Source organism: Pocillopora damicornis, chromosome 11 (genome assembly GCF_964200805.1).
Source record: "Pocillopora damicornis chromosome 11, jaPocDami1.2, whole genome shotgun sequence".
NCBI classification, from domain to species: Eukaryota; Metazoa; Cnidaria; class Anthozoa; order Scleractinia; family Pocilloporidae; genus Pocillopora; species Pocillopora damicornis.
Window position 1 is genome coordinate 15,153,910 of NC_142680.1, and position 144,179 is coordinate 15,298,088.

At 37.8% G+C, this 144,179-nt stretch overlaps 7 protein-coding genes and 1 long non-coding RNA gene across 24 annotated transcripts in view; 2 read left to right on the plus strand and 6 right to left on the minus strand.

Moving 5' to 3' along the window:
* Nucleotides 1-10,268: 10,268 nt before the first annotated feature.
* Nucleotides 10,269-32,243, minus strand: LOC113679775 (uncharacterized). Of its 6 annotated transcripts, none has more exons than XM_089187340.1 (26): nucleotides 31,590-32,243; nucleotides 30,911-31,009; nucleotides 29,017-29,250; nucleotides 28,093-28,358; nucleotides 27,558-27,735; nucleotides 26,673-26,777; nucleotides 26,105-26,209; nucleotides 25,590-25,678; nucleotides 24,674-24,751; nucleotides 23,906-24,171; nucleotides 23,330-23,422; nucleotides 22,530-22,661; nucleotides 21,669-21,815; nucleotides 21,120-21,234; nucleotides 20,594-20,729; nucleotides 18,967-19,154; nucleotides 18,195-18,340; nucleotides 17,478-17,589; nucleotides 15,967-16,271; nucleotides 15,431-15,634; nucleotides 14,070-14,153; nucleotides 13,470-13,640; nucleotides 12,911-12,970; nucleotides 12,358-12,430; nucleotides 11,964-12,044; nucleotides 10,269-11,771 (listed from the first exon to the last, which is right to left on the minus strand). In XM_089187340.1, the coding sequence occupies exons 1-26, from the start codon at nucleotides 32,183-32,185 to the stop codon at nucleotides 11,419-11,421; spliced, it is 4,416 nt and encodes a 1,471-aa protein (XP_089043466.1). In that variant the 5' UTR covers nucleotides 32,186-32,243; the 3' UTR covers nucleotides 10,269-11,418. The 6 variants fall into 6 exon arrangements, with proteins under 6 accessions (XP_089043466.1, XP_089043465.1, XP_089043464.1 ...); XM_089187339.1 differs by having other exon boundaries at nucleotides 18,195-18,343; XM_089187338.1 differs by having other exon boundaries at nucleotides 18,967-19,187.
* LOC113678475 (uncharacterized) lies at nucleotides 32,083-42,889 on the plus strand. Of its 2 annotated transcripts, none has more exons than XM_089187343.1 (9): nucleotides 32,083-32,308; nucleotides 35,011-35,321; nucleotides 36,665-36,877; nucleotides 37,956-38,117; nucleotides 38,886-39,036; nucleotides 39,117-39,355; nucleotides 40,248-40,476; nucleotides 41,184-41,467; nucleotides 42,535-42,889. In XM_089187343.1, the coding sequence occupies exons 1-9, from the start codon at nucleotides 32,203-32,205 to the stop codon at nucleotides 42,661-42,663; spliced, it is 1,824 nt and encodes a 607-aa protein (XP_089043469.1). In that variant the 5' UTR covers nucleotides 32,083-32,202; the 3' UTR covers nucleotides 42,664-42,889. The 2 variants fall into 2 exon arrangements, with proteins under 2 accessions (XP_089043469.1, XP_089043471.1); XM_089187345.1 differs by lacking the exon at nucleotides 32,083-32,308 and adding an exon at nucleotides 32,386-32,703.
* LOC149037759 (uncharacterized) lies at nucleotides 35,619-36,655 on the minus strand. The gene is made up of 3 exons (XM_089188352.1): nucleotides 36,559-36,655; nucleotides 36,017-36,410; nucleotides 35,619-35,919 (listed from the first exon to the last, which is right to left on the minus strand). The coding sequence occupies exons 1-3, from the start codon at nucleotides 36,653-36,655 to the stop codon at nucleotides 35,736-35,738; spliced, it is 675 nt and encodes a 224-aa protein (XP_089044478.1). The 3' UTR covers nucleotides 35,619-35,735.
* Nucleotides 42,890-43,995: 1,106 nt separating the features above from the next.
* Nucleotides 43,996-82,519, minus strand: LOC113674443 (receptor-type tyrosine-protein phosphatase S). Of its 10 annotated transcripts, none has more exons than XM_089187327.1 (30): nucleotides 77,739-77,797; nucleotides 77,225-77,608; nucleotides 69,802-70,059; nucleotides 68,864-69,136; nucleotides 67,497-67,748; nucleotides 66,392-66,652; nucleotides 65,330-65,614; nucleotides 64,585-64,857; nucleotides 63,471-63,860; nucleotides 62,151-62,380; nucleotides 61,372-61,435; nucleotides 61,104-61,209; nucleotides 60,435-60,580; nucleotides 57,419-57,505; nucleotides 55,222-55,337; nucleotides 54,762-54,849; nucleotides 54,007-54,083; nucleotides 53,541-53,577; nucleotides 52,682-52,779; nucleotides 52,247-52,366; nucleotides 51,613-51,776; nucleotides 51,211-51,346; nucleotides 50,666-50,815; nucleotides 50,037-50,127; nucleotides 49,677-49,753; nucleotides 48,569-48,703; nucleotides 48,241-48,369; nucleotides 47,060-47,211; nucleotides 46,334-46,469; nucleotides 43,996-45,528 (listed from the first exon to the last, which is right to left on the minus strand). In XM_089187327.1, the coding sequence occupies exons 1-30, from the start codon at nucleotides 77,788-77,790 to the stop codon at nucleotides 45,454-45,456; spliced, it is 4,842 nt and encodes a 1,613-aa protein (XP_089043453.1). In that variant the 5' UTR covers nucleotides 77,791-77,797; the 3' UTR covers nucleotides 43,996-45,453. The 10 variants fall into 10 exon arrangements, with proteins under 10 accessions (XP_089043453.1, XP_089043452.1, XP_089043461.1 ...); XM_089187326.1 differs by having other exon boundaries at nucleotides 61,104-61,212; XM_089187335.1 differs by lacking the exons at nucleotides 57,419-57,505; nucleotides 77,739-77,797 and adding an exon at nucleotides 81,500-82,519 and having other exon boundaries at nucleotides 61,104-61,212.
* A 4,689-nt stretch (nucleotides 82,520-87,208) lies between these two features.
* Nucleotides 87,209-97,086, plus strand: LOC113674442 (receptor-type tyrosine-protein phosphatase S). 2 transcript variants are annotated; one of them, XM_089187398.1, is made up of 5 exons: nucleotides 87,209-87,748; nucleotides 87,833-88,198; nucleotides 92,137-92,421; nucleotides 93,297-93,587; nucleotides 94,752-97,086. In XM_089187398.1, exons 1-5 carry the CDS (start codon nucleotides 87,691-87,693, stop codon nucleotides 94,865-94,867), a joined length of 1,116 nt encoding a protein of 371 aa, XP_089043524.1. In that variant the 5' UTR covers nucleotides 87,209-87,690; the 3' UTR covers nucleotides 94,868-97,086. The 2 variants fall into 2 exon arrangements, with proteins under 2 accessions (XP_089043524.1, XP_089043525.1); XM_089187399.1 differs by having other exon boundaries at nucleotides 87,317-87,748; nucleotides 94,755-97,086.
* Nucleotides 97,087-99,013: 1,927 nt separating this feature from the next.
* Nucleotides 99,014-102,091, minus strand: LOC149037760 (tetratricopeptide repeat protein 28-like). The gene is made up of 2 exons (XM_089187375.1): nucleotides 99,563-102,091; nucleotides 99,014-99,182 (listed from the first exon to the last, which is right to left on the minus strand). Exons 1-2 carry the CDS (start codon nucleotides 102,046-102,048, stop codon nucleotides 99,149-99,151), a joined length of 2,520 nt encoding a protein of 839 aa, XP_089043501.1. The 5' UTR covers nucleotides 102,049-102,091; the 3' UTR covers nucleotides 99,014-99,148.
* A 17,524-nt stretch (nucleotides 102,092-119,615) lies between these two features.
* On the minus strand, nucleotides 119,616-126,153 carry LOC149037761 (uncharacterized). Its single transcript, XR_016181108.1, has 3 exons — nucleotides 126,102-126,153; nucleotides 124,285-124,335; nucleotides 119,616-119,665 (listed from the first exon to the last, which is right to left on the minus strand). It is a non-coding gene; the product is annotated as an uncharacterized LOC149037761 (long non-coding RNA).
* Nucleotides 126,154-143,128: 16,975 nt separating this feature from the next.
* The window catches only part of LOC149037762 (uncharacterized), a 2,523-nt gene continuing 1,472 nt past the window's right edge, over nucleotides 143,129-144,179 (minus strand). The window contains exon 3 of the mRNA XM_089186385.1: nucleotides 143,129-144,125. Coding sequence (XP_089042511.1) covers nucleotides 143,817-144,125 — 309 coding nt within the window. The 3' untranslated portion in view covers nucleotides 143,129-143,816. The remainder of the gene's footprint in view (nucleotides 144,126-144,179) is intronic.

Below are 144,179 nucleotides of genomic sequence, written 5' to 3' on the forward strand. Positions count from 1 at the left end.
TATCATCCGGGTTCAAATTACAACAATCGTATAGGGGATTTGGATACAGCTATCAAAAAAGTTTCACCAGTGGAACAGCGGTTAATTTACCAATCGTGATATGTTTGGATTCACTCGTGACGAGTAAATGTGAAGCGTAAATTTTACAGAAGGCGAGCGTGATTACTGAATTTATGAACCAATAAGGGGCGTGATTTGCCTCCTGAAATGTACGTTTCTCGTCAATTTCTTCTTCCATCAAACTTACTCAGCTCTGATTTCTATTTTTATTTGTTTCAAATCGAAGCAAATCAATATATCTTAAATCGATCCGGAGATATCCATCTATGTGACGTAGATCTAGTTTCGTTGCGTGGTGGAAAATTTGATGGACATAATTTCAACCAAAAAAAAAATCACATTCTACAATTAAACTAAGTATAAAAATATTAAATTGTGCCCAGATGAAGATATTTGTGCAAGATTTGTGTTAGTATTTCTAACCGTTTGTCCCATAGAGATCAAGCCACCATGTCAGTCTTGGATGAAGATATTTGTGCAAGATTTGTGTTGGTATTTCTAACCGTTTGTCCCATAAAGATTAAGCCGTCGTGTCAGTCTTAGATGAAGATATTTGTGCAAGATTTGTGTTGGTATTTCTAACTGTTTGTCCCGTAGAGATCAAGCCAGCATGTGAGTCTTAGGTGAAGATATTTGTGCAAGATTTGTGTTGGTATTTCTAACCGTTTGTTCCATAGAGATCAAGCCGGCATGTCAGTCTTAGAAACTTGAGATTTGAGATGAAGAAATTAGAACATGTAAGTGTCGTCAATGATTAACCACCCATCAATTATTTTGAAAAAGACATTTTTTGGTTAATACAGCATAAATTTGGGCAAAGAGCAAAGATTCCACCCAGCGTTTTAATCGCTTACAAAATTCTTTGTTTTTCAGGCGAAGGAAAATCTTTCTATTTCATTCAATTACATGCGCGTTACTTCAGTCACTGATTTACCAACTTCTCCAAATTTTTTGTGTCGTTAAATAATCAAGTTTATTGTTTTTTTTAGAGGGCACGGTAACGAATCCTGCAATCTGATTGGTTCTTTACCCGGTCAGTATTTTCCTATCTCTGCCCACGGGCCACGGTAACGCTTTCGTGAGTCTCCGAGTACATCCCAACTTTCGTTGTCATTTTTCATAAATATACCTCGTTTTCCGGCTGGGCAGTATTTTAAAGCAAACAAGTCGGTCACTACCTCAAGCCGATAAATAACTTATGAATCCTCTCTTTTCTCTCTCTCAAATCACTTTGGTTGACAGAAAAATATTGGTTTCAGAATGAATTTGTATAAACAATAGTGTCATTACGTTGGTTGACAAGCGGCCTAAAAACTGTCTGCAATTAATTTTAATCGTTCACAAAAAGTACCCAGAAAGTTAAAACGTGAGGTATTTGATTACAGTTAAACTGAACGATGGAACTTTAATTTAATATCTGAATTTTCTCGAGAAAATTGTTAGTAGAGAAAGAGCGAGCAAAGTTTTAATTTAAGTTCTACAACAAATATAGGCTCCCGGTGAGTCTTTCCAATTCCGTTCAATTTGGACATTTGTACCGTAAATTACACAACAGAAACTGAAGGAATTTTTTGAGAAAAGGCCGCATTAAATTCCCTTGTGTCTCGTTGGAGTGTGCCGTTCGAATTTAGTTTTTGTGAAGGAAAGACCAGATTTACACACGCCATTGCAGCAAACAAACGAGCGAACTCTCACAACTTCAAAATAAAAAAGTTGAATTTACTCACAATTACTTTCCTCGCCGTTTACTTAATGAACAGAGGTAAATCTTCGTACATGAATGAATCGTCGATGAGAGTGAATAATACTTTCCGTTAGATTATTGACTGATTTTGAAGAAAACATTGTCGTGACAGTCCTTGCCAAACTAGTTCCGTTGTTTTTCAAATGCTCTTATGCTTTTTTTTTTCTTACGCGCTCTCTAATTGACAGGTGTCAGATTGTGACAGATACTTGTAAAAATAATGTTTCAAAGTTTGTTTGGAAGCCTTTTAAATCACCTTTATCGTTACGGAAATGAAAATGTTTCGCTGAGGCATCTCTCTTTAATTTGCTTCACCTCTATTTTAACTACCATTTACTCGCTCAAAAATTGTTCAGTTTATGGAAGATCTTGCCGTATTAACAGCCCTAAATCATTCGGGTTCTTTCGGAGAGAATTTCGTCAAGTTTAAAAACAATAAATATGTTATTTATCGGCTAAGGGTCGGTCGGTATGGTGAAAAACTGTGACCTCGGTCTTGAAAATGCTGCCCTCGGCCTACGGCCTCGGGCAGTATTTTCAAGACCTCGGTCACAGTTTTTCACCATACGGACCTCCCAGCCGGCAAATAACATATATGGATTTCATTCATGGAAAATGAACTGAGGAAGCAATAAAAAACGCAGAAATTAAAGAAAACGAACAGCTCACCTTTTGGAAACAGAACATGCCTTTTACATTGGTGCCTGATAGTGTGGCTAATGAAAACAAAAATAAAAAAATGAAAGAGACTTTCCCAGACAAACAAACGTAAATGCAAATAGCTGGTGTAATAACATTTCACTCGCACGGTTGGTGAGAAGAAATCATCAAAATAAGAAAAAAAATCCTAAGATGGAAGAAAGATTGTTTCCTAAGTTGCTCATAAAATTCATCAAATAACATACGGGATCTTCTTAGTTTCAATCATCACAGAAGTGATGAACTTGTTGTTTCTCCTCACAATATCAATATACCATTTAGCAATGCTGAGAGTAAACAGACTCATCATTCAGAGGGTGTTATCTCTATCAGTAGCAAGTTTCCATCCCAAACATGTTAACGCATAATGTTCATGAAATAAATTTTTCGCCGCTCACCTTTAAAAATAAAAGATCTCTGGATAGTTAGGAGACCGAAATCACAAAACCGATTTAAACTTTCTCTGCAAAGCAATGAAGTATGCAAAGAGCTACTGTAAGATTAAGTAGAACAATTATCTGTTAAAAGTAATCATTATAAACCGAATACGGACGGAACTTGCATTACAGCTTGCTCATAAGATATCTCAATAAATAATGGAGCTCACATATCATTGATAAGAGTTGGTTTTTTTCTTTGCTCGATTTTTAAAACTTTCAAGTTACAGAAGTGAGGAACAAGTCCCTTCTCTTTCCAATATCAACATAATATTCAGTGAACAAGCGACGAGAATACTTATCAGCCGAGGGTTTTTTCTTTATACAACATTCAAGTCTCCATACTGACAAACAAGGTAATGTGAGGGGGCTAGAAGGAAGAATTTCTGATGGTAGCATAAATTTAATAGTTAAAAATGATGCAGACCTTTAATATTTTGCAATCCAAATCAAAAATTGATTCCAATTTGGAAGCTCTCTACAAATGTTATTAGATTGTTTGGAATTATAATTATCTCTTTCTTATCATTGATTTTGCTAAATTTAAACCAGAAATAAAAGTTTTTTCGAAGCGGGAAAAGAATAACTATTACTAAATTTGGTTTTTTTGCTGGCCGGGTAACCCTTTCAAAAATAAACACACTTTGTTTGGGTGATGAGACCAAAAGTGGCGAGAAACAGAGATAAATGCAAGCAGCTCGTGTGAGAACAAAGTGCTAAGTTTGATCGGTCTAAGACAAGAAACTATAAACTGCAGCTGATAATCTCTTGGTGTAAGACATATCAATATGACTTTCTGTTTCGCCCATAGCGTCGTTGAAAAAACATTGAAGCGCATTTCTTTCCACATCAAAAATCGCTGTCCTTGAATTCAATTTCTGTTGCGCCTGATTTGAGCAGGCCCCAAAAACAGTTTTTAAATAAAAAGAGAGAGAGAGAGATAAAGGACTGTAAGCCGTTATTTTCTTAATTTTTGCTGTTTACTCTTGAACAAAGAGTTTTATCTTGTTTCATATTCGGATCGAATGACTGGGGAAGCCGAGAGTAAAAAATGAAATAACGCTTTCCTTGCAAAACAGAGATGAATGATAATCTGACAAGGGTGAAAAAAAGGTAAGTTTCATCGGTGAAACTAAGAATCATTTAGAAAACCTAAAACAGAACTACGTCGCTTTCTAACTTCCCCGTAATTTAAATAAAAAACATGTCATCTTCATGTTCTTTTTTTTAAAGATTTCAGATTTAAAAATCTCCTTTTTCCGTTCATTCGTCGCGTAAAAAAGAAAAAAATTGTTTAACGTACAATTTCTCCCTACAGTATCAATATATTCTTCAGCCAACAGTTTTGGAGAATAAAGAAACTTATCAGCTGGACGGTGTCAAATTGACGCAACACTTTATTTTCTAAAAATATTTACTGAGATATTTGTTACATTTGCAAAGGAGACTTAGTAAGATCGTGGAAGTTAAAGGCTTAAAATTGAGTTCATCATTTTATTTTGCAGACTATGTTCAGTTGGAGTCGAGTTTTAAGCAACAAATCTTTGCCAAAATCTAAGATTATTTGGAGGTTAAATCTTCTGGCTTTGAATGTCCAGTGCAAAACATTTCAGTTTTGTAAAGCGGGAAATTTTGTTTCTAAATTTATTTTTTTACTACTAACCTTTTACACGAGAAACTTGTCTTGTTTGATATTCTAGTCGTATGACCGATGAAGCCAAAGCAAGAAACAGAAATACGACTTCCCCTACAAAACAAAGATTAATGCAAATAGCTATTGTAAGAAAGACGTGAAAGCTTCTGTAAAATAGAAGTAAAATGGGTAAAAAAAAATCGATGAACCGAAGAGGGAAAAACGGTTACCAAGTATAAAGATTGAGCTCGATTTGTTCAGATCAAAAAGAAAAAGTCGTTCAGGAACTTGAAAATCAATCGCTCCTCATCCCCACAAATTAAGCGCACAAGGTTAAATCATCAAACAGACTCGATTTCCCCGCCAAGAAATCATTTGAAATTTAGCAATACTTTGTGATTTGTGACTCTACGTTAGAACTGACGCTGAAAAAAGTTAAGCTACTAAGGACGGCCAAGGAAACAACATTGGAAGAGCCGGACCCAACGGAGATTTTATGAGAAGAAGAATTTCTGCTCATTTGATGAACATATTCACGAAAAAAATTTCAATTTCTAATGGCCTTATTTCACCAACTGTTTACACTGGGAACACTAAAAACGGTTACCATCTTTTTGAATCTTAAAACTTTTTTTGCCGAAGATAACTGACTCCCCGCGTAAAATGTAATGTGTAAATCATGTTAGCATTTGTAAACTTCTCATGACGTTTAGGGCACAGATTGGGCATGTTCATTTGATTAAATTCACACAAACGGTTTGATTGTTATCCAACTGATGGATAGGTATGAATGAAACGAATTTGACTCAACACGGTAGAAGTACCGATGTTGATGCGTCAGATATTCTTTATCCAAGGGATACAAAGGAAATTTTGAAAAAAGATGGAGTTTATTAAAAACGATGTCCTTCTATGGCAATTCATGTTGTGTAAGAATATTAATCAATATAATAATAGTCTATGTAAGAGCAGCTCTGATTATGAAGGCGCTGAAATTTGAATTGGAAAATTGATGAGAGGTCGCAATAACACATCGGCACATTCACAATTAAATATCGTACTTACCTCGACTCTGACTCTGAACGCTTTATTGCTTTGTATAGTGAAGCAGCCAAATTTAGAATTAGAATCAGCAGCATGTGTCTATTTTAAGTTTTCAGGTGCGTGGTGAGTCTCAGCCCACCCCTGAGGGCCAAGATTGAGTATGCATTGTGAGACAAGTCGGGGAGAGGTTTGCGGGGAATCTAGCACTAATTATCACTATCAAAGCCCGAACAGACCTCTCGCTCGCTCATGTTCCTGAAGACCTCAAAAGTTCGCGCGGGCGAAGAAGCGCTCGTGACCAAATGCCAATAATGAGGTCTTGCATGTTAGCGTATCCTCCCTCGTAGCATTTGTTCGCTTATTGCAACGGGAGAAGAGAGAGCGTGTTGCGTGACGAGACCAAACAATGGCTCTGAAGGAGACAACAGTGAGTGTTGCACCAATGCAGTTTATTTTGCTTACAATTATTTGGACAACAAAGACAATAGACCGCAAAAGACTTTGCGAGTTTATTTCGAATGAATTGAAAGGGCTTTTTTTCGCTCTCCATTAAACGATATTTTAGTTGAAATCTTTTGAAAAGAAATTGTTTTTTTCTCGTACAAAAATGCAAAAGTCAATTATTTGGTGGCCCATCCTTACCCACAATACGCTTGCATGCGTTGCATGCCTATGTTTACACACTGTGTGGTCAAGAGGAGAATAATCTCGTTTTACTGCGTCGTTTAACGTAACACTTGATGTGATTAGCGATCTGTCTGCCTGCAGGCTTGTCCTCTTTAGTGCTGCAGCGACGCGAATAACATGAACAATATATATTTTTTATATTTATCAGATATATTCGCTTCAATTCTTGAAAATTAACTTGTAATTTCTCATGCATTACAATATCAATGCATCTATAATATCCAGTAAACAGATACAGAAAAAGATCAAGCTTTTCAGATTAAGTGTTCAATTGATAGAACGCCAAGTTCTCTCAACTGATTAAGAGGCTATAAGGGAGAATTTCTAACTTGATCTTGAGGGTTAAAGAATAATGTTTTGATCTCGATGAATTTTATGACTAACTTTGGCCTTACAAACAACACAAAAAGTTGTGCTATTTTTAATTCGGAATATATGCTTGTGTTTGCTTCTTGTTCCCTTCTTTTCAGAGAAAATCAAGTCAAAAAGCTTGTTCATTGAAGTCCACTATAGCCTGCCACGAATCTACCATAGCTCATTGGTAGAGCGTCCGAACACAGGTATACCACACTATGTATACGTGGTTAACAATTGTTGACATGAGTCAAACAAAATCTGAGGGTATTGAATAAAGCTCTGAAAATTGCCTATGTCAATTACATCTCGGTCTAAATATCTCAATTAAGTGAAATGGAATGTTTTAAAGCCTCCATGGGCCGTTTGAATCGTATTTTTACGAAATAACTTTTGGCCGGAGGCCGTTAGTAGAGAAAAGTAATTTCGTAAAAAGACGTTGACAGGGTGAAGAATTATTTTAAAACAAAGAGACGGCGGGAATATTTTTTGCAAGCTTTGGCCAGAAAAACATCTGGGCCATGTGAGATATTGCTTCAAAGGAATACCATGGCGGGCCACAAGCGGATCCCCTTTCAAGTGTGTTGACATATATAGATATACCCAAGAAATACGGAGAAATGTATGGAAATTACGGATGAAACGCTGAATGATAAAAGCTCATCAAAGAAAATGTCCCCTGCAACGTCGATATTTCAAATCTAAAATACGTTCACAAGCAAGGTACGTACAAAGGTTTAAAAAAATCTAGATTTTAGAGAAGGTGGGAGCGTACATTGCTGTTTATCTGTTTCGGCACGTTTTCGTTACGATTTCTGTTGCATTCCCTGTTCAAATAAGTTTGTTTTGATATGGAGCGAAAATGTTACTCATATAAGTGCCGGTGTGAAGGAGGTAAAGATAGTTATTTGACGACTTCACTTTTCATCGTACAATTCTGCCGAGAGATATTTTAGTTTGTCGATCAAGTGACCAATGTAATTGTACTTAAACTCTAAATTGTTTGTTTTGTATTAGCTGGAAACAAGCGGTTCTCCGCGATTTCTATGAACCAAAATTCTGCTCATACTCAGGCGTTCCTCATCTAAAAATTCAGGCGAAAAAATGAAGAGAGTTTAAAGGACTTTTTGGTTCCATCACTCACGCCGAAAGAGAATATAAAACAAACCCCCCCAAAAAATTCGCAACTTCTCCATTGTGAGACTTGTGAGTAAATATCACACCCTCGTCTTGCCGCGCGTTTGATTGAAAACGAGAATAATTCAAAATAGATGTTCTCTCAAAAGCTAGAGATAATTTCCTTGATCAGTACATCCTGTGTCATCAACATCATTGCAATAATTCTGTGCTTTTGTAAAACAGAATCCTCTTCTTAGGTAGACTTGTTGGTTCCAGAAAGTAAGCGCCTCATTAGAAAACAGCTGTGCGCCAGCGCCTGCTCTCTGCGTAAATTTGGAGAAGCTGTTGACAGCTCCTTACTTTTAACAAAGATTGTTAAAATCCGCTGTAAAACTCTGATAGTTTTTAATGAGAGAGACTTACTTTTAAGCAGAACCCGCTTTTTTTTTGCAAAAGATAAATTTAAAAAACTCGCACCTTCTTGATTGTAAGACTTGTGAGAGAAAAAATATCACACCCTCATCTTGCCACGCGTTTGATTGAAAACGAAAATAACTCAAATACATGCTCTCGCAAAAACTAGAAATCATTGCTTTGATCATTATATCTTGTGTCATCAACATAGTTACACGAATTCGGCGCTTTTGCAAAGAAGGATCCTCGTGTTAGGTAAACATGTTGATTCTAAAAATGATGAGCGCCTCGTTTGAAAACTGCTGTGCGCTAGAAACAAGGTCTTTAATCGCCTCGAGGTTTCCCAAAGAAAACCGTCACTTTCGATTGTATTTAACACCAGTAGTAAGACCAAAAAAATATATTTGTACGTTGACAAAACTGACTGGAAAAAACCAGGGGACTTGACTTACATATAGAGAGAGGTGGTTTAAATGAGTCACTGCAATACGGATAAATTTAATTATTTTTGAGTTTGCGGACTTTTGGCTCGATGCACTAAACGAGGGTCAAGTCTATAAATCTATATAAGGAACACATAGTCTCTGGGGGTATTTAAACGTAAGATCAATGACATTCTTTAAGTCTAACGCACGGCACTCACGGAAAACAGCTTTTAGTGTTATAGTATATAGTTTGAGTTTTAAATATTCTAGCGTGTGTGATATGTTTTTTTTAGGCTGATGAATTGACCGTGTTTAAATAAAAATGAATGAAATGAATGAATGAACCTCTGGGTACACCGATGGAGATTGATTTTACTAGTGCATATTTACACTACCCACTCCCACAGTGTAGCAAAATTGTCACTCCGATAATTTTCTCGATCAGTTACGAGCTTTTCCGCCTCCCTTCGGCCAAAGTCCCTCAGGACTACCAATTACTCAGGACTTTTGTTTGGAAAAGTTGATCCGGAACAATGGGCCATTTCTTGATACGCTTTACATTCGTCACCAGACCCAAATTCTCCTCCATTTAAGGGTCTTAGACCTTTAGCAAGGTCGCAGGATAGCAAAAAGTTTGCAAGATAGAGTAGAATTAAAACTTTATCTGAAATGCGTTGTACTTGATAAGTTCTTTCAACCCGTCCACGAGAAGGAAATGCCCATTTACGTCATAATGTCTTGTATCACCATTGTGCTCCCATCTGTCCTTATTTACCATTTGGCCGGTAGCTTCAGGATTATTCAGGTAACCTGGGAGAAATTGCCATTTCACACAGACGCTTAAAGACAAAAAGCGAAGACGCGCTGCAAAGAACGATTTGCAGAGATTAAACGAGTATACAGATTTACTTCGATATTTTTCTAACGTTTGGCCAGGGGACGGCACCCGCTTGGGGACAAATAGCGAGGTGGCGCGTGGAACGATTTTCCTCTAAGAGAAATTTTACCGCTTTTGCCGAGACAGAAAAGAATCAATTTCGCTAGGGCGTAGTCGTTCACCATTGCTAAACTCTCGTCAGGTCTCGTCATTGTCTTAGTCACTTTTACCCCAATCAGGACACAGCGACGAACTTCGTGAAACTGACTGGTACGCTTTCCAGAAGGAGTATACAGAGCAAAATAACGTATGCGTAAGTAATGAATTCGCTTTTGAGATCAAAATACAACAGTTTGCGACTAGTTTTCGGCGAGTTTAAGAATAAAACTTTGTTGTGCAAAAGATATTTTTCCCAATTTTTCCACATTGCTGTGTGAGCGGCTAAGCCCGCTAAGGTTCTTGGTAAGGTCCTAATGCCAAATTCCATGCTCTAGCTGCATCGCCAGTGAGAGCTGGCTTCTCTTTGAGTGGTGAGCACCCTCTTGCACCCTCTCTCTCTCTCTCTCTCTCTCTCTCTCTCTCTCTCTCTCTCTCTCTCTCTCTCTCTTTCTCTCTCTGGTGTGAAATTAGGTTTCTTACCTTCGCAAATGACAGGACAGGCGGGAAAAAAATTCATATCACTTCTTGGGGGGGACACTCGTTGGCAGCGCAAAGGTTGGAACCTATCACGGTTGTTGACTATTCTTAGGACAAAAGACTTTCACAATAAACTTGACTTCAACACGCGCTTTAATTTGCAGTCATGGTACGTCCAGGTACACCAAATCCTCATAAAATACTGACCTTGCTGTGACCAAGTGCTACACTTGTTCTGACCAAGCACAACGCTTGTTCAAACTAAATAAAGCTTTACAACACAGTTCTATCCAAGGCCAAACTACAAAGGATTAGGTAATGTCCTTAATTATCACAAGGATTAGGTCACGCTTTCAGCCACCCTAAACATTTCTTTAAAAACGATTGGCTAGAACGGAATTTTGCCTTTCACAAGATCAATCACTCTCAAAACACCACAAATAGACAACAACTAAAGAAAAGACTACGACAAGTAACGGCTACAGTTCAACACTAACTACAGATGCTGTCAAATAACAACTTCCCAAGGCTGGCTGAATAACAACTGGCAGCATTTACGCTTTGCTGAGCTTAGCAAAAGTTCCGCAGTCTCAATGTTGTTTCTAAAGCATTAAGCATAGTAACCTTAAAAACTAAAAATTCTCTCGTTACACCTGGCTGAGAATGGAAAGCACTTTAAGGCTCACAAGACCGTTGAAATAAGCCGGTGATAACGTACCTAGTACCTGAGAGTAATGATAAGCAAGCGCTAAAATTAACCACCTACAAGGTACTTAGTGGAACACGTTGTGACCTGATAATTGGTGCGCTGGAGTCTGGGTTTGAGAGCTAACTGGGTCACTCGTTCGGTTCTTGGTCAAAATACTTTACTATCACAGTGCCTCTCTCCACCCTGAAGAACCAGCACCCCAATCCAGGGGGGAGGGGTAATACTCCTACTCACGTCACGCTAAGGAAACCGGGATAAGCTCTGGCAGAGGTACAGACTTAACCTTCCTTTGCAAGGTGTGATTAATTACAACATAATAATAGCAAAATCTACAAACTAGTATAGCTTCCCTTAAAAACCTTAAGGACACAAAATGTTGCGCATACGTAAAAAATTGTCAATGCTTAAAACTTCTGATCTCTGAAGACAGCTGGAAGCCTTTGTTGTTCACACAGGATTAAAGGCGAGACACAAAGTTAAACGTATATCTTCCCATGAACACGCTACATCCTATAGCTATTCCTTTTATTTTTTTGTTTTTGCCAGTGAGCATTTAAGATCAGGTGGTAATTACTACTAGCTAAACGGCCGTTCCGGCGGAACGGTCGTTTTCGGCCTGAAGTGGCTCTCCTTTACCAAATTCTTGTTGGAATCTCTCGTCTTCGCCCGCTTTTCTTATGTCCTCGTCCTTCACTTTTTGCGCTTCTCTTGATACTTGCGTCTCTTGCACTGGCTTTTGCTTTTTAAATTCTTCAAAACCTTCCTCCTGAAAAGGGAATTTGCCTCCCTCTTCCGTCTGCTCTTCAGTCTCGACCTTCGATTTCTCTGTTTCTTGTAAGGGCGTCCCAGCAGACGACAGACCCTGAACATTTATCTCACCAGATGCGGGTATTGAAAAATTATTAGTTGTCATCTCTCCCGACGTAGACTTGTCTAGGAGAAGAAAAATTGCGACGACTCTTACCGTTTCTTAGTTTGCAGTTATAAAACTGAAGTTCACACCTTCCTATTAATCGTACAGTATATTGAGATGACTTATTCTCACTGCTGACTTATTCCTCCTACAGCGAAGTATTAAGGCAAAAAAGGATTGGTAAATACAAAAACACCTTTAAACAACCTCACCAGTTGTAACCTGCATCGTCCCTTGGTCTCCGATAAGTAAATTGACTTTCTCCGCTTTGGGCATGTTAATGATTATATTTGCTAAAGAACACAAAAAGACAAAAGAAGAAGCCTTTAGAAGGCAGTAATGCCACCAGTTTTCATTTGTACTCGGCGCTTTTTTCTGGAAGCTGTCCAAACGTCATGAGTATCAAAGAAATCATTGAGGTACACTACGTTCCAATTCTGGATACAGAGATGTTGTGCTTTTTAAACAAAGATTAGAGCGGGTAACGGAAGTTCATGCAATAGCTTTCAACAGCCATCGACGAGTCAGTTTTAATCTTTGCTCCATGCTCATGACGATGATTTTTATAAATAACCGTGCACAAGATAATAAATATCTTGTACTTACTAACTCCAGGTCTTTTTCCACCTTCTAAGGAAGAACTGCTAACGGCTTCACCCTCAGGACGGCTACCAGAAGCCTAAATGTATTCGTTAAAACGAAAGAAATTTGAACGCTTGTTTTCTGTATCAATCATATCCCTGGATTTCTTAAGTTTGATTTGAAGGTTCTACTACATACTGAAATCACCCAAACATCTAGGGCAGGCATGAAAGTCAAACAAACCAAGAAGGTTACGAATTTAAGGTGAGGTTTAGAATTTGGATTGATTGCAATCGAAGGGATTTGCATCCAGTTGCCTCAGAATATCCAACTGTGTATGAAGCATTGAAACTTGGGAACCAATTCCTCGAATAAGCGCCGCGCCATGGCCGCAGCGACTATTTAGTCCCAAATTTCGTGCTTACTGGAGTGAGGCACTTACTCGGGGGGCAGAGGTTACTCACTAAACGTAGGAAACACTGTATCTCGTGTTACGTTCATAGCTCAAATTCGGAAGTAATTTAACGACAGCATAACAGGTACCTGCATTACAGTTAACACTTCGCGTGTTACTTACAGTTACAAATGGAATTTCTTTAACGAGACAATCCTTCTCTTTCATGAACTTTACGATAGCCTGGCAAAGAAAGGAATACCTCATCATTTTTCCTTCTTGTTAAGTTTAACCATTCTCTTTGTTCTGAAGTTGTGTTTACATACCAAACAAAAGCAAAACAAACACTTATATCAAGCTTTCCTCTGAAAAGAATATAATCCATTTCAAACCAACTTAAGATCAAGAAACTCCATCACATTTGTCATAAGATAACAAATACAGTTGATTCCCAGTTTCTTTAAGCATCTTGGTGGAACGCTCGTCTATCACGAACTACCCTCAATAAAACCGCCACGTAAAGAAAAAAACAAAACAAAACAGAAACAAAGTGCATTACATCATGCTGCCCTAACAATTATATTCCTGGGTGGAGTATGCACACTCATAAAGAGATTTTCTGCCCTAGAACTTGGTCATGGGACTAAAAACCTGATTTTTTTTAATCAGAAGTCCACAAAAGTGACAGTAAGTCACAGGCCACCCAACTATCTGTTGCAAGATTAAGAATAACTCAACACACCCTCCAGACTGATGACTTATACTCCAATTGAGCTTGATTACCAAAGAGATACAAGCCACAACGTGCTCGTGAAATTGCCACACAAATACGATTCTTCTGAGACAAAAAACCAATCTCGTTCTCATTGTTACTTCGGACCAGAGAAACGAGAATGATGTCATTTTCATGCCCCTGTAGAAAAAAATGATTAGGTACGATGAGAGCCTCATTCTCAAACGTCGTAGATAGTTCTTTTTTAAAATTTTTCCATTCCTTTCACGGGATTAAAATCAGCATCCCGAAATTTCACTTTGCAGTACCGCATTTGGTACAGAATCGCTCCATGATTGCGAGGGTGACGGGTTCGAGTCACATTACACCCTTGAATTGTTTGCGAATTGCTTACATTGGGAAGTAATGAAGTTAACTCGTTACACTGTCTTCAATAATGCCATAAGATTTTAGTCATATCAATTTATTACCACGGAGTTTGAGAAGTTTAGATACCTCGGGACCACACTAAGGAACGGATTTTCAACTGAAAATGATAAATGTTTTTAAAGACGTTAACCATTGTTCTATTTCACATTAATAAAAGATATAGAGAGGAACTTTCCATACCTGAAAAGCGTCTATCGTCGTCACTCCAATCTCACCCATTTTCTCAACATTTGAGGATAGGAAGAAATCTCTTATTTCAGTGACCTGCAAAAGGAGTATATTACCTTAACAATTACAACAACATAAAAAAATGGCCAGTGGTATTCTCTAGTTATCGATCCAGTGGGGATATACATAGATGGAGCAATTGGTACCCTAAATAACCTCCTGAAAGCAATGTAATATTATTTGCTTTCCTCGACAGTGTTCAAGAGTTTTGACGAGCCCCGACCCTTCTTAGTTTGTGACACTTGCGAGTACTACCAAATAAGGTAAAGAACACGTGTGAGCAAAATCAGACAACCGGACACGACAAAAATTGAGAGTTTTCAGGGAGAGAGTTTTCTAGAATTTATTCTAATTCATAAGTGTTCTTAGTGACTTATTGTACGGAGAATAAAACATGAAAACGAAAAAGAATCTGTGAGTTCTGTGTACCGTTTCGATGAACGGCTCATCAACAACAATAGGTGAAAGCGATACTTCACAGGTGAGAATCAGAATCGCCCTCCACCAGCCTTGCACCATCCACCATATCACCCATCTAAAGGGTGATATGGTGGATGGTGCAGTCTTCGTCTTCCCCCCAAAAAGGCAAACACTGACAAATACATTGCAATTCGATCAGGTATCTGAGAGTCAAACGGTAGCACTTGCAACTGTGTACAATGCTTGTTCTTCGATGTATCATAGCTATCATCCTACATGAGGTGATGAAAAGAAGGTATTAAACAAACTTTGCTGAACATGTCATGGTCGTTTTTTTTAACATAAAGGTTGTCACAGAAGAATATTTACCAATCAACCAATCAAAATGCTATCACATGTGCTCGTAGTGCTGGCCACCCCCCCCCCGCCCATTTTCTTTATTTAACAATTCCAAAATCATTAAACAATAGGAACTTCTTGCACATTTTTAAACAACTGGGATTTGTAGCCTCCTTAATTTACAGAAAAGTTTTATCTTAATGAAAAGAACACCATTCAAAAATAGAAATGGGGTTTCCAAGTTCATTTTGGGTTGCTAACTTTCATAGATAAAAATAAGAATGTATTTAACAGGTTATAATGTTGTTATGATGGCTTAACTTGAGTTAAGTAACAAGGACAGTCGTAATATGATTTGCAAAGATTGGACATTTTAATACGAGTATTTCACCATCACCAGACTCAGAGTAGCAATAATGGTCAATTAAAACTACAGAGCTGTAAACTGCTGTGATCCACCTAAACTTTGCAAAGGATATCAATTTTATCACCATGTTCCCAGGATCAAATCATACTTCGGTTTTAGAGATTAAAAGCATCCGAAGTTCACTTGCCTGTCCTCGATATGCGCAAAGTACTGTAATTCTAGATGGATGAACTCCCTGTTGACAAAACGTTTTTGCAGCTTCCGTGATCATCCTGGCCTCGTGGACGTTTCGTTTGCTGTGGGAATCTTTTGATGGTTTCTCCTCGCTTGTGTGGCGGCAGAAGTACATGCTCTTCTCCACACAATGTGGAAAATCATTGTTGCGAATTAGCTAGAGAGGTAGAACGAATAACTATACATTTCAAGCTCTGTAACTCCGTGCAAAACGAATTTCAACTCCTTGTAACTAAAGGAGTGATGTAAATCTAGCATGGAGGGAATGGGTTTGGCAGTAAGGTTAGTAAACAGAGGGAATCGTTAACGTACTGAGTAACACAAAGAATTTATGTTTTTAACCCCTTAGAGCGCCGATTCTCTCCTAGCCTCAGCAGGGCAAGCACTGGCAAATAGGTGTCCTCCACCCGCGAAAAGTAATAACCTTCAATTAGATAAACTTTGTGCGAAAGCCATTGTCCACTTCGGTCCATACTTTCCAGCATTTACCTCAGTCCTTGTTTTAAGCTCCTTATAGATTTTTAGCCTTCGGAGCAAATCAACAATGTCGTCTCTCATTCGGCATTGATACTCAAGCTGCTTGAAAGGAATCTTGCAGTTCACAAGTCTCTCGAACATGGAGACATCAAGGTTATTAATCTTTCGGAGTCTGGGGTTTTGTACCACAGGTTTCAGCTGCTGATGATCACCAATCATGATAAGGTGTTGAACGGATGGCGGGATAGCTGCCACAAGTTGTCCTTCTAAGATTTCGGCAGCTTCTTCTACTATCATAACTGATGGCTTTATTTCCTCTGAAAGTATATTAAACAACAGCAAATGAACTGTGAACTGGAAAGGCATTACGATCATTCAGAACCATACGTAGCGAACGGAAACTCCATTTTAACCATAATTTTAATCCCGATGATAAAAAGTCAGTGCAAAATGAGCCCAACTTCACACTATGTCGGTGCTCTCGGTTTCACATCTCAAAAAAATTCTCACGAATCAGTCGAAGTGAAAGCATGATATGTGACTGAAATGACATTCGCGAAGTTACCGAATTCCCCGACAGTTTTTAAAAAAAATCAATGTTTGGACAGTGGGTAATTTAAAAGAGCTAGTTGACAAACTTAAACAATTTTAGTATGTTTCCAAGGACTAGATCGTGATGACATGTCTGATATTGCATGTCTGAGAACATCTGGCGCATCCTACAACCCTTCAATATCCACGTCGTCCACAAACCCATCACTTTACTACGTCAGTTACTGACAAACGTCAAGGACAAGGACGAACCGAGGACCAGACAGGGAGCGGTTTATAAAATCAATCGCTCCGACTGCCACGCCTCCTACATCGGCGAGACTGACAAAAACTCACAACAAGACTGACTAAACACAAGCTAGCGACGAGGAAAGGTGATTTCAACAATCACATTGCTGAACATCATCGACTTACGAAACACACTATTGACTGGGACTCTGCGCAATGCCTAATTGACAGCACCAACTACTTCCAACGACTGACTCTGGAAAGCTGGTTTGCAAACATAGAACAAATTTCCCTCAAAAGGTGTCAACCTCTACCGGCACCATACAAACGACTCATGCATGAAACCGACCGATCGCAACCGACCTACGCCACTTGAGTCTTACGGCGGATAACATCACGGCAAAACTGAATTAATCAGTTTATACGAACCGGACTTAGATCAATTGACTGACAACAACTAATGATTCTCTTGATTCTAATGATGACTTCTACTCAGGTTGTCGAAACGTCAGTCACCACTACCGACAAAAGTCCTTCTTATGATTACACTAACCCGGACGATCACACTACACTATCACAAAGTCTATGCTATATGTGAAGTATCCTAAAATTGGAAAACTAAACATACAGTCTGAAGTTGATTAGGAGATGAAATGAACTTGCACCGGCACTACCACCAACATATTCACATCAATAACACCAACAACAACAGCAACAACAAATACAACGTGTTGTTAGTTTACCCAGCAGATTAGCTCTCATGGCTGCACCAGTCACTGTCATACCAATAATTTCACATTGCCTCATCACATCGATCTCATGTTTATTTCTCAACGCTGTATACTGGTGATGTTTCTGTGGATAAGTTCAACAGTAAAATTTAGAGAAAAAAAAGGCGCACAGCCAAGTTAATTGTCCTTGAAAGACACTCCCTACCTCACCAAGTATAAGTGCATAAATGAAATCATAAAAAAACCTAGCTACATGAGTGGTAAGAAAATTTCAAAATAATGAGTTCGCTCTTCACTAGAGGGGACCCTGAAACGAAAAATAAATATTCGAGACAAATGGGTCATTGTGCAAAATACAAATTCGGTGCTCAGGGTACAAAGAAGAACTTGTTATTATGAGAACGAATTCGCTGATAGCCGGACCAATTTCACCTGAAAAGATGGGGTTACACACCATTTTTTCATCAATTTGGCTCTTTTTACAACATAATGTACTACTTACAACGCATTTTGTTTATATACTGATAGATGACCAACTAAATAGAAGAGGATATTTCAAATCTGCGCATTTTTCTTCGTTTAAGGGAGACTATCATGATCCCTGTGAAAAGATGTTTTTGAAACTACATCTTTTGTGGCTATGGGAAGAACAAAACATAAGTAAAAGATATTCAACAACGTTTTTTCTAGTTGACGTTATTACTGTCACAATCGAAGCTTGTGTTTTACCTCCTGGGCCTCCCTGCTCACATCAAGAAACTCCATACGGGCCTTCTCAGCATACAAGCTTTGAAGAGCATACACTAGCTGAATCCTTGCATGCTGATTGAGAACCCAGATATTTGTTTCATCTGAGCATCTTATGAAGTGGTCAACTTCTGGCAAAAGATCACATTTACGATAATAACAATGGTTTCAAACATAACATTCTAGTATGGAAAAAATGCCATTTTACATGCACGCCATGTACAAAATCCGTATCACGGTAGAAAATGGGATGTTATGATCTGGTTTATGACCATTATAGTGGTTTCTCAATTACCAACTATTTAATTCTCAGCCTGGGATATTGTGTTTCAAGCGTTCTCGTTGGTTAAATCAATCTTGCTCACCAAATCATAAAGTCTCTCCATGTATGGAAATGATTGCACCAGATGTTAGACAAAGGTTAGTCTTTTGAAGATGCTATAAAGGTTAGGTTACATCTATAAGACGCCAATAAATATCTAATAGGAAATTTCCGAGTTCCAGAGAACCCTCACATTCAAAACGAAGCTAAATGCCCAACTTTCTAAAGAAAATGAGTTTTGCTGGCATGATAATGAAAGATTATTTTCATGTCGAAGGCTTCGCACTTAGCCTTGTCATCAAAAAGAGAAACTTTGATGAGAAAACAGAAGCTGTATATACTTCATACTATTTTTTGCAAATTGCAATTTTTTTAAACTGGTATTTGTATTTATCAAATTTAAAAAGAAGAACTTAAAACGATAAAACTCACTTCTCTCATCCATGAGAATAAGTTTTCGTTCTCCAAATGTGTCATGTGTGCTGGTGTCAGAAATATCTTGCGTATCGTCAGGAAACTCGTACTCTAAGGCTGAGGAGATCCGCTCATCTTCCTCTACAGAAGGCTCTCGGAAGTCATCGGGGTTTTCCTGTTCTTGATCCAGTTTTCGCTTTTTAGTTCTGCATGCAGCAGAGCGGAGATCAATATTTTCACTAAACAAATAAGATCTCAGATCTAGCCTAGGACTTATTTCAACAACCAGGTTTTGCAGCTATTAACTTGTCACTGACAAAACAAGCAACAGTTACCAACAGCTAGTATAATGCCACAGAAATCACACTGGCCATATGTTTTGCCGTAAGGAGACGAGTTGAAGATCTTTGGGCAAAATAGTGAACGTAGGGCGAACATGTTATATTTGATGGGGTGCACTGGCAGGGGGCGAACTTGCAATGGGGAGAAACGTCAATAAACCACTCTTTCTACTACGAATTAAGTGTACAATCACTCAAAATAAAGTATGTAAGGCGTCTTAGGTTTAAATTTCAAAACGTTTATATGGTCAGATTTGATCCACGATCCAGCATAGCCTACTTTACGATTAACTGTGGACATTTAAGAGGCGAATGTGGTAACTAAGGTGGTATATTTACATTGTAAGACACCTTATACAATAGAAGATTTGATACAGAGATCTGGAGTAAAGTATGAGCACATTGTTTTTCATGCGCCAGATGGAAATGTTCCGTTGGTAAACAGTTCAACTTTTAAGATTTTTGTTTCACAGCGAAATAGAAACACGTGACGTGATGTTTCTTCACTCACTAAATATTCAAATTTTAAAATGAACTTTCTTCCCAAGCTTATTCCCAAACAATTTCGAAGACTTGTCGAGTGCGTGCCGAAAAGATCGTCAGGCAAGCAAACGTTTGTATAATGCGTTCACGGTACGGTTGTCATATGACACTGCTAAAAACATGGAGGCCGCTAAGATGATTAGACTGATTATAATGCCTGTATTTTATTGTACGGAATTCCTTGAATTAAGACGAAATTGACTTCTCGAGCGCGAGCTTAGACAATAGGCTATTTTACAGTTGTGTGCTTAGTTGCCAAGCCTCTGATTTGAAGTGAGGCTGAAGGTGACCTTGTTGTAAAAGGCTTGGCAACCAAGCACGCAACTGTAAAATGGACTATTGATAAAAATCCAGGTGAATCACCTGTCGGCGTCTTGCCTCAAAATTCTGATGGCCATTTCGGACTCTCAAGTCACCCTGAAAATCTATCGCAAGCCCCAACCGTTTACGAGGTGCGAAAATTCGCGAGAATCTCGCTGATGTAAATTCTTTTCTCAGTTAATTAGAATGACACCCGGTTTCTTCCGGTAAATGCCTTCAGAGAGAAATGCGCCACGCTGCGCTTGTGCAGTTACGACCTTACTCCGTGTTTACAGTACCAAAGAGCAAAGCTGCAATCATTGCAAAACGTAGAAAAGTTTTGTTTCGTTTCAAGTAGGCCAACGGGCGTTCATCGATTTTCACTCAACTTGTATCGCCACAAATTTGCCCTGTTTGCCCTTTTTCTGTCTAATAATAATATATGAAAGCATCAAAAGTACCTTGTGCGCTCTGACTTCGCGTCAGTAACTGAATGTGACGGCTTGCTACTCGTTCCTGGAAATCCGTTCTCCCTGGCTAACCGATCAAATTCTACTTGTCCAGGAAGCCACTTCCCTAGTGCGTTTCTTACACATCCTGTAACGTCCAACACAAAGAGAGATTTTCTTCAAAGCAAGGGAGTTAGTCAGATAAGCAAGGTAATAATGTCACCAAAGGAACATGTTGGAACAAAACATTAAATACTCGTCTCGACTCATTTTGAACTATTCTAGTGCTAACCAAGTAAAAAATTCAAATTTAAAGAACAACACTTCAACTGCGTTTCGCACTATATACTTAAATCATTATTGAAAATATTTCAGTCCTTTGGCAGACATCGATCTTTCATAAATCGCTGGATATTTTCCCTACAAAAAGTTCAAGTTTTTCTCATATTAAAATATTCTTTGAGGAAAAAACATACAGCATCTCGGAATCTAAGTCGGGAAAAGTAAGAAAGGTTTAACAAATGAAATATTCCTGCACCTTTCAAGTGAGATTTATATGACCCATCCATGTTTCTCTCTTTGAGTAGCTTATCCACCTCCGCTTGGTCAATTAACTCTATCAGGAGCTCCCTGACCTGTTTTTCAGTTGCTGTCTTTAAAGAAAAATTTTTAGGGTGAACGTAGGTACTTTTTTTGCAGCTATTCCATAGAGCCACACAGCACAGTCTAAGCTTGAGGGTAGTAGGATAACGCTATCCAACGGGAAAACTAATTTCTAGAGTGCATAAGTGTTCGAAAACACACTATACTATCCGTCAAATAATTATCTAATCACATAGTAACATTACCCACCCTTCACATAATCAGAACTTAAAGTTGGGGAGAATTGTACGTCACTGGTATGAAATCAAAGCCCCATTGCCTTCCTGATGGAGTAATAAGGTGACGGGCAAATGTACCATCAACCAACCGTCTTCCATCGAGTTTCACATGAACATGCATAAGGTTTATAATAACCCTTTGTCACTTGGAATAATTGAATCGCAAATTAACACCTTGAGGGGTACTTTAAAACATAGACCCACACCTGGATGAACATATCAGCATTAAAAGCACAGGAACCCTGAAGCTTCGAGTATGCCTCTTTCACGTGACGTTGCATATTTCGCAGTTGACTTCTGAGTTTTTCTTTTTGCGTTTTGAGAACTTCAGGCCACACAAACTTTGACTTTACCTATATGAATAGAGATCACACAAGCGTTATTTAGAAGGACAATTGTCAAATCAAATATCATTAAAAGTTCATTACACACCTATGCAAAAATACGCAAGCTTATTACTGGATGACTGCTCCTTTGCCCGCGAGTAGGTTTCAGACCCTGAGCAAAGAGAGCCGGCGAGAGGTCTATAAGGGGTCTGGTACAAATAACGAGTAGTAGTGCCAAAGCTTTTGTGGACCTCTCGCCGGCTTGCGAGAGGTCTCGCTTGAGGACCCATACCTCCACATGGGCGAAAAAACGCTCGTGCCGCAACGCTTTTAAAGAGGGACTGCTTGCTAGCTGGTAGCAATGAGCTTGCATTAAATTTCAACTTCACGTAAACTGCTTACTAGAAAAATATCGTGAAAATTCTAAAGTAAGGCAAGTAAAATAGACAAAATCCAGTAATTGAAAGAAAAGGCTATGTTAAGCAAAATGTTTCAAAAGTTCATTTTTAATCTATAGTTTCATCTGATCGGTGATGGTTGCAACAAATGCCAACAAAATTTTATCAGCAGTAACATGCAGCAGCACTACTACGGACCCTTGACCGAGTTGTTGAAAGCACATTTAGCACTAATCTTGATTTAAACATCATGGAAATGAATTATTTTTATGTATATGTAACCCAGGATTAGTGTCAATCAGGTTTCAAACAGCCAAGCCCAGGTAGATCCAACAAATCTTACGTTAAACAAGAGACAGTCCTCCAACTTTTCTGATCTTGATGACTTTCCAACACGGACAATTCTGGGCTTAAGCGATAAATCTAGACACCCTTCCAAGAAATGGTCTAAAGCGTCATTCTTGTAAGTGACAACCTTTGAATAGTCAAGTAAGAATAACAGGGTAAGAAAGGAAAAAAAACATCAGTACGATTATAACCTTTACAAATCAATCAAGTAGCAAACATTTTGGAACAGGTGGTCTTTCCACTCGAACCCTCGCTGATCGTTTTTGCGGCGGCGTCAGCACAGGCTAACAAACCTTTTTTGAACATTTCATGCGATGTGCATGTCACACTATTTTTAGCTCTTACCTCAAGTTGTGAGCATTTTCATAACAATTAATGTTATCTGCAACATGAAAGCCTCTACACAACTGAAAACAATTTCCGGAAATAAATGTTTCTGAGTCACGCCTTTTTGAATTTTTGCTAAAGATTTGGCATTATGTGAAATGTCCACCATTTCCTTTACGTGCCCCTGTTATTGGTTTGTTGACAAATACCAAATGGTCGTAGTACATATCAATCACCTTTCGTTTGGTAACAAACTACAAACTCATGCAAAACGCCTTGTTTTCACGTTTAGTGTATTGTATATGGCGCATCAGATCAAATATTGTCAACCATAAGGGCGGACTCGACAGAGAGATGGGCATATGATAAATTTAGTCCATTCATAAATGGGGAACGGTTAAAAATCAAGAGGGGGCTGAACAAAGAGATTATGGAGTAATGCATTCTCAATATACATTAAATACTTACAAAAATGGGTCCAAATGTCTTCGGTACATCCATTGACAATAACAAATGAACAAGAGACACACCAACAAAAGATTTCCCAGTTCCTGGAGGTCCCTGCATGAAAGATAAAAATTTTAGGATTCATATTGACTCTGAACAGCCCCGTGAGGACAAGCCAATAAACTATATATGTATGTATCACATGTAGGCCATTTTAATTAAAAAATTACAAAATTAGTGCTGGTAGGAAATCACTATGAGCTCTCAATCAAACTGCTCAAAGCATTATGCACAATGCAGTCAAATGTTGGAAATTTGATCGTGGTTGTCAGTAGTAATACCATTAAACGTCTTTGTAGGCACGACCTGATCACGGGGCTGAGGGCATAACTGACCTATGTTGAGTTTTCGAATGTTTTCCACACTTCTCAGATTTTCTTAGAAATATAAGCATGGGATCTGCAAAACGTAGGCTGACAGCTTTTCTTTCTTGGTCGTTATTGAAACATTTTCTCTCATAAGTAATCCGTAATCCTCCAAAACCCTTAAAATTTTATAGACAACCCAAAAATATCAACAAGTACTACGCAATCATACCTGAATTAAGGCCACTTTGTTCTTAAGTGCAAGGTCAATTGCATCGAGTTGTGTGTCATCTAGTTTTGCCTTGATATTTGATAATTTTATTCTTTCAAAGTCTTCCACAAGAGAGTACACTGAAGACTCATCTTGGTCATGTGACTTTGGTGGAGACTCAAATATGATTCCCCAGTCAGGAGGAGCTTTTATTTTACGAACGTACTCAGCTTGACACATGTGATTGGCCTCTGGATGTACTAAGAAATCCTTGAACGGAACAGAATCTAGAAAATATCAGTCAAAAATTAATCATACACGTAGCTGTTGACAAAAGCAAATACATCACTGTCTTGCATCTTTTAAGAATCTAACAACTTTTTTTTAAAGAATTCCTACAAAATTTGCACTTAAATTTTCCAGTTAACACTTTACGTAGGATGCATGAACATTAATATCCTCAATCACATAGGACATTATTGGATGACTAAAGGATATCATTAATAAAGACTGAGCTAATAGACCAGTGGTGATTGATAGTTGTGATAAGACGAATCTACGATGATCAACCTGTGTGTTGAGACTGAGCTAATTTGCCAGTGGTGATTGATAACTGTGATAAGACGGATCTACGATGATCAACCTGTGTGTTGAGACTGAGCTAATTTACCAGTGGTGATTGATAACTGTGATAAGACGAATCTACGATGATCAACCTGTGTGTTGAGACTGAGCTAATTTGCCAGTGGTGATTGATAACTGTGATAAGACGGATCTACGATGCTCAACCTTTGTGTTGCAAAATATCCATAGCCGGACCAAAAGACAGGTAAAATGTCTGGCTTTCAGCCATGTGAGCTTCTTTCCCTATTAAAGGTATCCAAAAAAGAAAAAGGAAAGTGTTACAATCGTGTTAAATACACGTCCAGGTATTTCATCAGCACCGCATTATAACGCAGTCATACCACTCAAGGTCGATATCACTTATATAATAACAGTCTGTGATTGAATGGTGAGTAATTTGACTGCAGAAAGGTTGAAAAAACTCTGCCGTCATGTGCTGTATCCAGAATTATCAGAGTTCAACTAAAATAAACAATTTCAACCGAAAATTAGGTGATTCTGTCACTATACTGCCAGGCTAATCCTGAACTGGGCACTACATTACTCATAACTGCAGGCATGCAAAAATTAGCCCACATGCTCATGAGAAAAAGATTTGCTATTTTCCCTTCAATGGGTAGTTCTGTCGAACGTGAAACAGGGCATATTTAACCTCTCCTGATGCTACCTTGCAACAAATTTTTATTTAAAATGTCATTAGTCTATGTATTATTGATCTCTTAGTTTTCAAGTAAAATTAATCCTTACATTATTACAGATCTGAATATAACAAAATGGCTATCAGTCCAAAAGGTTGCTATTAATTACCTATTTCAAGCTAAACCCCCCTCCCCTCCCTCGCCCCCTACAATTTATTGTTAGCAATTGTCCCGTGCAACTGACTAGTTCAGTCAATTGAGTAACAACATTGAATTTTTCACAGATCAGTTGTTTACAGCTTTAAGTCAGTTGACAAGACTACATTCTTGAGTAGCTCATTTAACTTTCAAATAATTAAGTGCTGTCAGTTAACAACAAAAATGAGCTTCTTTAAAAACCTCAATCAAAAGTATCAATTCCCTCTTATCTTTAATTTACCTACCATTATCTGTTATCCCTTGTAGTTTGATTACAAATTCTGCCTCTGATATGTTGTTTGTTTTATCACCACAAAGTGCCACCCATATCACTCTATGGTTGAAGCATATTTAGAGAGCTAGGGTTAATAGCCACAAGAGAAAAATGCAGGGATTGTTTTCTTCTTTACTGCCAGCAAAGCTTTAAGAAAATTTATATTTTAGTAACTCCAATTTTCCAACAAAAGCCTCTTTTCCAGTCAAACAGCCCTCCATTGGCCATGACCCTATGAAGTAGAATCCTAAATTCATTCATATTTACTGAGAAAAATGTTTCAATTAGATTAATCTCACCAAAGCAATTTCGACCTAGCAGCTTCCTAACATGCCATTTATATTTAAGTGGAGTGACTACTTTTAGTTACTACCTCTATGAATCACACACAAGAGTCACAAATCACTGAAATGACACAACAGGTGAGTAAAGGAATTTCATTCTTGGGCTGTCTGTGCTGGAAGTAGATTAAAAAAAGTAACCAACCTTTGTTCATGGTCTACCTTTTCCACTACAGCCCAAACAGGCTGTTCAAATGAGCCATCACAAGAAATGCACAGTAGATTTCCATACACAAGCCAACTTGCAGATCTGTTACAGATAACATACCGCAGATGTAAACATACACATTTCGACATACATTCAAATTAAAATATTTCAGCTAGCCATGTTGTAGTGATAAAGTTTGAATCAATGTGTTTGACAACAATCAAAGATCAATACCTAACCTAATATTTGTTTATTAACTATAATCATTAGTTGACTTTCTTGTCTGGTCTAGTATCGTAAGCATTATATCATTATCTCCTATAGGACTGACATCAGTCACTCGTTTGCCAAACCTTAACTTTAAGACAAAAATGCAAGAGTTTTTACTTAAATAATCACTGAATTGGCCAAGCCGCACACTCGCAGCATTTTTTCTTTACTTGATTCATTATTGTAAGGTGAGGTGGCTCTCCCATATTAGCCCGGTGGCTTCCTCGGTCTCCTTGCCTTCTAGCTGTTGATGACATTATACATCCAAAGACCTCAAACTTAACAAAGCGCTCACCCCCAGTCAATCCTTTCCTCTGAGTTAACAGTAAATTGCAATCCAATCGACATGGTGGTTGGAGAGTTTTCTCGTTTATGAGTGCGTAGTCCTTTCAGAGTAATCCTAGATGTAATTGCAATCACTATCAACACTTTACTAGCAATATATAACATATGCAATATCTGAGAGACTTAATGTTACATCAAATCTACAACATAATTGTGTTGGAGATGGAAGATGAAGATATGAGGAGGAGGATGAGGGTGAGGCAGAGCATATGAGGAAGAGGAGGGTGTGGGTGAGGGCAAGGATGAGGATGAAGATGAAGATAAGGAAGAGGAGGAAGATAAGGATGAGGAGTAAGATGAGGTAGAGGAGGAGGAGGATGGAGGGGGGATGCCAGGCTAAGGATGAGGATGAGAATGAAGAGGAAGAGGATTATGATGAGGAGAAGGATAAGGAAAAGAATGAGGATGAGGCAGAGCATATGAGGTGGAGGGTGAGGATGAGGATGAGGTGGAAGAAAAGGAGGATGAGGAGGAGAAGAAGGATGAGGTCGGAGAAGGAGGATGAGGAGGAGAAGGAGGATGAGGAGGAGAAGGAGGATGAGGAGGAGAAGGAGGATGAGGAGGAGAAGGAGGATGAGGATAAAGAGGAAGATGAGGGAGATGAGGATGAGGATGAAGAGGAGGATGAGGATGAAGTAGAAGCAGTGGAACTGATGGTCAATTCAAACTTATCTTTGGGCAAAAACACAGTCCACTGATTTCTAAATCTTCATGTTAAATCACAAGTAATGAAGTAGCTACCCATAGGATTATGTAGAATGAGGCCAAACTATTCTTCATGTACCTAACACATGCTAGCCATAAATTGAAAGTAAATCAAAAAACTTGTTCCCACCTATACATCATCGCTTCCTTTGAATCACACTTTCCTTTGCTTAAAAAGTAAGAAACTCCATTCTTCAACTTGTGAAAACACTCCTCTCTTAGAAGTCTGAAGTAAGTGTTCAAGTATTCTTTTTCTGAGAGGTACTTGCCTTCTTTCTTGATCACTGGTAAGTCAGTTGTTCTAGTTTCTTCAATCAATAGATGAATCATGAAAATTAAAGCTCATTTTATAATTGATAATTAAATGCACCTACCATCATAAGTCTAATGGCAATATTAACTAAAGGATATATACACAATTTTCATTGCTGGTTAACAAATCTGGATTTCTTGTTTGTATAACTTGTCCATCACTGATAAAATGAGAAAAAAATTACTTAGTAAACCACAGAAAGTAGCATATGTTTGACTCACATTTGCTTGCACCACACAGTTATACTTAAGTCTGAGTACGTAGCAGCTGCGCAAGCCTAGCATAACGGTTAGCAGGTTTAGTTTCACCAAAAATATATGTTTATTTAAATCATTAATTGATATGCACTGACTTGTTGAATCTTTATGGATTTCTTCACTCAGCAGCAGCAAGGGAAGATCTCTCCATGAAAAAGCCTCAAGATCTGCATAGACTCCTGGCACTGCAATGGCAACCATCAGTGACAACTTTTCCAGGAAGTCTAAAGCAGATTTCCCACAAGAGCTGTTCACTAAGCTTTCAGCAAGAACTTTTGCCATGGGTAGAACTCTTCGACCAGAGGAAGGTGAAACATTTAGGACATGTTCTAGAACATTCTGCACCACTTTGAAGGGTCCACTGATAATTCAAAAAGCAAAATCACTAAGTTTTCCTGTTTTGACAATTTGAAAACTTAACAGGTGACAAGAACAAAATAACACCTCCCTTACACTTTCAGCCGGTTGGTAATAAAATAATTGTCATCGTATGCTGCCTGAAATATGTTTGGCTCAATTGAGTACACATACAAGGTTGCCTTGGCTAGGATCCTTCAAGATTGATTTTAACAAATTGCCTTGTTATAGATCAAGGAGGCAGGTTTTTGAGCTTCTGAGACTTCTCACAAACCATTTTCTATAAATTAAGGCATCCCTTTAACTTTGCCCTTTGCTACCTGCCTTCAGTATTGAAAGCAAAGTGTTGAATAAAACAGATCACAGAGTAGAGATTTGGTGTTAAAAACCCAAACATTAGGGTAAAAAAAACATGGGTAAAAAAAACATGGACAGAAATGCCAGGATATGAAATTCAAACTAATATATATACAAACTTAACTAGCATTATGTATTTAGTTGAGGAGGAAAGCCATGAAAGCTTCAGTTTGTTCTCTGCATTTTATACCTTAGCTAGCCCAGTGTCATAATGCATACACACTGATTTTGTAATCTACTTGCAAGAGAAAAAAATTTTTAAATCTTTGCATATTCACTTTTTTCAATTGCCACCTGAACATTACCTGATACAATTTTCTTTGGCTAAATTCTCAACTATTCCAGGAAGGACCAATTTGAAGAAGGCACTCTTTGAAAATTCTTGAACAATTCCTTGAACAGTTGGTAGCATTCCTCTCTGAGTACAGGAGCATAACTTATCAATAATAAGTAAGACATTGTGGGCAAAATTTTGCTTGGTTGCGTTGCTATAATCTTCCCAAGGATGTTGAAGGATGTATTCCCAAAAAGCATGACACCTGTTAAGAATGTAAGTGCATTATCATATTAAAGCAACACAACAAAACTTAATTAGATCAGTTAAGAAGCAAAACAAGAAAAACAAAGAAAAGAAACAAAACCTTTCCTATATATTTGCATTAAGTTGGGAATTTTTGAGAATTCCTTCAAATTCCCAGAAAACTGGGAATTCAGTTTGCAAGGGTTAAATACAAGCCACTTGTTATTACCTAGGACCTTCTGATCAGTTTTAAAGGTTTCAACACTCATATTGGAGTTGTGAAGACAAAGAATTTTGCCCTTACAATTTGAGTGGTAATAAAAACAATCAGATCACAGCTAGAGAGCCTTGAACTGTGAAAACTGAGTCTGTTTTAGAAATGTGATAGAATAGGTCAGGTAAATTAAACTGGGAATATAACCAGTTTCAGCTCCAGGCTTAATTCCCTTTCCAGGTGGGAAATGGTGAGTTTTAATAGTAAATTAAGTCAATTTCCCTGAAATCAGTAGAACACCCAACTGTAAGAAAAACAAACAAACAAATAACAAGAAAAATTTACTAAAACTTCAAGTTAGGGCAAACAAGTGTGAGGCTATAAGGGTCAGTGAATTTTCAGTAAATAACATCATTTTAGTAAATAATAAAACACTGGATATTAGTGCTGAAGGCACAATTTCTCATTGGTTAGTATATAATAAAACAATGGATCACCTTCGCATGTCATCAGAGTCAGTGGCCAATGGTGGATTTTTATTTACCTGGCTGCTTTAAGCTCAGTAAATGTCCATCATTAGCCACCCTTTATTAACTTTGGTGAATAGTTATTACATATTGTGCATAAAAGTTTAATAACTTGCAATAAAATACCCGGTCATCTGAACATCACTTTCCCCATTAACATATAAAAATTCACTCTACCTGTTTCAGTACATACAGTTAAAGACTAAAGGAATGAATCATCAACTGATATATATGTGCCCTATCTTATATAATTTCATGATTTCAACAAACATTCAGTTAGTTAATTAAATGGAAGGTTAAGTAATTCAATTTGAAAAAACTTAAAGATTATTATAATTGAGTGGTCTAAAGTATTATATCTACAAAAAAAAAGGAATTTTTTATGTTCTATATGTTTAATAGGCCATTTTATAGTTGTGTACTTAGTTGCCAAGCCTTTGATTCAGAGTGAGGCTGAAGGTGATCTTGTTGAGATAGAGACCAGTATCTAGTTAGCATGATAACAAATTAATTTGCATTTGAAAAGCAGCAAGGTTTGTATCATAAAAAGGTGACCCTTAGCCTCATTCCTGTTCAAAGGCTTGGCAACCAAGCACTGTAAAATGGACTATTACCTAGTGGTAAAACTGGATTTGAGTAAGTAACTCAAATTCAGCCAATAAGCTGGGAACTGGAAAGACAATTAAACCAATTTATGTCTTAAAATAAGTGGCACTCTGCTGCTTGCAGGGTTAACTACAGTTGTTGTAACTTGTTATTAGGATGTGATTAAAAAAAAGAGAAAAAAAAGAGAGCAAGCACATGGATAATTGGTGTTTTGTGGTTGTCAACTTGTAACTGATAGTTTTTTGCCATGCAAAATTCTCTGTATTGAGTAAATACACAATTCATTTACCAGTAACTGCCCTGCAATCAGGTTATTTATTGACATTAATTACCTTAGCAGCTCAGCTGTAGCAGCAGACGACCCATCACTTTCTACTTTATGCACATGGTTGAGAAATGCTTCAATCTCTTTCTCAGATAATTTGTAACAGCTGAAAAGAGAAAGCATAAAAATCAACCCTTAAGTACCATTTATTCAGCCAACCATCCAAAGTCAATTAAATATACTTAAGGTGAAACAGTTCTTCATTTAACCAATGCCTGTCTTTTGAACAATCTGGTCATGTTGTGAGAAGTTGGGTGATGATAACTTATGGAAATTAAGGGTGTGTAATGTATTATGGTACTAACCCATATCACTGCCCAACTTAAACCCCAAGGGTCAGAATAGCATCTAATTTCTCCTCACAGTATCACCCCTGAATCAAACATGGAGGTCATGAGAATAAAGAAAATGATCACCAACTAACAAAACTATTGATTGTTACCAAATTCTCCTTGTTAGCACCTTACGAAATATATAGAAAACAGTTTAGAGAATATGCAAACTTATTTTTAGGTGGAAAGGGTTTGAATTGTCCATCAAAGGAAGTCTTTTATTTGCAATAGATAAGAGACTTCTATTGATGGATAATTCTTTTTCATTTCTATCATTAATATGTTAAGCGGTGTTGTTCCTGATCATGTAATCTGCTCACATACAATTTTTTAAAACGTATGTACTCAACCTACCAAATAATTTCTGGCTCCAGAGCTATTTCAGTTCCTTTGGGACCTTTTGCAATCTCAAGAATGTCACCCACTTTAAGAAATTCTCTGCTGACATCATCTGCGCCAAACGTTTCAAGGTCGAGAGAAAGCTCGACTTTTTCATACTCCTTTTTCCCATTAAACATGCAGGTTTTATTCGCCAAAATCCATGCTTCCCGGTTTGTCTTTCGGATAACAACACCCTCTACCTTGAAATCATCCTGCCCAAAAATATTAACAAGAGAAGTTCCGCTTTCACTTTCCTTGCGTTTATCTGCAGCCTCTTCTGCGTATGTATAACCTTCAAGCTCGCGAAAAAACTGTGATATCGTTTTATGGGTCAATTTGAAGTTTTCCGACTTCTTCTTGTCGATGAACACCTTCAGTAACGCCTTTCGATATCTGTACGTGTCATGGTAAGTTTCAAGTTTGTAACAAGAGCTATCTTTGATAGTATTTTTCCCTCTTGTAGCTACTTTCACGCTAATTAAGAATTCCTTGTAACGGTTCCGGTAATCTTTCAGGAGCAATCCATCTTCGCAAAATCTATCGATATCTTCATTCGCCATATTTTCCATGAAGGTATGATACCTTTATGGAAAACTTCCCACTGAGGTTGTCCACAAGTTGTAACCTGAGGGAGGGGGGTGTTGGAGAGCGCTCAAGTCTTCACTTAGTATCACGCGGAAGTGTTGATCTGGGTGAGTATAACTTGTATCCGCATTTAGTTAATCTTCTTGTCTCGTCTCAGGAAAGTGGGTTCTGGGACCCACTACAAAGAAGAAGAGAAGAAAGAAGATGTTGTGTACTTGAAAACTAAGTCTTCCCCTGTTAGGAAACATCTCTTCAATATATAATTGTGTTTTTCCCGGAAAGACTGAGCGTCAAGTCAGAGGTCAATTTCGATGAATCTCTATCCTTTAGCTTCTCAGTCGTTTGTTTCAGAACAGGAAATACATCCTTTTCCTCGTAACTTTGCCGTAATTCGCTGTACAAAAACGTCAAGAAACACGTTCCTCATAAGATCGTTAAGCACCTGCTAGTATGACCACATAAAGACCCTTGGAGCTTGCTTCGCTATCGTCCTAAAGCTGAGGTAATGTTCTTTCAATTATTATAAAACAACGTACTTTTGTGTAATGCAAAAGGTTTGTAAGTCTTTCCTCAGGTATGTATGTTTAAAAAAGACATAATCGTCATGAAACAGCCTAATTGTGAACAAGAAACAAGTCAATGGAAACCTGAGGACCGTAGACTCGTCGAACCAAAGGTTCCTTAGGGACAATCTCTTTTGAGTGACCAAGTTTACAAAAGCAGAAATTTTTCTCAATGTCATCAGCTCTTAAAAGCTCTCATGAAGAAATACGTCCACTTTCTTCGCCAATTATTTGAAATGTTTTCATTTACGACCCTACCAAGGTTACCAATTTACGTGTGAATGAGATTTTGCAACGAGCCTAACTTATATGGAGCGTTATTAGGGTCAAATTTAGAAAACAAATTATGTTATGGTGTTTGATATTTCATTCGGCCGAACTACAGAATTATGTTCCAGCGTTGCATGGAATTATGTTCGGCTCTTTTAACTTGTGTTGGGAGTATTTCACTTATAACTAGGCTGGCAGTTTTTTTTGAGTTTAGTCCAATTTTGTTCGGCTCCTCCGAATTATGTTCGGAACGCGGCTACTCGAATTATGTTCGGCAAGTAGACTGGTAGCCTCGCGATAAGAAATTCACGAGGAGTCCCGGGGCGAGAAACATTTCCCGCGCTCTCTATAATTTATTCTAATTATTACCAGTGTTCGTGTACTGTTCTGTCGAACATGGCGGACAACAAACGTGGAAGAGGCGATCGCGACGAAAACCAAGAAAATCGAAACGAATGCAAAAGTGCTAAAGCAATTAAACTTCTACGGGAAGTTACCTCGCTTCTCAGTGAGGGTGATAGCGAACCATATCAACCGGCAGCTGAACAGATTAGTCAAGCAAATGTTTCTCGCCCCGGGACTCAGTCGGCAGAGTAACGGTAGATCTAATCCGGAGGTCGTGGGTTCGATTCCCACCGAGGTCAAAAGATTTTTTCTTTGCCTCGTGTGGTTCCCTGTTTCCCTTTATTAGGGCTAACGCCCAATGGGTTATTCATGGGTTTAAATAGCACTTCAATTTACACTTCAGAGTTAATTCTCTGTTTCACCATTTCTAAATTTGACCCTAATAACGCACCATAAACTTATACGTGTACGGTATCAAAGTTATTCTTACCTAGGGCTCTCTCCATAACACGGTCAAATGTCCAGTAGCCAGGCATACTCGCCCGGAAGTTAGGAATTTTACAGACTTCCTACTGAAATAATTTTGGGATCGCTTGACATTTCTAAACAAAGCGAAAAATACGATAACAAAGGAAAGCTTGAAAGAATATTTCAAGAGAAATTCTCTGAAAATTGTCTATCTTCCAGGTATTTTATAGTCTGTTTGAGATCGTGAGCGGCTGCCGGGCATTTGGCCACAGTGTAAAACGTTTTATTTCCCGTCGCCTTTCCGTTTATGAAAGCGAGCCGAAAAAAACTATAGGAAGCAGAGGGAGCCTGCGTGTGAGCGTCCGTTAGCTAATAGTTTTCGCGATAAAATTCATAACGGTAATCGAACCGAGTAGGGTGCTGTTTAGTCGGCATGATTTGAAATCACAAATATGATTTCAGTCTAAAATGGCGCGAAAGAAAGTTCAATTACCACTTTATTACATCCATTTTGAGATGGCAAAATTCAGTCGCTCAGATACAGGAACTTTTTAGTCTGTGCAAATATGTTATTAATCCAGTGGCGAGCTGGTTGTGAGAAATTGCAAATGTTGTTTTTATTTTCCTGCAACGTAATTGGTTTCTTTAAACAAGCTCTGTGGAAAGTTCATGTATGGGACAATTTTAGATGAGAATTCTTGAAAGCTCAGAATAGAATTTCCGATACGCCATTTTACAGTTATATACTTAGATGCAATGTCTTTGATTTAGAGTGAGGCTGAGGGTGACCATGTTGTGATAGAGACCAATATCTAGATAGCATGATAGCGGGAACAACTTGTTGCAACTATTCGTCTAAAGTGAATTGGGGAATTTCAAACCAGTCTGAATACGCGCAACATATTGCATAGTAAAAAAAATTCTGATTTGTGAGATGACACAAAGATGATTTTCACAAAACTTTTCCATGTCACATGAAGCAAACTGTCATACTGTCATTACGGCTTGTTCCCTGAGATGTGTCTAAGCAACTTGTCTTGGGTCTTGACTTCGCGTTCCTTCTGCCAAGTGTGGAGAGCGAGAGATATGAATACTACGCCAAGGCTGAAAATAGAAGAAATTAACTGAAGGTGAATGAAATACAAATTTATAATCTTTTGCAGAGATGTCGAGTGTGTCCTGGAAAGGTGGAGAATCAAAAGGACAAGAGAAGAAAGAAAAACATAAAAAACGAAGAGCAGAAGGTCAACCAAGCTGGTATGAAAAAACTGTTGATGCAGATTTCAAGGAGGAAGAAATACACATCCCAAAGGATAAGGTGGGACTCATTTTAGGAAAAAAAGGTTGGAAAAAAAAGGACATAATCAGCCGAAGTGGAATCCAGGACTTAGTCATCATAGAAGATCTTGTTTACATAAGAGGAACAGAAGAACAGCGCACCCGTGCGAAATTGATTATCGAAAAGGTCTTGCGTGTGAGTTTCACATTTATATTTACCCCTTTGATGTTATTATTTATTGTGCTGTTTGTGTTATGTCATTCACCTAACTTTCTTTAAGCCTTAGAAAAACTTTCGCAAAGAAAAGTTTGCACTGATGGATTTTAGCAGTTAGCGTACAAGTTAGTGAGTGATAGCGGGTCACAATTAGGCCCACCTATCTTCCATCCTTTCCATCTTTCCTTCCTTCCATCCCTCCATTCTTCCATCCTTCAACCTTACCGTCCTTCCTTCCTTCCGTCCTTCCTTCCGTCCTTCCTTCCTTCCGTCCTTCCTTCCTTCCTTCTCTCCTTCTTCCCTTGCTTCCTTCCTTCCTTCTCTCCTTCCTCCCTCCCTTCCCTCCTTCCTTCCTTCCATCCTCCCTCCCTTTCTTCCCTCCTTCCTTCCTTCCTACCTTCCTCCCTTCCTTCCTTCCTCTTTTCCTTCCTCCCTTCCTTCCTTTCTTCTTCCTCCCGTCCTTCCATCTCTCCAACTCTTACTTCCTTCCTTCCTTCCTTCTTCCCTCCCTCCCTTCCTTCCTCCCTCCCTCCCTTCCTCCCTTCTTTCCTCCCTTCCTTCCTTCCTCCCTTCCTCCCTTCCTTCCACCCTTCCTTCCCTCCTTCCTTCTTCCCTTCCTTCCTCCCTCCCTTCCTTTCTTCTTCCTCCCGTCCTTCCCTCCCTCCAAATCTTACTTCTTTCCTTCCTTCCTTCTTCCCTCCCTCCCTTCCTTTCTCCCTCCCTTCCTCCCTCCCTCCCTTCTTTCCTCCTTCCCTTCCTCCATTCCTTCCTCCCTTCCTTCCTCCCTTCCTCCTTTCCTTCCTCCCTTCCTTCCCTCCTCCATTCCTTCCTCCCTTCCTTCCTCCCTTCCTTCCTCCCTTCCTTCTCCCTCCTTCCTTCCTCCATTCCTTCCTCCATTCCTTCCTCCCTTCCTTCCTCCATTCCTTCCTCCCTTCCTTCCTCCATTCCTTCCTCCATTCCTTCCTCCCTTCCTTCCTCCTTTCCTTCCTCCATTCCTTCCTCCATTCCTTCCTCCCTTCCTTCCTCCATTCCTTCCTCCCTTCCTTCTCCCTCCTTCCTTCCTTCCCTCTTTCCTTCCTCACTCATGTCCTTCCTCCCTTCCTTTATTCTGTTCTTCCCTCCTTCCTCCCTTCCTTCTTTCCATTGTTCCTTACTAATTTCCTTCCCTCCTACTTTTTTTTATCTCCTCCTTCGTTCTTTTTTTCCTTCTACTGACCTTTTGCATCACCTTCATATCTCCTTCCTTCTTTCCATAATTTTTCCTCACCCTGATTATTAAATATTCTGGCTCCTTTTTTTCGTATTTGAATCATGTCAACCAGGGAGAAGATAGCCCTGACCAACGGTCGTGGAAAAAGTTGACCTTCATACCAGAAGATTGCATGGCTAAAGTAATTGGGAAAAACCGCATGAATTTGAATAAAATAGAAGCAAAAACTGAGGCAACTTTGAAAGTCTTTGAGAGGAATAGCTTGTATATCAAGGGATCTCCTGAGAGTCAGAAGTTAGCTATTCGGGCAATAAAGGACACCGTGGTAAGTCTTTCTATGATATGAAGAGTACTTTGTGGGACTTTTTTTTAGGTGGATATCACTAAGGGATAGAATACCAATCTCCAGTGACTCCCAGAATATTGTTAAGACGCAAGCAATGAAACGAATCAGTAAATGAGCCGTCAATTAACTTGATTTTGCCTGTCTGTGCTTGCCCGTAAGCTCAATTCAAGGAAAAACGTCCATAATTTACCACCTCTAATGAAAACCAATTTCCCAATTCTCAATGAAAGCACAACTTGATCGCCTGCAGAATCTTCGTTCCCCTTATGGGCCTGATAAAAGGATTATAGTAACAGACTTCAGTGACCGGCGGATAAAACATATCTTTAACGGCAAAGACATCAGCGGCCATCATCAAAAATCCCACGCAAAACGAATCATTTTGAAATTACAGAGGTGTACACTTAACAATTATTCGCCTCAGGTTCAGTGAATATTGTTGAATAATCGTATTGTGGATTATTCAACAATGTTCTCTAAGCCTGGGGCAAACATTTGTTTTAGTTTAATTGTCCATTGCTTTCGAATTCAGTCGTGAATTCTGTAATTAAAGCATTGCCCATTTTTTGTGACAATTAAGGTGACTACTCGTATCAAGATAAGCAAGGAGTCTTAGCAGGTTTATTAAAATAAATTAGCAAAACCTTCGTATCTTTCTTTTTAAAAAAAATTTCCGCCTAACTCAGTTGCATCTTTTTTACTCATCGCAATTGAATTTTCTTCTATCGCGATTATCACTTCTAGGAGAAAGAGAGGCAGTTACTTTGAAATTTACCTTGCGCTTCCTCGCGCGAGGTGATTTTAGCCAGATCTGACGCAATCCTCGACCAATACGAGCGCGTGCATCCCAATAATCACTAGAGGCCCCAGTTGTTCGTAGCTCAGAGAACACTAACCACTGGATAAATCTCTATCCGGTGGATAGCGCAGTACGTTTTGTTAACACTTATCCGCTGGGTAGCGTTTTATCCGTTATCCAAGCGTTAAGAGTTATCCTAGCTTCGAACAACTGGAACGTTGCATACATATGCGATTATTATTTTTCTCCCCCATGAAGAAAACAAGCAAGAAAAAATTCGTCGCACGATTTGTCCATGTGGACACAGCACATTTGGAAGAAGACCATGAGTTTAAGCTCTCCATCGCGCAACCCTCACCAAACACTACGACGTGGCACAAGTGTTTCAAGCTAGAACTACAGGATGATCCTCTAAAAGAGGTATGTTGTTAAATTCAAATCTGAATTAACGAAAATACCTACCAACAAATTCTGTGAAAGCTAGTAATTTCATTTTTTCTGACATAATTCAACTTAATTTGTTATCATTTTTTCGGAACCCTCCTGTGAGTACTGGTAGAGGGATTCCACCACCGTTTCACCATGAAAAAAATGGTTAATAAAAAATGGTTGAGACACTCACGGAAACAGAACCAGTTGTACTGGTCCTTCCACTGGCGAGATTCGATCACTAATTATCCTTTCTAATTATCACACATTCTCTTAAATGTCCCTTGAGAAAATTTCTTGGTACATCGAGTCAATATTTCTTTGAGGGTAATCTAGGAGTTTTAATGATATTGCTAGCAGAAGTTACATATCAATCCATTCCGTCCGCCAAAAGCAAATTTAGCCAGCAAGCTTCGTCTCTAAGTTATTCAGCCACCTGTGGGTGAGTTTCCCTCTGAATTAAGGTCTTTAGAAGTAAAAGGAAAGCATTACGAGAGATTCAGCATAAATGTCCAGAACTGCAGTTGCTTCTTCGTCTTACATTGTAGCTATATACAGGTTTTAATACCAACGATGTAATAAAACCAAGTACCAACACGGAAGAGAAATTTAGAACGGAAAACACCAGGTCTATTTTGATTCCGAGACTTTTTCTCGTGCAAGAAACTGTGCGTGATGGTTCTTGTGTTCGTCTAGCTGCGAAAAATATTTTTTCAGGTCTTACCGGCTAAATCAACTAATGACTATATTATTTCAAAGGAAACACCCTCTGGTTTTGCGGACACGGAAAGCCTGAAAGAAAAGGTGCTGGGGATTTTGAAGCAAATTCACCAAGAAAAGGAGGAGGAGATGGTCATAGTAGATATTTGGTGCCATTTTGGTCACGCCTACCTAATCAAGGTTGATGAAGGTCAGTCCTGCAGATTTTATGAGCCTTTTGGTGAATTGGTGAGGTATCAGTTAGAGATTTTTGCATACTTCTTTCGGTAGATGAAGAGGATGACATTTTCACCCTGGGGGAAATCAAAGATAGAATTGAATCAACTGAAGACGATCGTTGGAAGACATTCTTCGCGGAAGTTGAGACAATCGAAGTTGAGCAGATTGAAGACTCTCTCAACGCAGAGAACAGACAGTCTACAACCCCCACAGTTCACAGCACAACTAGTGATGACATACGTTACGATCTCACCTTCTTCACTCCATCTGGTTTGGAAGTTCGAGTCAAGGTAATTTGAACATTTAGCAAATCATTTTTTCTGCCGGGGTGGGGCTACTGTCGCCTCTAAACTAAGGTCGCTAAACTAGGACAAGGTATCTGTGTCAAGCTAAAGATAAATAGATATCGAACCCAAGCTTATTCACGTCTCACCCAATCGTAGTGAAGTTACTCCATGTTATAGATCACCTCATTAAAAAAATTTGACCAATTATGAAGTGCAATCTTGAGGAAATTAAGTTCCGTTGTTCGGTATTCCACTAAGCATCGTTAATGAGGCCCATGACGCTAATGTAATTCTTATTGTGTTTTACTACCATTTCGTTTTCTTTAAATTAACCAATAAAAACGTTCGATTGAGAAAAATGTTAGTTTTCCATCCTAACTATCCTAACCCGAGTCACGTTTTTATTAACTCTCTTAAGGCTCCTGAAGGCGTGTTTCTACCTTACCAGGATATTATTAACGATCTGGCCTTCTATACTCTTTATCAAACCTATGGTGTCGGCTGATTTTGAGGTAGCTCTGTGAGCATCATGGTGTTCTATTAACCAGATTGTATCAAATACTGTACAGGGAGATAACACGACGAATCAAGGAATATTGTCTTGATTTGTGATCGTTATACCTTGAGCAGTTTTAAGTAATTTTTTGCAGGTGAACTCTGAGCTATCGAAATGGAGCTGGTTAAATTCTTAAAACTGCAGTAACAGACAAGCATGATTACACGTCTGGCAGAAGAGAGCCTTCTGTCGTTTTCTTTCGCGTCTGGTCAGTTAAAGAATATAAAAGTGTTGCTAAGCTGGTTCACCAAGATTTCACTTACAGACGGTGTAAATTAACCGGGGCTCGACCAACTTTATCTTTATAGATGTTAACATTATATATCCCTCTGTTATCAGGTATGGCTCATAGAAAAAGAACTCGGGACCGAAGGCGGGACCTTGGCGTTCCGTCGCAGCGCTCCACTTCCTGTCAGAAACTCCTTGACACAAATCTTACCTGACGAGCATAGTGGAGATGCATCGAACTCACCAATTTTCCACATCTGTGATACATTTCATCAGAGAATGAAACTCGACATTCTAATGCCGTCTGTAGGATTTGATTGCCGTTTGAAAATACGAACATGTGAGGAAACATTTCCATCAAACTTGAGATAAAAGACGTAAAATGATTTTACAACATTCTGCATGTTATTTACTTCTCCAGATATGACTTTGGAACATTAATGGTTATCTAATTGCTTACAACGTCTGGCATTTCCTTCCCATTCTGTCCACAAAAACAGAAGAATTTCAGGCTAAATAGGTTATTGGCACGCCAGACTAAGTTTGATAGCCACCTTTAGCCTGATTGGTGAAAGGGCGGGGCCTACAATTTGAATATAATTAACTTAAATAAGTGATATTTGACCAGTAAAAACTGAATGATGATATCCCACGTACCTTATGGAAATAACTTCCTCCTCAAAAAAATTACAATTTCCGAGAATAAGCAAATGTCTTTGTGAAAGTGGAGCTTGTGATTCCAATCTTTAAACACATAGCCATAACAATCTTCAACAATTCTTCATCAAAGACAGTTTTTAATGTTTCAACTTCCTCAAAATTGTAAAATCCCCAACTTTGGATAGCAAGTTGTTGCTATGGTGGCTAAAACGAATTCTGCAATGTTGAATTTAATTGAGTACACTTAGTGTGATTGGCTAATGTACCTGTCTGGTCACGATTTGAACCAAAGCAGTTGGTCCACCCATCACATAAGACGAAATGGTAAAGCCTATAATTTAATAATAAAAACGGACATAGCCTGAACTTACTTCTTTCCACTTTCAGTTCCAAAGTTTCCACAAACAACGACACCACAAGCAGAAGAAGAGCACAAAATTCTAGAAAACTACCTCATGGAGATGAGGATTGAAGATGGTCAGCTGAAGTTTCCACCAATTTCCGAGCTACCAGATGGGTTTGACTTGTTTTTTCAGCGCCGCAGCCTTCGAAAGACATATCAGTATGAAGATGACGGAGACATGTTCACTCTGACTGTTTGCAAAGACCAGTCAAAAGAAGTGAATGCCGACCAGACTGATGCGTACAGTTTTAATGAATCAGAAGCGAAGGTATTACTAGTCATACAGAAACAATTTAGCACTTATATGCATTTCCCTGATTCAAATCCGTCCTCACCATTAGGTGTAATTCTTCACGAATATCATTTTTTCTTCGTTCGCTCACAGGTGGCTCAGTAAGCAATGTGAGCGTATGTTTGTTTTTTTGTCCCACGGTAAACGAAACCTGATATATGAAGTTGAAGTTGCATAACTATGGTTTAGATACGTTAAACTTGACTATTTTTTGGAGCTTATGGACATACATTTGTAGGATTGAACATATTTTATACAAGTTTGCATAGGAAAGCAGCGGATTCGGGCCTAGAGGCAGATGTTTTAGTTTTGTTCCTAAGACTAACTTAAGTCATTACCATGTTGCGTTGCCTGTTTTCCTCTCGCTATAAATGCCTTAGATATTAAGTGTCTACCAAACAAACTAGCTTTCCCTTCGCTCACTGAATCGTCGATGCGTCACTTACTTGCATCATACGTCGTTATATCACATCACATTACATCACATTCCCATCACATCACATCATTTCACGTCACGCCAGATCACATCACACACGTCACACATTACATTGGCATTCATATTCACATTCACATCATATTCACATCACGTTACATTCAGACCACATCGCATTCACATCAAATCACATTACATTACGTTCACATAACATTAACATCACATCTCTCAAAGTGAACAGCTCGGTGACGTGTCTTTGTTAATTACTATGCAAGATACAGGCAATAAGCGAAAAAGGTCGCATTTATTTAATAGTAATGTCAACTCATTTGGAAAAGTTGAGTAAGATTCGGTACTAACTAGAAGTAAAATTTTGGTAACAAGAAGTGAATGGTCAGATTAACGTTGTTGAAAAATATTTGGATGAAAGGACTCACAATTCGTCTGAAGCTTGACCATGAGGTATCGTGGAGTTACAATCAGTAATTATTTCAGTGCTTAAATGGATCAGTTGATGTGGGTATTGCTACAGCATTTGTATACTGTTTTTAATTCATTTGCATTACTAATACATTTTGTTTCTTTGATGTCCTTTGTTAATCCCGAAAAGCCGGATGTTCATCTCCACTGTGAAGAATGGGACCAATTACTAAATGAGGGAAACTGGGAACCGGAGCAGATTACTGCCAAGCTTCCTAAATTTTTACAGTTTCTACGGAAAGTTCAGGGAAACCTGTAATAGCAAGTGATGAGTGATTCCAGCGAATAGCGAGCCTCCAAGAACCTCCCTCCCTAAGATACGTCACAGCAAGATGCGTCTGTTTGTTACGTAACCTGTTTGTCGTGTGACTAAATGAGGAATGTTGATCACCCACTTAGGGTAGGGTGTGGTCACGTGTCTGTTTTCGAAGATTATGATTTTGTTTTTAGTGCAAACCTACGATCAATAAACGCGTTGTGCTATATTTGTCGAAATAAACTTTTTTCCTTCTAATACTGTTACATCTAGGGAAAAGTATGCTTTGTGAAAAAGACCATGAAATCTTCTGCCTCATCGCCTTTTAAACCTTGGCTGGCGAGGCAACCAGTCTCCAGCGTCTCTCGCTTTAGAGATTCAGAAATGCTTCTAGAAGGGCGAGTGCTGTAGGGCGTTTTGGATCTCTAAAGTACAAGCAGAGAGATCAGTATAGTTGGATGTAAGAAATGACCACGAAGTGTTCTTTACAGACTAAAGAAGAAGTTCATGACACTTGATTATGTTATCTTTTGGGTGGGAGATTTCCTAGAATAAGCGCCAGTGCCATTATTGAGGATAAAACGAACATTCCACGAGTGGCTTTTCCTGTCCACTGTTTTCAGGTCAAATTGGAATTTAGAATATTGGTTTTTGTGGAGCGAGGAAAACCCGAGGACACGGGCGAAATCCCTCGGAGCAAGGACGACTGAGAACCAACAACAAACTGAAGCCACGTCTAACATGGGCCAGGTCCAGGAATTTAACTCTCACCACTGCGCCATCCCTGCTCTGCTAATCTGAAAACTCGGCTAAAGAAAGGGGAACTTTTTGGAAGAAGGGCGCTTAATTGAGGGGTGTACTTATTCATTACCAAATGTGTTCTTCAAACGCATCTCAATGACTTTATTATCTAAGATTGTTTGGTCCTCGAAGGCCAGAGAAGGTCTAGTTGTTCCTGAGAAGTTAACAGCGTATACCAAGAGCGCGGCAATTTGACAAATAATTAAAAGAAAAGCAAGCACATGGAAATAGAAAAACCAGGAATTGACTTAACTAAAATGAAACAATTCTCCTGTATTGATTCAAGTTGTAGGCGCATACTGCTGATTTTCGGTAACTTGGCATGCGCGGAAAGCTAAACAACGAGCGGAATGCGGGGTATCAAACGAGGGCGCTCAAAGTGGATGAATAATGCTTTTTCGTGAGCGATCTTGATTGATAGGTTCTGCACGAACCTTGTTGTTGGTAAACAAAATAACAACCGAAAAAGTCCAGTTGATTTACCGTTGCAGAATTCGCACTCTAAGCTACAGCACGTACAACTGATACAATCAATGATTTCGAAGCATATTTATTCGATTTTGTTCTCTTTATGGTGACGAACAAAAGTTATCAGACTTACCAAACTTGGGCACCACTTGCTAAATTACTAAAATGCTTCTGTAATCGAGAACCGAAGTGGTAAAAATATTTGAAGGTTTTAGACTCAGTCATATTTTGCAGAGTGGGAATTTGGACCTTGAAAATTAATCTTGAATCTATTTCTATATTAATTTGAGGACAAAAGTCATACCACTTGCTACCGAATGGCACCAAAGCCGGAGGCAGGGTGTTGTCTTAGTAATTAACATGTTATGCTGAAAAGGACGTTAAGATTACGTTTTCCCCTGATGCTATGCGCTTTCCTCTAAACCTTCCTAATGACTGGAAACGAGTCTGAAGCACAGAATACTACCATGAAAACTTCCCAAGACTCAAATATGGAGCGATGCATATTCAATGGCTCCGAATTTGTTTAATGAAAAATAATTCGTGAGAGAAATTGCGAAAAAACTACGGCTCTCCATCCGAGTCATAGGTTTGAAGTTTCTACATGCTGCAAAAATACCTTATGCACTGGTATGTGTTACAAATTCTGTCTACAAAGGTATTCTACACTTCCTTGTGTCGTTTGCATCTTATAAATTTGACGACTGTTGAAAAAAGTTCTTGCTACAAAAGAAATAACTCCTATAAAAATACCTTTTTGTTCTCTTCGACTGAAAGCCTTTATACAATTGGATGAATAAAATAAGTAATAGCATCAAAAATGAAAAGATTTTCGCGCATGCCTTCTTTGAAGCTATACAAAATATTACATTAAAAATAGCACTACACAAAAATATCCCTTGACTTCCTGTCAGAACATTCCAACAATTATCACGGAGAAACTTTTTCTATCGGGACATCCCGAGCGCTTGTAAAGGGATGAAACCCTAATGAAACCGTGGAAAAGTCAAGTGAGGTCCAGTTGTAATTACAGAGATTCTAGAATTATGCGTCTGAGCAATTTAGCACTAATTTTAAAATATCTTAACTATTACATCACTTTTCCAAGAAAATACCCATGAGAATTAAACATTATTGCAGAAACAAAATTAATACCGTGATCGAAACAATCGTTCCTTTCCTTTTAAGTGCACTTGGGAAGCACATTTTAACTTCAAAGAACCACTACCAACAACTCATGAACTTCACTTCGATATGGCACGAAGTTCTCTTTCCGTGCAGGGTTTTTTTTGGTGGTATGTCATTCATCGAGAATAAAAGATCACTGTATCCATTTCTTGAGTTGTCTGTTCTCTCTATCCGATGAGAAATGGTGCTGACTTCTCCAACAAAGAGGGCATTGAATCTTTTTCATAAATAATGTTAAAGGGCTCTACCAGCTCTCTGAGACAAGAGGCCTCACGTAATGTGCAACACTTTGTATAGCACTTGTCTTGTTTGTGAAGATATTCCAGTATTTTTGCATCACTTGAAGTTCGCATAATCGCTGAAGGAGTCCACAAACAATCTTACCATTTCGTAACAGAACTTGTACTGCTCCTGTAATGGAAAAGACAGTCAAAGATTAGCAAGATGCCGATATGACAAGAATAATAAAGTGTATCCACAGAAATCAATTACCTAATGATTATGCATCCAAAAACTTTAATTTAGTAGTTCCACCTGGCATAAATTGTAAAAAACTGTGTCGAGGATCGACGGCGCTGGGTAACAGCAACATGCTTTTCAAGGTTCCACAAGGAGCAAGGGGAAATGGGTCGCAAAAGAGCAAGGAGCAAATTGAACTTAAATAACCTAGAGAAAGTAATTGTTGGCTAGAGACGAGAATGGAGAGAGGGGCAAGGGTCTGAAAGAGGTATTATACACCTTACGCCCTTTTGCTCATCAATAATCCCACCCCACTCTGCTCATCAGTAATCATCTTAGGCTTTAACTGATCATTTTCATGCAAAAAATTATCTTTTTTATCGCATCTTAAAGCATCTTTACAAGCGGCTCTGTCGTGTGCATCTTGCAAATATTTTGAACAAATTCTTCAAATTTGTTTTTTACAATCCCTCTTGACCTTCTTCATTTAAAAGCGTCCTTATTCCTAAACTGCTGATCGTTATGTCTTAAATATTTGCTTTCTTGCCATTATTTCATTTAATCGTTTCCTTCAATTTATCACTTCTTTTCTAAAGCGAAAAAAAGGAACGTGACACATCGTGGCATGGATTCGTACAAGAAAAAGAAGATTACGGTCGTAAACTTCGTTTCAGCCGTTATTATATTCCCCCTCAGAGTCACAAGACGTTTAAGATGCTTATTGGAATAAAGAGTAACATCATTTCATTTTCCTTACCGCTGTCTGTACCATTAGAGGTCTCTGAGTACGCAAGCGCCGTACGGTCTGAAACATGTCTACTGAGCCATCAAGTTTGACCCGCTCCAGCGCTATATTAATAGCGCAGAAGGTGCCAGTACGACCACTTCCATCACTAGAAGAGAGGGAACCAGAGATGAAATTCGTTTCCTTCGCTTATTATGGAATAATAACCAAATTATAAAATATTTCCGTACTAGACAACGTTCAATGGGCCACGTGTTTATGTTTCATGAAAATATTAAGTTGAAACTATCAAAACTGCCATTCGCAATTCAATTTAAGCCAGTGAGCAAAATCTTAGTTCGCTGCTCGAAATATTCAAATTTGCAAAGTTTAGAACTAGTACACTGACAACAAAATAAATGAGCCTGTTGACGCCATAAGCAACGTGGGACTGCGCATTTTCCAGCGGATGATTTTTAAATTCAACATAGATGTGGACCTAAAAATTGCACGAACTCATCTTATTTTGCAGATGGAACATTTGAAGAAATTGGTGTCAATCCAGAGAATGGTAAAAATTACCAGATTTGATGGGATCAATGTCAGTATTAGAAGAACTACACACCTACCCCTCCCCTAACCCGAAAACAGTCAACTCATAACAAGTTAGGATTAATGTTGGGTTAAGGGAGGGGTAGGTGCGCAGTTGCTCAGTTACTGACATTGACCCGTCTCATGTGATACTTTCAAAGGGTTTACCTGCAGTGGACGACTATTGGTCCATTGCCTGTCTGCTGCTGCACCCTTGTGATACATTTCATCATGTCAAGAAGCCCGACACCATTAAGAGGAATTGAGCGCTCTGCCCAGTCCGTGAAATGAAAATGATAAAGGGTGCGCTCTTCACCGCTCTACAAGAGAAAGCATTGAATCCCGATTATTACCCTGCAGGGAAGGTGCCTTTTAAGGCAATTTAATGTTGCAAGCTCGCGATCGGCTATTCGACCGGTCATGTTTGATTTAAAGCTTGAGTGGACGGTAAGGGTAAGGGGGGCGGAGAAAGGGGTGAATTTCTATTAACCCAGCCCCCACCCCTCTCCTTCCTTTTGACCGTCTTTCACCCCCCTTGATCCAAATTTCTTTCTCTTCCCAGCCTTCCGCTTCTGTAAAATTCAAAAATGGCCGCTATTACTTTCACCAAGAAAATTCCGAGCCCTCGCTCGCCACAATTACGCCAGCTCTGCAAGCTACGATGTTATCGAATACGATGTTTAAAGCTATCGTGAGCGTGTTTCAATTAGTGTCGTGCGACCAAAACCAAAGTAATAATGACAGACAGTCGGAAAAAAGTGGACTATCATGAGGCACCGTTAAGAACTCATGAAGAAAAGCTGGCTTGATCGCTGGCGCGCGGAACTTGTTATCCAAGGGTCCTTTTTCGAGCCTTAAGCCTTTAACCCCTAAGAGTGACCAGCTTCTAATTTCTCCTCACAATATCACCCCTGAATCAAACATTAAGGTCATGAGAATCAAGGAAGTGATCACCAACTCATAAAGCTCTTGATCTTTAAACAAATTCTCCTTGTCAGCGCTTCAGGAAACGTATAGAGGCAGTAAGGAGGATATAAACACTGATGTTAGGGTGTAAAGGGTTAACCCCGGCGGTGAGTTATACGTCGCTTATATGCTACGTTCTCTACTGAGACAACTCTGTTCTGGAGACACTTTTTCCAGTCCTCGGGAAACAGCGGCTGATGGTATCAACCGCTGTTTCCTGTATGGAGGTTTCATTACTGGTCAATTCACTGGAACAGTAACGGCAAAGGTTCTTCAAACCATAGACATCAAGTTACGCACAATACAGCAAACACGCCCATATATTTTCCCTTAGTTTTCTTTCCATCGTAACGAGCGCAAAAAAAAAATGTTTATTTTTTCACCTTTGTGTTCGTAATTTTCAGTTGTCTTCTACAGAAACCATTTCTCAGATCTTCCGCTTCAATCTCGATCATCAACAAACCATAAACAATGAACTCCTCTTTGTGAGGCAAATAAGATGCACAGATTCCCTGAAAACGACAAATGAATGCAGCAAATCAGGTAAATCAGGCAAACAAACAAACAAACACACAAACACACAGACAACTGAAAATTAAAGAGAAATCTGCTCTAAAGCCAAGTAGCCCGCCAACAAAAAATAAAGGAAACGTTGAGTAGAAATTGTACCCAATTAGATATTAGACTTAAAACAAAAATCAACTCCCAAACCTCTTCTCTCTCGTTCTGTGTGCATAACATGACAATGCAATTCGCTTCATATTCCCAGGTCATTCGCCAGAAATCAACGACCGTAGTATCCAACGGGGCCTGGGTGGCAATGAATGCCTCGCGCTGCTGGAAACTCTAAAACAGATAGAAAAAAAAAACAACGAAGACGGTGTGGTTGGAATGAAAAAAACACACAACTGCCGAAAAAATTTATGGGCACTTGTAGTACAAACCGAAACCCGAAAGCTAAGCGTGAGTTCTTCCTAGCTCTCTGCTTTTCAAACCAGTCAAGAGAATTCGGTGTTGTACCAAGATAACCCTCTGATTCTGATCATATCTGTAATCGCGAAACTTATTGTCAAACCGTCTCCTGTGTGTATTGTGTTTACGTGTTAATTACCAGTGAGTGTTTGTATGTTTCATTAGTTGTATTGCGTACTTGTGGTTGGTGTTTGTATCGTTGCGTGATGTACGTAATTAAGTCGAGTAATTTGTCGCGTTTTGAGTAAAAATTTAGTCCTGTGGACCAATGTTCATGTCCACTTTGTGAAAAGCAGCGTCGTCGTTTTCGTTTTTCTCCTGTAAAGCGATGCACCGTTAAGGTATATATTTTGCCGTATTGTGAGTTTATTTGTAAGTTTTCGTTCTCTAATATGTACTTTCCTACTCACGTTTAATACCGTAAGTGTGTGGATGTTTTTAAAATAAATGATGAACACAATTACACGTAACTTCGGTTCCAATAACTTTAATCTCATTTTCTTCTCGTCCTTATTTTCTCTCTTTCTTTTCTTTTGCCTTCGATGCATCATATTTAGTAGTTAAAACATGACCCGCCTGGATACGTTTAACCCTTTGACTCCTAAGAATGATTAGCATCTAATTTCTCCCCACAATCTCACCCCTAAAGCAGACATTAAGGTCACGAGAATAAAGAAAATGATCAGTAACTTGGGAAGCTGTCGTTCATCTCACCTTAAGAAATGTGTGGAGGAAACAGTGTGGAGAATATACATACTGATGTTGGGGTGTAAAGGTCTCACTACCTGCTAGTCTATGCTTTTGATATAATTATTAACAATTATTATTTGAATAATGATGTACTCACGTCTACAAAACTTGCGTTTATGTAATCAGACCCCACCATACCCGTGAAAGGCCACAGTTTTACTCTTGATCGATCAACTGGAGAGAAAATAGAATAATATAAAGGTAATTTATATTACGTTTAAGGCAATCTATTTTATTCTCAATTTTTAAAGAAATAAATTGTATTGGACTTCTGGTACAGAAATAAAGCAAAGAAATGATCCGCGCAGGTGGAATGAGCTTTAAGCAATTGCAAAACAAAAACCTGAAAAAATTCAGGCTTCGACGAAATTCGAATCCGTGCCTCTCAATAAATCTCCTGGGCGAGTGCCTTTAATTTCTTTATAAATAAGACTCCCTATAAATTATTTCAACTTACATGGGAGTATGGCAAATCTGTTCTTGGATTTATTTTCAGGCTGAGAGGCGCTGATGAATGAATCGTAATCTGAGTCACCCAGGCCAAGGTTCTGCATGATAACATCAATCAATGAGTACATATTAGTAAAACATTGCTACTACTATTAATAAAATACTGCAAGCGAAAACTCTTCTTCACAAAGCGCCTTCGAAACGGCACAAACCAGGAAAAGGAATAAAAGCACTTTCAATTCCTTAGCTATTGTTTGCTTAGTATGCCTATGTATATCCGTAGAAAACTATTAAGATAAAGCCTTGAGCTTCTTTCATCCCTTATTAAAGAAGTTTAAGTTTCCAAAATGACATCGGCTTACACCCTTACGAAATTGATGAAAGATCGCCTAACCCTTTAACCACTAAGTGTCACAAGAATCAAAATTCTCGCGGCAGATTACTGCTGAATCAAACATTATGATCAGAAGGAGCTGTGTTGTCTCCTGAACGGTGAAACATCAAAACCTCACAAAAACACACTTTTGAGAAGTCTAGTACTTTCTAAGAATTGTTCACACCTCACTGCATCCCCAAATCGGTCGGAAGACCCTCTCAAAACTCCACGAAATCTACTGGTTTAAAGAAGTTTAATACCTTGAATTCCACCACCAGAAGCGAATCTCCACTGTCTGGATCAATGGTGTTAAGAACACGCAAGTTCTCTGGTAGGTCACGCACAGCAAATTCTGTACTGCCACATGTGACATACTCCACCAGAGCGTCATGGATAAATACGTACTGGGCCTGTCGTAGAAAGATTAAACAAATGAATAAATAAATAAATAAAACCGTCCACGTCATTATATCATAAGTCCTTCCAAAGGAACCAGTCATTATTTATCGCACGGGGAGGGGGGCCTGAGGACCTTTCTATTGAGAGTGAGGGGGAGGGGGGATCACATCGTTTTCAATGGAAACGGACGGTGATCAGTCATTATTCATGGGGGGGGGGGGGGTGGGGGTTCTCATGGTTTTAAGGAGAGACAAGGGGATCAGTCAATATTTATCGAGGGGGGTCTGAGAGTCTTTTTTTCTAGAGCCTAAGGGCATTAAGTATATTTTAGGTGACACAACTAAATTCCTCCGATCCCTTACCCCCCCCCCCTTCCCCCCACGCCCCGCGTTAAATTATGCCATACCTCTGTCTGCACCATGGCGCTTCTCTGTTGACGGATATGACAGACAAAACCATAGATGTCTACCACCCCCTCAGCATCTATTTGGTCCAACATGGCGTCAAGTACAATGTATGTCCCGGTGCGTCCTACACCAGCACTGCAAAATAAATGGTAAAGGCCAATAAATATCTTTTATCATAACAACAGTGTCTCTACGAAGAGGAAGAAGGATACAAAAACTTCTAATACATAATATAAAACAGGTTAAACGCAAATTTAAAAAAAAATTTCCTCTTCGTCTATTTTTCAAGGGAACTTTGCCCGTCTACCTCGCCGCAATGTTTCGACTCATTTCTGTGGCTGTCGTTAGAGCGTAACGGACGACAGCTGCGAAAAATTATTTCCAATGTCCCATCTCATTACCTGCAGTGGGTCAAAATGGGCCCAGAATCCTCTGGCACAGACGCACGGACCTTCTTCAGGAAAGCAAGCAAGGAGGTTGCGTGGGTAGGGACCCCCTGATCAGGCCAAGCTGTGAAGTGATACTGTATCACCTCACGGGCGCGATACTCGGCTGTGTCTGAGGTCTAGGAAAGATAACAAGGAAAGTCAGCATTAGAACTTATATGCACCTTAGTCAACTTGCAGTTTCCCTGTATTATCCTATGTAGCTGGGTAGATATCTTGTAATTTTTTTACACACGTACTTCAAACGAGCTCACAGATCTCAGACTGCAACTGTCCAAGAAATCATTGAATCACAAACGGATTGACAGAACGACTGACTGACTGACTCACCGCTGACTGACTGTTTCAGTCACCAATTTATTGTCTGACTAACTGACTGGCTAACTCATAGAGTGACTGACTGACTGGCTCACTAGCTGATTGAGAGACTGACCGACTGACTCACCGACTAACTGTCTGGCTGACCTCCTCAGAGACTGACTCACTGGCTGGCTGACTCAACTGACTAAATCGTTCACGGACTCATATAGGCTCACTAACCATGTCACTGAAAGCAACGTAGGTACAAAATAATCCAAAACAAACTCACCATCTGAACAGAAAACTTTCTAATCACATAGTCAGCAAGTTCTTCTTCATCACCCGGAGAAACCAGGACAGGACCGTACATTTCTGGACTGGCGCTCGGCCAATACTTCAGACACTTGATCTAAAGACAAACATTCTTGATTTAAAATTCTACTTGCATTCTGAATGGTTCTTTCTACGTATGACCTATGTATTTTTCGGGATTGCCTTGGTGGCAGTAGGAGTTTAGTATCCCAAAGTCACAATCACAGGTTTTCTTGCTATAAACAAAACCGTTTTTTGTTCTCTCATACCTTTTCTTAGGAAAAACCACTCCCTCTAAAGCGACAAGCATCACTGCACTGACTTGCAGTGTCAATCAAAACTCAACTACGTTCGGGTCCAGTCTCCGACATATTATCGAAATGATGTTCAGTGTAAATGTAGTTTAACCCACCCGTCCTCCTTCCACCATGTTTGTAACCATGACAATGATACAAACGCCTTGGTCCCAGACTGTTCGCCAGAAGTCTCCAAATGTGCTAGCAACAGGACCTGAAATGTATGTATAAGACGTTATTAGAAATTGCCAGCGCGGAGCGGAATGGAAAAGAGGGGGGGGGGGTTGGTTAGAGAATTGTCTCGTACCCCAATATGTGGCACTATGGTCAAGAGCTGTTGTCGAGTCCTGAGGTCAAACCTCAAGTGAAAGGAAAAATAAAGGCCTCGTTGACGCCTCCATAATATACGTCCGTCTCTGATAGCTTTTGATTTTTTTCAAACGAGCAAAACTGGGTAGGGGATCATTTTGTTGGCGTCCAGCCTCTTCTCGTCCTTATTTTCTCTCTTTCTTTTCTTTTGCCTTCGATGCATCATATTTAGTAGTTAAAACATGACCCGCCTGGATAAGTTTAACCCTTTGACTCCTAAGAATGATTAGCATCTAATTTCTCCCCACAATCTCAGCCCTAAAGCAGACATTAAGGTCACGAGAATAAAGAAAATGATCAGTAACTTGGGAAGCTGTCGTTCATCTCACCTTAAGAAATGTGTGGAGGAAACAGTGTGGAGAACATACATACTGATGTTGGGGTGTAAAGGTTTCACTACCTGCTAGTCTATGCTTTTGATATAATTATTAACAATTATTATTGCTTAATAATTGGTAGCGTCCGAGAATCCATGACAAAAACCCAACTGCTCAAGCAAATATTATGAGTGAACGTTCAGCATCATTGATGGCAATTGAGTGGGACATTCCCATGGCAAAGATAGGTTGTTCCATTGAAGCAGAAAGAACACAAAGAAACTCAAACCTTGTGTAGCAATGAACTTGCAGTGATGATTGTAACCCTAAAAATAAAAAATAAACAAATAGTAGTCAATAAGGAACTTATCAGGTAGTCCAGTTAACAATGCCAGGCCGGGAGAGACCTGAGTGCAACTCATGGGAGATACTTCACAACCTGATTTTTGCAACTGTGCACAACTGTTGTCGTTGCTATAACTGCTTCAAACCTCACACCTTAGTCCAACGCTTATAACACCCAAATATCAGTTTGAATATTCACCATGCTGTGCACGACATAATTCCTATCGAACTGACAGAGAGAATAAGTAATAATCAAGAGCTTCTGTAGTTGGCAATCATTTCCTTAATTCTCATGGCCTGGAGGTTTGATTTGGCAATAATCTCGAGAGGAAAAACTAGATACCGATCATTGTAAAGGAATAAAGGTTTAAACATATCGTTACTGTTGTTATTTTTGTTGTTGTACTTACATCAATGAAGTTGGCATTGATATAATCACTTCCTGGATAACCATCCAACTCCACTAATTGCACCCTCGTGTGGTCATCTGCAAATAAGTCAAAGAGCAACACAATTGTGACGGTTGGCCTGACGTGAAACTTTATCAAAAAGTCTAATGCCCGACAAATATACACTCTTTCAGATAGCTACCAATTATTTACCGAAGTGGAGGTTAAGCGGCGAGGTAAATATCCACCACTTTCACTCAACACCGAGGTGAATAATTGTTTTATTATATACCACACAGCAACCAAAAATATAGTTTCTCTATTTCAATACACCAAAAATGTCAGAAATTAAATTTTTGACGCGCGATTTTGTCTCTTCGGCTGCCCGGGAGGTGAATAGTACTTCCTAAGCGCTTTCGAACTAGCCAATCAGCGTGGGCGAAAAGCATTATTCACCTGTGTGGTATATTCTAATGCGTATCATACGTAGTGCCTGCCACGTTTCATTTTGTTCCTGTAACAAAAGGAAAGGGGAAATTACCTTAATTTTTAACGGAAATAAATAATTGTATGACCAAAGAAATAGTCAAAAGGAAATACCTGAGTAACTGAGATTCGGGAAAGATAAGGGGGAGGGGGTAGGGGCAGAACCCCCTCCCCCCAATCTCTAGCTTTCTTTCTTTCTTCTTTTTTTTTTTTTTTTGGTTGGTAACTTTGGGCCACTTTTAATTAAATTATAGAGATTAGCTTCTGGTTATATAGTATACTGGACTTACATGGAATAATGTTCTTGTATCTGTTCTTGGCTTTATTTTCTGGTCTCTGGCTGCTCTCCCATGTGAAGTTTCCTGGTACCCGGATGGACTGCAGTTGGAAAATCAACAAAAAAATCAGAAGTTATGATTCAGCGTACAGCTTATAACAATAAGTGGAGTTTGACCCAACGAGTAGGTTAATAAGCTGCCGGAGACGAGCTCTTGGTCAATGGAAATGAGGAAAAAAAAAGAGAGCGAAAAACGGCAAGAGCCTGGGTTAAAGGAAGTTCTCTCTTACTCTGCCCAGACCCCCTTCTTTTTCACCTCGCAACCTCCAATTTCTCGTCTGTCCCCTCGAGCTCAAACCGAAATCCTTGAAGAGAACTGACGACCAAGTGTAATGATGAGCAATCATTCTCAGAGGATGACGTTTATCTATTGGCAAAAATGACTTCTGTAGAAATTTACCCTATTAACTCACCACAAACTCTTCTCTAAATGCCTTGTTGCCATCAGCTTGATTGATTTCACAGTATTCTCTCAGCTTTTCAATAGGAATGGGTTTGATTGTTACAAACTTTCCTGGACCCACTACATCTGCAAATTAAATGAAACAAGATTTGATGTAACACGTGATACATCCATTAAGGAACGTCCAGTGATTTCTATATCACCCATCATAATGACTGCAGGATCTGCCTGCCTTAAAAAAAAAGTATACACATTTTCATCGCTCAAAAGTAGATGAATTTTTCAAACTTAGCTATAAGTTTAAGGTTAATATGATAACTCTAAAAAAACGATTGGCATCCCTTTGAATTTTTGGATTTGGTGAAGACCAAACGACTGGGTGGAAAGTGTGTGACACCAGAGTGTGGTAATCAACTGACGAACCAGATTGATTGATCAGCATTTTTTCTCCACAGAAATAAAGGTATTTTTTCTCCAAGATTGACTGTCTTTTCTGTGCACTCTTCTCCCGGAAAAGGCTATTTTAACCTTTAAACCTAAGCTTTACCTGAATTGCCATGTGGGTCATTCAGATTGGCAAACTGGGTCTTAAGTTTAATGTATTTTTCTTCAGCCAATACACCCGACCACTACTGTTCGTTAGATGATAGGGATTTTAAATTTATACAAATTTACTCTACTTTATTGCTGAAAACACCATCTTGTTTTAAGGGCTCTTGGGTTTTTAAGGCCTTTTAGAGCATTTTTATCATAGATTTCATTTCTTACTTGCTTTAAATCACAAGTAAAGTTTACAGTTACTTCTACCTGTTTGTAAAATTTTTAAAGTCAATCAAGGTTCGTAGAAAGTGTACAGGGAGAATTAGCGACACAACTTTGTCCAACCGCAAAAGTTTCAGCATTCTTGATTTTTGTGTATGTCAATATCTCTGCTATTTCAACAGGAATGCAACAGTTGGCACCTTGCCTTCTAAATAGGCAACAACTCCTCAACCCACCCCACGCCCTTTACCAGGTAACAACTTCTCACCCCACTCCACCATCTTTCCCAAACGGTACATCTGTACTTTTAGGAAGAAGCCCATCCAGTTGAAGCTCGTCGCAAATGGATGGAATGAATGGTTAGTCACCTGTTTCCAGTCACAGGTTAGTCAGCCACTTTAGAAGTTCACCCAGCCCCCCTACAAGTTCACTGGTACCCATTTGTACTCCTGAGTGAAGAGAGACTTTGTGATTGTTAAGTGTCTCGGCCAAGAACACAACACAAAGACCCTGCCAGGTACAGACCTCTGAACCCTAAGTCCGACGCCCCAACCGATAGAATAACGCGTTTTTTCATAAAACAATCCCAGTTCTCACCCTCTCTACATGACTTGCGGTGTGCAATGTTTTAGTTTAACAATGATCTAGAGGAAAATAATTCCAACAGTACCGTAGTGCAACAGTAGAGGTCCTCAACTATCTGTATCTGTGAGGAACAGTAGATGCAAATTCACGGATCAATAGCCAGTGAATTGATCAGTCTTCTCAATTATAAAACATTTAAGGTCATAAATTTCTAATTGAAGATCTTCATTTTAATCATTAAAGCTTTATTCTCTGGCTTGTAAAAATGCTGGCTTTTTAATTACCGAGTTGGAGACCAAGGCCAGGTCGTTCAAAGCTGGGTTAAGATAACCCAGGGTTAGTGTGAAATTGGATTTCAGCTCTGAAAGCTTTAAAAAAAATTCATTGCAAGTTTGTTTCGCTACAAGCTGATGAATGGATGCTCTAAAAAGAATAGAGAACATAATCCCAGAAAGGCTTTGAACAAAGGAATGAACAAACCTGGATTAAAATTTAACCTTGGGTTAGTGCTAATTGACCTTTGAACATTTGGGCAGTGACCCAAACATTGTGTGTGCACCCAGGAGTATAAATGGGTAACCTTACAATAGACTGACATCCCATCCAGGGGGGAGTAGCAGCACTCCTTGTCACCTCATGTTATGGAAACTGGGATAAGCTTTACCTACCTACCATACATTTTATGTTTAATATTCAATTTGAATAATCCTACAGGCATTTTACTTAAATACAAAGCTGAAACTTTGCACTGGAACACTCAAATTCTGATTTAACCTCATCGAGTATTGTAAGAAAAATTTTACTATAGTCTTACATATTACTCTTTATCATTTATTTATTGTTCTTAATTAAGCAATCACCTGAACTTAAAGTGCATCTTTTCCAGGCCTCAGAGTTTCTTGATGTTTTATCTCCCAGCACACATCGTGTTTGTTGAAAATATTTTTCTAAAAAATTTATTTATCATTTTGGTTAGATTTATTTGAGATGTATCAGCTTCTTTCACTTACATCTGAGTCAATTACATCATTCGTCAACCTTAAGTATGTAATTTAAATCTTTATATTAAAAAAAGTTACTTATGTTCAGCATTCTCTGGCGGGATTTGGAATAAAATTAAATATATATTTTTTAAAATGTACCCTGCATTAATTTTTGTCTCAAAGAAAAAATTTCCAGAGCCTAATTCATCAAAATTATAGTTAAGAGCCGTTTTCAATTGTGTGTTAAAGAACATTTGCCAAAGTAATAGCAACAAACAATCAGAGCAAATGTTAACGGCATGTTCAGCCAATCAGAACTTAAAGTAAAAACTGGTAATCTGCTTGAAGCGCGGGAAAACGTGAGTGATCATATTAGGATTGGTTTAACTTCTGTATTTGATTGGTTGAGATGGTGGCGTGAGTTTTTTCTAGACCAATCACAGATTAAAGTAAGGCAAACCCAAAGCAAACCAGGGTCGCTTTCAAAACTCAACGGAAAATTGTTCTGTTTGGAAATCATTATTACCCATCTGTACAAGTGCATTTTACAGCGAAATAAACTTCTCATCACTCAACAAGCACTGTTGACACTAGAGCCAACCAAGAAGCATGGCAATCCTTCAGAGTATGCAGAAGGGATTGGAAGCAATTGTGAAATAATAGTTGTAACACTTTTTCTGTTTGATATCTTTCTAAAATTTGCAATTAGACAGGAAGTGAAGGTACCAAAAAACCCACAAAACTCAGATTTGATAAAAAAATTTCCTAAAATTTTGTAAACCACAAATCTCACTTTATTTTTTTCAATGGGCAATGTGCTTTCACGATTTGAAAGCCATAATAAATCACTTATAAATGAATAAGTACTCCATTCTATAACTTACTGCAATGAATAAATGAAAATAAAAGGTTTCTTGTGGTTCATTCAAACAAGACAATAATATTGATAATAAAATTTGTTTAATAAAGTGCAAATTTATTCATTATTTAAAGCAGTTCAATTCCTGTTGTTTGCAATATCAAGAAGCCTCATTTAAGAATACTTTTACTGCACCACAGTATTTTATTCATGAGTGGGATAATTCACTCTAAAATCAAATTCTACAGTATTCAGGTAAATTATTGCATTTGATAATTATACGATAATTTGATAATTTCAAAATTTAATTATTTACAATATTTATCAATATATTCTTATGTTCGTCATATTGAAGTCTCGCAAACATTAATTAAGAAAAAAAAACTCCCAAATTCAAAAAATCTTCTAGATTTCAGATGATAGTGAGGTATTAGCATGATTCAAAACTGTTATAGTTACATGAATATTAGCACAAAAAAGTGGGAAAGAAATGATTAGGCATTTATTGTAAGGTTAATTATGCATGTTAGTTTAGTGTGGTTAGTGTAATAGGTATGTCACATGCTGCAAGAAAATTAACAATGTGAGTGTAGCATCTGCCAATAAAAACCATTAAAACACAATCAAAGGCCAAAAACTGAAAATTTAATAAAAAATAAAAATTAAAAAAAGTTAACATTTAATTTAATATTTAAGCATGAAAAAGTAAAATAAAAAGTTATGCAAGTGCAACCTTAGTTGAACTGAAAATGAATTGAAATGTTAAGATAAAATTCAATCTCATGAGGAACCATTCAACTCCTCCACAATATTTTTACAAGTTAATAATATAAACATAATTTAGGACTTTTTCCTCAATATTTATCATTTTATTGTCCACCAGACACCTGTTTCAATGTTCCAATATTCCACTGTTCTACAGTGGAATCGTTTTATCAATAATGATTGCTATCAACAAAGGTTTGACCTTTCAACCAATCCAGTGGCTGTCACAAAATTTTCCCGAGGAAACCTTAAAACATTAATCCCCAAGAGAAAATGATCTCCAATTTAAGAGGCTCTCAATTGCCAAACAAATTCTCCTTGTCAGTATCATGGAAAATTTTAAGAGCACAGTTTGGAGAATACAAATACTGATGTTGAGGTGTACAGGGTTAAGAGTAGAATCTCTGGGCTTCATTTCCAACTCTAGTATTTCAAACTTCCCTACTGGCACCATGTCATGGTCACACCTTTGTTATTAGTCAGGTGTTAATTGCAGCCAATTTTTAACCCTAATGAATTTGAAGCTGGGTTCTCCAAATTTGACATTTTCTATTGATCCATTAGTTCCATACTGAATCTTTACACTTGAACTACGTTGACCAGTATTGTAATTAACATTACTTGGTATAAGGGTTTTTAAAATATCATGTTTTTTGTTAAACCAATTATTTCCAAAACTCTTTACTTGTAAAAAGCAGTAATGGCAATTCTCATTATATTTACAGATTATGAAACTTTTTTGCTGGCAGAAAAAGGTTATAATGTACAGTTGCAATAAAGAAGAGAAATTTATCAATTTCAGTCAAATTATACAAACATGTATACTTTCATTGTAATAAATAATGTTTTCAGAAAATTGAATTTCATCTTACAGAATTAAGATGTATTAAATTTATATTTTATGCTTCCATCAATTTAACACTTTAAGTTTGGACTAAGGCACCTTAAAGCAATTTCCAATTATTGTCTATTTTAGGTTATTGGTTGCCTTAATATCTACGTTCAGCACACAATGGCGTTTTTTTCCAGGTTTTTGGGGGCAATTTCTCCTAAAAATCCTATTAAAGTGCTTACTGCTAATGACTTCATCTGCTGAAATAAAAAGCTCTAAACCAAGAGAAATCCATTGATCACCTTATTGCAGCAGATAAATCTTCCATTAAGTTATCCCAAATGGTGGGACAATCCTTGATTGAAGATCTGTAGCATGCATTGTACAAAATACAAATCAAGAAGCTTTCCATACTAACTAAACCCATGATTCCGAACCTTCTGATCCACGTCGCCCTTGAAGATACTTGATCCCAGGCACACGGTCAAGAGAGTCCTTATCTCCTATCCCACTGTCATTAGAGTTAGCCACAGCATAACGATTGTTCTTGAGTTCTGTGGAATCTCTTCGTCTTCTGTGTTTTCTGTTGATTAAATTCAATGAACTCTGATAAGAATCTAAAACTTTCCCCCATCCATGGTTTCAGAACTGGCATACAATCACAAACGAGTTAAAACTACACACTAACACCACAACATTTGAAGCACCTCTCAGTTCTCTTGAACTAAAGATGCCTACTTCCAGAAATCTGAAATCTTGTTACATTGTGGGAAATTCAAACGTAGTGGAGAAAAGTGGCAATAGGCCATTTTACAGTTGTACATGTACTAAGTTGCCAAGCCCTTGATTTGGAGTGAGGCTGAAGGTGACCATGTTGTGATAGAGACCAGTATCTAGTTAGGGTAATAACAAGGTAATTTACATTTGAAAAGCAGCAACATTTGTATCATAACAAAGTCACCCTTAACCTCACTCCTGTTCAAGGGCTTGGCAACTAAGCACGCAACTGTAAAATGGACTATTACCCAATTGAATCTCTGCCCCAAGCCACATCTAAATACTTGTCTTTTCTACAATTAAGTGGGAGTATAAACTGGACATCCTACCTTATAATTAAAGCAATAATGATGATCGCAAAAGCCAAAATTATTATCCCAGCAAATACTCCACCATACAGAGATCCAGTGTCCACTCCAGTACGTTCTGCCACATCTACTGAAGCAGCAAAGTACAATGATCAAATCAGTTACAAAACTCACAATATTGATCATCAAACAATGGTTTAACATTATATTTTTAAAGGTACATGTAGCTATTTGCACAGGGTTCTGTTTATATTTTAAGACATGATAGAGTATATATCTCTAGCCTAACCTGGTGTTTTGTTGTAAATGACTGGAGAGCTGACCTTCCCTGGATAACTAGTAAAAGCTTGAACCTGTTGGGGGAAGAGCACATCAGAAGCATCATTAATAACAGTTGATTAACAAGGATATTAGATATTTTGTGAATTTCGTCTCTCATCTCAGTCATTAGGTAGATATAACACTTGACCTCTAAGAGTGATTGGCATCTAATTTCTCTCTATAAACTACAATCCCTTGAATCAATTTTTCAGGTTACTAGAATAAAACAAACGGTCACCATCTAAAGAAGCTCTTGATTGCTAGGAATGTACAGAACACATGTAGAGAAGAGTATGGAGAATATGCATACTGATGTTAGAGTGAAAAGAGTTTAAGGGGTCAGTCATTCTTGACCCATTCTTAGCTCCCACCACCCCCAGTCCACCAAAAGACTGAAAAAAACCTTCCTTTAATGTTAGTTAATTTCTGACACAGACATATACACACCCCAGCAAAAAAAACAAACAAACAAAGAAAAATACAGGAATTGTGAACACTCCCAATCAACACTGATACTGCAGATGCTCTACCACTTGGACAAAGTACATACTGAAAACTCAACTGGTGATTTCAAGAATCATGCTTCAGTCGCACTGTGTGACTGAAGCCCAAAACTGATCATACTTTGACCAGTGTGCATTAAAAGGGTGAAAAAGTGAGATTTCAAGAATCACACATGATTCACAAATTTAGTTTTGCATGGAATTAACTACAGTAGTTCATTAAAACTGTTACAATTGTACTTACATAAACTTTGTACTCTGCATTCTCTTTGAGACCAGTTAATAGATAAAACAATGTTTTATTGGTCAGCCCTTTTGTGATATCTGCTGTGCTGACGTTTCTCCCTGTGTTGTCAGAGTAGATTATCCTGTATCCCTGAATAATTCCATTTGGATACTCAGGTGATTTCCAAGTCACTAACAAGGATGTGGCTGATTTCTCTTCCAGTTTGACATCACTTGGAGCACCTGGTGCTGGAAGGGAATTCAAGAAAACAGTATGGAGAACATACCTACTGATGTTAGGGATTAAAGGGTTGAATAAAATAACATGATCACATTACAATAGACAGACAAGGATTACTATTGAATCACATTGTATCAATCAGTGCCCTCAAGTTTCATTTCCTTCCATAAATATTTGTCAGTTCTGTCCAAGTAAACCTAATGACAGTAGCCACACTCTTCTGTTATAATCAACCCCCCCCCCCCGAATTATGGTCAAGTCGCCTACAGTTCAACTCGCCGACGTATAAAATCGAGTAGAGAAGTCGGCGAGTTGGTCTTCAATCCAGTACAACTTATTAGAAGTTAAACACATAGAAAAGTAAAAGGTCTTTAGGAAAAAAGCAATTTTTTTTCTTCCAACAAAGTTTATAAGGATCTCATGGCGAATAAAGCCAGGTAAACATCGCCAATGACTAAGAAAGCTTCGGACGTGAACGAGATATTATTGAGCGTGACAACGACACTGTAAATCTCAAATCACTGTAAATCTCTCATTATGTCAATCGGTCAGATTTTTTTTAAGAGACTTGGCTTTCTGGACAAGATATTCAGTTAAAAAAAAAACAAGTATTTTTATTTCCAACAAAGTTTATAAGGATCTCAAGGCGAATAAGCAAGGTGAACATTGCCAAATTGACCAAAAACGTTTTAGACCTGAACGAGTTATTGTGTGACAACAAAACTGTAAAGACTCATCAAGTCAATCGGACAGATTTCAAAAAAAGACTTGGCTTTGTAGACAAGATCTTTAGTGGAAAACAATTCTTTTTATTTCCAACAGTTTGTAAGGATGTCAAGGCGAATAAAGAAAGGTGAACATCGCCAATGACAATTAAAGCTTCAGACGCGAACTGCCAAAGTAAGTGACTATGAAAATTTTACTAAGGGCCAGGAGATAACTAATTTAACAAGAGTAACTGGTGACATGTTATCATGTAGCCAATGGAACTCCAGTGGTCGTAGGCCTATTTTGAAATCCCTGTTTACAGTTGCCCACCACAACGAGTAACAGCCTCCAATTTCTCTCAAATAAAACAATATTATTGTGTCCTCTTACCTCCCTCCTCAGTCTCTATGGTCTGGTTACTGGAAAATGGACTCCACATTGGTTCCTTGTCATCATCTCTAGTTGCCTCAGATACACGCACTGATATGATAGCAAAAGGCTGTATCTTTTTCAGCTCAATGTCTCTGAAGGGATCTAGTCTCCATACAATATTGTCTGACGTTTCACGGGCAAGTCTCCTTTTCCTCCTCTTGTTTGTAACTTTTGCAGGAATAATGTAAGTATTGTATTTGTACCCTCCTTTTCTGTTCTTGAACCTCCAGAACATTCTTACTTTGAATATCACAATTATGCCATTTGGTCTTTTTGGTTTTGTCCATTTTAGACGCACACTGTGAGGTCCTGTCATGTTTGCCTCAAGTTTACCTGGTTTACTCGGGGCTGATAAAAAAAAGGCAAATGTTTACCTAGTCTGTATATGATAATGTAGTCTGATTGTCCAGAGACAGACTGTTGTGGCAGGTGGTGACTTTTGTTTTGATAATCTGCGAGGAAGTCATCATCTAAGTCAAGGTAATAGTTGTTGTCAGTCAAATGTTTTAAGTCCTGTTCGTATAAGCTGATTGGTCAGGTGGTGCAATTAGGTCATGATTGGTCTCTCTATATAGTCTAAAGTATATAGTTAGTGTATAGTAAATATCATTTTAGAAGTTTTATCATATGACAGTAAGGCTCTGCAGGCACAATCCAATGGAAAACCATAACAAAACTGACATATATAGTGCCAGCTGAGTTGACATTATTCCAACAGTTATTCAAATATTCAGGAGCAGATTACAACAATTCCACTTATGTCTAGAAAAGCATGCAGCAATGAAAATGGCAGATTTTACAAAATTTTGTCAAACCAATTGAATAGTCATGGTTCGGTGATTTCTGAGCATTTCAGTCAAACTTTTCAAAGTGAAATCAGTTTGGCAGAAAGATGATTTTGACGAATTTTAGTCACGAATTTTAGTCAAATTGGTCAAAACAAAATCAGCTCAGCAGATCTGGCAACTTTGACAAATTTTTGCCTTTTTAGTTACTGCAAGCACTTCTGGACATACCAAGGATTCACCTTGATTCATTAGATCCCTGGCGCAAAGCAGATGTAAGAACTAACCTGATTGTTTTGTTTGAACAATCACGGCAGAGCTCTCCTTTGTACCTACACTGTTTTGCACCCTCACTTTCACAGTGTAGTTGGTGTATGGCTCCAGACGTCCAATGACAACCTCAGTAACATTTTCCTTAACAGACACCAAGTGCACACTGTCTGGGATAAAGACAGAGTACGTTTTTATTGGTCCATTGGGTTTCTTTGGGGGGTCCCACTCCACATGAATAGATGTCCTGTTGACTGCATATGCCCTGACATTCTCAGGAGGTCCAGGTGCTAGATAACAGAATAAATTCTTATAAGGTCAATTACAAATTAAAAGAAGCAGACCAAGGTTCTTACATGTAATTCTCTTTTGATAAATGACCCAAGTCTAGTGTGTGAATGATAATTCTCTTGAGAGTTGTGTCAGATGAGGGTTATTATGAAGAAAAGCTCCCCTAGACTGACTATTTCATTAACTCATGTATTAATAAATGAATATGAGAGTTATCTCTGCAGTAATGACCACCTGTCATCCATCTGTGTCAGTCAACAGTTGGCCATTAGTCAGTCGACAGGTTTTTTCTGGGAGTCATTCTTCACAATTACCCAAGTGGGTTTGGGAATGAATTCCTAATCAGATTGCTATTGTACTTTCCTGGGTTTTGGTTTTACAACTCTCAACTGAATTCTGCATCATTCATTGCTTCTACACACAAGCAATACGAACAAACTACCAGTACAGAATACAGAGTCTCAATCTTACCTGCTGCACCAGTCTTTGCTGTGACACGAGATGGAACACTAGTAAAGTGCATATTTGTTGCAAGCAATTGTACAGTATACAAAGTATAAGGCTGTAAACCAGTAAGCACATAAGAATTGACTTCTGAAGAAATTGTTTTTTGCAACCAGGCGCTGTCCTGATCCATACGGTACTGTAAAGTGTAGTACGGCGGATTATTGCTCGTGCTATCTGACAGTAATGACCAAGTGAAGGAGAGAGAGGTTGTGGACCGTGCTTCAAGGTTAAGTTTGACAATTGGTTTATCTAAAGACAGATGCAAAAGAATGGTGTAGAGTTATTAAGATAGATTCTCTCCAAACCTCAATCTTCAATTAAGGTAAAACATTTATGATGGAATGGCAACTAAAAAACAAAGATGAGTTGAACAGGAGGACCAAGTGCTGGATGCAAATATGATCACCTAAATGTAGCAGAATTCTGAATTTTAAAAGCAAATACATGTCAAATCACAGAGACAAAGAAGTCATTTCAAAAATCCTAATTGACAAATAAATTATTTCTATGTGTCTTTGAAAGACTGCTCTGTTCAATTCCTTAATACCTACAGTAGGTGAAAGAGTTTTTTGCTCTTGGCTCCCATTTAATAAATGGATGAATGGATAAATCCTCCATCAATTGCAAGTGGATAGAGATTCAGCACAGAACACAGCACAAAGCATTTTTCTGAAACTTATTTAATGGATAGTGATTTATTCATTGGATAGCATTATCACTCTATGGACAACTGGGCCCTAAAATGTATTTGGACAAATGGAGGACAGAAATTTGTCCTCTATCAAAATTCCTGAGTTAGTTTTCAAGAACTAGCATGGCATCTAGGAGGAGTAGCCAGTTACAGGCTGTCTGACAGCCATCTATAAATTAACACCTCTAACAGTTGTCTGTTTAGTCTAGCTGCAAGCAAGCTCTCTTGTTTGAGATTCATGGCACCTTTTCTAGTCACAGCCACCTATTACACCATCAGCAGCCACTAATGAAAAAAAAAAGTTATTGAAATCCCTGAAATTAAATTTAACATACCAACTTTCACCAGACGTATATCATAGGAATCCTTTCCTTTACTGTTCTCCACTGTACATGTGTATGGCCCAAAACCATCGGAATCCTGTGGAGTTACCTGCAGTACTCCATTCTCCTCTGAGGTTGCTACATGACCAGTTGAGTTAGTCCAGATGTATCGAGGAGCTGGGTTGCCGTCAGCAACACATGACAAATTTGCCGTATTCCCTGCCCACACTGGAACATCTTGACTCGATGCAGTCCTATTAATAACAGGCTTGTCTTGTTGAGGAAAGACAAAAAAAAGTAAATCAAATATGGTCAATTTAAAAGATCATTTTTTCTTAAAATAACCATAAAACAACTCTTTCTGAGGCAAATACATTGTATTTTGGTTACCACCAAAGCAAGACATGGTCGGAGCTGGAGAAGATAGACACAAGTGAGTTTTAAGTTGTCAAGCTTATGGTTCCACTCACATTGCCATACTGGTTATAAAGATCCCATTTTTCCTCAATAGGCCATTTTACAGTTGTGCATGTACCTAGTTGCCAAGCCTTTGATTTGGAGTGAGGCTGAAGGTGACCTTGTTGTGATAGAGACCAGTATCTAGTTAGCATGATAACAAAGTAATTTGCATTTGAGAAGAAAAAAAGGTTTGTATCATAACAAGGTCAACCTAATAGCCTCACTCCTGTTCAAAGGCTTGGCAACCAAGCACACAACTGTAAAATGGACTATTTGTAGAACACAGCTAGCCATTTACTTTAATACCACTATATATTATACATACTTTTTGACTGAAAAGGAGGGCCTGAGAGGAGAAAGCATTTTGCTTTCTATTTTGAGGGGATAATATCTCTTACTTGCTTGCTTTCCTCACTCTGAGAAAAATTATCAACACTTGAACATAAAATTAACATCCACATGACACACATAATAAGTATATCTTCTATGTACAGATGTTTCAAAAAACACTAGTTACCAGTGTTCTGCCAATGCCCTGTTAAGACCACTTACTGCCATCTCTTTAGCCTGCAGTACAGCCCTTCTTCCAGAGCCTGAGAAAAATATATTTAAGCCCCTGCTTTACATATGTTATATCATAATTAAAGTATTCACTCACAATAAACATCAATCCTAAACTCTGCACTTGCATATCCAACGTCATTAGAAGCCACACATCTGTATCGTCCCTTATCAGATCGCCGAGCATTTGGAATAAACAAATTCCCTCCTTTGGCAACCAGTTTATTGCCTCGTACTTTCTCCCATGTTATTTCTGGAGGTGGGTAACCTTTGGCATCACAAAACCCTGACACAGGGGAATCTTCATCTACAGCCACGTTGGCTGGTTGACGAGTGATCTCCGGTTTGTCTGAAGAAAAAATTCAGAACCATTTTGTCTTGTAAGGTGAGGTTAGAAGTAAGAAAAGAAAGATGTTTCTCACACACCAAGCGGGGGTCTGGGTTAGAGTTGAGGTATCAGGTATTGTACTCAATCATGTGACCCAGTTTTTAATTTCCTGCCAAAAGAAGCCTTGACAGCTTTCCTACCTGCACTTAGTCTCCAAAATGTTCTAATTGTAGGTGTTTTGTTGGGTCGTCAGTAATCAAAAGCTGCTGTTGCATTTCTTTCCGTGGCACACAAATGATATACAGTGTGAGGGATGTGAGGGATCCAATTGTCACTGAAGAGTTCTTTAATTCACATGACATAACATGTGCTTGTGTAACACTGCTAACGGCATATACTGTATTATGCATTTGTGATATTTAGACAGGCTGGCCTAGTTCAGCTCAAATTTGGTATGAATGGGGACCTGTATACACAAAAACCAGGTCAAACCATGACACTAAGAGATATCTTTCCTACTATTTGTGAGAGGTTTGTGGGTCCTTTAGTATCCCCCGCCAACCAGAGAAGGTGCAAGAGACCGGGCCTACAGTTTATTGTCCTTATCCAAGAAGGCTGGAATGTCTCAGCATCTGTGTATGTCATGGCTGAGGCAACACATTTTCTTCAGTTATTTTAAGACCCCGGATGTTGGTCCGATCTAGGGCTTGAACCCTGGACCTCCCACACAGCAGTCTGGTCCTCTAAAATGTGAGTTAATCACAGCTGCAGTTAGGTAACCAAAGTAACCAAGATAAAGGTAGTGTGAGTTTACGGTCAACTTGTGATTCTGCAAGTGCTTATTTACTTTTCAGCCACATAAGAGGAGTATTACTGCTCCTTCCTAAACAGGATGCCAGTTCATTGCCATAGTCTCTCCCCCTCCCCCTCCCCCCCCCCCCAAGCACCCAGCACTGCCCATTAGTTGCTTTCCTCTTCAAAGCATTGCCACGCAACCTGATACAAGTTTTAAAAAATAAAAGTTAATGCAAAATCATCAATCTGTGAAAGAGTCACTGGTCCAAAGTGATCAAGCCTCTTGTTCAAACACAAACAACTATGTCAGAGATGTTTTAATTCCCAGTAACTCAACTTACGTCGGACGTATATGGTGACCTCCTTTTTGGGACCTTTGCCTTTTTCATTTTCTGGTACACAGCTGTAGATTCCACTTTGCCTGAAGGTAATGGCTGTCACACTTAGTACACCTGATATCTCTGCCTTTCTATTTGTTATAGGCTTATCTTCAATAAAAAATTGGTAAACTGGTTTAGGATTCCCATATGCTTCACAAGTGATTGAAATGCGATTACCATCACTAACTGTGTCCTGATAAGCATCTGTGGTAATGTTGGTTTCCTTGGGTGAATCTGAAATTTAACAACAAGCAACATTTTTAAAAAATCTGAAATCAATAATTAAAAACAATAGGGTTTATGATCACAGGCAATATACTTTGGGCCTGACTTAGAGTCATTTTAGCCCAAGCTGCTAGGCAAGGTTTAAAATGACTCTGAGAAGGGCCCCAAAACATACTGATGCCCAAGAACACAAATTGTATTGTACCATTATCAACACTGTAAATTTGGAGAGACATAGAATATAAGAGAAAATATATTTTAGCTCACCAAAATCTCGATTTTTGGCCTACAAAATGTGCTGCAAAGCTGCACAAAAAAAACAATAAAAGAAGAAGTACCTATTAAAGGATAGTGCTTAATTGAGGAGGCTGCTTATCATTTTCCTGTACTGATTCTGTTGTAGTTATTAAAGCTTAAAAAGTTTTGAAGAAAGTGATAATAGAAAGAGCTTTTCCTTGCATCCCTAGTATTAAAGAAAGTAAAGAAAGAATGGAGGATTGCACATTGAGATAGTTACATGTTCGACATTATGGCCTTCAAGGGTGGGTGCTTATTTGGTAGAGGGCCCCTATCAGAGCCCAGATGCCAATTTGAGGAAATGACGTCTAGCATGAGAGATGGTGACATTTAAAGTTAATAATTATTAATTATTAATCACATAACACTACACTTACACTGGACATTGATTTTGACTTTTTTTTCTTCCCTTCCACCAGCATTTTCAGCAACACATCTGTATTCCCCATGATCTTTGTAAGTTAAGGGTGAAAAATTCAGAGAGGAAATCTGCCGTGTCCTATTGAAAACTGTTTCTCCTCTCTTCCATGAGACCCTTGGTTTTGGCCGCCCATTGGCCTCACAAGTAAGTTGTAAATTTTGGCCTTCACTCTTGTTAATTTCCTTTGTAAGAACTGTTGTAATCCGTGGAGGATCTATAAAAGAAAACAATTCAGTAGAGAATATCCAAGGTTGTACAAAGAAGCAAATAAAGAAATACTGTGAAGAAACTTCTGTGTACCATCACTGAAAGCACATAGCTGAAATTTTTTCAAGTGGGGTCAGTTACAAATTTATGCTTCCATCATGAGAAGATGCTAGTATTTCTGCTTTATCTTGTCAGGGCAGGAAACTTTAGCCATTCAAACTTCTACAACAGGCAACTTGATTTTCCATTCAGACAGGAAAAATTGTGATCTACTTGTGCAATTGGATTACCAAAAAAAAGGCCAATAAACCTTTTCTCTTACCTGAATTTGATCACACAATAAATTGTTTTCCAATAAAATTCATATCTTTGCTACCCATAAAAATAAGTACTGCTTATTGATAGTGGAATAAATAAAATTTTGAGTAGGTTACAAGTGTTTGATTTGGCAATGCATAGTGCAGCCTTTAATTTGCAAGTAAACCCCACATATCTTGTTGTAGTAGTTTTTTTTATTAAGTAGTATATAAAAATTAATTAGCCCACCTCCCCTTAAAAGGATGCTGACAACCCTTCCCTCAACATAACAAAAATTAAGAGATCTTGTGGTTCATCTTTAATAACTTAGTGCTCGAAAGTCTCCTCTTTCTCCCTAAATAACATTGCAAGAGATTAGTGACCATTTTGTCAACACCGTGCACGCAAAATTGAAATGGGGGAGAGGAAGAAGTAAATGAAAGTTGAAGAAGAAATTCAAAAGCTAGTAGTATATGCAAACACTTTTGCCACCCATTGTAGGCCATGCTCTAGGTGCAGATGTGACGCCCCTCAAACAAACTGAAACAATAAGCAAGGTCAAAAGCTTTCTACATGGAAACTGATTTTGATCTTATGGAGACCAAAAGTCTGATAGCACTGAGAATGGCACTTAAACTGACCTGTTTTGGCAAAACATCTATTAATTTCTTCCCTTTCTCCTTTTTCAGTTGAAAGAAATCTCAAAGAATTGGTTATTTCATTACCATGATTTGATTTGTTTTGTAATGAAAAAAAAGTCTTGAAGCTAGATATAATAAATATCTTACTAAACTTGTTTTCGCGGACAATACTGTAAATTACAGAACCCCGTTAAGTCCACCTAAATTTTTGCCCTGTGCACTTGGCACTTGGCCATAAATCTGAGCAGAAAACAATTTGGTTTGCAACTTACAGTACAGACCTCCAACTCAGTTAGTAAGAGATAGATACCCACAAAAACATCTTAAACTTATTTTATGAATATGTGGGGTCACATTAACCCTGTAAGTTTACACTCCTAAATTATGAATCAACATTTTTAATTTTTCACCCAATTCTTTAAAACATCAGGGTCCCCCTATGCCATCTAACACATTTTAATTTAAAGAAGGTTTAATTTCCAGCTGCAACCAACATCCTGAATTGAAAGTGATTTTAAACAAAAGTGAGTGCCAACTCTATATCCTGTTTTTAATTTTTGTTTTCAATTAACAATTGAGACAACTAACTGAGAAAAGACTGATTTACATTTAAATGCTAATAAATAAATGCAGGCAACAGAGCTGTAATCACGAGAAAGTCAATTAGTAAAACTGCTCCTTGCATGACCAACACAATTAATTTTCAAGGGATTCTCATAGAGAAATTATTGGGTCTGACTTGAAAGTACTTGAAAGGACTTGAAAGTATTTTGTAAGGTCAAATAAATGGTGTCAAAGAAAGCAAACAACTTTAAGATCTACGGTGGCTTACTTTTTACAGTCTACGTGCCTGACTTTCATATTTTCCTTGTCACAGCAGCCTGCTTCAAATTATACAGGCGCCCACTACAAATCCTCCTGAGAAACCCTTTTTACACAAAAAGAAATTCATTTCCAGCAGAGGATTGCAAAGTTTTGTTCTTAAGCCTTTCAATTTGTCTATTTATCACAGCAGCCTGCATCATATTTGGCAAATGCCTTCTTCAAATCTAACTAACAACACTGTGGTGCACTTGAAGTTTCATTTCCAGCAGAGGATTAAAAGGTTTTTCTCATACACCTTTCACTCCCAAGATCTCGATCCAACCAGTAACTCTTCGTACTGTCTGCCAAAAAGGTGAGTGAGTGCCAACTCTGTATCCTGTTTTTAATTTTTGTTTTTAATTAACAATTGAGACAACTAACTGAAAAAAGACTGATTTACATTTAAATGCTAATAAATAAATGCAGGCAACAGAGCTGTGATCATGAGAAAGTCAATCAGTAAAACTGCTCCTTGCATCACCAACACAATTAATTTTCAAGGGCTTCTCATCAAGAAATTATTGGGTCTGTGTACCACCCTCAATAATTCAATCCATGCTGTCACAGCATGAAAACTTGCTGAACATAATGACCATCATATTTCCCTCTACTAGTCACAGACATTCTTAATTACTATAATCACAACAGTAATTGCATACTAATTAGAAAGGAGCCCTTGAGCAGTCATGCTATAATGAACATTGTGTGGGCAATTGTCTTTGTGAAGTGAAGCCTGCCCCGACATTTTCAAAATTTTTTTAAGATAGCATCGACCACAAACACTGTTCGCTTGATCAATTATACTCCCGTCACATTTTTTAATGAGTGTAATAGTCATTGCGACAATGATTTACCAGTTTGTCTACAAAGCTTTGGTCCTTAAGCTTGTAAGTTCTTTGAATTTACTGATACCAAAATATTCAAAATAGTATTTGAATGAATCGTTTTCTGTTATTCTGCCCTATCTTTACTCAGGTTAACCCCCAATCAAGTAGCCAAACATCTCTATCGCTAGATCTTAGATTGCAGGAAATTTGCATAAGTTGAAAAAATTGTGCAACACCATACATAAATTAAGTGTTCTAAATCTTCCATTTTTTTAAGTAACCTAACATAACCACACATGGTAAAAAAATTGTGAATAGGACTTGAAAGTATTTTGTTAAGTCAAATAAATGGTGTCAAAGAAAGCAAACAACTTTAAGATCTACAGCGGCTTACTTTTTACAGTCTACGTGCCTGACTTTCATATTTTCCTCGTAAGAGCAGCGTGCTTCAAATTAAGCAGACGCCCACTACAAATCCTACTGAGAAACCCTTTGTACACAAAAAGAAATTCATTTCCAGCAGAGGATTGCAAAGTTTTGTTCTTAAGCCATTCAATTTGTCTATTTATCAGAGCAGCCTGCATCATATTTGGCAAATGCCTTCTTCAAATCTAACTAAGAACACTGTGGTGCACTTGAAGTTTCATTTCCAGCAGAGGATTAAAAGGTTTTTCTCATACACCTTTCACTCCCAAGATCTCGATCCAACCAGTAATTCTCCTTACTGTCTGCCATAAAATTCTTACAATCTTGGTTTGGAGAATTTGGTATTGGATCAACTGATAATTAATACTCGAACTGATATTTTTCTTTATTCTTGTGACTTGTCTGCCTGGTATTGCATTAAAATTGTAGGGAGAAATCCTGTCTTGGTCACTTATAGGATTTAAAGAATTAAAAGCTTCAATTGCATCTAACTTGACTGCGTTAGTTAAAAGAAAAACAAAACCAAAAAAAAAAAACAGCATTAACAAGAGTGTACCAAAACCAACATTTTCTAGTAAGAAAAACCGTATCTCACCAAACTTTCTACACTATATATACAAAAGACACAAAAACATGTGTATCAACCTTATAACTACTCAGATGCTACATGTAATTCTCTCTAAGGTGCAACACATTTAACTTAAAAATAGGTTGTGAGAATTTGGGATTACATCAAGATTACACCCAGTAGTTCAGCTATCTTTGCCTCTACTTATTATGTTTGCTAGATTTTAGATTCTAAAAAGAAAACCATCAATTTTTTAATCAGCCAGAGGAGTTAAGTTTAAAAGCGTGAAAAAATAAAAACCTAAGGATGAAATGTTGTTGAACTTTACTGGATGACATTACAGAAAGGGTTTAGCCTTTTCACTAACAGATCTCCTGATCACTTCTCCTTACTGTTAGTCATAAAATTCTTCCGATGTTAGTTTGAAGAATTTGGCATTGGATCAATTAATAATCCCCTAACTGACATTTTCATTTATTCTCAGTCCTTGCCTGCTTGATATCGTGTTCATATCTAAGGAGAAATTCTGTCTTGATCACTTATAGGAGTTTCAGGGTTAAAAGACCCCAAAAATATAAGGAAGACTACTAGAAGTGTTTAGACAGCCAGCAATAACAAGGCTAAATGATCAACAGCAACTATTTTCAAACTCATCTCACTTGTAAGCTACTCTGTACCTTCCTGCCATTTCAACTTTATGCCTGAATGCAAAAAAAAAACCCTTACAAATTATTAATACATGAATCCAACACCCAACTTCCAGTTAAATGTTTGGAACACCCATATCCAAACACAAATCAAATGTCACAGATATTAGAACACATCAGTTATGGTCACAATATTAATATTCTTTCAACCTCTTAACATCCCGGTCAAAAGATTTCTCCTTTCAATTTTTCTTTTCCAAGACAAATTTATGTAAGACAAATTTTATTGAAAGTGAAATGTGATCTTCGCAGTAAATTTTCCAATTTAAGCAACTGGAAAGAAGAAGCCTGAAAAAAATCAGGGCTTCAACGGGATTCGAACCCGTGACCTCCGCGATACCGGTGCGATGCTCTACCAACTGAGCTATGAAGCCACACATTGGGAGCGAGGTCAATTTATTGAGTTCATATCTTCCCGTGCAGTGAAATGATTTCACTGCACGGGAAGATATGAACTCAATAAATTGACCTCGCTCCCAATGTGTGGCTTCATAGCTCAGTTGGTAGAGCATCGCACCGGTATCGCGGAGGTCACGGGTTCGAATCCCGTTGAAGCCCTGATTTTTTTCAGGCTTCTTCTTTCCAGTTGCTTAAATTGGAAAATTTACTGCGAAGATCACATTTCACTTTCATCTACAACCGCAGTACAAATATGAATTATTTCATATAAAACTTCACAACAAATTTTATTCATAAAAAAAAAGATGAATTTAAGAATCAGCAGATTTTAAATTACTTATATGTTCATATTATCTTGACATTCTAATTTCGAATATGACTGATTTTTGTATGTTTTTCGCATTTGCATCTAAAAGCGATTTTTCACCGTCATATATCAAGTGTCGTTCTAAATTGAAAATTCCATCAATGATTACCCACAAGGAAGTATTTGAATAAAAACATTACGCACAATACGAACCAAACTTTCCAAAATATTTCACCACAGCTAAATCTGAATTTAATATTGGGAGATAACAATGAAATATAAAAATAGGCAACTTACACGGGAGCGAAACACAGTGTTTGCTAAGAAAAAAACTAAGTTCCCCACGCTGTTTCATTGACATTGACACCCTTGCGGAATAAATTATTTACTAATCGCAAATCATTTGAAGGTTGTGCCAAAAAAAGACCTCTCAGGAGTTGGCAAAAGAAAGGATTTTTAATTACTTGGAGCAGCTGGTCTCTTAAAAAATTATATGTAATGAATTCTGTGAAAAAAACAGTAGTTGCCTATTCATCAACAGGACTTCAATAATGTCCGCTCGGAGTCAAAACAAAGCCCTGTACGGTCTGCTAAACTCCGTTCTCGATTTTTTAAGTCCAGTTTACAATTCGGCGACAATGAAATGCGAAAGAAGAGCAGCAAGGACACTTAAAAAATTCTAAATAAACGGATAGCGTAGTAAGGGCTTTGTTTCACTCAATATGCGGTTTTTGACCTACAGGGTGGCTTCTTGCGAGGACGATCTGCGATAGAAGAAGTCACGAACAAATTAATTTCCAGCTAAGCAAATGCATTATCCCTTTCTCAAAAATACCAATCACACCATTACAACAAAATGTTCTTCGAGATTGACTTCTAAACTTACCATTAACAATTTATCTTGAATGCGTTCTCCCTGATTTCAGACTTATTCCATAGGTCTTTAGCATTCGCATTAGGTTATTCATTCGATCGTAAATGGTTTGTTGACATTTCCATTTCGAACGTTTGATCATTTTGTTCCAAAATTTGTTTCTCCGAGCACGGCATTAAAATGCGGCCAAATATTCAAAGTACAAATGGAAAAGTTTGAATGTAGAAAGAAAAGCAAACAGTAAAGAAATATTGAAAATTATAGTGACCTTGCAAGTGACGCGGGTGACTAAATCAATGTAATAACTGTTATTCGCGATTACATGAAACCAAATCTAACAGTGCAATAATAGAATGGACGAAAATTAAAATTTGAGGCAGATCACGGACAACTTCCTTTACGAGAAGCCTTATTTACATTCCCTTAACGCAGCTTCATTCAAATCTAAACAATCTGATACCTCCGTAAACAGAGGGAGTTGAAAGGACAGCTTTATTGCTATCCCTATCGATAATATCACAAAGTGTACAAAATCGTAGCCGAAGATAAAATTGTGTTACATCTCTGGTTCACCGAAGTCCGAAATACCGATTATTACTCTGAAAATATTTTCAAACAAACCTCTCAAGCAATTTAAGCTGGTTTAACCCAAACATAGAGATTTTGTGGCGATCAGAAGCGAAGAAGTGTACTGTTGACAAGACAACTGGCCGGGTAAATAACTCAGGAAGCATAGCAATTTACAACTGTGATTTGTTCTCACTCGGCATTTCCTTAGGATCATTAATGAAACTGCTGAAAAAGATTCTCATGTAAAAACGGTGGTTTCAAGACAATTTGTTATCTCATTGTTTGTTTCCTTCGCTTTCTCTCGCGAAACAGATTTTCTGCTTGATCAGTAATTTTATCTCTATGTGATCTTGGTAAGCTGTCTGTTTCATAACTAAATGACCGCACCACCAAATATCAGGGATCTTACAAATCTGGTTTCCTTCTCGGTTACTTCATTTGAGCATCGAGTCCATAGAGCGCAATAAACGCATCCATTACTTTATGCACGATTGTTAATGTTTACTAAAAGCTACAAAAGTGCTCCGAAGAGCACATAATTAAGCGCTTTTATAATACTTACATCTCGCTGTCATTGTTGAACGGGTCTCATCGCCTGTTTGAACTGTATTCTAATCAACCGCGCGGCTAAAAGCTAAGCCGAAGACGGAGAGAGTACAAAAAAAAAAAAAACACAAAAACATCACACTTACCTATCACTTCCAAGGATATTTTTTCTCTGGCGGTGACAAATAACGTACTGACTTCGCACATGTAAAAGCCCTCATCTGATAGATCAACCCGCTTGATCGAGAGCGAAATAGTTTGGCTCTGCCAAATCATGTGAACTCTGCCGGAAAATTTGGAAGGCATCTCATCTGATGGCTGAGGTTTGTCCTGAAATTTGCGTTTCACAAAAAGTACGTCTTTCAATCTAAGGGTCGAGCCTTCCAAACCGCTTGTGCTTGTTCCACATACTATTAAAGGTTTCTCTCCAGGTTTTATTTCCAAAGTCCAGTTCAAAGAGACATCTTGCCGAACATTTACGCTAACTTTATCTCTCACTGCGGTTAGCTTCTGTGCCCTAACCAAGACACCTACAGATCAAACAGAATAATGAAACAGTTAGGATCAAACTCACAGAGGGCTCAAGAAATCTGTGCAAGACAAAAATATTTGCAAACTTAAACAAGTTCGAAGAACTTGACCAGTAGTGGTGGAACTGACCTATAAAGATTATGACTACACCAGACAACCACGAAAGTTTACAGAGCAACATTGCTATTAGCTCTAAACGTCTTGTTACCGACTACCCAGAAATGACAACAACCTCCAAAACTAACATATCGTTCTTAAAATCATAAACACGCTCGATGAAAGAGTCGTATTACTTCTCACTCCAATTAACGCTTCAGCTTTTGCATATTTTTTGCGCATCACCAATTCAGGCTTGTGTACCGTAAAATTATGGCTGCATTATCAATTACATTCCTTCGATGACAATTTGATCACGTGGGTGGTATCACTTGTCACTTCTGAGTGGTTGAAATCAGCATGACCGCCAAATGCGAACCAATCAAAATCATTCATTTTAGAAGAACAATTTCTTTAGGTGATTGTTCGTAAGAATTGCTTCATCCATAACATAATTAAACCTTTTGGTAAAATTCGAAGCACTTTGTACCTAAATTGACCCGCAGGACAGCTTTTAACTCGGTTAATAGTCTGTTTTTGGAATTAAGTGCAAAACAAACATTACTCAGGCTGATAATTTCCTAAACGTACTAATATCATCTTTTATCATGTTTTTTCTGATGTAGAAAACCATTACGGTTTAATATTTGGGAAAATAACTACTTACCTCCGCGGTAATGTTTATATAAGGGTACTGTATAATTGATAAAGGATCGCAAAAACGAAAAAAAATCAATGCGAATCCGCGTCAAACAACACATGAACGAACTATGTAAAATATTTTAATGTCACTTTTCGTCGGAAGGGCGTCGAAAAATGTTTTGATTAAAACTGAAGTGCGTTGTTTTCAGATTTATTCTCTACTTCCCGCGTAATCTGACACCAAATTACGCTCTCAACTGTTTTATTACTCTCATGCAGAGTGATCAAGGATTCGTGCTAAGAGTTCCAACTTCCCATTTATTAATCACCCACGGTGAGCGAAATTTGAGGTTTAGTTTAAAGAAACTCCAATAACAAAACAGAATAATACAAATCATTATAAAAGTTCAACTTCAGGGTTAAATCCACACAGAAGATTCTTCAAATGACTGTGTGGGAACTGTTAGGCCTCTGATAAACAGAGAATTTCATGTCGGCGTCCGTCAAACCGCTGGCTAATGCATAATCGGCGGGCGGGCGTTTCTGATTTGTCACAATGGAATCGGGACGACACAATTCGCACTCGTAAACAAATAACATAATGTTGTATAATAAAACGGGATATATGATTTCTTGTTATTTATTATTGCTTGACACACGTCTCTTTTCAGTGCTACCCAGACGCTAACAAGAAGTAAAATCATGGAAAAATCGGGAAAAAGATACAAAAAGAAACTTGGACGGTTCCATTCCATCTTTTATCTTTGAAAAGAAAATAAGTATAATATATACACTTTCATGAAGTACAAAAAAAATTGATCAATCTATTTCGCACAATGACAATGACAGTTGCAGTGTCTGTCTTAATCTTTTATCTTAAAAGATTCGCCGATTACATGTAATTGTTTCATCTCCAGATTTGATTTGCACGAAAATGCAGGCATCTTTTCTTCGTGTTTCCCAGCCTCTTTCCGGTCCCTTTTCCCTTTTTATAATGATGCTAAAAACGACTCAAATATATGTAAACATACCAACGAAATGCAAGCCGGAAACCGCTTATAAAATTTTACCTTGAAAAGCGCCCTATCCGGTCAAACCAGTACATTTGATCGCAACTTAAAGTATCAAAAATTTCATAATACGCTACCTTCTTAGCGGAGGTTTTCGTATCTAAGCCGATCAACTTAAAACCTTTGTTAGATTCTGATCATTTTTAAACAGACCCAGAGTCGCCGCTGGTATGCAATAAACTTCCCAAGTTCACTTCAGTTCCAAGTGAACTAAAAACTTTTCAAGTGTACACATATTGCCCTATTTTGCCCCAAAGACGAGATGATCTTTTAATCTCACGCAAGTTTGCATGTGCAGCATCGAAGCCAGAAAATCACTTGATTGTTTTAGGTTTAGAGTGTGGGCAAATCTGTCATGAACTTTTCATTTACAGTGCAATGATAATCTTTTCTATGATAACGTACTTATTAGTAAAGCTTAAGCCACTTCGCCAGACCACTTATCTTATTAACGTTTTACTTAACACTTTTCATCTGTTCCGACATGAATTTAGGCAACGATCATGACAGATCACTGACCAGTTGGCTAATCGGATTTTCACAATTTTTGGCATAGAATTTATCTCTACACCATTAAGCTTTTGTTCATCGGTATGCCTTCTGCTATTACTTCACCTAGCGCCTGCTCTAAGGTAGTATCTGCAATTAATAACTATTTTATACTGTAAATTTTCTTTTGCAATTTTCTTTTTTGCATGAGTTAAGTATCGCCAAGAGAAAAAATAATGGAACAGAGTTGGAGGCTCTTAGTCGAGGCTTTGGGAAATGTCAATTTAACCGCCCTTGGTTATCCCATGTTGTACATGCCGGACTGCAGTGCGTGATGTCGGAGATACAAGCCCAGACCGGTCCAAAACTCAGGGTCCTTAAATAACTGAGGAGATGTGCCGTCTTTGCTACGACATCCGCAAATGGTTAGACGATTTAGTCTTCTCGGACAAGGACGATAAACCAAAGGCCCAGTCTCCTGCATCTTCTCTGTACTAGTTAGCAGCCGACTTTCAAAGAACCTATGCACTTCTCACATAGAGTAGAGAACATAATTCTTGGTGTTGTGTTCTGGCCTTGTTATTGTCAATTCAGAACCCAATTTTAAGCAGCCTTAAAGCTAAACTGGGTCGTTTTGTACTAGCCTTTACTCTTTTGCGGTGACTTTGGCTCCTAGCTCTCAACGTCCTAAGATCTCAGTCATTTGCATCAGGAATGCTGAATCCGGGGGGTGTTGAGTTGTTGGGAATTAAAAGAGCGTGGCCTCAGCGGCTCACCCCCTTTATACGATGTACGGTTAAAATGAATTTTCCTGGGTCCCACCCCCCCACAGGATACCATAGCAGCTTCCATTACCTGACTTTCAACCCCTGTTTTACTTTCTCTACTACATCTTTATTCTGCCTTCCATGTTAGCTGTCTTACAGGCTCGATCGAGTAACTCTTCGGTGCCTCTTCTTCAGTAGAACCCGTTGTATGAATCAAAGCCAAATTCACGTTTACGACTTCTTGAAATTGGTTGTCCGAAAATAATGCAGTCATTACATATTTCACATTTCACTTGATTTTTCACTGAGGATGACTTCATCTTTGCCAAGTGTCTTTTTTTTTCTGTTACAACAGATCTATGCTTTACGTATAACCAATCTGAGAGCAATCTGCTCTTTTGAGCCGAATGTTGTTCGCGTAGTTAGAAAGCTACCAAAAATTGTCTCTAACGCTAATCAAATGCAGTCCCTTATCCGGAAACATCGGTACCAATATCAAAATTTGAATCATATCATGAACTAAAATCTCACGTAGAAAAAATGGTGCCTTGTACCAAGTGGTTTGGTCGTTTCTCATACGCACCTCTTTTAACCAAGTATAGAGTTTACTGTTAGTGGTATTGTGGACATGTTTGAAAACTACTCATAAAGCACCGGTGTAAATGGCACACCGACAACCACGTGAACTTGGGAATGTTTTCTCATCCATTACCAACAGGACGTTCGTTCACCCCTACCCCCAGCCCCACCCAACCCTTCCCCTTTCAATCTCTCAAGCTCGCTACAAAGTCATGATCCGTCAAGCTGATCATGTTTAAAGAATTACCGTTTTAAGGAATTTCAACACTGAACATACGTTGATTTCTACGTGTCCGTCTGATGGAAATGAATGCTCAGATTTTATTTTCTGCAGCAAGAACTATTGGAAAAAATTGCTCAGTTAATTAAAATGTGTCCGAACAAATAAAAGGTTGATCTTCATCCACGTACCCCGCAATGTTCTCAGTTTATCCTCGAAGCTTTTATCTTGTCGACACCATTTTTCTCGCTCGCATTCACTGAAGATTTCTGTGTCGATAGCAGGAGTTTCATTAAAAGCCGTTTACCGGCAGTCGACCGCCACCTAAGACTTCTTACCACCGTCTGCAGTTTAGCCTGAGACGGTGCTCCCGTTTTTAGGTTTCGTCTCACAACTTCCTTTCCGAGCACAACTTCCTGTTACACCATCAGAAGCCGCAATGGGAAAAGTTTCAGTTAAAACCCTGTTGATAGTTCAGCCACAAAGCTTTTAACTAAAGAGTTTAACCTCTAATTATGAGCTTTTCCGGCAGCTTGACGCTTGTAATGAGCTAGTGTCGTCCCTTGTTAGTTCTCGACAACTCATTCCTCTTCTTGCCTTCTGTTTGTTTTCCTTCATCTTCTTGCACGAATGGCGTACAGATTAGACTGATCAAAGTTGCCGTAAATCCAGGCGTAGTGGGTTGATTGTGGCTTTCGATCGAGAAAAATTAATACCCATAACACCTGAATCAAAACCACGCGGTTGTTATGCTATTGGACGTCTAGTATATGGTTTTGTGTAAGCATTTCACTCATAGACAACTTTGCGCTCTACTCCGATGTCAATGACTTCCGAACAAGTTATCGAAACATTTATTGTCCATGACGTTGACAACATTCCTTTCTGTGACAACACCCGTAAGATCAGACAACTTGTTCGGCTTGTACTCCTTGGTGTTCTGTCTGTTTAATATACATCACCTCAGTCGAACAGAAAGGAAAGGTTTAGAAAAGACAGCCATGGCAACTTTGCCAGAGAAATGTAATGATGGCGGTGATGGGGATGTGCTCAAAACACCGGGATACGCCTCACATGATTCTCGTGTCGTGACATCACTTCAGTCACGGGACATTGACCTGTTTAACCCTGAGAGTGACCAGCGTGTAATTTTTCCTCACAATAATACTGCTGAATAATTTATGAAGATCATGAGAATAAGGGAAATGGTCACCAACCTAAAAAGATTCTCCTTGTCAGTACCAAAGGAAATGCGTAGAAGAGTGTGGAGAATTTGGATATTAGTGTTGGGGTGTAAAGGGTTAAGTGTAAATAGGTCTGATAGTAGATACCATAAACCATGAATGGTGAAGTTCCCTTTGTCATATCACTCTACGAGGAAAGCACGTTTCGGCATCTTTGGTTGTTGCATAAGTCGCTCCATCTTTTCACAACAAATTATACTAATTTTCCATTGGATTTGGACAAAATCACAGGTCCACGGCATCCTCAAACGATTCCACCCTTAAAGATGTCTCGTTTAGATACTGGACAAGTGTAGAAATTTTAAAAATGGTTTACTGGCTGTAATTATGATTGATGTCCCCACAAGAGATAATACACTGTTCATATTCTCTTGTACTCCAATATTTTTTGCATAGACTCGTTAGAAAATCACGTGACCCGTTATCCCATCCGCCAACCGAAGTGAGGGTGGTTAATGATGCATATTTACTGAGGCGCGAGGCGACGACGTAAATATTCACTGCCGCTAGCCACCTTCATTGAGGTGAATAGTTTTTTTTAATATACCATAAAATAGTGAGACAATACAACACCAAAAACATGATTTCAAACTAATCGTTTATTCCTGCAACGACTACAAGATTTACGGGTGCGCATCTCGCGAGAGTCTCTTGGAGGCGAATTGCAAAGGATATTGGGAGTTTGGGAGTAGCCAAGGAGAGCGCTCCTTCATTGCTATCCATTGTTTTATTATGTACAAATTCTGGATTTACAAAAATCACAACTTTATCATTTATGGTGTAAGATGTATTTGGAATATACTGAGTTGGCCATAGAGTGCAAATATCTTGGCACTAGTGGGTATGAGTAGCCGGTGGAAGTGGGAAGGATTTCCTAGATGAATAATATCAAGAGAATATAATTATCAGGTCTTCTCTTGATTAGGTAGGGATGATTCTCTCTCCAAATTGGACAAGGGGAACATTTCTCAATCCAGAGGTGTGTAACAAGAGCGTAGAAATTTACAGCGTTTGGGTGTGGTGCAGAAAGGGGCGGGGGGTGCCCAAATTTATCATTAGCTTTTCTTTAAAGGCCTAACAGCCCGTTAATGTAAGTTTGAAAGAAGTTAGAGATGACCTACAGTGGTTTAACCGTCATTTTGCCTTCCTTTAGAGTAGGGAAAGGATGCATGTGGCGTTTTCATTCTATGCTTATAACAGGAGTATAACAGGAATACAAAATGGTTTTCAAAAGGGTAGGGTCAGGCAGCTCGGGTCAGAACATCCCACCCATACAGTACTTTGGCCGTAATACGCACCCCACTCCCTAGGGTGTGTGTATAGTAAGATCAGGTTATGGGCCGAGCATCCCTCGAGACAGACGCTGCACTGCAGACGATGCTATTCCATTGCATGAAGGTTACCCCGTGTATTAGGTTAGATTTCTCTAACCATAGTTTGTTCCCATTTGTACCCCTAAGGATAGATAGGGGGAAGGGGTGGGTTAATTGTTCGATTTTGACACGGTGCGCGTAAGGTCACAGCATCTTTCAAGGATGTGAATCCAGTGTAACAGGGGAAAAAATTGAATGAATAACCAAAAAATGAAAGGAAGATGAGTGAACGAAGCTTGAGGCAAACTAGAACATAAGGATTCGAAAATCTTTTACAGCTGGCCAAATTTCCATTTTTAACTGCGGAATAATATCTGCTATCTCCGGAAGCTAAAGCATGGTTGATCCTGAAATATCCCTCCACAACCGCAATAGATTAATTTTATCGCTGAGTAGATCTTTTTCAACGTACTAGCGGTTTTCTACCAGTCGAGAATTTGTTCCTCTGGCTCCATACACCTGTGCGCGTGTACTATCGTGGGAAATCTGAATGAGCATATCCGCTAATAACGAGATAAAAGGGATTAGCAAGAGATTATCGCAGCAACCACTAAAAAATCACCGTGGGTTTTCTTCGGCCTTTGGAAAGGGTTGAAATTTCAAAGTTAATAAAATTGATTTGAATTTAGACTAAATTGGCAATTTTATTTATATTAACAACAATTTAAGACAAACTCCTAAAAAGCTGTAGTTCCGCAATATGTGTTTACCGACAAAATTGGTCAAATTATTTATTTTAAAACAATTTCGCAATAACCCGCACTTTGATTTAGAATCCCCGCGCGCTGCTACGATGCAAATGCTCTCTCACCTGTTCGAAAATGAAACATGTATATCATTCATAAAGTTTTTTCTTTTCAGTTTTTATCTTTTCATACACGTCCTTAGATTTTTTCCCTTTCAGTTGATTTTATTCCGCAAAGAAACGTTATTCAGAGGTACTCTCTTTCTTAAAACTGATAAGATTTTTCCATAATTGACTTTATAAGGAAGAATTTAATAAATTGACCACGAAATTGAATAGCCGATGGAATGAACTCTGTCCAAAACCCGTCAGCAAAAATCTCCAAACTATTTTTCATTCCCATAACCTTTGAATCTTTGTTTAGCTCCTTCCTCTTACAGAATAGCCGCAAAACTTTGCGTTTAGCTCCATTTCATAGACGGATCAGAACAGAAATCATAGGGTACACGATAAGTCTTGATTTCAGTCTGTCACTGATGAGAAAAGAAGCAAGAGGAGTCAAACTCGAGAACAAGCTCAATAGATTCTTGATCCTTTCTTCAATGCAATAAGTCTGTAGGCAAGCTAGTTCTTGAGGTGATTCAGATATGTTTGACATAAGAATCGTTAATACTTAATCGCAACCCAGGCGTTTGAAATTGTTCATTATAGCATGGGTTATCATGATGAGATGAGATATCTAAAAATCTTAGTGTAAAAATTTTGCTGATGTAAATGGCTGCATGGATCAATACTTTCACTCTGTAAATCTGAAAAAAACGCTGCATTTTCGTCAACCAATTTCCTCATCTTTCATTTGATCTCACACAATAATTTCTGCCCGTTCCTGCTTTGCTGCCAAAGATGCACACGTTATTTGATATCGTAAGTAACTACGGGTGGCATATGTCTTATATCAGCAGTTTTATGTTTTCAAACGAAATTGCTTGCGTTTTTTCATAAAACAACTGTGCAGTAAGCGAGCAATCATGATTGGTTTCGTTTCGGAAACCGTAGTTTTGTTGGAGAGGTTATTGTCAGATAAGGAAGGCTCCAATTGTTCTACTGCAAAACGTACGTCAAAAAATTGTGACAAGCTTATGCCCGCATCACTGACTGAGTCAAGCCATATACATGGGAAGTACTTATTGGTAAGCAGACTACAAACGGTTTTTCTCAGTGTGAAACTTTACCAGCAAATCAATCAAAAAGATCTTAGGATAGTGAAGCCCTCCTCTGACATCTGACAAAGAAATCAGTTGGAGACAAATATACTTTTTCCTTGATAAAGCAAGTCATCTTGTTCGTTTTCAGACGTTTTTTGCTAGTTGGAAAGCTGTCATACTGTTCTTGTGTCTCTGAATCTTTGCGACGTAAGCTTTTTAAGCATATTTTATACCAGCCGCCGGAGTGAATTGGTCAAACAATTCAGTTACAATTCCATAAATATGTTTATTCTTACTTCGCTTTTTATACAATGAGACACACAGATTGTTATGGCTTTTCCGCATGTTTATTTTGCCTAGAATATTAAGTTCAATATTCTTTCAGAATCGTTTGCGCAAATGGCTTTTTCATGACATATCACTGCAAGAAAAGATAGACATATCGGCAACTAACTCTTTTTATTTAATCCAAGCCAGTAGAATGTATAATTTAATCTTAATAAACTAAAATAATGACTATTTGTTTTATAATCGGAGATATTCTAGCCAATAAACACTGCACACGATTACCTTTTAGGAAAAAGGCCACGAATTCTTCACAATCCAACATAGTTTCTTTGACTTCACAAATTATTTGGAGTTTGGAATTTTTAGACTGCATGCATCACGTTTCCTGAATTTCATCCCAACTTGTGTTTGAATTATTACTTGCGTGATATGATAAATCGGATAACACAACGTTGAAATTAATGGATATCGAGACCTTGATCACTCACAGAGCTTACAATAATTGTAAAATGTTCTTAGTGAAAACTTAGTGCATGCAAACATGTTCTTCAAAGGCCACCCCACAAATATAATCTCTTGTGAATAAAAATCTTTCTTTTTTCTTGAGCTAAAACCTCTTCTAAACATAAACTATATGGTTTCAAAGGAACAAAAACACTGTCATAATAAAACTTAGTGACTATTCATTAAGCGGTATTTGCTTGTGTTACGCCCAAGCTATAACATTATAGACATTTTTTTTGGAAGGATATGAATATTAACACACAAATCCTGTTTGCCTGCCGAAAATTAATTCAAAACCTTCATTTTCTCTCTTAAAAATTCAGAAGTTCATATTGTGGTAAACCCTTTTCGCACCTCTTAAAGAGATTTAAGACTTAACGCTGTTTTAAGAATGTGACTTTTTCCTTGATAAACTGAAGTATTTTGTTCCCTTTGTTGATATTACTTAAAATGAAGCCTAGCGTTCTCTAGAAAGAGAATGATATTATGTTCTTAAATTAATCTTCTTTCTTTGTCTTTTGCTTCGATCGGCATTTTCCAAAGGGCAAACTCACCAGGATTGCGGTGCGTTCGAAATGGAATATCGAATGTCTCCTACCTCAGGACGCAGAAAAACGCGTCGCAATTGCGGTTGAAAAACCACGTGATCTGCGCTATATAAATAGCAAGCCACGAGTCGTATGTTTGAAGAAGACAAACAGAAATCTCTCATGGAGGAAGTGTGATCGACATTATCTGATGACCATGTTTTGGAATCTGCCTTTTCGTGCATCTGTCTATAACAAACTCATCTTTTTGCTTCGAAATTAGCGTGCTCTTTGGTATTCATTTTGAGAGTAAAAAGCACAGCGAAATTTGCTTGACCGTTGGCCGTTAACGTGTGTTGTTCAAAGCGTGCTGTGCACGGGGAAGTCGTGCAATGAATTTCTTTGTCTGCTCTCAAATCAAGGCAATTGGCCTGTTTGTTACGTTATTTGGTAAGTCAATCGATGAATTATCGGTCAGAACTTTGAAGGATTGTGACTGAATTTGCTTTGTTTTTACTTTTGGTTATTAACTAGCGTATGCGACGAGTCAAGACACAGGTACCTTTTCTACGAAACCGAAAGATAAGGAGGTATTTGTCGGAAAGGATGTACAGTTTGATTGGGAATATGTTAAGGAAGACATTCAAGATATCCAATTCGGAGTTGTTATCAAAAATGTTAATGTAGCCATTCTGGTTATGACCGACAACGGAACTAAACAGAACAACCTACACAAGGATGTTGAATGGGTTCGAGACAGAGTTGAGATCGTCCCTGGAAAGCGAGCGAGTTTTAAGATTAGGAATCTTGAGATGGAAGACTCTAGGACTTTCTTTTGTCAAATAAGATATGGAAATCATGGAATAACCGAAAGTGACGAAGTCAAACTGTCTGTTGTCGGTGAGTAGTATGCAAATAATTTTTTCAATACACTGATTCTTAAATTTACGCGCGCGTAATTTGAATTTTGTTTTGATCAGTGTTCCAGAGGTAGTCTTGGAGGATCTTCAAAACAGTTGCAAAGATGTGTAAATTAATTTTGCATTAATGATGGTGCGAATCTCTTTTTTGAATGTGGTAAATATTTTTGGATTTAACTCGTTTCTTTGTTAAAAGAAACCAAATATTGTGCAGGGCGATAATAGTTATAATGTAGCGGCGCGACTCTCGAGATATGAATGATGTCATTTATTATTCTAATGGAGATCAAGCTTGCTTATTAGTTAGTGCCTTCTGGAAAAGGCTAAAAAGAAAGAAACATTTAAGATCAGCAACGTTCGAAAGCTAGTTGGTCAAAATAAAGTCTGAAAATAGTGGGATGTTTATCACTTAGCACCATAATGTTTTGTTTATCCCTTTTTACTCATTGGCGTGCTCTCGGAAAGGAAGGGAAATGCATGGCGTGATAAAAATAGTAAGACGTGATATCGCGTTCGAATTAGCAAGTTGTTAATTGCATAGAACAAGAAAATTTTTATTTGTTTGGAATCTAGCACGTAATCGACTATCCTGTTGATACGTGGATAAATATTTTGAAAATGGATCAGTTTGGACAGGCTCTGAACGTTTGTTCATCAAGGAATTTTATTAGGGAAATTTTTTCATGTTTGCGTGGCTTTCAGTTTGTTCTGACATTCTAGTGCGTTCTAATACAAAATCAACATGAGAATGGGAAGCAGTTGTTCATTTCTGACCTTCGTGAAACGCCTCTAGTTCTGAGTTTGCATTTCCCCGCGCGTCAAAGTTTTTCTTCGAACAAATTTTGACCGCGAACTGTCAACATCGTGTTTTATTTGTGATACATCCAGATAAGGATCACTTTCTTGTTGTTTGCGGTGTCTTCCATACTGAGACCCAACTGTGAAAACGTTTCTCTCTAAAATGTTGTTTTGATTGCTTTTTCTCTTTTTCTTTGGTGAATCGTGGCATGGAAAGAATTCAATTTGATGTTTCATCCGATTTGACACTTAGAGGAGAATCTGCCCTCTGGCCAACTTTTCTTGGCGATATGAGTTCTGTTTATCGTGGTAGTCAGCTATCTCACTTTATCTGCATATTCCTCGTATTTGTAATGTGTTTCTTTTATTTTCTGAAGGCAGGTGTTCAAAACCCACAAATTGACTTAGTCATGAAATTATAATTTTGCACCTTCAATACACATTTTTTTGTAATATCCACTTTTTAGAAATAGGGATGATAGCTTAGCTTCGATTTCTGTTGAAGAAAGGAAAAAATTACGACCATCTTGTTTACAAAAAACCCAAAATTGAAAATTTATAAGTTCAGTGTGAAACTTAAGGATTGTCAGTATAATCATAATTTTTTGTGATGAATATTTATACAAGTTATATGTAATTTTGTTCTCAATAATGGTCAAAGTGCTGCTCTCTTGTGCTATCTCTTTGAACCCATTTTAGGGGAAACGATTTATGGTAGGTAATAATCATTGGAAGAAAAAGTCTTGAATAAAGATTGTTGTTTTGAGTGGAAAGGAATTTTTGAGAATGGTAATATCCAAAATACCATACAATAATAATGAAAATTCTAGCATCTATGAAAAATTACGTGTAACTTCTCTTTTGCCGAGTTGATCAGGCAATAAATATGTGTGGATGTGGAATCAGGGCAATGTATAGAGTAGAATGTTACATGATTGTCTATATATCAGGTGGAATTTTTTTCTTGCTTTTAAGTGCAAAAATATAAATTTCTGTACCTTGTTGGGCTATTATAAAATCTTGATTATTTTGAAAAAATTTTAGAAAAATCCTCATGCAAAACTTTTATTAAGATTACACTGCTGGAAAGAAACATATTTCATTCCAGTGGTTATGATTTAATTTAGTGTATAAAGGATTTTTTTTCCATTATTTTTAGGAAGTGTTTGCTTAAAATAGTTGTTATGATCCTCAAGAAGACATTTAATGAAAAATGTTTGATAATAAATTTAACTAAATGATGATATGTTAAAGAAGATAAATTTTCTTATGGTATGTAATGTGAAATGGGTACAGTGAGTGATGTGGAAGAATTTTTAAAGTGCTAAAAATTGCATTTGGTGTGGAAATTATGAAATTTTGCTTTTAGTCAGCTGTCAATTGTCAAGTCTTCATTAATGATTAAAAACCATTAGATTTTCATTTTCAGATGAGTGAATATGGCAGCAGGTATAAAATATTGATTCATCTAGACCCTGACACCTTTTCTGAGAATTATGAAACACACTTTAACCTTTAAACCCCTGAGAGTGACTAACGTCCAATTCTCTTTACAATATTTCTCCTGAATCACCCATTAAGATCAAGAGAATATCAGAAATGATCACCAACTGAAGAGGCTCTTGATTGTTAAACAAATTCCCCTTGTCAACACCTTAGGAAATATATAGAGAACTGTATGGAGAATATGTATACTGATGTTGACATGTAAAGCATCAATCAATGAAAACATATGCCTCTGGTATCTCTTCTTTTGTAATGAGGCACTGACATTTACAGTACATGTCTATTCAATGACTTAAAATGCAATACTCCTTAAGCTTCTTAGTGAATGATTTTTTCAATTTAGTTGTAAAACTATTGATATGATAATTATTAACTTTGCGAAATATGTGAAATCTTGTTTCTCTATCAAGTTTGAATTTTTTTGCTTGTGATAAAATGTAAAATGATATGTTGATTTTCAGCTTGTTCAGAAATGTTTTCTTTTTTTTTTAATTTTTTTTACCTATAAGTGAGCACTCTCTTTTTTAACTTTTTAACAGCTAAAAACCATAATGGAGAACCTCAGAGTATGCTGCAGAACAGGTCCTCAAGAGATTTTTGTCTCTGCCACTCAAAAGACTGTATTATAAAGATTTTAATACTACCTATCATGTTTTACTTTTTTTAACTGCTAATTTAAAGTGACTGGCATTGAATTTCTCAATGTAGTCTCACCATTGAATCAAACATTAAGGTCATGACAATAGAAAGAATGATTGTTTAAAGGTGCTCTTGAATGTTAAACAAATTCTCCTGGTCAATTCTAAATGAAATGTATGGATTACAGCAAAGAGAATATCAATACTGATATTAGGCTGGGAAGGAACTAGAGACCAAAGATAAACCTACTGATGTTCACTGTTTCAAGATTGTCTTCTTTCACTCCCAATATCTCATTGGTAATTCTCTTTACTGTCTACCATGTAATTCTTGTGCTTTTAGCTTGGAGAATTAGGTATTAGATCAACTTGTAATCCCCCAATTGATATTTTTCTCTATTCTCATCACTTGTCTGCTGGATATTGTATAAATTTTGTTGGGAGAAATTCTGTCTTGGTCACTCATGGGAGGTAAAGGGTGACAGGCTGCTTGAGAAGCTCTCTATGGTGGCCAGTTTACACCAGCTTAGTTGATAAAATGACTCTATCTTTGAAAGATTGTTTCTCTTTGCAATCTCTAAACAAACTCTGTGTCATGACATCATAATTACTTTTTGATAGTGGAGGTAAAAACTAGGAACTTAGCAGTGTTCTTCTTTTCAGACAATAAATGGCAACATTTACTGGCTGTAGTACCTCTTTTTATTACCTAAATTGCTTGAAATTATTTAAAATTTGACAGGAAAAAGGATTGCTCTACTGGCTTGAAAGTTCATATTTCCTGTTGTGTTCAAATTATGGGAGATCACTAACCTACTGTTGTGTACAATCAGCAACGACAAAATTATTTTCCTTAACAATTGAAATACATATCTAACAATGCATATGTACAAAATAGGGAAGCTAGTTGCGTGCTCTTCTCCTTTTAGTCTCTGATTGTGACAATCATTCATGCGCTATTTTTGCCATATTCTAGATCTCTTGATAGATAAGTCTGCCTCTGATGTCAGTAAAGAGTCTTGGTTGAACCACAAGATATCAGTAGTTTGTGCGGTGGAGATTCCGGAGGGCGATACAGCAATGTTCTCGTGGATGCATATCCCATCAAACACAACAGTACCCAAGGGATGGCATGATGACACAGCTAGCAAGAGCTACCTACGAATGGTTACCAAAGAGGATGTTGAGTTTGAGACACTGCAATGCCAAGCCAAGAACAAACACACTGTAAAATACCATGCAGTCAATGTCAAAAAGCTTAGTATGTGTTATTAACCCTGTTACACACAAGATCTTTGTATCAATTCTTCCATCTGTCTACCCTACATTTCTTTGAATTTTAGCTGTGAAAGTTTTGTGTAAAATTAAACAATACCTTGGTATTGATTTTTTCCTTTCTTTGCAAGATCTTTCCGCTTGATACCATATATGATAAGGAGAATTCCCCTCCTATGATAACCTGAATTATTAACCATTTAACACCTAATAGTGACTAACATCTAATTTTTCCTCTCAAATCACCCTTAACTCAAACATTAAAGTCTTGAGAATAAAGGAGAAGAACACTGACTAAAAAATCTCTTGATTGTTGAACAAATTCTCCTTGTCAGAACCTAGGAAATGTCTAGGGAGAAGTATGGAGAATATGCATACTGATGTTACAGTGTAAAGGTTTAAATAATGCATTTTTATTGGGTCTAAATTCTGATCTAATGGGGTCACCATTAACATCATTTTGCCTTTTATCATACGATAAACATTAATCCTGTAACCCCTGAAAGTGACCAGCAACTAATTTCTCCTTACAATATCATCCCAGAATCACATATTGAGGTCATGAGAATGAAGGAAATGATCACCAACTAAAGATACTCTTGATTGTTAAACAAATTCTCTTAGCCAGCACCTTAGGAAATGTATAGAGAACAGTAGAGAGAAAATACATAATGATGATAGGGACTGTAAAGGGTTAACAAATAGATTCCATTTTGCCAAATGTCTAGCTTTTGAGTTGCTTCTAGGTTGTTCAATGGATGTTAGCTGGGAGTCTTAAATTTAGTTTGCTGTTGTCAGTTGATATCAGAGTGGAAATCTCTCTAATTCTCAACTAAATTGTAAGGATACTTTTTGTTACAGCTCCACCATCACCACCAAGAAATCTTAAAACACAAACAGTATTTGATGAAGCAGCAATTTATATCCAACTGAAATGGGATCCCCCATCAACAGATGGTGGCACAGAAATCAAGCGTTATGTTATTCAATATGTGGCTAAAGGTCTCTCATGGAAGTCACCGAACAAAGCTGAAACTACAAGTACTGAATATGGCGGCCTGAGACTTCCAAATGGAAAGTACAATGCTAGAGTCAGGGCCCAGAACAAGGCAGGCTTAGGACCCCCTTCAAATGAAGTGATTATAGATCTTGGTAAGTCTATACTTTTGACCCTATATGGTGTATATCAGGGGTGATTCTGTAAGGAGTAATTTGATGCTGGTCACTCCCAGGGGTCAGAGTTAAAATGTTACATATATATATATATATAATATTTTTAATCTTTGACCCCTGAGTGTGACTAGCATCAAATTACTCCTAACAGAATCATCCCTGAATCACACATTAGGGTCTCAAGAATAAAGGAAGAGGCTCTTGATTTTTAAACAAATTCTCTTCGTCAGCATCTTAGGAAATGTATGGAGAGCAGTATGGAGAATATGCATCCTGATGTTAGGGTGTAAAGGGTTAATTTGCCATTATATGTGACATTACTACAATTGACAACAACTGATAGAGAAAGCAAACAAACAAACAAACAAAGATTAATGGCAAGGGAACCTACATATAATGAAAGCCATATACCTTTTGAGCTTTAAAAGAGATTAACATCTGATTTCTCCAAACAATATCAACCTAAAATCACACATTTAAGTCACAAGAATAGAGACAATGATCACTGACTAAAGTAGCTCTTGATTGTTAATCAAGTTCTCCTTATCAGCACCTTGGGAAATGTATGGATAACAGTATGTAGAATATGTATACTGATGTAAAGGTGTAGAACTCTGTAATGGGCCGTGCTCACCATAGTCTCTGTGACTCAGTGGTAGAGCATCAGAGCATGGAATCCAAAGGTCTGAGGTTTGATTGGTTATAAGAATGTATGGATAACAGTATGTATATAGTGATGTAAAGGTGTAGAAATCTGCAATGGGCCATGCTCATCATAGTCTCTGTGACTCAGTGGTAGAGCATCAGAACACGGAATCCAAAGGTCTGAGGTTTGATTGGTTATAAGAATGTATGGATAACAGTATGTATATAGTGATGTAAAGGTGTAGAAATCTGCAATGGGCCATGCTCATCATAGTCTCTGTGACTCAGTGGTAGAGCATCAGAACACGGAATCCAAAGGTCTGAGGTTTGATTGCTTATTGGAATTAACTCATAATCTTTTCCTTGGTCTATGCTCATGACAAGACAAAAAAAAATCTTTCTCTATTTCTTTACCAAGTTCAAAACTTACCATCTTTCTTATTTTATTTACAAGATTATATCAGTATGACTGTCTTCTTGCTAAACTGTTTCTTTCAGAAGACTTTGAACATTCCCAGCTACCAATTTCTGGCGGCTCTCCCATGCACTTCCCACAGATTGTACTCCTTATGCTCTCTGTTTTGGCGTGGTTCTGCATGGTAGCAAGCAACTGATATATTATGATCGTACATAAACCTACTCCCAGGATCCTAAGTGTATGTTTTATCAATTAAACAAAGAAAATAGGTTAATTATGAAGAACAACTCCCTGAAAAAACTTGTCAGTCAACTCACAATCAACAATTGGCCAACAGTCCACCTGACAGTTGGCCAATTAAGGCTCATTGGACATACTTCATTGTTCAAGAGATTGTAGCCGAAATGTTTTTGTTGAATCTTGTGTGGTATTAAGTCATTTTAATAGTGTTCAGTGTATGCAGAGTAAGATCAACATTTAAAGCATGCATAAAAACCAAGTCAAAGTATTATTTTGGAGGTTAATTGGCAGGCATATTGCTTTAAAATCCATTTAAAACTTTTGTTGATGGCCAATTTGTAACCTGTGGGTAATATCTGTCAGCCAACAGTTGGCTGACAGTTGATAGAGGCTGGAGCGGTGATGTTCTTCATAATCACTTAAAATAGAACAGCACTCAGGTTGTTTACACATATGAACATAAGAGCATAATTATTTGTTAAGAGGACAATTTATACTTGGGTCATGAGATGACCAAAAATGTTCTTCCTCTTCTTATACTTGTAAATACAGAATATGGACAGTGCAAACATCTGTTTTGAATCAGACTGATATGTTTGTTTGGGTCTAGCATAGAGGCACAAATGAGTATCGAATGATGGGTCTCTAATTTCTTTATGCCTGTCTTTTATATGTGTACTTGGAACATTTTAAAATGTTGCATCAAGGTTGAGCAGATCAATGTAGTGCATATTGATTTTAAAGTGTATCTGAGGTTTGGAGAAATGCAAGTCTTAACTTTTGCTGGAATGCATTGAATAAAGCTTTGAGTGAGTTGTGATGTAACTGCTACTTCTCCCTTTGTTTCACAATGGAATACATGCTATTTTGGAAGGAGAATCTAGCTGTCTATCACAAGCAACTCAGAGCTCTTTTCTATGCGGCCATTTACATGTTTTGATTAAAAACTTGTGTGAATGTGATGAAAATTATCCTCTGTATGTGCTAGCTTACTGTGTAAAGCATTCCTTTTATTTCTGTCAGGGATTAACTAGCTACTCTTACTAATTTATTGAGCAAGCAATTTTCAGTGAAATATTAAACTCATAAATCATTTTATGAAACAAGGTGGATTTGTTATTTAAAGAAAGAAATCTTCTAATAGTCACAACTGACTGGCCAGGATATTTAATGTATAAACTGATTTTTTAGAGATTTTTCTTTATTTTGAGAGCTCCCCTACAGTATTATCAGAGGAGTGATAAGCAGTTGGTTCTCTCTCAATGAACCCTTCTTATGCCAAGAAAAAAATTTACTTACATGTAGAGAAAAATCAAAACAACTAGTAGAAACTTTTTGGGCAACTGATGACTTTTTTTTACAGCCCAATCAGTTGTTATAAAGTAAACATACTAATAAGAGTAGTTTCAGAAGCAATTATTGGCTGAATCAGGCAACTTTAACTGTAGTTAAATACTTATTTATTTTTCATGTTTGAAACATTTCCTTGAAATCCCTTTATCCACAATATCACTCATTTTTCATGAAATCAAGAATCTTCCATAACTATTACGCAGTTTGGATTTGTAAATCAGACAAAACTATCAGTGTTTTTGGTACTGGAGGGCAGAAAACCTCTGGAATGCTTTGTGTTTTTAATGTCCGAGAACTATAAAACTAACAGAAAAAATGTCAAATTTCTGGTGACTAAACTGGTCGCGGTTCTTTTCCAAAACATTTCATGACAAGGAAAAAGTTTGTATTTACAAAGTGGTTAGTCATAGGAAGTGTTTGCTTAATTAAGAGGAAGCGTTAACAGTAGCCAAACCAACATCCAAATAGAATGACTTGGAATTCTGATTGATGTGTGAACTTTTCAATAGACTGCTCTGTGCTGGCAGATCTGGTTTACAGAAACTTGTCTTAGATTTGGTTATTGTGTATTTTAATAGATTTATAATAGTTTGATGTAAATTTCATTATTAGTTATATTAATAATTTATTATTTATTGCAATTTTTAAAAATGTTTAGAGAACAAAAGGTAATTAAGATTATTAAGATGAACAGAGAGGGAGTTGTTGTCAAATCCATACTTTTTGTTATATGTTTATATTTATATAAAATGGATGTGTTCTTTGGTACTGCATGTACAATTTTCATTAGCTGTTTGGTAGTTGAATAAATGAATTATCGCCGGGATGCTCTCTGCTTATCATTAGAAAATATAAGTTTTGAGTACTTTAACGTGCTTGAAGGTTGGTTTTTGAAGTAATTTTTGTTACATCTTGAATGTTAAGAAGGAGGAATATCATTACGAAATGAGAGTCCCTGTACTTCTCTTCATCATCAGCTGTTGTGAGAGACACTACTAACTTTGTGTTTTTGCTTTTGTTGTTGTTGTTTTTTTCTGGTGGAGGTCAAAACACGGAAAGGAACCGTTATGTGCTATCTAAATAGAGGGTTCTAAAGCACTATCGAACGTCTTTATCTTTTTCTTGTCCATTGTCGTGTCTACTGAGTGATTTGCGGATAACTTTACTTTTGAAGGGCACCACTTTGGTGCACGTGCTATGGAAGAATTCGGCTGCGCGTGACTATTATAAATATATCCTGTCTTCTGGAATATTATTGTAACGTCAATTATTTTTTTTAGGCAGATTGTTGAACGCTAAGTGCTCGACGAAGATAAGGTTTTCTTGGACGTATGTTTTTGGCGAAGTTCGCTAAGGCTCTCGGATAATTTCCAACTTCAACTCGTTTTCTTGTAGTGTACTTGGAAATCTGGGGATTAAATGGGAAGTCTTTACATCCTCTCTTATGAACAAAGTACTTGACCAGGAAACTTCGATTTGATCAAAATGTGCAATCATTCTTTCTTCCTATCACAAGATTGGCAATTTTGTACTCTTTCTTTCACAAAAGTTTGTGAAAAAAGCCTCTGTTTCTGAGAACAAGTAACTCTTGGTTTCTTAGAAAAAGTAACTCGACAGTAAAAAGAAAGTAGCCTTGGGTAACCAGTCTTTCAGAACACAAATAAGTAAAATGGAAAAAACGCAAGCCACACCCAAAATGTTCTCTCAAAAAAGGGGGATTACATAAGACATTTGCAAAGAGTATTCCTGTCATAAGAGGAAGAGGGAAAGAAATGAAGTAAACTCGTTGGATTTTTCTGTCTCCCCAAAATCAAAACAACGACCAATTAAATTACAAGAAAATAGCACATTTGTGACAAAATCTCGTTGCGAAGTAATCTTGATATTTTACTTATGAGACTTTTTCATGATTAAAAAAAACCGGAAGGAACCATTGAGTAATCGAAGGAAACGCGTGTAACCGAGGATAAGAATGCAAATATTATGAAAGGCTGAGTCTGGTGTCAGGGTTACGCGCATGATCGGAAAGGTGCTTCTTATTAACGTCAGTCATTCGCAATAGGCAAGAGCTATTGGGATGCAGAATTCCCATGTGATATGAGTCACCTTCTCTATTGCGCGTGTACCAACATTTATGTTTAATACGAAGTGGAGTTTCGTTTCCAGATTTGCTGGAAGTCACATGCCAACAGGATAACATAAAAATATTTTGCAGATAAGTGATAAGGAGAAGGCAGCTTTGGGCGTGAGATTTGAAGGGTTTGGCCAAAAAAAAAATGACTAAAAGAATCACGATTTAATTTACAAATTATGCTACTTTTATTTAAAAACACAACATTCGATCAAGCATATAATCGATAATACCTCAAAATGAGTTGATCTAATGGAATAATTCGGTGTAAACATCAGTCATATCTGCATCTCACATTTCTGACCCCGGTTGAAAATTAAAACTAAACAATTTACCATTTCTCGTTTAACTTACTCAAAGGGGTCTGCTCGTTCACGACTAACTTAGATTAGGCATATGATCTCCTTTCTACTCAAATAAGTTAGACTCCCAAGTACCTTTATAAGAAATAACTGACTCACAGAATATTCGATCAAAACTACCAAGTAATCAAGTGATTTAGGTCGCACGCTGAAACAACTACAAGCTGAATAGCTTCGCTACATTCTTTGTTACTGGGAAAAAGTTCCATACAAAGAGAAACCTTTCCAATCGCAATCTACGTTTTCGAAACTACATAAAGATATACATTCTAAAGTTTACTTGAATGGAAAAATTAAACTTAAACTTCCCTTGCCGTTACATATATTTATATGCAATGAAATTATTCATGACAATCTTTTGAAAGGCTTGGCTGACTGTTTCTTTTATGCTTCATTGTTGTCCTTCGCAGTCAATTTCTTCTTTCCTAAAGAAAAACAAACAAAAAAATACTTAAGTTAAAGGTTGCATTTGAAAACTGCTGTCATTATAATCTTCGCTATCATTGTAGCTGACTCGCGCGCGGCCCCACCGGTTCTGCAAATTGTTAATTGCGGTTGAAAACTTTAACTATCATTCTGAGTTTGAAAATGGTCATCTACACAGTATGCCGCTGGTATTTTTCTAGCTAAAAAATTTGGGATTCTCAAAACTATTTATGTCATTGTGTTCAGAGAAGGCACGCGTAAGACATTGGAATGTACACCAACACGTCCTCTCCTCGTTACATTGACCTTACCTGAATCGAAACCAGATTCTGTATGTGACTCAGTGTGTGTCTAGTGACCTTTCGGAAATAAAACTAACCTTTGTTTCTTGACGTCAAATGTCACGTTATCTCCGATCAACATGAACGGAGCCCACTGGGAAACTTTGGGAAAGCCGTTGCTTCTCAGCCATGTCATGGCCTGATGAAGACATTCACTGACACTATCTCCATCAACAAGGTGTCTGTAGAAACGCCTCATAAACTTCTCTGTTGCTTCGTCCTCTATGGCCCACAGTGTCACCAACACTGAACGTACACCGGATGCTAGGAACGCTCGAGCGATTCCAATAACTCCCTCAGCTTTAATTTCTCCACGTCCACTGTGACAACAGCTGAGTACTACCAGTTTGGCTCGCAACTTAACTTGTGATACATCAGAGATCCTCAAAAGGTAGTCCTCCTCCTTGGGAATAGTGTTAGTGGCAAGGCTGGGGGAGAGGGCAATCTCTCCTCTTTCGGCGTTACCGTGGGCAGCAATATGAATCAAACTCACTGAATTCATCGCTTGAAGTACTTCCTGCTTCTTTGCACGCTCTCCCAACAAAGGCTGAACTCCGAGCAGTTCTCCGACCATCTCTGCTTCCTTTCTTGCACAATGCAATGGTACAAATGTCCTTTCACCTCCCATGTAATACACCTTTCCTACCTTGGGGTCACCAACAACTACTGCACCGATCTCGCTGTGAAAATCTGTTGGGCATTCCTGAATGAGCTTAAGAGTCGTCAAGGAAGGGACGATGCGAATCCTGTGAGTCTCCGATATGTATCTACCGTCTGATTTGTCTCTTAAGGCTGAAAATGGGACTCGGTACAAGCTACGCTCGGGTACAATAACGATCTCTGGCTCTGTAAGTAGATCGGCCACTGGAGTGATGATGAGTTTGGAACACAAATTAAGTCTTCTTGTTGTTTCTGGAGTTTCCTCTCCTCGCAAATCTGCTTCGCTCTGGTCGTGAAGTGACATCGGCATGGTTTCACTCAAAGATCGATCTTCGCATTTATGGGCAGGTAAAATTCCAAAGCCGCGGAGATCTTGGTCGAAAAAGCTATTTAAATTGAAAGCTTTCTCCGCTATGAGAGTCTTGTCATCCACTATTTCGGAAGATCGGAATAAAGTGTCTCCGTTACTTTTCAAAACCCACAATCGAACAATTCGATCATAATACGAAATGTACAGGAAAGTACAGTTCTCTTCTTTTCTTGAAATCTCTTCAATCCCGAACCATGATTTGGGATCAGATGAGATGTGATTTTCAGCGGAAAAGTTGAGTGCCATAGATTCTGCCAAGCACCTAGCCCGTGCCAGCTCCTCGACATAAAGTGCTTCTTTAGGATTTGTGGAATGACAAAGCAATCCACTAAGCATCTTGTATGGAAAAAGTCCTCTATGATCTAAAAGAGATACTTGAAACTGCTCGTTTCCGTGCAAGGAATGTCGCAATTTTTCATACTTGGCAATACATTCATGAAGATGAGACTCCGCCTCCTGGAACTTTGATTGCAATACTTTAATGTAAGAGAGTTGAGCTAGGGCTGCAAAATCGCCTCTAATGTCGCCAGTAGCACTAAATATTAAGAGCGCCTTCTCAATGCATTCTACAGCTTTGTTTTGTTTGACACATCGAAGTATCCTTGCTTTTACCAGGTATGCCGTTGCCTCTTGACGTCTGTAACCAATCTCAGTGCTGATAAAAATCTGCTTCTCGTTGTATATTTTGGCCCTTTGGTAATCAAGTAAGTAATAACGAACCTTTCCAAGGATACCATACGCATCCGCTTCTCCTGCTCTGTTACCGGTTTCCATCGCAATAGAGAGTGCTTCCTCCCCATGTTCGTGAGCGTCCCGATATTTTCCAAGCGAAAGAAAGGAACTTCCGAGTCCAAGGAAACAATGCATTGCTTCCTCTCTTTCGCTAATTTCCATGTAGATGGCAAGTGCTTTCTCAAAATATTCTTTAGCCTTCTGATATTCACCAAGTGAATGTAACATCGTTCCTAGGTTTCTGCAAGCGTGTGCTTCTCCCTTCTTGTCTCTAATTTCCATAAAGATGGCAAGTGCTTTCTGACTATATTCTTCAGCCCTCTGATATTCGCCGAGTGAACGTAACACCTCTCCTAGGTTTGTGCGAGCGTCTGCTTCTCTCTTCTTGTCTCTAATTTCCATATAGATGGCAAGTGCTCTCTCAACATATTCTTTAGCCTTCTGATATTCGCCAAGTAAATATAACACCGCTCCTAAGTTTGTGAGAGCGTCTGCTTCTCCCTTCTTGTCTCTAATTTCCATAAAGATGGCAAGTGCTCTCTCAACATATTCTTTAGCCTTCTGATATTCGCCGCGTGAACGTAACACCGCTCCTAGGTTTGTGCGAGCGTGTGCTTCTCCGTTCTTGTCTCTAATTTCCATGAAGATGGCAAGTGCTTTCTCAAGATATTCTTTAGTCTTCTGATATTCACCAAGTGAAGGTAACACCTCTCCTAGGTTTGTGTGAGCGACTGCTTCTCCCTTCTTGTCTCTAATTTCCATGAAGATGGCAAGTGCTTTCTCAAGATATTCTTTAGCCTTCTGATATTCGCCAAGTGATTGCCACACCGCTCCTAGGTTTGTGCGAGCGTCTGCTTCTCCCCTCTTGTCTCTAATTTCCATAAAGATGGCAAGTGCTTTCTCAAGATATTCTTCAGCCTTCTGATATTCACCGAGTAGATATAACACCTCTCCCAGGTTTGTGCGAGCGTCTGCTTCTCCCTTCTTGTCTCTAATTTCCATGTAGATGGCAAGTGTTTTCTCAAAATATTCTTTAGCCTTCTGATATTCACCGAGTGAATATAACACCCCTCCTAGGTTTGTGCGAGCGTCTGCTTCTCTCTTCTTGTCTCTAATTTCCATGTAGATGGCAAGTGCTTTCTCAAAATATTCTTTAGTCTTCTGATATTCGCCGAGTGAACGTAACACCTCTCCCAGGTTTGTGCGAGCGTCTGCTTCTCCCTTCTTGTCTCTAATTTCCATGTAGATGGCAAGTGCTTTCTCAAAATATTCTTTAGCCTTCTGATATTCGCCAAGTGATTGCCACACCACTCCTAGGTTTGTGCGAGCGACTGCTTCTCCCTTCTTGTGTCTAATTTCCATGTAGATGGCAAGTGCTTTCTCAAGATATTCTTTAGCCTTCTGATATTCGCCGAGTGAATGTAACACCGCTCCTAGGTTTGTGCGAGCGTGTGCTTCTCCGTTCTTGTCTCTAATTTCCATAAAGATGGCAAGTGCTTTCTCAAAATATTCTTCAACCTTCTGATATTCACCAAATAGATATAACACCCCTCCCAGGTTTGTGCGAGCGTCTGCTTCTCCCTTCTTGTCTCTAATTTCCATGTAGATGGCAAATGCTTTCTCAAAATATTCTTCAGCCTTCTGATATTCGCCGAGTGAAAATAACAACTCTCCTAGGTTTTTGAGAGCGTCTGCTTCTCCCTTCTTGTCTCTTATTTCCATGTAGATGGCAACTGCTTTCTCAAAATATTCTTCAGCCTTCTGATATTCGCCGAGTGAACGTAACACATCTCCTAGGCTTGTGCGAGCGACTGCTTCTCCCTTCTTGTCTCTAATTTCCATATAGATGGCAAGTGCTTTCTCAAAATATTCTTTAGCCTTCTGATATTCGCCAAGTGAACGTAACACCTTTCCTAGGTTTGTGAGAGCGTCTGCTTCTCCCCTCTTGTCTCTAATCTCCATGAAGATGGCAAGTGCTCTCTCAAGATATTTTTCAGCATTCTGATATTCGCTAAGTGAATATAACACCTCTCCTAGGTTTGCGCGAGCTGCTGCTTCTCCCTTCTTGTCTCTTATTTCCATATAGATCGCAAGTGCTTTCTCAAAATATTCTTTAGCCTTCTGATATTTGCTAAGTGAATATAACACCTCTCCTAGGTTTGCGCGAGCTGCTGCTTCTCCCTTCTTGTCTCTAATTTCCATGTGGATGGCAAGTGCCTTCTCGAAATTCCCTTTTGCCTTTTGATATTGTCTTTGAATTTGGGAAACACGTCCGAGACAAGTGTAGGCTTGGGCTTCCATTTCCCTCTCCCTAATTACCTTTACGATTCTGATTGCTCTCTCGCAAAATTTTTCTGACTCTTCAAGCCGTCCTTGGTCAAAATACATTTTTGCCAGACTTACGCTGAAGAATGCTTCTATCATCGCGTTACCAGTGTCGTGCGATAGTGAAACAGCTATTTCGGCGCATCTTTCACTCCTTGTGTGATCATTGATGTAGAAGTATACCCGAAACATTGACATGAAGATCCTAAGGTGAAGGGATTTTGTAAAATGATCTTCTTTACTGTGAGTTACGTTATTCAGTACCACTAAACATTCGTTGCATAGCTCGATTGCTTTTAAATAGCGTTTAGTGTTTCCAAGGAATAAGGCAACAGCACAAGCTATTTTGATGGTTTTTTCGACTTCTGCTTTGCTGTCCATTATGGTCTTCGAATGTTTAAGAAGAAAGCCGCTGAAATAAAGAAAAGATATATATATATATATATATATATAGTAAGGAAGATGTTCCTTATTTATTTTCTTTTTTCATCTTAGTTAAGCTAAATTTTCTTTATTATTAGACATATAAACATTCAAACTGTATTAAGCGGTCACCCGCGGGGAATGGAAGGATGACCGCGAAATGGAGATTCTACAGATTAGGGGTATCATCAAAAACGATATATAATGCCACTTTATGCCACAACTGGCCACCTAATGTACAGAATCTCACTATGATAATACTTCATTTGATTTTGGGAGAGAAACATGGATTAAAAATTACTTGAAAGATTATTCTTAGTTTTATTTGAGTGGTCCTACTTTCAGTGATCGTTCATTACAAGTGAAAGACATTAAAAACAGGCCGTTGGGACTTGGTAGAGGGTGACCGCGACCGTTTGATAGAGGCGACCGCTAAATAGAGGTGAAAATTACAGTGATTAAAGGGGAAACAATTCGGGATTTTGACAACTGACCGCTTAATATAAGGTGATCGCCAAATGCAGGCCGCTTAATACAGGGTCGACCGTATTCGTAATCATATTATTATGTCCTCATATGCAGTGGCTGATATAGGGGAGGAGTCCTGGGAGCCCGGCCTCCCCCGCCCCCCCTTCCCTTATTTGGAGTAAAAAAAAAAGAAGAATCGCAGAAGGAAGAAAAACCGGCAGGGCAAACGACAATTCTAAAGGTCTGGATCCGCTACTGAGATGGTAAAATCGATTCAATTATAAAAGCAGCAAATTGACTGAGTCGATATTAAATTTTGCAATATATTTACAATATGATACGCGATAAACCTTATTTTAGCATCGGAATTTTTTTTTTTTTGGTATCAGATGTAGGGTAATTTTGCTAAAGGTAGAGAAAGGAAACGTCCACCGTGACAAGGTATAAAACCAGTGGTTTTGCTTATTGTTTGATTTAAATCTGAATTTTAAACTCTTCTCAGGATGGAGCCAAATTTTTTTGCGACAACGTGCTTAACCAGTTCCCGTTTTAAACTTTAAAAGCCATGTTGAAATGTCATCATTACTGATAGCTCGCCCAATGCCTACATTCTATGTAAGCCATTCAAGAAATACAGGAAACTTCAATTTGTGGCGCAGTGCGTTTTATGCAATTTTGTGAATGAATACAGATTATAGTACACTCACTGGTTTTTACAGTGATGACTTTGCTTGAAATAAAACATGGGATCAGATGAAACAGTCACGCTCCTCCGGAAATATCAGACTTAGATTTCTGCTACTGCAACTGCTCTGATGTTTTTTGGGACACCCTAGTACTGTTATCAGTACAATTTGTTGAAAGATGTCGGGGTGAGCTCGGAAAATTAACGTCAACTACCAAAATCTTCGATACATGATTAAAGATGTCGAGTTAACTTTAGAATTTGAGTAGCCTATTTGGTAACCATTCAACTGCTACAACTGCTATTAAAATCAGACAGCACATCTCCTTTCGTGGAGCGACCAATTCCTTTCCAACAAATTAACAGGAGACTTTTGTGTTATGTCAAGATTACAACTCAAGATAGATTTGTTTATTCTCTTGCCTCTTTGTTGCATTTTCGATGAAATTATTCAGGAGAATATTCGCGTCAATCAGTTCTGCTAGCAAGAGGATTATTTTTGATTCTTTGAATCATTTTCTACCAGATAAAAGGTAAAACGCAATGAACGTGCAGTACTAGAATCTGGTCGAAAATTCTCACTTACTGGGTCGTTGTTACTGAAACGATTCGTATTTACAACAGTCTAAGAGGAGTTATAAATAGGCAGTTTAAGGGAATTACCGGCCCAATATTTTTCTGTTATATAATCATAAAATTTGAATGACCGTGTACAGAAAATTATTAATTAGCAATCCTTGAATTCTTCCGAAGCTTTTGGCGCGAATCAATCAAATAACACCAGGAAAGCGAAAGCAAGCGAGCAATAAATGTGTTTATTTTTGAAGACAGAGGAGTGTTATTTTCAGAGTTCTGATCGAGTGACAGACAATGAAAAGAAAATCAATAATCTGAAATACATCTTCTCCCAAACTCTTGAAATAACGCAAACAACCACGATGAGAACTAAAACATTTCATCGATATTCATCAATGGTTAAGCCTCGCGGCATAACATCATTTATTGCCAACAAATATTTCAACGGTGTAGCGGTTTATTTAATAATATTTTTTAAAAGCAGTATTTTTTCCAGTAGTTTTTCTCAGCCATGCGTGACATTTGAGCATTCGATAAAGGTCGTTCGGCTTCTTGCCATGCAAGAATGTTGCGTGACTGACTGATAATAAAAGTTAGCCTCAATTCTTTTGAAACAATACAAAACAAGAATCTCGGCCTTGGAATCGTCTTTGAACTAAGACCCGAGACTTCACACTGCACTGATCATGAATTCGCTTATTAATTGAACATAAACGCGGAACAAACTCATTCAAATCGCTCCTATAATATTTTCGTCGCCTGACACTTATGAGCTTAAATTGTAGTAGACAGCTAGTTTGCAACTGGAACTTAAAATGATCAAGTGCAAATAGTTTTGCGATTATACATCTGCGTAGATCAGGCGCAGCGGTTTTGCCACACCGGGCGCGGTATAAGATTTAAACTGGTATTCGTCCATGCTTTAGCCGCAATGATGTTTGCTCGCAGATCTCAGAGAATATGCTGTAATCAAGCACACAAAAAAGAATTCAATCAAAGCTTTGGGACTGAAATTGTACAAATCAAGTAGGGAATCCGTGCATGCCGTGTGTTTGTTAGACTTTTATAAATTAGCCTCCAGACAACTCCTGATTTGTAATTCGCTCTTAAACCCATCTCCCGTCTAACTGCTACACATTTTAATGTACATTAGTGACGAGAAATTGTTGTTTGATCAAGACAACAACTTCTACTTCTTAATCACTTCTGGGAAAAAAAGGGTTAAGTTGTTTTATTTTTCCCCAGAATAGCATAGCTGATTGTTATGTGGTTCTTACCTTAAAACTTCTGTGACATTTCCTCCATACAAATGAATCAAATTCCTCTCGCTGAGAAGAAAAACAAGTCAGCATTCATATTGTTAGGCAGGACCATAAGGTATCGAAAGTTTATATTTTTAGCAACAGGACCATATCTTGATGTTTGGCTGCTATGACCTTAAAACTAAACGCAAGAAACAGAAGCGTTTTTTTCGTAGTAGAATATAATTAATACAAAAAGCCGTACTAAGAACAAATTAAACCCGATCGGTTAAAAGCAGAAAAAAGAAAAAAGAAATCAATAAACAAAGGTTTGACTCATTTTGTTAAATCGTACACAATAACAAAACGACCAAGTTTTAATCAGATCGTGATGTCTTTTTTAATGAAAATGAAAACTTTTGCTTTGACTCCCTTATATGACACAAAAAAGCTAACTTGGCGCTCTTCTTGAATTTGATCGGTGATGTAACTGTTTTTTTCTAACATTCGCATTTACGCATCATGGCTTTGAGCCGTTATAATTTCGTTTTTTGCTTGTAGCATGCAAATTTCGCGGCTTTGATCAGAGCGGGGCCTCTCTTCCGTCACCCGGCTTAGATTTGATCTGTTGTATATGCAATACCACAGTCGCTATGATGTTGGCTTGGATAATGAAGCAATGTGGTCAGACAGAAAGCAGTTTGTTACGAGGTGTTCGATTAAGTTCAACAACATTTGCACAGCAAAACATCTGGCAAAAAGCTTCATGGCAAAAACTGTTCAGATCAGTCGTAATTAGGCTCAAATTCTGGCTTGGATACTGATACAGAAAACAGTTTGTTACTAGGTGTTCGATTCAGTTCAATAAAATTTGCTCAGCACAACATCTGGCAAAACCTTCATACAATAGCTGTGTAAATTAGTCGTCATTAGGCTCAAATTCTGACTTTGAAGAGTGTTTCAAAGCGTTGACCCTCTGACCGCTAAGATGTGATTGATGTGATAAGATCTCCCTTTCATCTGCTATAAATTTCTTTGTAATTGTTAGAGAGAATTTAGTGTCAAATATTCTCATCATCTGACTGCAGGATTTTGTATCAACACTGTAAAGAGAATAACTATATATTTGATCATGTGTGCAAGTAAAAGGGTTGTTTCTATTGCGATAAAATATCTGGGATATAACGGAAATATTTCTGTCGTCACGACAGGCGAATAAGGCTCTCAAACGTCGGCTCAAAAAATCAATGTTTTCATCATTCCAAGAGGAAGTTTATTTTGCTTCTCCTTACTTGAGTTCTGACAGAATATGCTGGAATTTGTTTTGAGTCAGAAATCGTACTCACCCTCAAACTTCTCCAAAACTTTCCTCACTCGAATGAATCAAATTTCAACCACTGGAAAATAAAGACAAGCGAAAATTAGTCGTGTGAAGAATTTGTTTATATTAGGTAACAGAAACATGTCATATTTAGCATCCTGATGGTAGAAATGACGTAAAAACAAAAAGGAAGGAAAATGAAATTAATTTATGCACATAAAATAAAAATAAACGCAAATAACTATGGCGACAGCACAGGAAAGCCTCATTAGATTGATACATCTTTGGAGTCGCTTTTCATTGTCTAACATTGTTTATTGCGGAAAAACGTCGAGGAAATTGAAACATAGACGTATCATTTTTAACATTGTTTTCTTTGCTCGGTATAATTTATTGGTGATGTGTGACATTTGAGGAAGGATTCTGTGACACTTATTTGAACTTGCTACTCAGACAAATTTGTGTGACAAATTGAAAAAAGGTTTTCCCTCAGCTCATTGTTCAAACACAAAACAATACAAAAACGATAGCAATTGAATCCTCTTAAGAAATCCGGAACTTCAAACTGATGAAATTCTTCTGTCAGTTAAATTTGAAAAGTAACAGAAACGTATCTTGATGTTTCGCTGCTATGACTTTGAAACTAAACGCAAGAAACTGAAGGGATTTTTTCGTAGCAGAATATAATTAATACAAAAAGCCGTTGTAAGGGCTAAATTAAACCCGACCGGTTGAAAGCAGAAAAAAAAAAGAAATCTTTAAAGAAAGGTTTGACTCATTTTGTTAAATCGTACACAATAACAAAACGACCAAGTTTTAATCAGATCTTGATGTCTTTTTTAATGAAAATGCGATAAAACATTTGTAGTATAACGGAAATATTTCTGTCGTCACAGAAGCCATAGTAAGGGCAAATTAAACCCTACCGGTTGAAAACAGAAAAAAGAAAAAGAAATCACTTAATAAAGGTTTGACTCATTTTGTTAAATCGTACACAATGACAAAACGACCATGTTTTAATCAGATCGTGATGTCTTTTTCAATGAAAATGAAAACTTCTGCTTTCTGACTCCCTAATATGACACGTAAAGCTAACTTAGCGCTCTTCTTGAATTTGATCGGTGATGTAACTGTTTTTTTTTCTAACATTCGCATTTACGCATCATACCTTTGAGGCGTTATAATTTCGACGTTTTTCGTTTGTAGCATGAAAACTTCGCCTTGATCAGAGCGGGGCCTCTCTTCCGTCACCCGGCTTTGAATCAGATCTCTTAAATTTGATCTGTTGTATATCCAATACCACAGTCGCTATGATGTTGGCTTGGATACTGATACAGAAAACAGTTTGTTACTAGGTGTTCGATTTAGTTTAACAAAATTTGCTCAGCGAAAAAATCTGACAAAAGCTTCATGACAACAGCTGTTTAAATTAGTCGTAATTAGGCTTAAATTCTGACTCTGAAGAGTATTTCATAGTGTTGACCCTCTAGCTGCTAAGTTGTGATTCGCAAGTCTCCCCTCCATCTGCTATAAATGTTTTGTGAAGTGTTGAAGAGAATTTGGTGTCAAATCAAGATTACATCCTCATGCTGATTGATTGAGCTATTCTCACCATCTGATTGCTGGATTTTGTATCAACACTGTAAAGAGGATAACTATATTTGATCATGTGTGCAAGTAAAAGGGTTGTTTGTATTGTGATAAAATATCTGGGATATAGCGGAAATATTTCTGTCGTCACGAAAGGCGAACACGGCTCCCAAACCTTGCCTCAAAAAGCATTGTTCTTAAAGCAATCAATGTTTTCATCATTCAAAGAGGAAGTTTATTTTATTCCTTTTTTGTTGAGTTCTGAAATACAAAAACTATTACAGTTGAATCCTCTTAAGAAATCCTCGGAACTTCAAACTAATGAAATTGCTCTGTCAGTGAAATCTGAATCCCACGTGGCACTTGATTCACTAAGGCCCAACACAACTCCGACCCGAGACTTTACACTACACTGATTATGAATTAATTTCTCAGCTGAACATAAACGCAGAACAAACTCATTCAAACTACTCCCTTATATGACACATAAAACTAACTTGGCGCTCTTCTTGAATTTGATTGGTGATGTAACTGTTTTTTTCTAACATTCGCATTTACGCATCATATCTTTGAGCCGTTATGATTTCAACGTTTTTCGTTTGTAGCATGAAAACGTCGCTTTGATGAGAACGGGGCCTCTCTTCCATCACCCGGCCTTGAATTAAATCTCTTAGATTTGATCTGTTCTATATTCGATACCACAGTTGCTATGATGTTGGAAAAGTTGGCTTAGAGACTGAAGCAATTTAGTTATGAAGAAGGCAGTTTGTTACTACGTATTCGATTTAGTTCTACAAAATTTGCTCAGCGAAAAATCTGGCCAAAGCTTCATGACAAAAACTGTTCGAATAAGTCGTAGTTAGGCTAAAACTCTGAGTTTAAAGGGTATTTGTTGACCCTCTGACTGCTAAGTTGTGATTCATAAGTCTGACTTCTATCTGCCATAAATTTCTTTGTAAAGTGTTAGAGAGAATTTGGTGTCAAATCAAGCTATTCTCATCATCTGATTTCTGGATTTTGTATCAACACTGTAAAGCGAATAACTGTATATTTGATCATGTGTAAAACTTAAAGGGTTGTTTCTATTGCGAAAAAATATCTGTGATATAGCGGAAATATTTCTGTCATCACAGAAGCCGTAGTAAAGGTAAATTAAACCCGACCGGTTAAAAGCAGAAAAAAAAAAGAATTTACTAAATAAAGGTTTGACTCATTTTGTTAAATCGTACACAATAACAAAACGACCAAGTTTTAATCAGATCGTGATGTCTTTTTTAATGAAAATGAAAACTTTTGCTTTCTGACTCCCTTTTATGACACATAAAGCTAACTTGGCGCTCTTCTTGAATTTGATCGGTGATGCAACTGTTTTTACGCATCGTATCTTTGAGCCGTTACAATTTCGACGTTTTTCGTTTGTAGCATGAAAACTTCGCCTTGATCAGAGCGGGGCCTCTCTTCCGTCACCCGGCTTTGAATTAGATCTCTTAAATTTGATCTTTTGTATATACGATATCACAGTCGCTATGATGTTGGCTTGGATACTGATACAGAAAACAGTTTGTTACTAAGTGTTCGATTCAGTTCAATAAAATTTGCTCAGCAAGACATGCAAAACCTTCATACAATAGCTGTTCAAATTAGTCGTCATTAGGCTCAAATTCTGACTTTGAAGAGTATTTCATAGTGTTGACCTTCTGACAGCTAAGATGTGATTTTGTAAAGTGTTAGAGAGAATTTGGTGTCAAATCACGACTACACCCTCATGCTGATTGACTGAGCTATTCTCATCATCTGATTGCTGGATTTTGTATCAAAACTGTGAAGAGAATATCTATTCATTCGATTATGTGTGCAAGTAAAAGGGTTGTTTCTATTGCGATAAAATATCTGTGATATTGCGGAAATATTTCTGTCGTTACGACATGCGAATACGGCTCCCAGGGTCGCCTTAAAGAAACGTTGTTCCTAAAGCAATATACGTTTACATCATTAAGAGAGGAAGTTTATTTTATTCCTCCTTATCTGAGTTCTGACAGAATATGCTGGAGTTTGTTTTGAGTCAGAAATCGTACTCACACTCAAACTCCTCCAAAACTTTCCTCGCTCGAATGAATCAAATTTCAACCACTGGAAAATACAGACAAGCGAAAATTAGTCGTGCGGAGGAAGTTGTTTATCTTTGGAGACAGAAACATGTCTTATTTAGCATCCTGATAGTAGAAATGACTTAAAAAACGAAAAGGAAGGAAAATGAAATGAATCTATGCACATAAAATAAAAATAAACGCAAATAACTATGGCGACAGCACAGGAAAACCTGATCAGATTGATACATCTTTAGAGTCACGTTTCATTGTCGAACATTGTTTATTGCGGGAATACGTCGAGCTAAATGAAATGTAGACGTATCATTTTAACATTTGTTTTCTTTGCTCGGTATAATTTCTTGGTGATATGTGACATTTGAGGAAGGATTAAAATTAAACCCGACCGGTTGAAAGCAAAAAAAGAAAAAAGAAATCACTTAATAAAGGTTTGACTCATTTTGCTAAATCGTACACAATAACAAAACGACCAAGTTTTAATCAGATCGTGATGTCCTTTTTAATGAAAATGAAAAGTTTTGCTTTCTGACTCCCTTATATGACACTTAAAGCTAACTTGGCGCTCTTCTTGAATTTGATCGGTAATGCAACTGTTTTTTCTAACATTCGCATTTACGCATCATACCTTTGAGCCGTTATAATTTCGAAGTTTTTCGATTGTAGTATGAAAATTTCGCCTTGATCAGAACGGGGCTTCTCTTCCGTCATCCGGCCTTGAATTAAATCCCATAGATTTGACCTTTTGTATATTCGATACCACAGTTGCTATGATGTTGGCGTGGAGACTGAAGCATTTTAGTTATACAGAAATCAGTTTGTTACTAGGTGTTCGATTTAGTTCCACAAAATTTGCCTAGCGAAAAAATCTGGCAAAAGCTTCATGACAAAAACTGTTCAACTTAGTCGTTATTAGGCTCAAATTCTTACTCTGAAGAGTATTTCATAGTGCTGACCCTGACTTCTAAGATATGATTCGTAAATATCTCTTCCATCTGCTTTAAATTTTTTGTGAAGTGTTGAAGAGAATTTGGTGTCAAATCAAGATTACACTCTCATGCAATGTTTTCATCATTCAAAGAGGAAGTTCATTTTAGTTCTCCTTATTTGAGTTCTGACAGAATATGCTGGGATTTGTTTTGAGTCAGAAATCGTACTTACACTCAAACTCCTCCAAAACTTTCCTCACTCAAATGAATCAAATTTTAACCACTGGAAAATATAGACATGCGAAAATGAGTCGTGTGGAAGAAGTTGTTCATCTTTGGAGACAGAAACATGTCATATTTAGCATCCTGAAGGTAGAATTGACTTAAAAACGAAAAGAAAGAAAACTGAAATGAATCTATGCACATAAAATAAAAAAACGCCAGTAACGATGACGACAGCACAGGATAACCTGATCAGATTGATACGTGTTTAGAGTCGCGTTTCATTGACTAACATTTTTTATTGCGGGAAAACGTCGAGCTAAATGAAATATAGACGTATCATTTTAACATTTGTTTTCTTTGCTGAGTATAATTTCTTGGTGATGTGTGACATTTGAGGAAGGAATCTGTGAGACTTATTTGAACTTGCTACTCAGACAAATTTGTGTGACAAATTGAAAAAAAGTTTTCCCTCAATTCATTGTTCAAACACAAAACAATACAAAAAATGTAACAGTTGAATCCTCTTAAGAAATCCCCGCAACTTCAAACTAATAAAATTGCTCTGTTAGTTAGATCTGAATCCCACGTCGCAATTGATTCACTAAGGCCCAACACAACTCCGACCCGAGACCTTACACTACACTGATCATGGATTCATTTATCAGCTGAACATAAACGCAAAAAAAACTCATTCAAACCACTCCTATTATTTTCATCGCGTGACACTTATGGGCTTAAATTGCAGTAGACAGCTAGTAGAAACGGAAGGGATTTTTTCGTAGCAGAATATAATTAATACAAAAAGCCGTTGTGAGGGGACATTAAACCTGACCGGTTGAAAGCAGAAAAGGAAAAAAGAAATTACTTAATAAAGGTTTGACTCATTTTGTTAAATCGTGCACAAAACGACCAAGTTTTAATCAGATCGTGATGTCTTTTTTAATGACAATGAAAAGTTTTGCTTTCTGACTCCCTTATATCACACATAAAGCTAACTTGGCACTCTTCTTGAATTTGATCGGTGATGCAACTGTTTTTTTCTAACATTCGCATTTACTCATCATATCTTTGAGCCGTTATAATTTCGAAGTTTTTCGTTTGTAATATGAAAACTTCGCCTTGATCGGAGCGGGGCCTCTCTTCCGTCATCCGGCTTTGAATTAAATCTCATAGATTTGATCTGTTGTATTTCGATACCACAGTTGCTATGATGTTGGCTTTGAGACTGAAGCATTTTAGTTATATGGAGAGCAGTTTGGTACTAGGTGTTCGATTTATTTCAACAAAATTTGCGCAGCGAAAAAATCTGGTAAAACCTTCATGATAAAAACTGTTCAACTTAGTCGTTATTAGGCTCAAATTCTGACTTTGAAGAGTATTTCATAGTGTTGACCCTCTGACTGCTAAGTTCGGATTCGTAAGTCTCCCTTTCATCAGCTTTAAACTTTTTGCGAAGTGTTGAAGAGAATTTGGTGTCAAATCAAGATTACACCCTCATGCTGATTGATTGAGCTATTTTCATCATTAGATTTCTGGATTTTGTATCAACACTGTAAAGAGAATAACCGTATATTAGCAAAACAGTAGTAACCCATCAAGCCGAAAAAACTTAAATGTACGACCGTACGACCGACCGTACAAGGTGCTACTTTTAGCATGCGCGGCCAACTGTACCACTGGCACTCTCTTATAATCAGTCCTCTACAAGGACATGGAGAAGTTGCGAATGAAAATCCACTAATATTACCACGCACTTTATCCATAGTAGGGGCTTTAGTTTTGTTGACGTGCGGGAAAAAAAATGCGAGCTCCGCTTTTAGGCTTGCCTAAATCTATATATTTTATCATGTGTGCAAAGGGTTGTTTCTATTGCGATAAAATATCTGTGATATAGCGGAAATATTTCTGTTGTCACGACAGGCGAATGCGGTTCCCAAACGTTGCCTCAAAAAGCGTTGTTCCTAAAGCAATCAATGTTTATATCATTCAGAGAGGAAGTTTATTTTATTCCTCCTTATCTGAGTTCTGACAGAATATGCTGGAGTTTGTTTTGAGTCAGAAATCGTACTCACCTTCAAACTCCTCCAAAACTTTCTTCACTCGAATGAATCAAATTTCAACCACTGGAAAATAAAGGCAAGCGAAAATTAGTCATGTGGAGGAAGTTGTTTACCTTTGGAGACAGAAACATGTCATGTTTAGTCTCCTGATGGTAGAAATGACGTAAAAACGAAAAGGAAGGAAAATGAATGAATCTATGCACATAAAATAAAAGTAAACGCAAATAACTATGGCGACAGCACAGGAAAACCTCATCAGATTGATACATGTTTAGAGTCACGTTTCATTGTCTAACATTGCTCATTGCGGGAAAACGTCGAAGTAAATAAGATAAAGACATATCATTTTTAACATTTGTTTTATTTGCTCAGTATAATTTCTTGGTGATGTGTGACATTTGAGGAAAGATTCTGTGACACATAAAACTAACTTGGCGCTCTTGTTGAATTTGATTGGTGATGTAACTGTTTTTTTCTAACATTCGCATTAACGCATCATATCTTTGAGCCGTTATGATTTCAACGTTTTTCGTTTGTAGCATGAAAACGTCGCTTTGATGAGAACGGGGCCTCTCTTCCATCACCCGGCCTTGAATTAAATCTCTTAGATTTGATCTGTTCTATATTCGATACCACAGTTGCTATGATGTTGGAAAAGTTGGCTTAGAGACTGAAGCAATTTAGTTATGAAGAAGGCAGTTTGTTACTACGTATTCGATTTAGTTCTACAAAATTTGCTCAGCGAAAAATCTGGCCAAAGCTTCATGACAAAAACTGTTCGAATAAGTCGTAGTTAGGCTAAAACTCTGAGTTTAAAGGGTATTTGTTGACCCTCTGACTGCTAAGTTGTGATTCATAAGTCTGACTTCTATCTGCCATAAATTTCTTTGTAAAGTGTTAGAGAGAATTTGGTGTCAAATCAAGCTATTCTCATCATCTGATTTCTGGATTTTGTATCAACACTGTAAAGCGAATAACTGTATATTTGATCATGTGTAAAACTTAAAGGGTTGTTTCTATTGCGATAAAATATCTGTGATATAGCGGAGATATTTCTGTCATCACAGAAGCCGTAGTAAAGGTAAATTAAACCCGACCGGTTAAAAGTAGAAAAAAGAAAAAGAAATTACTAAATAAAGGTTTGACTCATTTTGTTAAACCGTACATAATAACAAAACGACCAAGTTTTAATCAGATCGTGATGTCTTTTTTAATGAAAATAAAAACTTTTGCTTTCTGACTCCCTTTTATGACACATAAAGCTAACTTGGCGCTCTTCTTGAATTTGATCGGTGATGCAACTGTTTTTACGCATCATATCTTTGAGCCGTTATAATTTCGAAGTTTTTCGTTAGTAGCATAAAAATTTCGCCTTCATCAGAGCGGGGCCTCTCTTCTGTCACCCGGCTTTGAATTAGATCTCTTAAATTTGATCTTTTGTATATCCGATACCACAGTCGCTATGAAGTTGGCTTGGATACTGATGCAGAAAACAGTTTGTTACTTGGTGTTCGATTAAGTTCCATAAAATTTTCTCAGCAAAACATCTGGCAAAAGCTTCATGACAATAGCTGTTCAAATTAGTCGTAATTAGGCTCAAATTGTGACTTTGAAGAGTATTTCATAGTGATGACCCTCTGACTGCTAAGATGTGATTCGTAAGTCTCCTTTTTATCGGCTATAAATTTTTTTGTAAAGTGTTAGAGAGAATTTGGTGTCGAATCAAGATTAAACCCTCATGCTGATTGATTGAGCCATTCTCATCATCTGATTGCTGGATTTTGTATCAACACTGTAAAGAGAATAAATGTATATTTGATCATGTATGCAAGTAAAAGGGTTGTTTCTATTGCGATAATTTATCTGGGATGTAGCGGAAATGTTTCTGTCTTCACGACAGGCGAATACGGCTCCCAAACGTTGCCTCAAAAGGCGTTGTTCCTAAAGCAATCAATGTTTACATCATTCAAAGAGGAAGTGTAATTTATTCCTCCTTATTTGAGTTCAGACAGAATATGCTGGAATTTGTTCTGAGTCAGAAATCGTACGCACCCTCAAACTTCCCCAAAACTTTCCTCACTCGAGTGAAACAAATTTCAAACACTGGAAAATAAAGACGAGCAAAAATTAGTCGTGTGGAGTAAGAAACATGTCATATTTAGCATCCTGATGGTAGAAATGACGCAAAAATGAAAAAGAAAGAAAAATGAAATAAAACTATGCACATAAAATAAAAATAAACGCAAATAACTATGGCGACAGCACAGGAAATCCTGATCAGATTGATACATCTTTAGAGTCGCGTTTCATTCTCAAACAATATTGATTGCGGGAAAACTTCGAGTTAAATGAAATATAGACGTATCATTTTTAACATTTGTTTTCTTTGCTGAGTATAATTTCTTGGTGATGTGTGACATTTGAGGAAGGATTCTGTGACTCTTATTTGGACTAGCTACCGAGACAAATTTGCGTGACAAATTTAAAAAAAATTTTCCTCAACTCATAGTTCAATCACACAATTATACAAAAACCGTAGCAGTTGAATTCTCTTAAGAAATCCCCGCAACTTCAAACTAAGGAATTGCTCTGTCAGTTAAATCTGAATCCCACGTCGCACTTGATTCACTAAGGCCCAACACAACTCCGACCCGAGACTTTACACTACACTGATCATAAATATATATCTCAGCTGAACGTAAACGCAGAACAAACTCGTCCAAACCTCTTCTATTTTATTTTCGTCGCGTGACACTTATGGGCTTGAATTGCAGTAGACAGCAAGTTTTAAACTGAAACTAAAGATGATCAAGTGCAAATAGTTTTGCGATTATGCATCTGCATCGATTTTCTCCATACAAATGAATCAAATTCCTCTCTTTGAGAAGAAAAAAATGTCAGCATCATGATTAGCAATGCAGAACCATCAGGTATCGAAAGTTTATATTTTTAGTAACAGGAACATATCTTAATGTTTCGCTGCTATGACTTTGAAACTAAACGCAAGAAACTGAAGGGATTGTTTGGTAGCAGAACATAATGAATACAAAAAGCCGTTGGAAGGGAAAATTAAACCCGACCAGTTGAAAACAGAAAAAAGAAAAAGAAATCACTTAATAAAGGTTTGACTCATTTTGTTAAATCGTACACAATAACAAAACGACCAAGTTTTAATCAGATCGTGATGTCTTTTTTAATGAAAATGAAAAGTTTTGCTTTCTGACTCCCTTTTATGACACATAAAGCTAACTTGGCGCTCTTCTTGAATTTGATCGGTGATGCAGCTGTTTGTTTCTAACATTCGCATTTACGCATCATATCTTTAAGCCGTTATAATTTCGAAGTTTTTCGATTTTAATATGAAAATTTCGCCTTGATCAGATCGGGGCTTCTCTTCCGTCATCCGGCCTTGAATTAAATCCTATAGATTTGATCTTTTGTATATTCGATACCAGAGTTGCTATAATGTTGGCGTGGAGACTGAAGCATTTTAGTTATACAGAAAGCAGTTTGTTACTAAGTGTTCGATTTAATTCCACAAAATTTGCTCAGCAAAAAGATCTGGCAAAAAGCTTCATGACAAAAACTGTTCAACTTAGTCGTTATTAGGCTCAAATGCTGACTCTGAAGAGTATTTCATAGTGTTGACCCTCTGACTGCTAAGATGTGATTCGTAAGTCTCCCTTCCATCTGCTTTAAATTTTTTGTGAAGTGTTGATGAGAAGTTGGTGTCAAATCAAGATTACATCCTCATGCTGATTGATTGAGCTATTCTCATCATCTGATTTCTAAGTTTTTTTATTATCAGCACTATAAAGAGACTAACTGTATGTAAGTGGAGCTCGCAGAGCGTTGCCCCATAATTATACAAAATAGTAATAACCCATCAAGCCGAAAAAACTTAAATGTACGACCTTACGACCGTACGACCGACCGTACAAGGTGCTACTTTTAGCATGCACGGCCAACTGTACCACTGGCACTCTCTTATAATCAGTCCTCTACACGGACACGGAGAAGTTGCGAATGAAAATCCGTTAATATTACCACGCACTTTATCCATAATAGGGGCTTTAGTTTTTTTGACGTGCGGGAGAAAAAATGCAAGCTCCGCTTTTAGGCTTGCCTAAATCTTTATATTTGATCATGTATGCAAGTAAAAGGGTTGTTTGTATTGCGATAAAATATCTGTGATATAGCGGAAATATTTCTGTCGTCACGACAGGCGAATACGGCTCCCAAACGTTGCCTCAGAAAGCGTTGTTTAAAACAAATCAATCAATGTTTTCGTCATTCAAAGGGGAAGTTCATTTTACTTCTCCTTATTTGAGTTCTGACAGAATATGCTGGAGTTTGTTTTGAGACAGAAATCGTACTTACACTCAAACTCCTCCAAAACTTTCCTCACTCGAATGAATCAAATTTTAACCACTGCAAAATAAAGACATGCGAATATTAGTCGTGTGGAGGAAGTTGTTCATCTTTGGAGACAGAAACATGTCATATTTAGCATCCTGACGGTAGAATTGACTTAAAAACGAAAAGGAAGAAAAATGAAATGAATCTATACACATAAAACAAACAAAAAAAAAACCAATAACTATGACGACAGCACAGGATAACCTGATCAGATTGATACATGTTTAGAGTCGCGTTTCATTGACTAACATTGTTTATTGCGAGAAAACGTCGAGCTAAATGAAATATAAACGTATCATTTTAAGAATTTGTTTTCTTTGTAAAGTATAATTTCTTGGTGATGTACGACATTTGAGGAAGGATTCGGTGACACTTATTCGAACTTGCTTCTCAGAAAATTTTGTGTGACAAATTGAAAGAAAGTTTTCCCTCAACTCATTGTTCAAACACAAAACAATACAAAAACTATAGCAGTTAAATCCTCTTAAGAAATCCCCGCAACTTCAAACTAAGGAAATTGCTCTGTTAGTTAGATCTGAATCCCACGTCGCACTTGATTCACTAAGGCTTAACACAACTCCGACCCGAGACCTTACACTACACTGATCATGAATTCATTTCTCAGCTGAACATAAACGCAGAAAAAAACTCATTAAAACCACTCCTATTATTTTCTCTCAAAAAAAAAACAGTTTGTTACTAGGTGTTCGATTTAGTTCAACAAAATTTGCTCAGCGAAGAAATTTGACAAAAGCTTCATGACAATAGCTGTTTAAATTAGTCGTAATTAGGCTTAAATTCTGACTCTGAATAGTACTTCATAGTGTTGACCCTCTGGCTGCTAAGTTGTGATTCGTAAGTCTCTCCTCCATCTGCTATAAATGTTTTGTGAAGTGTTGAAGAGAATTTAGTCTCAAATTAAGATTACACCCTCATGCTGATTGATTGAGCTATTCTCATCATCATATTGCTGGATTTTTTATTAACACTGTATAGAAAATAACTATATTTGATCATGTGTGCAAGTGAAAGGGTTGTTTGTATTGTGATAAAATATCTGGGATATAACGGAAATATGTCTGTCGTCACGAAAGGCGAACAAGGCTCCCAAACGTTGCCTCAGAAAGCGTTGTTCAAAACAAATCAATCAATGTTTTCGTCATTCAAAGGGGAAGTTCATTTTACTTCTCCTTATTTGAGTTCTGACAGAATATGCTGGAGTTTGTTTTGAGACAGAAATCGTACTTACACTCAAACTCCTCCAAAACTTTCCTCACTCGAATGAATCAAATTTCAACCACTGGAAAATAAAGACAAGCGAAAATTAGTCGTGTGGAAGAAGTTGTTTATCTTTGGAGACAGAAACATGTCATATTTAGTATCCTAATGGTAGAAATGACGTAAAAACGAAAAGGAAGGAAAATGAAATGAATCTATGCACATAAAATAAAAATAAACTGAAATAACTATGGCGATAGCACAGGAAAACCTGATCAGATTGATACAATATTAGAGTCGCGTTTCATTGTCTAACATTGTTTATTGCGACAAAACGTCGAGCTAAATGAAATATAGACGTGTCATTTTAACATTTGTTTTCTTTGCTGAGTATAATTTCTTGGTGATGTGTGACATTTGAGGAAGGATTCTGTGACATTTATTTGAACTTGCTACCCAGACAAATTTGCGCGACAAATGGAAATAAAGTTTTCCCTCAACTCATTGTTCAAACACAAAACAATACAAAAACTATAGCAGTTAAATCCTTTAACTGAAATTCCCGGAACTTCAAATTAATAAAATTTCTCTGTCAGTTAAACCTGAATCCCACGTCGCACTTGATTCACTAAGGCCCAACACAACTCCGACCCGAAACCTCACACTACACTGATCATGAATTCATTTCTCAGCTGAACATAAACGCAGAACAAACTCATCCAAACCACTTCTATTATATTTTCGTCGCGTGACACTTATGGGCTTAAATTGCAGTAGACAGCTAGTTTACAACTGGAACTTAAGATGATCAAGTGCAGATAGTTTCACGATTGTACATCTGTGTAGATCAGGCAGGAATTTGGAGGAATTTGTTTATCTTTGGGGACAGAAACATGTCATATTTAGCATCCTGATGGAAGAAATGGCGTACAAACGAAAAGGAAGGAAAATGAAATTACTCTATGCACATAAAATAAAAATAAACGCAAATAACTATGGCGACAGCACAGAAAAACCTGATCAGATTGATACAATATTAGAGTCGCGTTTCATTGTCTAACATTGTTTATTGCGGAAAAACGTCGAGCTAAATAAAATATAGACATATCATTTTAACCTTTGTGTTCTTTGCTAAGTATAATTTCTTGGTGATGTGTGACATATGAGGAAGGATTCTGTGACACTTATTTGAACTTGCTACCCTGACAAATTTGTGTGACAAATTTAAAAAAGTTTTCCCTCAACTCATTATTCAATCACAAAACAATACAAAAACTATTACAGTTGAATTCTCTTAAGAAATCCTCGGAACTTCAAACTAATGAAATTGCTCTGTCAGTTAAATCTGAATCCCACGTGGCACTTGATTTACTAAGGCCCAACACAACTCCGACCCGAGACCTTACGCTACACTGATCATGAATTCATTTCTCAGCTGAACATAAACGCAGTACAAACTCGTCCAAACCACTTCTGTTTTATTTTCGTCGCGCGAAACTTATGAGCTTAAATTGCAGTAGACAGCTAGTTTAAAACTGGAACTTAAGATAATCAAGTGCAAATAGTTTTTGCGATTATTCGTCTGCATAGATTTCCTCCATACAAATGAATCAAATTCCTCTCTCTGAGAAAAAAAACAAGTCAGCATTAGCTATGCAGAACCATCAGGTGTCGAAAGTTTATATTTTTAACAGCAGGAACTTATCTTGATGTTTTGCTGCTATGACTTTGAAACTAAACGCAAGAAATTGAAGGGATTCTGTCGTAATATAATATAATTAATACAAAAAGCCGTAGTAAGGGCTAAATTAAACCCGACCGGTTCATAGCAGAAACTTCAAACTAATGAAATTGCTCTGTTAGTTAGATCTGAATCCCACGTCGCAATTGATTCACTAAGGCCCAACACAACTCCGACCCGAGACCTTACACTACACTGATCATGAATTCATTTATCAGCTGAACATAAACGCAGAAAAAACTCATTCAAACCACTCCTATTATTTTCTTCGCGTGACACTTAAATTGCAGTAGACATGCAGCTAGTTGAAACTGAAGGGATTTTTTCGTAGCAGAATATAATTAATACAAAAAGCCGTTGTGAGGGACATTAAACTTGACCGGTTGAAAACAGAAAAAGGAAAAAGAAATCACTAAATAAAGGTTTGACTCATTTTGTTAAATCGTACACAATAACAAAATGACCAAGTTTTAATCAGATCGTGATGTCTTTTTGAATGAAAATGAAAAGTTTTGCTTTCTGACTCCCTTATATGACACATAAAGCTAACTTGGCGCTCTTCTTGAATTTGATCGGTGATGTAACTGTTTTTTTTTCTAACATTCGCATTTACGCATCATATCTTTGAGCCGTTATAATTTCGAAGTTTTTCGTTTGTAGCATGAAAACTTCGCCTTGATCGGAGCGGGGCCTCTCTTCCGTCATCCGGCTTTGAATTAAATCCCATAGATTTGATCTTTTGTATATTCGATACCACAGTTGCTATGATGTTGGCTTCGAGACTGAAGCATTTTAGTTAAATGGAGAGCAGTTTGGTACTAGGTGTTCGATTTAGTTCCACAAAATTTGCGCAGCGAAAAAATCTGGTAAAAGCTTCATGATAAAAACTGTTCAACTTAGTCGTTATTAGGCTCAGATTCTGACTTTGAAGAGTATTTCATAGTGTTGACCCTCTGACTGCTGAGATGTGATTCGTAAGTCTCCCTTCCATCTGCTTTAAATTTTTTGTGCAGCGTTGACGAGAAGTTGGAGTCAAATCAAGATTTCACTCTCATGCTGATTGATTGAGCTATTTTCATCATTAGATTTCTGGATTTTGTATCAAAACTGTAAAGAGAATAACTGTATACTAGCGTAGCACGCAGAGCGTAGCCCCATAATTATACAAAATAGTAGTAACCCATCAAGCCGAAAAACTTAAATGTACGACCGTGCGACCGTACGACCGACGGTACAAGGTGCTACTTTTAGCATGCGCGGCCAACTGTACCACTGGCACTCTCTTATAATCAGTCTCTACACGGACACGGAGAAGTTGCGAATGAAAATCCATTAATATTACCACGCACTTTATCCATAGTAGGGGCTTTAGTTTTGTTGACTTACGGGAAAAAAAATGCGAGCTCCGCTTTTAGGCTTGCCTAATTCTAAATATTTGATCATGTGTGCAAGTAAAAGGGTTGTTTCTATTGCGATAAAATATCTGTCATATAGCGGAAATATTTCTGTCGTCACGACAGGCAAATACGGCTCCCAAACGTTGCCCCAAAAAGCGTTGTTCCTAAAGCAATCAATGTTTACATCATTCAAAGAGGAAGTTTATTTTATTCCTCCTTATTTGAGTTCAGACAGAATATGCTGGAGTTTGTTTTGAGTCAGAAATCGTACTCACCCTCAAACTCCTCCAAAACTTTCCTCACTCGAATGAATCAAATTTCAACCACTGGAAAATAAAGACAAGCGAAAATTAGTTGTGGGAGGAAGTTGTTTATCTTTGGAGACAGAAATATGTCATATTTAGCATCCTGATGGTATAAATGACGTAAAAAAGAAAAGGATGGAAAATGAAATGAATCTATGCACATAAAATAAAAATAAACGCAAATAACTAAGGCGATAGCACAGGAAAACCTGATCAGACTAATACATGTTTAAAGTCGCGTTTCATTGTCTAACACTGTTTATTGCGAGAAAACGTCGAGCTAAATGAAATATAGACGTATCATTTTAACCTTTGTGTTCTTTGCTGAGTATAATTTCTTGGTGATGTGTGACATTTGAGGAAAGATTCTGTGACACTTATTTGAACTTGCTACCCTGACAAATTTGTGTGACAAATTTAAAAAAAGTTTTCCCTCAACTCATTGTTCAATCACAAAGCAACACAAAAACTATAGCAGTTAAATCCTCTTAAGAAATCATCAGACTTCAAATTGCTCTGACAGTTATAACTCTGAATCCCACGTGGCACTTGATTCACTAGGGCCCAACACAACTCCGACGTGAGACTTCTTACTACATTGATCATGAATTCATTTCTCAGCTGAACATAAACGCAGAACAAACTCATTCAAACAACTCCTATTATGTTTTCGTCGTGCGAAACTTATGAGCTTAAATTGCAGTAGACAGCTAGTTTAAAACTAGAACTAAAGATGGTCAAATGCAAATAGTTTTGCGATTATAAATCTGCATAGATTTCCTCCATAGAAATGAATCAAAATCCTCTCTCTGAGAAGAAAAACAAGTCAGCATTAGCTGATAAATTAAAGCCGATCGGTCGAGAGCAGAAAAAAGAAAGAGAAATCACTAAAGAAAGGTTTGACTCATTTTATTAAATCGTACACAATAACAAAACGACCAAGTTTTAATCAGATCGTGATGTCTTATTAAATGAAAATGAAAACTTCTGCGACACTTTGTTGCATCCTTTTAAGAAATCCCTGCAACTTCAAACTAATGAAATTGCTCTGTCAGTTAAATCTGAATCCCACGTGGCACTTGATTCACTAAGGCCCAACACAACTCCGACCCGAGACCTCACACTACACTGATCATGAATTCATTTCTCAGCTGAACATAAACGCAGAACAAACTCATTCAAACCGCTCCTATTGTACTTTCGTCGCGTGACACTTATGAGCTTAAATTGCAGTAGACAGCTATTTTACAATTGGAACTTAAGATGATCAAGTGCAGATAGTTTTGCGATTATGCATCTGCGTAGATCAGGCGCAGCGGTTCTGCCACGCTGAGTGCGGTATAAGATTCAAACTGGTATTCGTCCATGCTTTAGCAGCACTCGGATGTTTGCTCGCAGATCTCAGAGAACATGCTGTAATCCAGCACAAAAAAAAGAATTCGATCAAAGCCTTGGGACTGAAGTTATTCAAATTAAGTAGGGAATCCGTGCATGCCGTGTGTTTGTTAGACTTTTATAAATTAGCCTCTAGACAACTCCTGATTTGTAATTCGCTCTTAAACCCTTCTCCCGTCTAACTGCTACACATTTTCATGTACATTAGTGACGAGAAATTGGTCTTCGATCAAGACAAAAACTTCTACCTGATAAGTTTAATTATTCTCATCGCCTGTTTGGAGGATGATATCATAGAGAGAAGTTACATCTTAATCACTTCTGGGGAAAAAAGGGTTAAGTTGTTTTATTTTTCCCCAGAATAGCATAGCTGATTGTGATGTGATTCTTACCCTCAAACTCTTGTGACGTTTCCTTCATACAAATTAATCAAATTCCTCTCGCTGAGTAGAAAAACGAGTCAGTATTAGCTATGCAGAACCATAAGGTGTCCAAAGTTTATATTTTAGCAACAGGAACAAATCTTAATGTTTCGCTGCTATGACTTTGAAACTAAAGAAGCTGAAGAGAGTTTTTCGTAGCAGAATATAATTAATACAAAAAGCCGTACTAAGAGCAATTAAACCCGACCGGTTGAAAGCAGAAAAAAGAAAAAGAAATCACTAAATAAAGGTTTGACTCATTTTGTTAAATCGTACACAATAACAAACGACCAAGTTTTAATCAGATCGTAATGTCTTTTTTTAATGAAAATGAAAACTTTTGCTTTCTGACTCCCTCATATGTCACATAAAGCTAACTTAGCGCTCTTCTTGAATTTGATCGGTGATGCAACTGTTTTTTTCTAACATTCGCATTTACGCATCATATCTTTGAGCTGTTATGATTTCGACGTTTTTCGTTTGTAGCATGAAAACGTCGCTTTGATGAGAATGGGGCCTCTCTTTCATCACCCGGCCTTGAATTAAATCTCTTAGATTTGATCTGTTGTATATTCGATACCACAGTTGCCATGATGTTGGCTTGGAGACTGAAGCATTTTAGTTATACAGAAAGCAGTTTGTCACAAGGTGTTCGATTTAGTTCAAAAAATTTGCTCACCAAAACATCTGGCAAAAGTTTTATGAGAATAGCTGTTCAAATTAGTCGTAATTAGGCTCAAATTCTGACTCTGAAGAGTAATTCATAGTGTTGACCCGCTGACTGCTAAGATGTGATTCGTAAGTCTCCCCTCCATCTGCCATAAATTTTTGTAAATTGTTAGAGAGAATTTGGCGTCAAATCAAGATTACACCCTCGTGCTGATTGATTGAGTTATTCTCATCATCTGATTGCTGGATTTTGTATCAACACTGTTTAGAGATTAACTGTATATTTGATCATGTGTGCAAGTAAAAGGGTTGTTTGTATTGCGATAAAATATCTGTGATATGGCGGAAATATTTCTTTCGTCACGACAGGAAAATATGGCTCCCAAACGTCGCTTCAAAAAGCGTTGTTCCCCAAGCGATCAATGTTTACATCATTCATTCCTCCTTGAGCTCTGACAGAATATGCTGAAAGAAGACAGAAATCGTACTCACCCTCAAACTCCTCCAAAACTTTCCGCACTCGAATGAATCAAATTTCAACCACTGGAAAATAAAGACAAGCGAAAATTAGTAGTGTGGAGGAAGTTGTTTATCTTTGGAGACAGAAACATGTCATATTTAGCATCCTGATGGTAAAAAATGACTTAAAAACGAAAAGGAAAGAAAATGAAATTAATCTATGCACATAAAATAAAAATAAACGCAAATAACTATGACGACAGCACAGGAAAACCTGATCAGATTGATACATGTTTAGAGTCGCGTTTCATCGTCTAACATTGTTTATTGCAGGAAAACGTCGAGGTAAATGTATACGTTTTTTTAAACATGCATTGTCTTTGCTCAGTATAATTTCTTGGTGATGTGTGGCATTCGAGGAAGGATTTTGTGACACTCTTTTGAACTAGCTACCCCAAAAAATTTGCGTGACAAATTAAAAAAAAAGTTTTCCCTGGACTCATTAAACACAAGACAAACAAAAACTATGGATGTCGAATCTTCTCAGAAATCCTCAGAGCTTCAAACTACTGAGATTCCCCTGTTAGGTAGATCTGAATCCCATGTCGCACTTGATTCACTTAGGCCAGCACAACTCTGATTCAGATGTCGGGCTAATGTCGTGCGAAATTCAGTATTTACCGAAGCACTCTTAGCGCATACCCCATAAAGGAGAATTATTCTCGTGAATTCCCCACGGTAACGCAATCCCGCCGAAGTACATTAGTATAATTTATGAATTTGTCGTGCCAGAGTCGTGTAGCACGGCGGGGGTTGTCGAACTTAAATTCTTTGCCGAACTTAATTAAAAGGTTTGGTTCAGACGCCGTTTTTCTGCCCTGTTTTGTTCATGGCAGAAGCACGACTTCTGAACTGGGCCTAAGTCTTTCAATCGGGTACATGCACTTTCGCGAATGCGTGATCAAAATAGACATCATGGTTTCATATCAGGTGACACCAGTCTAGCAAATTGTTGACGGTAATTTGTGAACCCCAAATAAGTGATAATTGCCTACAAAATGTTTTGTCGTTGATAACTCTGCTCAGAATAAAACAGGATACCAAACGAAACAATTTTCTTTCTGTGCTTCTTAGGTTTGGTCCGTTTTTCGTCCACTAATTCAATCACAAACCTTGGGCTTCCAGTACAGTAATGCGGACAGTATTTAGAGTTGTCTGTGGTAGTTCGAGAACCGTCCATTAACAAAGAACTCGGCTAAAGCTTCGTATTTGGATTAAATTATAAACCGAGTGTGCAAAGACTTCGTATAATTATCTTTAAGTTCCAACTCCTGAATCGTGATTTTTCTGCTTAGCTGCTTATGGTCTCTGGTTGTCAAACATTTTCATGTTTGTCGATTGTAAGAATTTGATGCAGTACTTACCTTCAAGCTTGTCCAAAATGTTCCCCTCGCGAATAATTAAATCCGATATCGCCTTTTTAGAGATGAACTAGTTATCATTCGCCATATAGAACCATCAGGTAAGGAAATCCCATATCTTTGGAGACAGAAACATACCGTACTGTTTTTATGCAATGACTGATGAAACTATAGGCAAGAAACTGAAATAAAAATTTCCTTTCAAAACATACGTACATGTAATGCAAAAGGCCCGAGAAAGGAATAAATGGAGCTCATCAGTTACAACGGAAAAAAAAATCGAAGTTCGGCCCAAATTAGAGTCCTGTTGCGTTGAATCATTTGGCTGTTAACCCTTTCATGCACCCCTAGAAGTGACCAAGACATAATTTCTCCTTACAAAATCAATATAATGTTAAGCAAGCAAGTGATGAGAATAGAAAAAAAATCTCGTTCAGTCATTTTCATGTGATACAACATCAAATTCTCCGAACTTAGATTATTAGAAATGTACGACCAACAATAGGGAGAGTTACTATTGAGATATTGGAAATGAAAGGGTTAATTCCGCGTTCATATTAAAGGAGTGTATTTTTAAAATCATCTCTAGTTGTACATGTAATGTTTTTAATGTTTTCCAGCTTCCCTCGGATGACACAGAATGTCCTGAAAGGTTTGCACGTGCTCATAAGAAAGTTTTCCTGTTCCGGTATATTTAGTAGTTGATTAAGTAAGTTATTATTTCTTGTCACTAACATTGATTTGTGGAATGTCAAAGGAAGTATTAACCGGCATCGTGTGATCGAGCCTTCACAAACTAAACAATGATGTATTTAATCAAATAGTCGCTAGTAAAACCGCATGCGTAGATCAACATTATGATTGTCCAGCAAGCCGATGTAACAGGAAATTAGTGGCCACGAATCATTGAAGAATGTGTAAAACAAAACTGGAACTTTGTCAAGTTAGCTTAAATTATCTAACCACTCCGGACTTACGTATCTGGGTGTGTGTATCCGTAGCTAATAAAACATAGCATTTTTGTTACTCAAAAAAGATGGGATTGAGTTAGGTCGAAAAACAGAACATGTAATGTTGGATTGTGAAGAATAAAGTCAAGTTAACCGATAGCATACAGTCCAAGTCTGTAGAACCAACGTGTGCAGAGTTTCCTTCTAACTTAGTGAGAAATTCTGCGAAACAGAAAGCTATGTCCGTGCTTGTTACTCTACAGATTTGTTCTTCTCGAGCTTTATCGGTCGTATGACCGTTATTTAAAATTCCACGAGGTTGTGGAGCAAACGCAATTATGATTTTCGAGTTTTTCGCTCCAGCTTAGAAACGTCACTTTAATTCGTAATTCCCCTTTTGCCACCGCGGGCATCTTTGGTACATCGTGGAGAAGAATAGAGGCTGGCAAGAAGTGTATTTTAATAAATGTCAAAAGTGATAAATTCAAGAAATTTTAATATATAAACAAAAAGAATGTTGTAATGTCACCGAGCTGAATAACGTACTGCGCATGTCAAAAATACGCCTCTGAATTCATAGCAACCACATCATACGGTTGCTATGAATTCAGTAAAATTTGATCAATATGGAAGTAATTTTTAAAATGTTGAAAGCCTCAATTTTCATTTCATCTGCAGGCTACGAGGAGAGAAGCACAGGTAGCCATATTGCACGAGAAATCTTGTTGCTTCTTGTTAATAATTTGTATGAAAAACGCATCTCAGAAACTCAAAACGGACGAAATTTGGCAGCGCGCGCGCTATTCGTAATTTGCACTCGTGTTACAACGTTGCACTCGTGTTACATGAAAAATGCACCCGTTTTCAGCCAATCAGACACGCATAATTTTTTCATGTATGTTATAAATGTTCAAATCGGTTGGTGATAACCAATCACGCTCCAGAACTTTGTTTTGTTAGTTTTGATTAAGCGTAAAATTGCAGATTGTTTTTTTTCCCCAAAATTTCTCTTGTTCATTGTGCAAACACACTTGATTTTGGTATAGCGAAAAAGGTGAAACTCTGTCGGACAAAATTAGGGTTTGCGATGTTGCAGGAGGTAAATGAACATGACACTTTTCCAAGTTTCAGGTATATGCATTTTCAAAATCTTAAAACTATTTGTCAACAATTTCCGTGCGATATTTTGGAGCTCCGTTCTTCCTAACAACGAGCGCGAGGGATGGTGAAATCACTGTCATCATCTGGAAATCACTTTGGTCATCAAATTTTTGGAACTGATAGCATTTTGCTTCAAGATTACACTCAATTTCCGGACCAATTTTTTTGAATGAACGTCCAAACCACGACTGATTCTTATTCTAGAGAAACTAAGGACTTACAGCCAGGAAAAAAGAACAGGAAAAATAAGCCGCAAGATTTCTCGTTCATAGACGAGAGGAGAAATTAAGAGATTCGAATAAAATTATTTATCGCTTTGTCGCGTAAATTTGTAATCGCTTTGTCGTGCATATCCAGTCAGCAATTTCTATTTTGTGGGCAATTGATGAACTTGAAATTTCTACAAGTTTCCAAATCTTTAAAGTATTCGTCAACAATTTCCACCCAACACTCGTCAATTTGGAGATCTCTTTGATAATCGTAATGTACATTTTCATTTAGTTATGTAAAAAAAAAAGGAAAAAGGAGGAATCGAATTTACGAAAAGGTAAAAATTATTGGTAGCTATATTTGTTTCTGACTGCTCACGCGAATCGGTGACTTTAACTGTATGGAGCATGTAGACTACACTTCTGGTGAGAGGATCAATATATTTACTGTCGGTGGAGTTCTTTAGGATTATATCTAGATTAACAGTATTTCTTTGAATCTTCGTGCTAAATGGTCCGACGTCTGACAATTGATTGATTGCAAGTAATTTCCTTTCCTAAGCTTTAGCGGAAGTCTCGCATACCACATCTTTCTTAACTTACAAAATCATGGAAAACTAAAGATTCAAGTAAATGGGTTTGACTGATTACTTCCTAAATTTATAATTGTAGACAATTATTCCTCTGAGCCAGTCTTCTTTTGTTTAAGTAATTTACTTTCCATCTCGGACTCAAAGAAAAAAGTTTATCCTCAGCTTAGAATCGCCATTACAGGCATCGTGAGTCCAGTTACAATCTTATTGAACATCTTGGTAATCTTAGCGATCAAGAAAACAAGAGATTAAAGGAGGAACTCGAACTTCCCTGATCACCAGTTTGGCTGCCTCTGATCTTTAAGTAGGTGCGGTTTTTGCTTCATTGACCTCAGTTTGGATGTGATCAGTAATTATTCGAGGAACTGTATCGGAGGACATTGTTTGTACGATAACTGGCATAACTAAATTCATAAGGGAGGGTCCTCAAAAAGGTTCTTCAGTCCCGTGATCCCGACTAAAGCTTTCTCATGATTCAGTAATCCCGACAAATTATACCGGCTAATACCGATCCCTGTCATAAATTTTTTTCTCAGTCCATTACCTCAACTTAAAACGCCTTTTGGGTTGACGATGGTTTTCTTAAACAACATTGATCCGTTTAAGTATTTACTCACCGCAAAGCGTACGCTCATCTCTTTTCAAAAAAACGATAATTAGACTAATATCGTTCATTTTAGAAGCTTTGCAGGAATATAACGTACGCTAGTCACGGTAACGCATAACCTTCAGCAAAAAAGGTAGGGGAATAGGGGCATTGGTGTTAATAAGCACTTTTCAATTTTTCAAAGATTACAAAATTGCACTCGCTACACGAACAGTGGAGCACCTGGACAAAAGAGTTTTGATCGGAAAGAGTTTGTAAGCGATTCTTCTGATATACTCAAATTCTAGTGACAAACATCAATCACTTGTCAAGCCTAGTTTGAAGTAAAAGAAGACCAAAGCTAATAAATATTTCTTTGGTTTTCCTTTGAAGAGCCTTATTTCTGTTGACAAATAATACAGATGTTGACCGATACAATGTTCACAGAGATGTCTTTAAAATTGCGTCTTTGAGAGGTAGCCTGGGGCGATTTGTAACAGGTTTCTTTAGGTATAAGATATTGGAAAGTATTTTAGGTTCACTCAAGGTTACAATATGAACATTTTAATCTTACAACTCGGGACTGTACTTACAAACACAACACAAGCGAGGAAGCACGAAGTTGCACAGCCCATAAAGGCTATGCGCACGTACATCAGTACGTCACGCCTAGTGTAGTCACGCCAAGTCACGCTCACAAATTCTAACACAAGATGTAAGTATTCTTCCCAAGTTTTTGATCTTGTGTGTTGTGACTTCTGATTTCCTTTACAAACACACGATAATTTCTCTTTCCTCTTTGCTTATTTCTTTGTAGGTGGAAGTTCAATCTGCACCTTGAAAGTTCGAGTTAAAGGTTGAATCACTTCACGAAGGTTTTCATACCTTATTAAGGGTGGACATGACATTCTTCTATTAATTGTTGCGACCACTGGTTCTCGAGATACGGTCGGTGTTCCAGCGACCATGTGTGTGTCCGCTGTCCAGGACTGTGACCGTGTGAGGCGTTGACCTCTTTCTATGTGGACAAGCTCTTTAACATTTACAAAGGCGGAGGAATATCGCTGGCGTCCTTTACGAAGACCCACGTGAACCTCTGGCTGAATTTCCCGTGGCTTACTTAGCAGATTAAGAGCAGCTTTCCTGTATTTCCTGTTTCTATAAAAATACAGCGCAGGATTTACAATGGAGTTTAACAGGAGGAAAGTTTCCGCCCATCGCAAAACTGAAATTTTACGAAAAAAGAGGGAACGTTGCGCTAAGACGTGTGCAACCCCTAAAGGAACGATAGCGATTAAAATGGCAATTGTTAGCAGAAACACCGTCAAAGCCGTTTTACTTTTCATCCTCGCTTTGATCAGAGCATTGACGTGGCTGAATTGGCTTCGGTTGCATTTTCGTATTCCGATATAAACCATGGAATAAAAATACACCATAAGGGTAAAGGCGAGTAACTGGACAATGACAAATATAACACGAGGTACCATTTTGGAAATCGCAGCGCCTTCTAATGCGAGAAATAAGACCGATGGTGTAAGGGCTGTCATCCAAGCGATTATCGCTAATCTCGTTAAGCGTTTCTCGGTTACTATAGCCTTGTACTTCATAGGCTTTACAATCGCAACATACCTCTCCCAACTGAACAGAACTACATGATAGTACGAAGCACGGTAAGCAGAACTCGAAACAAATTTGTTAAGTTTAGCTATCAAACAAATCATGCCCACCGATACAGTTCCTCGAAGAATCAACGCATCTAAAGTGATGTTAAATGGGGCAGAAACCGCACCCACTAAGAGATCTGCGACTGCCAAACTGGTGATTAAAATAATAGACTTCCTCTGCAATTCTCTCGTTTTCTTGATTGTTGAGATCACCAAAATGTTCAACAAAACTGTAAATGAACCTATGACGGCAGATATAACGATTCCAAGCTGTATGAACACTTTCCTTTCTAAATCCCAGATAATCTGCGGAGCACTTGGACAAAAGAACTTTGACCCGGAGGAGTTGACAAGGAGATCTTCAGACATACTCACATTCATGTCGAAATATGATCAGTGAAGTGATCAATATTCCTTTTAAGGGACCGTTATTTCCGTTTAAATAAAATCACGGATGTTTATCAATGAAATCTTCACAGAGATGTCTTTGTATTAATGCAGCGGTGAGAAATCATTTCCTAAGGCTTTCAGCACGAGTTTTTTTTTTGTTTATTTGTTTTATTCTCATTTGAAAATGTACATTTTCCTTTGAGGAGCCTGATTTTTGTGAGAAAAATCACAAATTGACCGATGAAATCTTCACAGAGATGTCTTTGTATCAAGGCAGCGGTGAGAGACAATTTCCCTTGGCTTTCAGAACGAGTTTTCTTGTTTTATTCGTGTTTGAAAAATGGTTTATCAGCAATTTGAAAACGCAAATTTTCCTTTGAGGAACCTTATTTCAGTTAAAAAAAAACACACATGTTAACCGAAGAAATCTTCACAGAAATATCTTTGTATTGAGGCAACGGTGAGAAATCATTTCCTTAAAGTGCCTATGACACTAATTCGTTACCAGTCCACGGGACACTTAAAGACAAAATAAGAGCACTTAAGAGCCCGAAAAAGACCGTGTTTTGGGCTTTTTGAATTTTTTTTCAATCGGAATTGGTTTTTACAACTGATAAGCCAAATATTTACGCAAAAAAAGAATTTCGTGTAATAGGCACTTTAAGCTGTGAGAACGAACTTTCTCGTTTAATTCGTGTTTGAAAAATTGTTTATCAGCAACTTTAAAACGCACATTTTCCTTTAAGGAGCCTTATTTCATTTAAAAAAAAAAACCATGTTGACCGAGGAAATCTTCACAGAAATGTCTGTGATGAGGCAACGGTGAGAAATCATTTCCTTTCAGAACGAGTTTTTCGTTTTATTCGTATTTGTAAAAATTGTTTACCAGCAATTTGAAAATGCACATTAGAAAAAAGCGTCCTACGAAAATATAAAATGGCTTGTAATCTGATAAGATAATTTATGATGGTAAACCAAAGAAAAAAAGCAGCAAGGTAAAAAAAGGGTTGATTCTCTCGTATATTAGCGAGCGCGATATAGTCCAAGCCCATCGGGGAGTGCGATGGACTTCGTCTGCCTTACTTTTGTTGCTGTTAAATTACAGATTATGTGAAACTTCTTCAGCTTTTTTAAATTCTATTTCCATAAAGACAAAGGGACGGTTACTGCTCTCCTTTAGTAAGATAACCCTAAGCAATCATTTCATTTCCAGAGCGATTCGGAAACAAGGATCTCTTTGACGCACTTTTCGATTGAATGTCATAACACCAAAACCAGGTAGTAACATCGGCCAATGAGAGGGGAAGTTACCTCAAAGAGCCAATGAGAGCGCAGATTAAAAACGAGCATCCTCGACCTATAGAAGTTACGTACTTGTATCCAATATACTGAACAATTCGCCTTTTGGCGGCCAAAATGACTAAGTAGTCTCCAAAAAATAAATGTTTGTTGACTATTGTAAAGAAAAACGAAATGGCACTTAATGCAATATCTAATGAGAAAGAGGCAGTAACGGAACACGCAGAAATAACATTTAGAGCGAAAGTTTGCCTTAACCCTTTATACCCTAACATCAGTATGCATATTCTCCATACTGTTCTCTATACATTTCTGATTCTGCTGACGAAGAGAACTTGTTTAACGATCGAGAGCCGCCTCAGATGGTGTGTATGAGCGGACTGATGGAATATCTCTTTTTACAACAATAAATACCGGGTTGAAAATGGCAGGTCTGGGTACCACAGGGACACCCTCCTCACCCTCTCTGCTTGTGTTGTAGGAACCACACTCCATGCACTTCAAGCCGAGAACGTAAAATTTTACTTTACATTTCTATTGGAAAAAAAAATTCATGACATTCACATGCATTCAATATTTCCCTACAACCACTTTGAAGTGATGCTTACAGTCTCTCAGCAGTGTGATTTACCCATTAACTGCAACATCTTTTAGCTAATGTGTTTCAAATTTTCTAAGTGTAATTATGTTACCTGAAAAATGCATCTGTTTTCAGCCAATCAGACGCGCGTAAAGTTCTCAAATAGGGCTGGTGATAACCAATCACGTTCGAGAATTTTGTTATACTTTTGATTAAGCGTAAAATTGCACGTTGTTTTTTTCCCAAATTTCTCTTGTTCATTGTGCAAGCACACTTGATTTTGATATTGCGAAAAGGTGAAACTTTGTCGGACAAAATTAGGGTTTGCGATGTTGCAGGAGGTAAATGAACATGACACTTTTCCATGTCTCAGGTATATGCATTTTCCAAATCTTAAAAACTATTGGTCGACAATTTCCGTGCAATATTTTGGAGCTCCGTGTGTCCTAACAACGAGGGATGGCGAAATCACTGTCATCATCTGGAAATCACTTTGGTTATCAAGATTTACGGAACTGATAGCATTTTGCTTCAAGATTGCACTCAATTTCCGGACTAAGTTTTTGAATGAGCGTCCAAGTGACGTCTGATTCTTATTTTAAAGAAACTAAGGACTTACAGCCAGGAAAAAAGAATAGGAAAAATAAGCCGCAAGATTTCTCGTTCATAGACAAGAGGAGAAATTGAGAGATTCAAATAAAATTATTCATTGCTGTGTCGCGTAAATTTGTAATCGCTTCGTCGTGCATATCCAGTTAGCAATTTGGACCTTGTAGGCAATTGATGAAGTTGACATTTCCCCAAGTTTCCAAATCTTTAAAGTACTTGTCAACAATTTCCGCTCAACACTCGTAAATTTGCAGATCTCTCTGATAATAGTAATGCACGTTTTCATTAAGTTATGTAGATGAAAAAAAAAAAAAAAAGGAAGAAGGAGGAATCGAATTTACGAAAAGGCAAAAATTACTGATAGCTATATTTTGAGTGCTCACGCGAATTTATGGCTTTAACTGTGTAGAGCATGTCGGTGGAGTTTTTTAGGATTATATCTAGATTAACAGTATTTCTTTGAATCTACGTGCTAAATGGTCCAACGTCAGACAATTGCTTGATTGCAAGTAATTTCCTTTCCTAAGCTTTAGCGGAAGTCTCGCATACCGCGCATTTCTTAAATTAAAATTAAATTAAAGATTCAAGTAAATGGGTTTGACTGATTACTTCCTAAATTTATAACTGTAGACACTTATTCCTCCGAGCCAGTCTTCTTTTGTTTAAGTAATTTACTGTTCATCTCGCCTCTGATCTTTAAGTAGATGCGGTTTTTGCTTCATTGACCTCAGTTTGGATGTGATCATTAATTATTCGAGGAACTGTATCGGAGGACACTGTTTGTACGATAACTGGCATAACTAAATTCATAAGGGGATCCTCAAAAAGGTTCTTCAATCCCGCGATCCCGACTAAAGTTTTCTCGTGATTCAGTAATCCCGACAGATTATACCGGCTAATACCGATCCCTATCAAAAATTTTTTTCTCAGTCCATTACCTCAACTTAAAAAGCCTTTTAGGTTGATGATGGTTTTCTCAAACAACATTGATCCGTTTAAATCTTTACTCGCCTCAAAACGTACGCTCACCTCTTTTTAACAAAACGATAATTAGAATAATATCGTTCATTTTAGAAGCTTTGCAGGAATAACGTACGCTAGTCATGGTAACGAATTCTTTAGGACCCGTTCGGCAAATGTCTGGGGGGGGGGAGGGTGGGGGGGATAAGGGCGAACGCATAACCTTCAGCAAAAAAGGTAGGGGAATAGGGGTATTGGTGTAAGTAAACACTTTTAAATTTTTCAAAGACTACAAATTGCACTCGCTACACGAACAGTAGAGCACCTGGACAAGAGAACTTTGATTGGAAAGAGTTTATAAGCGATTCTTATGATATACTCAAATTCTAGTGACAAACATCAGTCACTCGTGAAGCCTAGTTTAAGGTATCGGTGAGAAATCTCTCCCTCACGCTTTTGAGAAATATTCTTTTTGTTTCATTCTTCTTTGAAAAATGGTTTATTAGCAATATGAAAATGCACAGTAATTGGAAATATTCGTGTCACGAAAACGCAAAATGGAAGACTTGTTTTGCTCTTTAATTTTTAGCGCATTTGTGAGGACTCTTGGCTCGCATGAATGGTCGTTATATAACTTTTACTCGTCGTGTAATTCTTTTCTCAGTAGACTGATTTGCGATGTATATACCTTATGTGATGGTTTAGCATGTAATACGGTGAATATTTTACGAGTTGCGTTTTTCAGAGCCCCGAAGAAGCAAAGAAAAATACGAGCAATGAGAAAATGTACATCCTGTGTAACTTCTTTCTTTTTCTGTCATTTCCTCTTTGCCGTAAACGCTAACAAAATTATCACTGAAAAACATTTATTCCGCATTGTAAAAAAAATAAAGAAAATGATCACCAAATTCGAGAAGCTCCTGATTATCAAACAATTCTCCTCGTCACAAACATAGGATATCTAAAGAGAACAGTGCGGAGAAGAAGAATACTCAGGTGAGGCTGTCGAAGATCTAATTTCTCCTTACAATATCACCACTGAATCACACATTAATGTCATGAGAATAAAAGAAAATGATCACCAACTAAAGACACTCTTGGTTGGTATACAAATTCTCCTTGTCAGCACCTCAGTAAATGTACAGAGAACAGTATTGAGAATATGAATACTGATGTTAGGGTGTGAAGGGTTAAGTAACATAATTCATCGCTAGAACTGTTGGCGCTGAATTGCGTCTTTAAGAGGTAGCCTGGGGCGATTTGTAACGAGTGTCTTTAGGTATAAGATTTTGGAAAGTATTTTAGGTCCACTCAAGGTTCCAATATGAACATTTTAATCTTACAACTCGGGACTGTATTTACAAACACAACACAAGTGAGGATTTCTTTCGAAAAACAGAAGCACGCAGTCGCACAGCCCATAAGGCTGTGCGCGCGTACATCAGTGCGTCACGCCTAGTCACGCCTAGTCACGCCTAGTCACGCCCACAACTTTTAACACAAGATATAAGTATTCTTCCCAAGTTTTTAATCTTGTGTGTTGTGACTTCTGATCTCCTTTACAAATTCGTTTTTTTTAGACTTATTTGCGAGGTATATACCTCATTTGATGGTTTAGCAGGTAATAGGGTGAATATTTTGCGAGTTGCGTTTTTCCCCGTAGAGGCGAAGAAAAATACGAGCAATAAGAAGATGTACACTGTATGTAACTTCTTTCTTTTTTTGTCACTTTCTCTTTGCCGTGGACGCTAACAAAAAAGAATATCGGTAATTATCACTGAAAACATTTATTCCGCATTGTAAACAATTGATATCAAAAAAATTACTTTTCCAATTTCAATTTCCCATTTCACTTTCCGACTTGTTACTCTCCATTTCTTGTTTCCCGTTTTAGTAACAACCTTCTCGTTATTGACGGTCCTTCAAGCGTGCTTTCGATTGAATATGCAAGTAATTCGGGCTTACATTGGTTTTCCTTTCCTTCGCTTTGTGATTGGTTGGGGAACTAATGACTTGATCTCAACCAACCAGAAACAAGACTTAATCTAATCGCCACCTGGTGATGCACATTTTCCCGCGCTTCAAGCATTTTGCTTTGTTTCACTTTGAGATCGTATTGGCTACTTGTGATAATTCTTCATGTTCTGATGGAATGCTGCAAAATTGGGTCTTTGAGAGGTAACCTACGGTGATTTGTAACGAGTGTCTTTAGGTATAAGATATTGGAAAGTATTTTAGGTCCACTCAAGGTTACAATATGAACATTTCAATCTTACAACTCGGGACTGTACTTACAAACACAACAGCGACCATGTGTGTGTCCGCTGTCCAGGACTGTGACCGTGTGAGGCGTTGACCTCTTTCTATGTGGACAAGCTCTTCAACATTTACAAAGGCGGAGGAATATCGCTGGCGTCCTTGACCCCCGTGAACCGCTGGCTGAATTTCCCGTGGCTTACTTAGCAGTTTAAGAGCAGCTTGCCTGTATTTCCTGTTTCTATAAAAATACAGCGCAGGATTTACAATGGAGTTTAACAGGAGGAAAGTTTCCGCCCATCGCAAAACTGAAATTTCACGAAAAAAAAGGGAACGTTGCGCTTAGACGTGTGCAATCCCTAAAGGAACGATAGCGATTAAAATGGCAATTGTTAGCAGAAACACCGTCAAAGCCGTTTTACTTTCCATCCTCGCTTTGATCAGAGCATTGACGTGGCTGAATTGGCTTCGGTTCCATTTTCGTATTCCGATATAAACCATGGAATAAAAATACACCATAAGGGCAAAGGCGAGTAACTGGACAATGACAAATATAACACGAGGTACCATTTTGGAATAGCCTTGTACTTCATAGGCTTTACAATCGCAACATACCTCTCCCAACTGAACAGAACTACATGATAGTACGAAGCACGGTAAGCAGTGCCCGAAACTAATTTGGTAAGTTTAGTCATCACACAGATCATGCCCACCGATACAGTTCCTCGAAGAATTAATGCATCTAAAGTGATGTTAAATGGGGCAGAAACCGCACCCACTAAGAGATCTGCGACTGCCAAACTGGTGATTAAAATAATAGACTTCGTCTACAATTCTCTCGTTTTCTTGATTGCTAAGATCATCAAAATGTTCAAAAAAACTGCAAATAAACCTATGAGGGCGCAGATAAAGCGATTCCAAGCTGTATGAACATTTTCCTTTCTAAATCCCAGATAATCAGCGGAGCACCTGGACAAAAGAACTTTGACCGGGAAGAGTTTACAGAGGAATCTTCAGACATACTCACATTCATGTCGACATATGATCAGTCAAGTGATCATCATGGCTCTGTTTACCCTCCAATATGGAGTCGAAGAACTTGAAGCTTATGTAATCATTTTTATCATTTTCCTTTTATGGACCGTAATTTCCGTTTAAAAAGAAATCACGGATGTTGACCGATGAAATCGTAACAGAAATGTCTTAAGGCAACGGCGAGAAATCATTTTCTTAGGCTTTCCGCACAAGTTTTTTGTTTCGTTTTATTTTTATTTGAAAATGTATATTTTCCTTTGAGGAGCCTGATTTCCAGAGGTGTTTGAAAAATGGTTTATCAGCAACTCGAAAATGCACATTTTCCTTTAGGGAGCCTTATTTCATTAAAAAAAAATCACATGTTGACCGAATAAATCTTTACAGAAATGTCTGTGATGAGGTAACGGCGAGAAATCATTTCCTTTCAGAACGAGCTTTTCGTTTTATTCGTATTTGAAAAAATTTTTTACCAGCAATTTGAAAATGCACATTAGAAAAAAAAACGTCTTATGAAAACATCAAATGGCTTGTTATCTGATAAGATAATTTATGATGGTAAACCAAGAAAAAAAAACGGCAAGGTGAAAAAAGGGTTGATTCTCTCGTATATTAGCGAGCGCGATATAGTCCAAGCCTGTCGAAGAGAGCGATGGAGCTCGTCTGACTTGCTTTTGTTGCTATTTAATTACAGATTATGTGACACTACTTCAGCTTTTTTCATTTCCGTAAGGACAAAAGGACGGTTACTGCTTTCTTTTAGTAAGATAATTGGGAACCATTTCATTTTCAGAGCAAACCGGAAACAAGGATCTCTTTAACGCACTCTTCGATTGAATGTCGTAACACCAAAACCAAGTAGTATCATCGGCCAATGAGAAGAAGGGAAGGCACCCCAAAGAGCCAATGAGAGCGCAGATTAAAAACGAGCATCCTCGACCATTGGAGATTACGTACTTGTATCCAATATACTGAACATTTCGCCTTTTGGCGATCAAAATGACTAAATAGTTTCCACAAAATAAATGTTTGTTGACTATTGTAAAGAGAAACGAAATGGCACTTAATGCAATATCTAATGAGAAAGATGCAGTAACAGAACACGCAGAAATAACATTTAAAGCTTATGCTTGCCTTAACCCTTTTAAACCCTAACATCAGTATGCATATTTTCCATACTGCTCTCTGTACATTTCTTATGCTGCTGATAAGGAGAATTTGTTTAACAATCGAGAGCCGCCTCAGATGGTGATCATTTCCTACTTTCTCATGGCCTTAAAATTTGATTAAAGGATGCTTAGAGAGACGGATAGTTCGTTAAAAGTATTCAAATTCGCGGCCTCCTGAGGCTAAATAGCATAAAATTTACAGAGTTAATGATGTATGCCCATAATATCTAGAAAAAAAGAATTTCGTGTCGTATAATTGTGTAGAAAAGACAACGTACAGAAGGTCTACTGATTGAACATGGATGGAATTTATGTGTACGTGTAACGATTAGTGCGCATTTTTGACGACGTAAAATTGCGCTAGATTCTAAAATTGCATAATTTTTGTTGGATAGTAACACATGATGGGTTTTGTGCACACTTTTACCGAGATACAACTGAGTGAAGAAGTTTTGTGACACTGCTCTTAGCGCCTGTATTTCAAAGATTTGATGCTATACAATGCTAGATTATGACGATATGAAACCAGGAGAAATTTCGCGCAGTGCGCGGCCGGCTAAAATTAATTCCTTTGCGCATGCCAGACGTTTGACCGCTGTGTTCAGTTACTGTTCACCGACAATAATCTCTTTGAGGACTTTCATGACCCAGACGATGAAACTAAACGATCGAACAAATTAAAGTGTTGTACACAAATCAGTAACTGTGACACGTAGCGGTGCATTGTGAAGTCTCTTATGTACTTGTTAAGATAACCGTCAACACACTACCAAGACAAGCTTATTTTACGGATTAAATACATTTTGAGCCTCACTCCCAGAACTCCGCACGGCGTGTTCACGGCCTTTTTTTTCCTTAACGGTGCGATAATATCGATTTTTCTTTTCGCTAATTTTACTTTAACTAGTGGCAGACCTAGCCGAAAAGGAGGGAGTTTTCATTCTATCAGGTAAATACAAAGAAACGATAGTCTGACGGTAAAATTGGATTGTGCTGCTTATAACTTTGTTTCAAAATTTTACTTATTCCTTTCGTTACCTGGTTAAAAACGATTACAATATAGCCAATAAATTGGTGAAATTAAATTCAGATGTGCATGCGCGTTTCATATTACAATCGTGCTCACAGATAACGCGTGTATACGAGCGGAAACGTGTGTACGAGCGAACTGATGGAATCTCTCTTTCTACAACAGTAAATACCAGGTTGAAAATGTACCAAAACAATCATCTATTACACGCGCCAAATCGCGTTGAGCGAGATATGAAGCAACTGGGAAGATTAGAGAGGACTCAAGAAGCATTGCTCTCAGTATGTCTCGAGCAACTCTTCTTAGTCCTCTTCAAAATCCCCGCTGCTTCCATCTCCTACCTACGCATCAATTAATAAATAGTACATTTCAAACCTCATGCAAAGTCAACTGCCCAAAACTCATGACAAAATTTAACTTGGTCTTCGCTAAATGCAACATGCTGCTCTTGACCTTTGAGCAGACTTTCACGGATGGTGCTGTATGACTGGGGTGGGGTGGGGCAGAAACAGTGAGAAAAATTATTTTCTATCCGAGGCTCATTTGCTTTGCTGCCTTGGTTTGCAGCCCCTGTGGGAGCTTCTCATTGACTATTTTGAGCTCAATCAGGTTAAGAGAGCACGCAAAAGGCTTCATGGTATGCCTTCGTCAGTCTAAAGGCAGAACACTGTCCCTGTCACCGTCTACATTTATCACAACATCTGCTATATTCAGTTCATCACTTATACTGTCGTCTTGTTGTTGTCGTGTTTCATTTCCATTTGCTGCAGGTTCTTCCTCTCCTCCTACAATTTCCTCTTCTTCTTCTGTTTCCCAGCCATCCTCGTTGTCTGCAACTGGGCCACCTATGGCAGGTCTGGGTACCACAGGCACACCCTCCTCACCCTCTCTACTCGTGTTGTAGGAACCACGCTCCATGCACTTCAAGCCGAGAACATGAAATTTTACTTTGCATTTCTTTTAGAAAAAAAGTTTCATGACATTTACATGCAGTCAATATTTCCCTACAAC

Bases quoted from the DNA above. Each gene is read 5' to 3' on its own strand.
- LOC113679775 (XM_089187337.1), bottom strand. From the start codon at position 32,185: ATGGAAAATATGGCGAATGAAGATATCGATAGATTTTGCGAAGATGGA. The intron at 14,154-15,430 runs GCAAGTGAACTT...CTCCTTTTGCAG, and splicing joins TTTGCGCATATCGAGGACAG to GTCACTGAAATAAGAGATTT. The intron at 12,045-12,357 runs GTAAGTACAAGA...TGTGTTCTTTAG, and splicing joins TGGAAAAAGACCTGGAGTTA to CAAATATAATCATTAACATG.
- LOC113678475 (XM_089187343.1), top strand. From the start codon at position 32,203: ATGGAAAACTTCCCACTGAGGTTGTCCACAAGTTGTAACCTGAGGGAG. The intron at 38,118-38,885 runs GTATGTTGTTAA...ATTATTTCAAAG, and splicing joins AGGATGATCCTCTAAAAGAG to GAAACACCCTCTGGTTTTGC. The intron at 40,477-41,183 runs GTGAGGAAACAT...TTCCACTTTCAG, and splicing joins CCGTTTGAAAATACGAACAT to TTCCAAAGTTTCCACAAACA.
- LOC149037759 (XM_089188352.1), bottom strand. From the start codon at position 36,655: ATGATTCAAATACGAAAAAAAGGAGCCAGAATATTTAATAATCAGGGT. The intron at 36,411-36,558 runs GTCAGTAGAAGG...GAGGAAGGAAAG, and splicing joins ATATGAAGGTGATGCAAAAG to AGGGAAGGAAGGAAGGAGGG. The intron at 35,920-36,016 runs GTAAGATTTGGA...GGTGGAAGGAAG, and splicing joins AGAAGGAAGGAAGGAAAGAA to GGAGGAAGGGAGGAAGGAAG.
- LOC113674443 (XM_089187326.1), bottom strand. From the start codon at position 77,790: ATGTTGCTCTGTAAACTTTCGTGGTTGTCTGGTGTAGTCATAATCTTT. The intron at 60,581-61,103 runs GTAGGATGTCCA...TTTAATCAACAG, and splicing joins ATTATTGCTTTAATTATAAG to AAAACACAGAAGACGAAGAG. The intron at 51,777-52,246 runs GTGAGTTTGTTT...TATCTTTCCTAG, and splicing joins GAAAGTTTTCTGTTCAGATG to ACCTCAGACACAGCCGAGTA.
- LOC113674442 (XM_089187398.1), top strand. From the start codon at position 87,691: ATGAATTTCTTTGTCTGCTCTCAAATCAAGGCAATTGGCCTGTTTGTT. The intron at 87,749-87,832 runs GTAAGTCAATCG...GTTATTAACTAG, and splicing joins CCTGTTTGTTACGTTATTTG to CGTATGCGACGAGTCAAGAC. The intron at 93,588-94,751 runs GTAAGTCTATAC...TGTTTCTTTCAG, and splicing joins TGAAGTGATTATAGATCTTG to AAGACTTTGAACATTCCCAG.
- LOC149037760 (XM_089187375.1), bottom strand. From the start codon at position 102,048: ATGGAAATTAGAGACAAGAAGGGAGAAGCAGTCGCTCACACAAACCTA. The intron at 99,183-99,562 runs GTTAGTTTTATT...GTTTTTCTTTAG, and splicing joins TTTGACGTCAAGAAACAAAG to GAAAGAAGAAATTGACTGCG.